This window comes from Oncorhynchus keta, chromosome 12 (genome assembly GCF_023373465.1).
Source record: "Oncorhynchus keta strain PuntledgeMale-10-30-2019 chromosome 12, Oket_V2, whole genome shotgun sequence".
Taxonomy (NCBI): Eukaryota; Metazoa; Chordata; class Actinopteri; order Salmoniformes; family Salmonidae; genus Oncorhynchus; species Oncorhynchus keta.
Genome location: NC_068432.1, coordinates 37,074,151 through 37,196,046, shown reverse-complemented (window position 1 = coordinate 37,196,046; position 121,896 = coordinate 37,074,151). Strand labels below are relative to the sequence as shown.

General features: G+C 42.6%; 2 protein-coding genes and 1 pseudogene across 2 annotated transcripts; 1 reads left to right on the top strand and 2 right to left on the bottom strand.

The window, feature by feature from the left end:
• The first annotated feature begins 5,808 nt into the window (after positions 1-5,808).
• On the top strand, positions 5,809-7,471 carry LOC118391722 (relaxin-3 receptor 1-like). Its single transcript, XM_035783223.2, has one exon. The coding sequence runs from the start codon at positions 5,875-5,877 to the stop codon at positions 7,135-7,137; it is 1,263 nt and encodes a 420-aa protein (XP_035639116.1). The 5' UTR covers positions 5,809-5,874; the 3' UTR covers positions 7,138-7,471.
• An 8,517-nt stretch (positions 7,472-15,988) lies between these two features.
• On the bottom strand, positions 15,989-81,221 carry LOC118375606 (alpha-methylacyl-CoA racemase-like; annotated as a pseudogene).
• Positions 81,222-113,713: 32,492 nt separating this feature from the next.
• LOC118375610 (probetacellulin-like) lies at positions 113,714-119,862 on the bottom strand. Its single transcript, XM_035762193.2, has 6 exons — positions 119,669-119,862; positions 118,031-118,135; positions 116,442-116,568; positions 115,700-115,846; positions 115,043-115,194; positions 113,714-114,383 (listed from the first exon to the last, which is right to left on the bottom strand). The coding sequence occupies exons 1-5, from the start codon at positions 119,706-119,708 to the stop codon at positions 115,047-115,049; spliced, it is 567 nt and encodes a 188-aa protein (XP_035618086.1). The 5' UTR covers positions 119,709-119,862; the 3' UTR covers positions 113,714-114,383; positions 115,043-115,046.
• Positions 119,863-121,896: the final 2,034 nt, after the last annotated feature.

Below are 121,896 nucleotides of genomic sequence, written 5' to 3'. Positions count from 1 at the left end.
AGGCACTGGGTGATGATGAGAGAGGTTGTATCTCTGGACATGCTGGTTGTAATGGGTGAGGTCACCCAGGGGTAACAGGGGTATGCAGAGTGGATCTAGGGGCTCCATTGTGAACTAAAACAATGATAACTAACCTGAACAACAGTATACAAGGCATATTGACATTTGGGAGAGACATACAGCGAGGCATACAGTAATCACAGGTGTTGAATTGGGAAAGCTAGCTAAAAACAGTAGGCGAGGCTAATCAGCTAGCACAACAAACAGCAGGTAAAATGGCGTTGACTAGGCAACTGGGCCGACAGATAAAACAAACAAGCAGAATGGAGTACCGTGATTAATGGACAGTCCAGCGTGCGTCAGCTATGTAGCCAAGAGATCAGTGTCCAGGGGGCAGCGGTGGATGGGCAGGGAAGCTGGGCTGGCGAGTGTTATCCAGGTTTTTAAAAAAACAAACTAACAATGACTAAATAGCTTGTAGCTAGTTAGCTGGTTAGCGTCTGGAGGTTCTTGAGTGTGTCATAAAAATAAAACAAAAATTAAAGGTGATAGCGATTCCGTATCACAGTGGGTGAGGCAGGTTTCCGGAAGGTATAAACAAAATAAAAATCAAAGAGAGATAGAAAGTAAATGGGTTCAGAGTGTTTGGGATGCGGTGAGCCAGATGGTTAGCAGGCCTGTGCTAACAAGCTAACAGTTCGTAGGCCCGGGCTAGACAAGCTAGCCGTTAGCAGGCCGAATTAGCAAGCAGGGAGATAGCGAGGGCTAGAGAGCTAACCTTTGGGGGACGTCGCGATGGGGTGAGTCTGTTTATTCCTCTTCTTGCGGTGACATCGACAGACCGGTCGTGGGCCCGGGTAATTGTAGCCCGGAACAAAACAAGAACAAAACCCTGTCCTCAAACATTTACATCAAAATGTGCAAAGTTATGGGCAAGGACACAAAACATCCACCTCAAATTAAATATTTTTGTTCATCAAATAACATTGAAACAATTACCTTTTCTGCAGTATTAATTTACCATCCTTACAAACCACGTCATGTAAATGTATATTACTGTATTGTACATTGGCTGGTCATCTAGGTTTGGAACCTGTAGACTTTCCATCACCATGAAGAAAAACATGTGCAATACAGTAATTGAGTAGGCCTACAATGAGACATCAAGTGGGTTGTGATTATGTGATGTGATGATGTGGCTCAGATGGTAGAGCATGGTGCTTGCAATGCTAAGGTTGTGGATTTAATTCCAACAGTGGGGCAGTACGAAAATATATGCATTCACTACTGTAAGTAGAGTGTTTAGTAAAAGGAACAAATAGACCATTTCATGTTTTAATAAGTTTCATTTGCATAGTATTTCAAGAAACTGGAAAACCTAGTGGGGAGAACAAGTATTTGATACACTGCCGATTTTGCAGGTTTTCCTACTTACAAAGCATGTAGAGGTCTGTAATTTTTTATCATAGGTACACTTCAACTGTAACAGACGGAATCTAAAACAAAAATCCAGAAAATCACATTGTATGATTTTTAAATAATTAATTTGCATTTTATTGCATGACATAAGTATTTGATCACCTACCAACCAGTAAGAATTCCGGATCTCACAGACCTGTTAGTTTTCTTTAAGAAGCCCTCATGTTCTCCACACCTGTTTGAACTGCACCTGTTTGAACTCGTTACCTGTATAAAAGACACCTGTCCACACACTCAATCAAACAGACTCCAACCTCTCCACAATGGCCAAGACCAGAGAGCTGTGTAAGGACATCAGGGAAGCAGCTTGGTGGAAATCAACAACTGTTGGCGCAATTATTAGAAAATGGACGTTCAAGATGACGGTCAATCACCCTCGGTCTGGGGCTCCATGCAAGATCTCACCTTGTGGGGCATCAATGATCATGAGGAAGGTGAGGGATCAGTCCAGAACTACACGGCAGTACCTGGTCAATGACCTGAAGAGAGCTGGGACCACAGTCTCAAAGAAAACCATTAGTAACACACTACGCCGTCATGGATTAAAATCCTGCAGTGCGCGTAAGGTCCCCCTGCTCAAGCCAGCGTATGTCCAGGACCGTCTGAAGTTTGCCAATGACCATCTGGATGATGCAGAGGAGGAATGGGAGAAGGTCATGTGGTCTGATGAGACAAAAATAGAGCTTTTTGGTCTAAACTCCACTCGCCGTGTTTGGAGGAAGAAGAAGGATGAGTACACCCATGAAGCATGGAGGTGGAGACATCATTCTTTGGGGATGCTTTTCTGCAAAGGGGACAGGACGACCCTGTTTGGCCCTGTCCGGGGGTGTCCTCGGATGGGGCCACAGTGTCTCCTGACCCCTCCTGTCTCAGCCTCCAGTATTTATGCTGCAGTAGTTTATGTGTCGGGGGGCTAGGGTCAGTTTGTTATATCTGGAGTACTTCTCCTGTCCTATTCGGTGTCCTGTGTGAATCTAAGTGTGCGTTCTCTAATTCTCTCCTTCTCTCTTTCTTTCTCTCTCTCGGAGGACCTGAGCCCTAGGACCATGCCCCAGGACTACCTGACATGATGACTCCTTGCTGTCCCCAGTCCACCTGGCCATGCTGCTGCTCCAGTTTCAACTGTTCTGCCTTACTATTATTCAACCATGCTGGTCATTTATGAACATTTGAACATCTTGGCCACGTTCTGTTATAATCTCCACCCGGCAAAGCCAGAAGAGGACTGGCCACCCCACATATGCTCTCTCTAATTCTCTCTTTCTTTCTCTCTCTCGGAGGACCTGAGCCCTAGGACCGTGCCCCAGGACTACCTGACATGATGGCTCATTGCTGTCCCCAGTCCACCTGACTGTGCTGCTGCTCCAGTTTCAACTGTTCTGCCTTATTATTATTCGACCATGCTGGTCATTTATGAACATTTGAACATCTTGGTCATGTTCTGTTATAATCTCTACCCGGCACAGCCAGAAGAGGACTGGCCACCCCACATAGCCCGGTTCCTCTCTAGGTTTCTTCCTAGGTTTTGGCCTTTCTAGGGAGTTTTTCCTAGCCACCGTGCTTTTACACCTGCATTGTTTGCTGTTTGGGGTTTTAGGCTGGGTTTCTGTACAGCACTTTGAGATATCAGCTGATGTACGAAGGGCTATATAAATACATTTGATTTGATTTGATTTGACCGCACCGTATTAAGGGGAGGATGGATGGGGCCATGTATCGCGAGATCTTGGCCAACAACCTCCTTCCACCAGTAAGAGCATTGAAGATGGATCGTGGCTGGGTCTTCCAGCATGACAACGACCCGAAACACACAGCCAGGGCAACTAAGGAGTGGCTCCGTAAGAAGCATCTCAAGGTCCTGGAGTGGCCTAGCCAGTCTCCATACCTGAACCCAATAGAACATCTTTGGAGGGAGCTGAAAGTCCGTATTGTCCATCGACAGACCCGAAATCTGAAAGATCTGGAGAAGGTCTGTATGGAGGAGTGGGCCAAAATCCCTGCTGCAGTGTGTGCACACCTGGTCAAGAACTATAGAGAACGTATGATCTCTGTAATTGCAAACAAAGGTTTCTGTACCAAATATTAAGTTCTGCTTGTCTGATGTATCAAATGCTTACTGTATGTCATGCAATAAAATGCAAATGAATTACTTAAAAATCATACAATGTGATTTTCTGGATTTTTGTTTTAAATTCCGTCTGTCACAGTTGAAGTGCACCTATGATAAAAAAAATACAGACCTCTACATGCTTTGTAAGTAGGAAAACCTGCAAAATCAGCAGAGTATCAAATACTTGTTCTCCCCACTGTATATCAAGCAAGTATTTTTATATTCCACAAATATTATTAGATGCACTGTTTTGCACAGATAATTATCAGACTCAAGTCACAAATGCTGGTAAACACTCAAATAGATGTCGTATTTTAAAAAATCACAAAAGTAGTGCACTGGGCCTTTACTAGTCTATATTAGTGGACCAATAGACTTCTTCAGCAGGGGCAAATATTTGTTTTCTGCATCGCAACACCCCCAACTCTAAACTACTTCCTGCTGCTATGAAACCACCAATATAAAAATACATTTTTATAAAGCGTTGAATCATTTAGCATGGAATGTCTTAAAGAAGATTAAAATGTCCTTTGATGGTATTTTATAGTTGTCAGCGTTTGATATCTTCCCTTTTCAAGGATGTATGACTGCTATCAAATTTCAAAGTCCTTTCAAAACCTTGCCATCCAGTTTTCCTAAAATCTACTGATCACTTTATCTCATTATATGCAGATGATATTTTACTCTATCTAGGCAATGCATATTAACCACTCCCAAACGCTTTGAAGAGCATAGATAAATGCAGCTTCATCTCAAGAAAAATTATAATAGGAATCTAAACAAGTCAGCCCTACTGCCTCTCGGGACTTCCTTAGATAAAACAGCCAGAAACATTAACAGAACAGTCCAATCAATTCAATCGGACCTCTGTAGATGGAATAATATAACAGTTGCTTTAACCGGCATAACATCTATTGTCAAAATGAATACGCCACGGCAAAATGTCTGTAATTCAATACATGCCATAGATAATTTAGCCTTCAGGTATCAACATATTTTAAAACAAATTATTTAATAAAATATTGAATTTCGCCTGAATAACACATTCATAAATGGCTAAAAAGACAGTCAAAAAAGATATGATAAGAATAAGGTTTTGAAGTGTCTGTCCTACATCTAGGAAATGTTTTGGTTTTCTTAGACACATTTAACCCTTTATTTTGTTGGCACAAAACTACCTGCATATTTCCATTTGTTTATATGGATTGCTTTCAGAAGGAGAGTACCATCGTGTTCGTGAGAATATCCCCTTTCCATAGTAGGTCATATTAGTTTGTAGCTCAAACGGTTCATACGCTACAGACCGAAGTTGCCATATCAGGTTTACCCACTTCAGACGAGTCCCGAGACAGTGTTGTGGATGTGGAGCAGGGCGACGTGCCTGGTAAAACTGATGAGGAGGATAAAGATAATTATTGTTTTATTATCTCACTTCATTAAATCAATCAATTACATTATATGTAGTAATCCCTTTTGCATCAACAGTTGTCAAAAGTGGTTTACAGTTGATGATTGAGATAACATTTTTATTTATAATCTAAATAAATGTATGTAATGTACTGAAAAGCCTAACTGGAGGGCATGGCTCTCTCACACAACTGCAGATCACGGGGCAGTGGAATTGAAGCCACAAACTTAAGTTTACCTCATACGTTTTTCAGGTAATATGGAGCTCTCCGGGATTAATGGCAGAGTAATACAATTATGGGTCTGATATAATGCATGAGCTCAAAAGGTTTATGACTCCCTTTTCGTTCCATTAAAGATGTACTGCAGCGGGGAGAAGAGATTTGGATAGATCCATTTGATTTGGATAGATCCATTGTCGCTCATGTTAGCAAACTCCCTAAAACCAGCACTGCTGCCAGCACCATAAATGCACATGCGTAAAAAGGCACATTGTCCAATCCCTGCAGCGATGTTTAAATAAGACACGTCCCAGGTAGATCCGTTCAAGTCATACCCCACTTAACACTCAGACGAAGGGTCCCTTAATTTATTCATGATGATATAACCGTTCACACAATATTAATGCTTTTACGCATTATGTTTTCTTGATTAAAATTTTGTTTTTGTTTTTTTAAATTCAAAACTTGATAATGGTCATCTGGGATCGTGATTCGACCATTTCAAAGCGGATTTGGCATGTAGCAGGTTGTTGTGTGTGTTTCTGCAAGACTCAACAAGAACACTACCCATAACATTGTGAGAGAGACCAAGCTGCAGCAGGTGCGTCTCGACACTTGGGATACCCATAACATCCGAGGCAACTGTCAGGACATTACATGGATTTTCTGAGCGGCAGCGGTGCTGGGCTGAGGTCGGAGATGCATGGGGAACAAAGCGAGGAAGGTTCAGGATTATATCCCGTTGCTGACTTCAACTTCTCTTTCATGCTTAACAAAACGAACCAGTCCTTTGGAGAGTACGCTCACTTGTCTGATTTGGAGAAAAGTGATTTATTCGGGGATGGATCCGCCGTCCTGAGAATAATAATCTCTGTGATTTACTCTGTGGTCTGTACCTTGGGGTTGATAGGAAACATCCTTGTATTATATCTCATGAAGTCTAAACAAGTCTGGAAGAAATCGTCCATTAACCTTTTCGTGACGAGTTTAGCGTTGACTGATTTCCAGTTTGTATTAACTCTTCCTTTTTGGGCAGTGGAGAACGCTTTGGACTTCACCTGGCTTTTTGGAAAAGCCATGTGCAAGATAGTGTCTTACGTGACAGCGATGAATATGTACGCAAGTGTGTTTTTCCTGACTGCTATGAGTGTGGCACGGTACTGGTCGGTTGCATCGGCTCTCAAGAGCAGGCGGCGCCGTCACCGCTGCTGCTCCGCGCGTCTTATGAGCATTGTCATATGGGTTGCTGCTATATCCGCAGCTTTGCCCCATGCGGTGTTCTCCACAACGGCGACTGTCTCCAACGAGGAACTGTGCCTTGTTAAATTTCCAGACACCGTTGACGCACAATTCTGGCTTGGACTTTACCATAGTCAAAAAGTACTGATCGGGTTTCTAATACCGCTGGGGATCATCTCCGTCTGCTACCTGCTGCTTTTGCGCTTCATCACATCCAGGAATGTGAACACCTCCAGCGCAAAGAGGCGCTCCAAAGTGACTAAATCTGTGACTATAGTGGTTCTGTCATTCTTCCTCTGTTGGTTGCCGAACCAGGCACTAACGGCGTGGGGAATTCTCATAAAACTCAACGTTGTGCATTTCAGTTGGGCATATTACACCACGCAGGCATATATATTCCCAGTGTCTGTCTGTTTGGCGCACTCTAACAGCTGTCTAAACCCCATATTGTATTGTCTAATGAGAAGAGAGTTCAGAAAGGCTTTGAAAAAACTTTTTTGGCAAATAACTTCTCCATCCGTGACCAACATGAGACCATTTACGGCGACGACCAAGCCAGAGCAAGACGAGCATGGACATGCGTTGGTACCGTTAAGTCCGGCAGAGCCAGCCTTGGTTTTCTATCCACCTGGTGTTGTCATTTACAATGGGAGAAACGATATGCTCCCGAACAGTACGTAGCCTGTGTTAATACATGCAGCCTACCAAGCTGTCAACGGTGCCAAGTCGATTTGCTTGGATGTATTAATGTGTTGATCGATTAATTAATTAATTAAATATATATACATGTATTTATTTATTTCTATCAACACTATTTTTGTCAATTTTACGCATCAGTGAGAACTGTCATGCCCTGGACTGATTGAAGCCCAAACTTGCCTAGACAGATTCATACATGTATTGTAGAGACCTTTTCCAATGGCACTCAATCGTGTTACAACTGAATAACGGGCATTTCCCTTTCCCTCTTCGAAATGTGTTTCATAGATGCACATCATTCATGTGTAAAACAAGTCAGTCCATTAATCTTATGTAAATTGTGGGCTTTAATGTCTATGTGTGGCACATCAAAATAAAGACCTGGATCATCTTGACATACACAGCTTGATAGATTACAACTGTGATGTGGTAAATAAGTCTTACACACGCTCCTTGGTTTTACATGACTTGCACTGCCTTTTTACAATTACTGTGATATATCTAACCGGTAGAATCTATTTAAGTTGCACAAAGACGTTATAAGTCAGTAATTGAAGTGGAAACAAACAGTGGGCTATCTTACCCTCTTCTCTCCCCCCACATTTACCTGAATGTTCTGTCCTTCATTGTCTTTCAGAGTTCAATTTAGAGGTGCAGTGTGTGAGATAGTTATTTGACATCACTTGTAATCATGACTATTATAAGAGCATACACCAGCAGTTAGTCCTTTATTCTGAGCTAATTGCTTCTAGGAAAAATTGGCATGCCAGAGGTGTGCAGTGACCTGTAAAGTTGCTTATGAAAGGTGGGGGGTTGACAGACACCTACTCACTCTGCACCAACTATAAAGAGCACTGCAAGGGGCACATCATTGACAGTACCCCTCAGGGTAGACCGCATGACATACTGCATCTCTGTGGATGCATACCACGCGATAAACTGCACAATACATGCTTCTGTGTAAATCTCTTTCAGAGGAGTTAAACTTCTTCCTTTTTATTAATTACATTTCGATTTATGTGCCTGGCAGAATTCATCTGGAGCCACTTGGTTCACGGTTTAGGCTTTAATAGATGTTGGAGAGTAGTCAGGTTGAAAGCCTTGACTAAGGGCACAACATTAGAATGCTTCATATGTTTTTATCAAGATCTTTTTGAGAACATCTACACCGGAGGGAGGTGGAATGGAAATCATTGATCTGCACACAGTTAGTTCTGCCATGCTCAGTTACATATACCGTACAGTTGAAGTCGGATGTCTACATACACTTAGGATGGCGTAAAACTAGTTTTTCAACCACTCCACAAATGTCTTGCAAGTCGGTTAGGACATCTACTTTGAGCATGACAAAAGTAATTTTTCCAACATTTGTTTACAGACAGATTATTTCACTTATAATTCACTGTATCACAATTCCAGTGGGTCAGGAGTTTACATTACACTAAGTTGACTGTGCCTTCAGACAGCTTGGAAAATTGCAGAAAATGACGTCATGGCTTTAGAAGCTGCTGATAGGCTAATTGACATAATTTGAATCAATTGGAGGTGTATCTGTGGATGTATTTCCTACCTTCAAACTCAGTGCAAGTCATTTTGCTTGACATCATGGGAAAATCAAAAGAAATTGTAAAAAAAAATATATATATGTAGACCTCCACAAGTCTGGTTCATCCTTGGGAGCAATTTCCAAACGCCTGAAGGTACCACGTTCATCTGTACAAACAATAGTACGCAAGTTTAAACACCATGGGACCATGCAGCCGCTCAGGAAGGAGACGGGTTCGGTTTCCTAGAGATAAACGTACTTTGGTGCGAAAAGTGCAAATCAGTCCCAGAACAACAGCAAAGGATCTTGTGAAGATGCTGGTGGAAACAGCTACAAAAGTATCTATATCCACAGTAAAACAGGTCCTATGTCGACATAACCTGAAAGGCCACTGAGCAAGGAAGAAGCCACAGCTCCAAAACTGCCATAAAAAAGCCAGACTACAGTTTGCAACTGCACATGGGGACAAAGATCGTACTTTTTGGAGAAATGTCCTCTGGTCTGATGAAACAAAAACAACTGTTTCGGCCATGAAGACCATCGTTATGTTTGGAGGGAAAAGGGGGAGGCTTGTAAGCCGAAGAACACCGTCCCAACCATGAAGCACGGCGGTGGCAGCATCATGTTGTTGGGGTGCTTTGCTGCAGGAGAGACTGGTGCACTTCACAAAATAGATGACATCATGAGGAAGGACAATTACGTGGATATATTGAAGCAACATCTCAAGACCTCAGTCAGGAAGTTAAAGCTTGGTTGCAAATGGGCCTTCCAAATGGACAATGACCCAAAGCATACTTCCAAAGTTGTGGCAAAATGTCTTAAGGACAACAAAGTCAAGGTATTGAAGTGGCCATCACAAAGCCCTGACCTCAATCCTATAGAAAATTTTCTGGGCAGAACTGAAAATGTGTGTGCGAGCAAGGAGGCCTACAAACCTGACTCAGTTACACCAGCTCTGTCAGGAGGAATGGGCCAAAATTCAAAATTCAAATTTTGACCCCCTGGGATTGTGATGAAAGAAATTTAAGCTGAAATAAGTCATTATGTCTACTATTATTCTGTCATTTCACATTCTTAAAATAAAGTGGTTTTAACTGACCTAAAACAGGGATTTTGTACTAGGATTAATTGTCAGGAATTGTGAAAACTGAGTTTAAATGTATTTAGCTAAGGTGTACTTAAACTTCTGAATTCAACTGTATAATGCATATTTTGAAGCCGTTTACAAAACCCTTCAAAGGATTTAAAGAATAGAGGGAGACCAGGTTAATACAGGGTCTTCGTAATATCTTTATTAAAATAGATTATTCCACGTATCTGATGTGGAGGGCGATGAACAGACAACCAAGTAAAGACATTGTTGATGTGAAGAGGACCACCACAATCACACGTCTTGCCATGTTGACCAACGACCCAGTCCCGCCCCTACGATGATCTGAGCCAGCTGCGTCATACACGTGAGCGCTGCACAATCCATGCCGGTACCTCGATCCTGTCCAGCAAGATTACCTTTCCCCAGGTTCCTCTGCACCTGGTGGGAGGATGGAAAACGTTCCATTTTTATAAGTATAATGTCACAAGAGGAAAACATTTATGTCAGAAATTCCATAAGAAACACTCTCACACTCAAGTGTGCACACCACACAAATATGCACATATGCGCACACACACACATGTGCACACATATGCACACACACACATGCACACACAACAAAATGTATTCATGACAAACGTATTCACAGTTCACACTATAAAACACGTAGTGAAAATCATGTGGTGAAACTGAAGGGAATGGGAGACATGGTGACACAATACTTGAATAAGAGTGGCTGGGGAAGAGTCTTGTGAACATGCCTTGTAAGCAGAATTAGAAGCAATGCCTCATCTCCAAATCAATAAACTAGTTAACACAAATCCCCTTCATGTCCTGCTCTATACTGTAGGTGACACGTCTGCTCCTGCTCCTCCCCTCTGGCATACGACATCGACAGAATATTAACCACCGGTCCTGGGATTCATCATTATGCACACCTGGCACTCATCATTACGTGCACCTGGGAATCATTATCATTATGATTCACACCTGGACTCTGTTACCTTCATAATTTCCTCCTCTTTATATGTCAGTCCCCATTTCATTCACCAGTTTGCATTGTTCTTGTGTATTGATGTCCTGCCTTATGTTAGTGTCGTGTTCTTGTTGTTTTATTAAAACATTTCATCTGCACCTGCTTCCGACTCACCACCCCATCATTACAATAGGGAGTAAATAAATTGACAACACAATAGATTACTCGGCAATGGAGCTCAGTTTGAAATAATTCTGTGTAATTGACTAATCTATCAGAGTGGATAGTGGAAAGCAGGCACATTACAAATGTGTGCTCTATGGTAGTGAAATTGAGGATTTTAAAAATGTGTTTATTTATTTAACTAGGCAAGTCAGTTAAGAACAAATTCTTATTTACAATGACGGCCTACCGCGGCCAAACCTGGACAATGCTGGGCCAATTGTGCCCTGCACTATGGGACTCCCAAGCACGGACGGATGTGATACAGCCTGGATTTGAACCAGGGACTGTAGTGACACCTCTTGCACTGGGCTGCAGTGCCTTCGACCGCTGACCACCTGGGAGCAAAGGGTGGGAAAACTTTTGCTTTGTCACTTATGAGCGTTTTTGGAATCATTCCATCTGTTTTATTATGCAGTATTCGTATTTCCCCAATTTATAGTGAAAGCAGTGATTTAAGGATTATCTCTACTGAAATTAATCAGCCTCGTGCATCGGCAGACTGGACTACAGTTAGTCATTTGGGACTTTATTGCGGTACATTATGTTCTCAGGTGGATAACATGGATATTATAAGATAATATGGATAAAATAGTAGACATCCAAATAATTTAGATTGATTATGCTAATTAAATCTCAAAGAAAATAGATTTTCATTGAGATATATTACCATAATCAATCTAAATGATTTAGATCAAATTCAGATTTGGATCAAAACTGTCCTCATTTTATAGATATTTTCACTAACCAGTGAAAAGTGCTGTCCAGAGATGTCCTTACTGAAGGTGACAGGAAGGGTTGAATATAAGGTAAAGTGCAGATTGGCCGAAGATAATCTCATAAATCTCTTTTTCCATCCAAAGCCAAAATTTCCCTATTTACATCCTTAAAGGTTGTGTTCACTTCTAAACCAAAACACTAATAGAAAAGCATTATGTCTTAGCGAAGCCTGTTTCACATCTGGGTAGTTCCATGTCATTTCAGCAAATCATGACACCCACCACTTCAGATTGTTCTGAAATCGTTTCTGTAGTTAGAAAGAGATAAGATGATCATTTCTGCAACGTTATCATTTTGAAATATAATATAAAATGTAATTGGCCATTTTAATAGGATTCATATAACATTCAATAAATATAGTACAATATAATATAGTTGCCATCGATAAAATGCAATTGTGTTCATTGTCCGTAGCTTATACCTGCCCATACTATAGCCCCACCACTATTGGGCACTCTGTTCAAAACTTTGACATCAGCAAACCGCTCGCCCACACGATGCCATACACGTGCTCTGCGGTTGTGAGGCCGGTTGGACTTACTACCAAATTCTCTAAAACGGCATTGGAGGTGGCATATGGTAGATAAATTAACATTAAATTATCTGGCAACAGCTCTGGTGGACATTCCTGCAGTCAGCATGCCAATTGCACACTCCCTCAAAACTTGAGACATCTGTGGAGTTGTGTTGTGTGACAAAATTGCACATTTTAGAGTAGCCTTTTACTGTCTCCCAGCACAAGGTGCAACTGTGTAATGATCATGCTGTTTAATTAGCTTTTTGATATGTCACACCTGTCAGGTGGATGGATTATCTTGGCAAATGAGAACTACTCACTAACGGGGATGTAAACAAATTTGTGCACAATATTTGAGAGAAATAAGCTTTTGTTCATATGGAACCATTCTGGAACCTTATATTTTAGCTCATGAAACATGGGACCAACACTTTACATGTTGCGTTTAGATTTTTCTTCAGTGTAGTATTAGTTTGCTATGTCTGACAAGTAGTATGGAGCTGTGGCAAATAGTATTGTTTCTTCATCCTATGTTCTCAGTGAGTTGTGGGATTTGTTTTCCTCTGTTCAGATGACTAATTTCTCTGAACCCCCCATCTAACCTGACAGAGCTTGAGAGGATTTGCAGAGACGAATGGGAGAAACTCCCCAAATATAATTTAGGTGTGCCAAGCGTGTAGCGTCATATCCAAGAAGACCCGACGCTGTAATCGCTGCCAAATGTGCTTCAACAAAGTACTGAGTAAAGGGTCTGAATACTTATGTAAATGTGATATTTCATTTTTTTTTTTTATAAATTTGCAAAAATTTCTAAAAACCTGTTTTTGCTTTGTCATTATGGGGTATTGTGTGTAGATTGATGAGGGGGGGAAGTATTGAATCCATTTTAGAGTAAGGTTGTAACGTAACAAAATGTGGAAAAAGTCAAGGGGTCTGAATACCTTCTGAATGCACTGTATGTACAGTTGACTTGTGAAACAACATTTGAAACAGTGGCCAACAAAAGTGTCAGATTTTCACCTAATAGAAGGAACACCACCATCTATTGGTCAGAACCTGGTAATATCAGAATGTGGGGTGGGACAAAAACCTAACAACTTCAATTACTATTTTCTCTGAACATCACCAAATGCACTGAAAATATGTTACATAGGGTGAAGAAACAATACTCTGAGCTGCAGCTCCATACTACTTGTCAGAGATAGAGAACTGATACTATATACTGGTTGTTATGGTAGGTTTGATGTGGGGTGTCCTTGGGTGGCTTTTCACCATTTCTTTGGATTCCTAACTCATTGTTAGAAAAATCAGATGTTAGGTACTATATTCATTAAATATTATATGAATGCTATATATTAAAATTTACATTTTGGGTGCAATCAATTAGCTTAATTTCCCAGAATAATGTTGCAGGAATGCTAATCTTTTCTATATCTACGACTTTGACGACTTCTGTAACCGTAATAGCCTTGGTTTCATGCATGTTAACATTAGAAGCCTCCTCCCTAAGTTTGTTCTATTCACTGCTTTAGCATACTCTGCCAACCCAGATGTTCTAGCTGTGTCTGAATCCAGATTTAGGAAGACCACCAAAAATTCTGAAATTTTAATTCCAAACTACAACATTTTCAGACAAGATAGAACTGCCAAAGGGGGCGGTGTTGCAATCTACTGCAAAGATAGCCTGCAGAGTTCTGTCCTACTATCCAGGTCTGTACCCAAACAATTTGAACTTATACTTTTAAAAATCCACCTCTCTAAAGACAAATCTCTCACCGTTGCCGCCTGCTATAGACCAGCCTCTGCCCCCAGCTGTGCTCTGGACACCATATGTGAACTGATTGCCCCCCATCTATCTTCAGAGCTCGTGCTGCTAGGCGACCTAAACTGGAACATGCTTACAGTTTTTTTTGATTGCTTAAGCACGATTTTCAAAACTGGGCCGGTGTTTTCAAAACACTACACACAATTAGCACAACCACACACCCAATAAGCAAAACACTACAGATCCTTTGCAAAATTAAACACTCTTGTAAAAACTATACACTTCTTTTTAAAAACCACACTTTGTTACCATATGAAACACACACGTTTCACATTACTATACTCTGTTTGCACGAGTTACACTCTGCTGTGATAAACCTAAAACACTTTTAGCACTTCTACTTCCCTATGATTAGAGTAGGCTACTATCAACAAAGTACAAATATAATGTCAATTCACCAAACACTACACAAGACCAATGTTGCAGACTGAAGAAACTAATTTATTTCTCAACACGCCCAAAATGTTGACATGGAGCTTCATAATACTGTAACCAAACGTCACTTTACGTATTGTAAGATCAAAAAAATAAAATAACAAATAACTAGACATTGTCTCTTCGCCTAGCTGGTTCTGGCCAGAGAATTTCATCAACATCGCAGGCAATGTTGTCATTAGCAAGACAACTTGGAAAGAAACGTCTTGAATGACGAATCCATCCTTGCATTGCTGCTACCTCCATCTGGTCACAGGCCTCCTCCATGGCTTGGATGAGGGGTACCTCAGCCTGGAGACAGAGATCATATACCTTCCACCGACATGCTGAGAAAAACTCTTCTATAGGGTTGAGGAATGGAGAGTATGGTGGAAGATATAGGACGGTGAAATGTGGATGTTGCTGAAACCAGATCTGAACCAGACCAGAGCGGTGGAAAGACACATTGTCCCAGACAACAATGTATTGCATATGATCGATTTGATTTGCTGCTGTTATGTTGTGCAATTGGTCCAAGAATGTAAGTATGAGTGCTGTGTTGTAAGGGCCCATATGGGCATGGCGGTGGAGGACACCATTCTGTGTAATGGCTGCACAGAGTGTTATATTACCCCCACGTTGCCCTGGGACATTGACTATAGCCCTGTGGCAAATGATGTTTCTTCCCCTCCTTCGTGTTCTCGTCAGGTTGAACCCAGCCTCATCTACGTAAATGGTCTCATGCTGGATCTCCTCTCCATCCATTCGTAAAACTCTGAAAAACAGTGTCAGGCAAAATTGTGTAGTTCAGTGTAGATCTAGTATACATATTACAGTACAGTAAAAGATTATGAGACAGTATGCAAGATCACACTGCTAAAGTGAATACATACCTCTGCATAATCATGCCGCAGTCGTTTCACCCTTTCGGAATTGCGCTCGAAAGGCACTCGATAAATTTGCTTCATTTGAATATGTGTTTTTTTTAGGATGCGTGCCAGTGTTGATGTTGAGACCTGATGGATGTCGTTGAAAATGGCGTGGTTATTGACAATGTTAGCTTGGAGCTGCTTGTGTGTTATAGCATTGTTGGCCAAAACCATGTTTACTATCTCCCTCTCTTGCTGTTCTGTGAACATAGGAGGCCTTCCCCCTTGTCGTCCCTGACCCTCAATCCTATGTAGAAAAAAAACAGTATAAAATAGTACAGTAATTTCACAGGAAAAGGTAACAGAAGTGTTGATAGTGCATCGAATACAGTACTGTAAGCAGTTACTGAAACCGTGCAGATGTTTTTGATATGATGATATTTTTACAATACCCATTTTCCAGTCTAAATGTTCTCATCACACTTGCCACTGTATATCGGCTTAGATTTGGCTGTACTCGCAGTCCAGCTTCCCTCAGCGTCAGGCCGTGGTTGACAACGTGGTCAACCAGTGTTGCGCGGATCTCATTTGTCAGATTCGGTCCTCTTTGAGCACCTTCTTGTCTTCCTCCTCCTCGTCCTCCTCGTTCTTCTCGTCCTCCTCGTTCTCCTCGTCCTCCTCCTCTTTCTCCTCCTCTTTCCATTGTGCTTGAAGGCCGATGAACTCACCTGCTGCTTTTTATAGTGCTAATACACCTGATTGGTGTGTCTACAATTAAGCAAACAAGTGTTTGCACACCTGATGACTGTGTTGAACCAATAGGTTGGATGTGGGAGACCTGGGTGTGGTAATCTGACAGTCAGTGCTTTGGTATTGCAAGGATGTGACTTCATGATACATTTTTGTGTGTAATGTATGTTAAGTGTGTTTAATGTTTTGCAAATCACTGTGTGTAGAGTTTTGCTACAAGTGTGAGGTTGACAATGTGCTTATAGTTGTGCAAATGTGGGCTGATGTTTTGCTTCTTGAGTGTAAGGTTTTGCTAATAGTGTACTATTTTTAATTTTAGTGTGTAATCAATCCAAAAAAACTGTAACACCCCAGCCATCCTACAATCTAAACTTGATGCCCTCAATCTCACACAAATTATCAATGAACCTACCAGGTACCTCCCCAAAGCCTTAAACACGGGCACCCTCATAGATATCATCCTAACCAACTTGCCCTCGAAATATACCTCTGCTGTCTTCAACCAAGATCTCAGCGATCACTGCCTCATTGCCTGCATCCGTAATGGGTCAGCGGTCAAACGACCTCCACTCATCACTGTAAAACGCATCCTGAAACACTTCAGCGAGCAGGCCTTTCTAATCGACCTGGCCGGGGTATCCTGGAAGGATATTGATCTCATCCCGTCAGTAGAGGATGCCTGGATATTTTTTTTAAATGCCTTCCTAACCATCTTAAATAAACATGCCCCATTCAAGAAATTTAGAACCAGGAACAGATAGAGCCCTTGGTTCTCCCCAAACCTGACTGCCCTTAACCAACACAAAAACATCCTATGGTGTTCTGCATTAGCATCGAACAGCCCCTGTGATATGCAGCTGTTCAGGGAAGCTAGAAACCATTATACACAGGCAGTTAGAAAAGCCCAGGCTAGCTTTTTCAAGCAGACATTTGCTTCCTGCAACACTAACTCAAAAAAGTTCTGGGACACTGTAAAGTCCATGGAGAATAAGAACACCTCCTCCCAGCTGCCCACAAGATAGGAAACACTGTCACCACTGATAAATCCACCATAATTGAGAATTTCAATAAGCATTTTTCTACGGCTGGCCATGCTTTCCACCTGGCTACTCCTACCCCGGTCAACAGCACTGCACCCCCAACAGCAACTCGCCTAAGCCTTCCCCATTTCTCATTCTCCCAAATCCGTTCAGCTGATGTTCTGAAAGAGCTGCAAAATCTGGACCCCTACAAATCAGCCGGGCTAGACAATCTGGACCCTTTCTTTCTAAAATGATCTGCCAAAATTGTTGCCACCCCTATTACTAGCCTGTTCAACCTCTCTTTCGTGTCGTCTGAGATTCCCAAAGATTGGAAAGCAGCTGCGGTCATCCCCCTCTTCAAAGGGGGGGACACTCTTGACCCAAACTGCTACAGACCTATATCTATCCTACCATGCCTTTCTAAGGTCTTGAAAGCCAAGTCAACAAACAGATTACCGACCATTTCGAATCTCACCATACCTTCTCTGCTATACAATCAGGTTTCAGAGCTGGTCATGGGTGCACCTCAGCCACGCTCAAGGTCCTAAACGATATCTTAACCGCCATCGATAAGAAACATTACTGTGCAGCCGTATTCATTGATCTGGCCAAGGCTTTCGACTCTGTCAATCACCACATCCTCATCGGCAGACTCGACAGCCTTGGTTTCTCAAATGATTGCCTCGCCTGGTTCACCAACTACTTCTCTGATAGAGTTCAGTGTGTCAAATCGGAGGGTCTGCTGTCCGGACCTCTGGCAGTCTCTATGGGAGTGCCACAGGGTTCAATTCTTGCACCGACTCTCTTCTCTGTATACATCAATGAGGTCGCTCTTGCTGCTGGTGAGTCTCTGATACATCTCTACGCAGACGACACCATTCTGTATACTTCCGGCCCTTCTTTGGACACTGTGTTAACAACCCTCCAGGCAAGCTTCAATGCCATACAACTCTCCTTCCGTGGCCTCCAATTGCTCTTAAATACAAGTAAAACTAAATGCATGCTCTTCAACCGATCACTACCTGCACCTACCCGCCTGTCCAACATCACTACTCTGGACGGCTCTGACTTAGAATACGTGGACAACTACAAATACTTAGGTGTCTGGTTAGACTGTAAACTCCCCTTCCAGACCCATATCAAACATCTCCAATCCAAAGTTAAATCTAGAATTGGCTTCCTATTTCGCAACAAAGCAACCTTCACTCATGCTGCCAAACATACCCTTGTAAAACTGACCATCCTACCAATCCTCGACTTTGGCGATGTCATTTACAAAATAGCCACCAATACCCTACTCAACAAATTGGATGCAGTCTATCACAGTGCAATCCGTTTGTCACCAAAGCCCCATATACTACCCACCATTGCGACCTGTACGCTCTCGTTGGCTGGCCCTCGCCTCATACTCGTCGCCAAACCCACTGGCTCCATGTCATCTACAAGACCCTGCTAGGTAAAGTCCCCCCTTATCTCAGCTCGCTGGTCACCACAGCATCTCCCACCTGTAGCACACGCTCCAGCAGGTATATCTCTCTAGTCACCCCCAAAACCAATTCTTTCTTTGGCCGCCTCTCCTTCCAGTTCTCTGCTGCCAATGACTGGAACGAACTACAAAAATCTCTGAAACTGGAAACACTTATCTCCCTCACTAGCTTTAAGCACCAACTGTCAGAGCAGCTCACAGATTACTGCACCTGAACATAGCCCACCTATAATTTAGCCCAAACAACTACCTCTTTCCCAACTGTATTTAATTTATTTATTTATTTTGCTCCTTTGCACCCCATTATTTTTATTTCCACTTTGCACATTCTTCCATTGCAAAACTACCATTCCAGTGTTTTACTTGCTATATTGTATTTACTTTGCCACCATGGCCTTTTTTGCCTTTACCTCCCTTCTCACCTCATTTGCTCACATTGTATATAGACTTGTTTATACTGTATTATTGACTGTATGTTTGTTTTACTCCATGTGTAACTCTGTGTTGTTGTATCTGTCGAACTGCTTTGCTTTATCTTGGCCAGGTCGCAATTGTAAATGAGAACTTGTTCTCAACTTGCCTACCTGGTGAAATAAAGGTGAAATAAAAAAATTTAAAAAATGAGCTTAGTCCATCAGAACCCCAAATAACATCTGATTTTATTTTTTTTAAATTTAACAAAGAAAATATAAACAAACACTATATAGCCTTAAAACATGGTTAAAGCAATAATTGTGATATCACGGATAGTCAGTCCTTGCATCCAAAGCTCTGTCTAGGAATTATTTATTATAATTTTAGAGTGGTTAAATTTCTCCAGCCCCATCCCTCAGCTTTTTACCGAACCAGGACCTGGGAGACGGCTTTGTTATTGTTTCTACAGCTGACTGCTGATTTAAGGAGAGGAAGAGGTTGTCCTCTATGTTTGAAGAGAGGGGAGGGTTTTTGGGACGTGTGTCTGTTGTGAATGTCACACCTGCTCTTAGCTTAGTTCACATACTGACCAACAAATTGTTGATCACCCAGCATTGACAGGCTCAGCAGGTAACGCTGAACTATGGCCAGAGTATTATAGTAATGTTAATTGGGAGATGGGGGTTGTAAGGACAGAAAGGGGACGGGCGGGGGGAAGTATACCAGAAGTGGCATTCATTGGTGTGCTTTAGGACCATGCAGATGTGACAGAGCAGTCGGATAGGCTGTTTGGCGGTTTCAGCAGGCTGGATAGATTTAGTACCAAGCAGACACCACAGAGTGTGCAGATAGGCTGCATGAAGGCAAAGATTCTGAAAGACACTCTGCAGCTGCTGTCACTGTGTGTGTTGAGCATTTTCTCTTAGTTGTAAAAACGAGCAGAGCAGAAACTGGCTACTCTTTATTTGACTGATGTAGCTGGCGAGGTAACTGCTGAACTAGTAGTGTAACTAACATGTCATTTAAGCTATGGTGATGTTTCATCCTTTCTCGATTGAAGTTCTGTCTGAAGATAATGAACTACCTAGCCAGTTAGTAGCTACCACAGCCAGTGCAGCTTGAGTTATCTGACTGGTAGCAGTATCTAACAGCTGGGGTGTGTATGCAAATGTTTTGTATCCTTTTTGTCCCGTTTCAACAGAAGGCAATTAACTTGGCTAGTTTTCGTCAGTTGATGTACCTTTAGAGCTAGCAATACGTTGGCAAGCATTAGGTAGCTTACTAACTTTAGCTATTATTTTTGCCTCAATCACACTAGACCTGAATCAAACAATGAAACCAGCAGCTAAATGATTGAAGACCGATATTCTGACTTTTTTGACAGTGCAATGTGCGTTCAGACATACATTACTGCAGTTTAAGACCATCTATAGAACATACTACAGTATCTGCCAGTGAAACTGAATATCATGCATGGGCTCTTGAGTGGCGCAGCTGTCTAAGGCACTGCATCTCAGTGCTAGAGGCGTCACTAAAGACACCCTGGTTCCAATCCAGGCTGTTTCACAACCAGCTGTGATTGGGAGTCCCATAGGGCGGAGGCCGTCATTGTAGATAAGAATTTGTTTTTAACTGACTTGCCTAGTTAAATAAAGGTTAAATAAAATAAAAAAATAAAAAATATCTCTGCTGAAGGTGTAAAACACATAATGGGACACATTTGCATGTTATGAACTTGTGAAGGCTGACTGAATTCTGACAAAGAGGTACGTCTCTCTCCAGGATGTGCTCACTACCTCCTTTTTGTGCATATTCATTGTTTCATAACTTCATTGTGTGCGTTGTTTGCTGTCTATCTGTTACTGTAATTTAATTATGCCAATGTGCTTTCATCAATTGAAAGCACTTAATCTATTTTATGAGAATTTCTAAGATTTCTTGTTTGCATAAAATAGACGCAGACCAGTCTTTCAATAATAGGTAATAGAATTTATTCTCGGAGCGCGCTCCCACTTAATCACGTGCAGCAGTTTATATACAGATCATGACGTCATTTCATTGCTTTAACAAGAATCCCCTCCTCTCGACTGGGACAAAGTAAGGTGAAAAGTTCATTCTAACTTACTAACACACTCCCAGATAACTTTTGACCCCTCAACATTATCGATCATCACTGAACTGACAGTTTTAATTAACAGAAAACCTAGGAATGCACTCACTGCCTTATCTAAAAACCCCAGAGCTAAGTTTCTGTAGGGTCAACCATAGGCTAACGACCTTATCTGTTTTCACAGTCCACAACCCAAATAGTTAATCAGATATAATAAAACAGAGTATAAGTTTACTTAGTTACAGTTCCATTTAAAATGACTTGTTCAGTCATATTAATCATAATTTCCTAACACTATCAATTCCCCATTACATTTATCACCAGTAGTAGCCTACAGTTACCGTTACTGTCCATCATTTCTAATCTGCAATGTTTGTTTGGTTATGGTCATTTCTGTTAATGCATTCAACATAGTATTATCAGGGCCAAAAATGTATTTTTTTTTTGTCCACCAGCCACTGTGTCAGGTAGATTTAAAAATCTACCAGCCACTCAGATTTTTACCAGCCAAAATATTGTTTTTCCAGCAAAAATTACACCAACAAAACAAAACAAAAACAGGTGAGCATGCTTTGTAATGTTTCTAAAACAATAAATGCATTACTAATAAGAAGTAATGTGGTATATTGTTTAACAGATGTTCACCTGTCCCTGTAAGGGTGGGAGATTACCGTGGCAATGCGACTTGAGTCATTCTCCTGTGAGAATGAGAGTCTGACTGCGTCAAAGATTTTTATAACTAAACCAAGATAGACCTCAGCCTGTCTTTTCCAATGGGAACAAGTTAATCATCGTGGGCAGAACAAGCAAGGAGGTCCTATTAGCCCATTCTAGCATACATCTGCATATTTACATTAGGGAACGCCTACTCTGTGAAGTGCACGTGTGCAATTACTAAATTCACCTTTGAACTCCTAAACAACACTTTTTTTTGACACAAAGGTTAAAGTATTTAAAACGTAGCCAACTCTATTCATAACAGATTTTAGTTTTGGGAACAGAAAACTAGGGAAGAGTGGGGAACTATCGATGAGAACATTTGCAGAATGTTGGCCAAAATCCATCTTCTCCCACTGCCAGCCACCTCTCATTACCATATTGGGTAGTGAGTGGAAATGCCAAGCAGATGCTTCACATTTACACATCCGGTGAAATATCTGTCTCAGTGTTCTATCTGTGGCTGCGTTGTCTTCTCTTCCCTAGCAGTTGAAACTCAAACATTGAAAAACAACCTAGCTTGTGAACATAACAATGTAAATAGCCAAGAAACACAAGGACAAAGTCTCATTGCAGTAGACTTTTGTTTCAAGTAAATTATACCAATTGTCATGCCTGTGGACAGAGCTTCTAAAAACAAATATTCACTCAGCTCTTCAAGTGTGGACAGCCCCTAGCCTGTCAGTGTTGCAGCTCGGGGTGGGATAGGCTGTAGGATTTTTAGTTCTTTGACTTTGCTCTGCTCTACTTTCTTGACATTGCTATCAACAAAACAAGACCTACAAGCCATAGTTTTGTTGCACCCGGACTACTGTCCGGGCATATGGTAAAGTGGGAGGGACATCGGCAAATTACAATTGGCCCTGAACAGAGCAGCACGACAGATCCTTAAATGTACACGGAGAGCTAACATTAATAATATGCATGACAATCTCTCCTGGCTCAAAGTGGATTTAGAAAAGGGTCTAAAAGGGCCATGAATGGTCACTTTCAGCATGATTTTCCCAAACATTGTTTGTGTTACAAATGTAAAAAGCAAGTTACACATTCCTCACAATGAAGTTTTTATGTGAGAACTGCCAGAACAATCTGATACCCAAAAATATTTTCGGGCCAAGCTGGCGGGTAAATTCCCTCTTCTTTGGAGGGTGATGGGTATTGATTTAGACAGTTTGGGAATAAACTCAAAAGAATTTAGGGTAAAAAGTAATTTGGCATAGATGATATTCAAGTATTCCACGGACACCAACCTACAGTGGGATTACATTTGCTATGTGAATGACAAGTGATTTATGACACTTTGGACAGAAACAAGACTATAGAGGCAATCAATAAAGATAATTGGAAAGTACCTTTACACCTCCATCAAAAGGAAAAGGGGAGTTCACCTCTCCACTGTGGTAAATGACATGGTGAGCATTCAAGTTTAAAAGGGCAGCTGTTCGCATCACTCCGTATTTGAGCTGCAGACAGGTGGTGGATGAATTTTGCAAACTCTACACATGATTAACTTTTAATGTAAGCATTTACAGCTCCAGAATGCACAATCCACTGTCAGTTCCATGATAACTATCTGGAGGTGAGAGACTAGCCTGGTCCGATATCTGTTTGTGCAGTCTTGCCAACTCCTATGGTCATTGTAGTTGGACAAACACATGGAACCAGGCTATGAGAGAGAGAGAGAGAGAGAGAGAGAGAGAGAGAGAGAGAGAGAGAGAGAGAGAGAGAGGGTACTGACCTCCTCTTGCCGATGGTACTCTGAGATGAGGTTGAAGGGGATGGTGTACAAGGTGCTGGAAATGACTCCGAAGACAGGATGAGGGTGGTGATGATGTTGGGGATTAGGCTGATCAGACTGATGCCCAGACCAAACACAAAGTATCCCACGAAGTAGAGCCCCTTCAGATCAACGAAGGGCTGCAGCAGCCTCTAGACATCTGAAGACACATCAGACGTATAAAGAGAGAAGGTATGTGGATTGGTACTGCCAACACTTTTTATTTTTATTTTTACAGTATATACTACTGTGTAAGAACACGCAACATGTCTAAGAAGACTGCAGGTATAACTAAATAGAGAAGTGATTTCTTACTCAAGGGCACAACAAAAATTATATCTGCTTGGGATTTGAATAAGCCATCCCTCCATATCTATTTTAGCAAACTGTTGCGATAGTGCTCCTTATTACTTTGCTTTCCTTGTGTCAGAAATGTGAATGTCACTGAATAAACAAACACGTCATCATTGGTAATTCAGTTACATGGGATGACGATGGCCTGCTGTTCTGCTTACTGGCATTGGATCTAATGCATGCAAATGTGTGTCACTATTCTCCATAGACAGAAGATCAATTTGGTTTGTTCTCCATGCTCTACTTTCAGTGATTGGAGTTTAACTATAAGACAAGTAAGTTTTACTTAATTAAATCAATTACCGAACACTAATGAAATTATAAGCATCTGCTATGCACTTATGCAGTGAATGATTGAATGCGTTCTGTGCTGTAACTTAGCTTAAGAGTATACGTTATTACATCAGTGTGTGTCACACAACATATACCACAGTCGCCAAGCAGGCTCAGAGCAAACTTCTGTGGAAAGTTCCCTGTGTTGGTTGGACATGAGCAGACAAGATATGAACTCATAAGCTTTAGAATGAGGAGTGAAGTAAGTCTCTTTACAACAAAACAAACATTCGCAAAGGATATTAGCTACGGCTCTATTGTGGACATTGGGGGAATACACGTATACCCTTGAGCTAAATCACATTGTGGACATTGGGGGAATACATGTATACCCTTGAGCTAAATCACATTGTGGACATTAGATGACTACAATTACATTTACGTTTTACACTTTAGTCATTTAGTAGACATTCTTATCCAGAACAACATACAGGAGCAATTAGGGTAAAGTGCCTTGCTCAAGGGCACATCTCCATGCTCACCAAGTCAGCTTAGGGATTCAAACCAGCAACCTTTCAGTTACTGGCCCAATGCTCTTAACCCTCAACCACCATACCACCACTTATTGATTATATGTCAGAGGAGTGGGTAGAGATTGGAGAGACATATTGAATCAAACACCACATTTATGTAAGTAACTAGTTCAATTCGTATTCAGCTGTGGTGGTGACTTTGTCTCCATTGTGCATGTAATTATCATAATTATGATAATCATCATACTTGGTCATAAAGTGTGTGTAATAATGGTTATTTGTGTGTGATGACAGATTGTGTATAAGGGCAACCCGTATGCGGACCATAACTCTACAGCCTATGAGCGGTATGAGAGGGGGTGGAGATTGGATGCTGGGTCTCTGTATCAACTCTGTCTCCTCTGCTCTCTATTCCTGTTGTGTCGCAGCATTCATAAGTAAGACATTATTGACAGGTAGTGGTTAACCAGAAGGGGGTTATGGTTCCCATTTGGGAACTCCCCCATGTTCAGCTGGAAGGTGGCGCATGGAACGCAAAAATATTCCTAAAAATATTTAACCTCCACACATTAACAAGTCCAATGGCTCAAATGAAAGATAGACACCTTGTTCATCTACCCAGCGAGTCAGATTTCTAAAATGTTTTACGGCGAAAACATAGCACATATTTATGTCAAACCACCACCGAAGACACAGCTAATTTGCATAGCCAAGTTGAAAAAAATATGCAATCAACAAACGCAGGATTAAAAGAAAAATAATTTCACTAACCTTTTGAAATCTTCATCAGATGACAGTAATATAACATGTTACACAGTACATTTATGTTTTTTTTCAATAATATGCTATATATATCCATAAATCTCTGTTTACAATGATGCATCATTCAAAAAATGCTACTCAAATGTTCTGAGAAATGACGATAGCTCCAGCAGATAACGTCAGCTAACGTCAGAATACACATCATAAACTTTGACTAAATATGCATGTTCTACATATATATAGGAAGATACACTTCTTCTGAATGCAATCGCTGTGTTACATTTATTTTTAACGTTACAGGTTTCGTTCACTAGGCTATACTATGAGTCGGCGCTCAAAAAGTAGCATTATGGCTCCTCTATCTTGGAGTCCACAGAAACCCAAATTTACCACATAAATATTCCCTTACCTTTGCTGTTCTTCCATCAGAAGACCTGGAAGGAATTATACTTACCAAAAACAGCATTTAGTTTTGCAGTCTGTGTCTTTCGGTTCTCAAACACGACACATTTCGGTTGAAATGCAGCCAAAAGTCAAGTGGATGCGCACCAAAACGTCGAAATTACATATTATATGTCGACTAAACTTGTCAAACTATGTTCATAATCAAGCTTTAACATGTTAGAAAGGGGTACAGCAATCGTGAGGACGAACAGAAACACACAAATTGTTTTATCGATCTTGGAAAAAAGACAGGAGCAGATTTCATTGCATATTGTGGAAGAGCACCGACATTTCTGACATTGCCCAGTTTTCATCCGGAGAGCACGGCAGATGAGAGGAACCTGTTTTTTCGCGTGACCGAAAGGCCAAAACTCTCGTGAGCTCGCGATTCTCACAATGAGAAGCCCCATTGGAAGCAGACATCGCGCTGAAGACAAAGAGACTGTTCCCAGACCTGTAAGTGCTTGGGTAGGGTGGGGGCGATGACGTCAAAGTTGGGCCAACTTTTCTGATGACAAGAGAGAGTTTGGGAGAATGACTGCCCTGAGAGTTCTGCTTTACATACAGACATAATTTAAACGGTTTTAGAAGCTTTAGAGTGTTTTCTATTCAATAATATTTTTTATTTGCATATATTAGCAACTTTTGACAAAAAAATTCTGTTTACTATGGGCACGCAATTACTCCAGAGGGGGCAGTAAACAGCCCTATCCCTAACAGGTTTTTAAGGTAAAAGCCTGTGCCTGCATGAAGTGATGGAGGACGATGATGTATTTACAGTGCCTTGCGAAAGTATTCGGCCCCCTTGAACTTTGCGACCTTTTGCCACATTTCAGGCTTCAAACATAAAGATATGAAACTGTATTTTTTTGTGAAGAATCAACAACAAGTGGGACACAATCGTGAAGTGGAACGACATTTATTGGATATTTCAAACTTTTTTAACAAATCAAAAACTGAAAAATTGAGCGTGCAAAATCATTCAGCCCTTAAAGTTAATACTTTGTAGCGCCACCTTTTGCTGCGATTACAGCTGTAAGTCGCTTGGGGTATGTCTCTATCAGTTTTTCACATCGAGAGACTGAAATTTTTTCCCATTCTTCCTTGCAAAACAGCTCGAGCTCAGTGAGGTTGGATGGAGAGCATTTGTGAACAGCAGTTTTCAGTTCTTTCCACAGATTCTCGATTGGATTCAGGTCTGGACTTTGACTTGACCATTCTAACACCTGGATATGTTTATTTTTGAACCATTCCATTGTAGATTTTGCTTTATGTTTTGGATCATTGTCTTGTTGGAAGACAAATCTCCGTCCCAGTTTCAGGTCTTTTGCAGACTCCATCAGGTTTTCTTCCAGAATGGTCCTGTATTTGGCTCCATCCATCTTCCCATCAATTTTAACCATCTTCCCTGTCCCTGCTGAAGAAAAGCAGGCCCAAACCATGATGCTGCCACCACCATGTTTGACAGTGGGGATGGTGTGTTCAGGCTGATGAGCTGTGTTGCTTTTACACCAAACATAACGTTTTGCATTGTTGCCAAAAAGTTCAATTTTGGTTTCATCTGACCAGAGCACCTTCTTCCACATGTTTGGTGTGTCTCCCGGGTGGCTTGTGGCAAACTTTAAACAACACTTTTTATGGATATCTTTAAGAAATGGCTTTCTTCTTGCCACTCTTCCATAAAGGCCAGATTTGTGCAATATATGACTGATTGTTGTCCTATGGACAGAGTCTCCCACCTCAGATATAGATCTCTGCAGTTCATCCAGAGTGATCATGGGCCTCTTGGCTGCATCTCTGATCAGTCTTTTCCTTGTATGAGCTGAAAGTTTAGAGGGACGGACAGGTATTGGTAGATTTTCAGTAGTCTGATACTCCTTCCATTTCAATATTATCGCTTGCACAGTGCTCCTTGGGATGTTTAAAGCTTGGGAAATCTTTTTGTATCCAAATCCGGCTTTAAACTTCTTCACAACAGTATCTCGGACCTGCCTGGTGTGTTCCTTGTTCTTCATGATGCTCTCTGCGCTTTTAACGTACCTCTGAGACTATCACAGTGCAGGTGCATTTATACGGAGACTTGATTACACACAGGTGGATTGTATTTATCATCATTAGTCATTTAGGTCAACATTGGATCATTCAGAGATCCTCACTGAACTTCTGGAGAGAGTTTGCTGCACTGAAAGTAAAGGGGCTGAATAATTTTGCACGCCCAATTCTTCAGTTTTTGATTTGTTAAAAAAGTTTGAAATATCCAATAAATATCGTTCCACTTCATGATTGTGACCCACTTGTTGTTGATTCTTCACAAAAAATACAGTTTTATATCTTTATGTTTGAAGCCTGAAATGTGGCAAAAGGGGGCTGAATACTTTCGCAAGGCACTGTATCTTATTAATGCATGTGCTGTACAGTAGCTTGTAACAGTTAACAAGTCCCATCCCATTTGTTATTATAGCTGCCAAAGCCTGTGTCAACAACATAAACCACATCTGCCACTGCTCTCTATTGATACAGTGAAAGCAAGGTATGTTTAGGTCTGACCTGCTGCTTAGTTTGCCTCAGTCTCAACCACTAAATCACCACCACCGTGTGACTGCAGCCTGCGTAAGAGCAGTCATCAGCATACAGATCAGATGAGACCTGACCACCATAAAGCCGGTCTGTCAATGTCTTCATTACAGAGCAATTAATAGTTGGGCACACAGAACCAAATCAGCCAAGGCTGTGACGAGAGACTACCCACCAATCAGGGCATGTTGTGATGGTGCTAAATAAATAAACAGGAAGCCTTTTCATGAACACAGTGATGAACCTCGATCGCATAATGGAGTGAAAACATTACGTTCTCTTATTACCACTGTCAAATAAGGGCAATCATTAGTAGCCTGAGTGATATGATTAGTTTGTCCTTTAATGGTCTCTCTCTCTCTCCCTCCCTCCCTCTCTCCCTGTCCCATGAAGTCTGTGAAGAAGAGCATGTTGCAGAGGAAGATGGTCCATCCCAGCAAGTGAGTGACACAGAGACAGCGGTAGTGACTGGGTATGTTAATCATAGCCAGGAGACTTCAGAGTTATCCTCTTCTTCTGCAGGCAGAAACAGGGTAGAGACAAACACATGGTAGATCATTAGATCATGAGACTTCTGCAGGCAGACACAATAGAGAGACACACACATGACAGATCATGAGATCATGAGACTTCTGCAGGCAGAAACAGGGTAGAGACACACACATGGCAGATCATTAGATCATGAGACTTCTGCAGACAGACACAATAGAGAGACACACACATGACAGATCATGAGATCATGAGACTTCAGAGGGTCTCACACGGAACAGCAGGGAGTCAGTGAATGTCAAGAACAGGAAATGTAAAAAAGAACAAGGAACAGCAGGGTTTCAGATAAGAATAAAGACGTCAGATGAAAGCTTGTAGCTAATGACAGATACACTAGCCTTATGCTGTTTAAAAATATGTTTTAACAAGTCAGGAAGAGAGGGAATTTAAAAATAAAACATTTAAAGAAATGGGTGAGAATTTTTTTTTTAAACCATGTGCTCTTTCTTTAAGTTTGTTCTGGTTGGTTTAATATACCATAGTTCTGTGTTCTGTAGGATTCAAAGTTTTTCTATTGCTTACGTGTACACAGATTGTCATGACAGCATACATTTATTCGAATCATCATCCCAAAATACATTCCTCATAAACCTTTACAGGAATGCTTCTGCAAAACTGAAAATTAATATGAGAATCTATATGGTTGCACCAAAGTACCCTGTCTGGCTACTGTGATAATGGAGAACCTTGCCTGCTATAAGAGTTTTCTTTAGCAAGGATTCATAGTAATTACTTCCTGACTCTTTTCATTGATTTTTGAATTACTTCTGCAAAGTCATCATTAATTTCCAGCTATATTTACACACTGGGCATAAATATCCATCATTATTAAATTACCATTGTTAAATGCTATGGTGCTGAATTGAATTGTTGAATGCTAGTCTGAGTTTCAATGAATCTCATTCAGAGCACTGGGTTGAATGACTGTCTGAGCCTTAGAGATCATATCATTCATTTAATTCCAGGACGTGAGCTACCTATACATGTGATACAGTATAATGGACATTTCAATTACTTTATCTGTGTGTACGAGGTGACATTATAACCTTTATTTATTTATTTTATTTCACCTTTATTTAACCAGCTAGGCCAGTTGAAAACAAGTGCTCATTTACAACTGCGAACTGACCAAGATAAAGCAAAGCAGTGCAACAAAAACAACAACACAGAGTTACACTTTTAATGACTGTCTTACACCCTGATGACTGCCTGGTCTCACCAACATCAAGGTATCCATGCATGCAATCCAGCTGCCGCCGGTAACTAAGAATAACTACATGACCCTTGTCCTCTAACAATCCTCCCATCTCGCAATGACTGGGGAGTGGTCACCAATGCCACACACCAGAGCTAATTTCAATGCTACACATGTAGGATCTTAATTTGACCTGAATTATAACAGCAAAATAATCCTGCAGCAAGAGGATTTTAACATGTAGTCCATAATGTTGTTTGATCAGTAGTTAGGCTATTAACTGGTCAAAATTAGTCTCAACCGTGTGTTAGTGCCAGTGGTGATTTTAGCATCTAAATCTTGGTGGAGTAAACTCCCCAAAATGTTTTTTGATGCATGCCAGCAAAGCCGCTACACAACACTAAACAATACATTAATTGTACTAGAACGGTGACAAACGGTGCCCACAAACTGTTAGGGACTACATAAAGCTGTCCCACAGCAGGGCTTTCATTTCAGCACCATGGAGTGAATCTTTACCATTGCTACACCTGGCTATCAGCAGAACCTTGTTTGGCAGCAAAACAGATCATTCAGCCTCATTTACCGCCTTTGTAAAAAACATAGCTGATATGGCTGACTTGCTTAAAGAAATATGGTTTCTACTGACAATTGAGATGTACAAACTATGGAATAAGAGGATGACGAGAGGATAAGAGGCAATCCGTAATTTTTACTAAGACATTAATGAGCGAGCTAGGAAGGACGTAGTCAATATAACTATTTATTCAGGACCTTTGAAATGTACAGCGACAGAATTCAGAACACGGGCCATTCTTACAGTATTCTCCCTGTACACCAAGTCAGAACTGTAGGAGAAATAAAGGGGCATATGAGCAGGCAATGAATGCTCTTAAAAGATTAAAAGATTACTTTTCTCTAACACAGGCTATAGGATGCATGTGCATCACCAAGTCAGAACAGTAGGCTAAGTGATGAGGGGGGATTATTAGGGTGAGGCACATAGGCTTCTAACACTTTACTACACAACATATACTTAGTATTACTTTCTTTGCTACAGTATACATATCTCCTTGTGGGCAAATTTTGTCATCAAACTTTGTCATCAAAGTCTGGCATTCTCTGGGTTTAGAAAAACACGGTTGAATCATGACTTCAGTGATCTTCAGGTCAGAGATTTAGAAAGAGGCCCGCGTTCCCGACTTGCAATTCTAAGTTGGATGACCATTCCAAACGTATATCCCCAGTTGGAGCTCGTTCCCAGTTGTCTTGAACTCACTGAATTCTGAGATTTCCCAGTTCTAAGTTTCCAGTAGTTTTGAATGCGGAGAAGTCATGCTGGATTGACAGCATGGCCAATGTATTCAACCTTTTCTGGCCCATGGTGTTGCATGTTTATCCTTTTAAGCCTGGGAAAGAGACCCTTAAACCCAGACTTGGACCACACACCCACTCCACTGAATAGCAGGCTAGTGATTGCTTTGCAACACTTGTAGTTAGCCACTGATTCCTTCCAAAAAAATGAATTGTTGAATTTGCGATTTCCAACTTGTTGAGTAATGTTAAATGTCCCATGGCCATAGAGCATCGATACATTTTATATAGAATTTCTGTAATTAAAAAAAAACATTTGCCAGTAGATTGTCGACGTGATTCATGACGATGACTGCTTGTATAGCTTGCTAGCTAAGATTTTGAATGTATGACGTTGACATGATCAGTCCAATTAAAGCTACAGTAGATATAACGTGATTTGACTTCATTTTATCTGTAGCCTATGACCCTGACTCTTCTTGGATGGGCACTTCTAAAGTAACTCTATGGTAGCACACAAGGGGCTTGAATTTTTGAGCTCTCCCTGTAGATTTTGTGGTGACATGGCACCCCCATGAGTGACAGAACACTGAGCCAACCAATCAGAGTGCAATTAGAGAACATTACCAACCCTTACGCTCCGTATTTTCTGCCTCACCACCACGGAAAGCACTGAGCTAGGCTAAAACACCTGCATTTTGGAGCTGCCTTACTCAAGAAAGCAAAAAAGAGACCATGTTCGAAGGCGCCTTTACTAACTCAATGATTGTTTTTTATTGTTTGCAAACTGATATGTGACACGTATTAATGCCAAAATAACATGCAAAACAGGAAAAAAATAGAGATGTATTTCTTTCAGCTAACAGGTGGGGCTCAAAACAGGTGGGGCTCTACTCTGAATGATGGGCCGTCACTTGTTAGTGCGGGTTTCCAGTGAATTTATAAATATTCCGAAGCTCATCTACAGGACAATTCTCACCACCAAATGAAGATCCTACATACAGTGGGGCAAGAAAAGTATTTAGTCAGTCACCAATTGTGCAAGTTCTCCCACTTAAAAAGATGAGAGGCCTGTAATTTTCATGATAGGTACACTTCAACTATGACAGACAAAATGAAAAAAAAAATCCAGAAAATCACATTGTAGGATTTTTTATGAATTTATTTGCAAATTATGGTGGAAAATAAGTATTTGGTCAATAACAAAAGTTTATCTCAATACTTTGTTATATACCCTTTGTTGACAATGACAGAGGTCAAACATTTTCTGTAAGTCTTCACAAGGTTTTCACACACTGTTGCTGGTATTTTGGCCCGTTCCTCCATGCAGATCTCCTCTAGAGCAGTGATGTTTTGGGGCTGTTGCTGGGCAACACGGACTTTCAACTCCCTCCAAAGATTTTCTATGGGGTTGAGATCAGGAGACTGGCTAGGCCACTCCAGGACCTTGAAATGCTTCTTACGAAGCCACTCCTTCGTTGGGCCTGGACATGTACTGGCTTAAGCAGGGGGACATGTCTGGCACTGCAGGATTTGAGTCCCTGGCGGCATAGTGTGTTACAGATGGTAGGCTTTGTTACTTTGGTCCCAGCTCTCTGCAGGTCATTCACTAGGTCCCCCCGTGTGGTTCTGGGATTTTAGCTCACCGTTCTTGTGATCATTTTGACCCCACGGGGTGAGATCTTGCGTGGAGCCCCAGATCGAGGGAGATTATCAGTGGTCTTGTATGTCTTCCATTTTCTAATAATTGCTCCCACAGTTGATTTCTTCAAACCAAGCTGCTTACCTATTGCAGATTCAGTCTTCCCAGCCTGGTGCAGGTCTACAATTTTGTTTCTGTTGTCCTTTGACAGCTCTTTGGTCTTGGCCATAGTGGAGTTTGGAGTGTGACTGTTTGAGGTTGTGGACAGGTGTCTTTTATAGTGATAACAAGTTCAAACAGGTGCCATTAATACAGGTAACGAGTGGAGGACAGAGGAGCCTCTTAAAGAAGAAGTTACAGGTCTGTGAGAGCCAGAAATCTCGCTTGTTTGTAGGTGACCAAATACTTATTTTCCACCATAATTTGCAAATAAATTCATTAAAAATCTTATAATGTGATTTTCTGGATTTTTTTTCTCATTTTGTCTGTCATCATACTTTTTTGCCCCACTGTATGTACAATTGTATGAACACAAAAGAGACATTTAAACACATACATGTATGTCTCAGACAGTGATGATACATTATTATTATGGATACAGACTATTCACAATGGTCCAAAGAGAGACACAGTGCATTCAGAAAGTATTCACACCCCTTAACTTTTCCACATTTTGTTACGTTACAGCTTAAAAAAGGGGGTTTCCTCAATCTACACACAATATCCCATAATGCCAAAGCGAAAACAGATTGAGAATATTTTGCAAATGTATTTTTTTTAAACAGACCCTTTACTCAGTACCTTTTTGAAGCACCTTGGGTAGTGATTACAGCCTTGAGTCTTCTTGGGTATGACACTACAAGCTTGGAATACCTGTATTTATGGGGTATTTAGAGTATTTATGGAGTTTCCTCTCTTCAGTTCCTCTCAAGCTCTGTCACCTTGGACGGGGAGCATCGCTGAATGGCTATTTTCAGGTCTCTCCAGAGATGTTCGATCGTGTTCAAGTCCGGGCTCTGGCTGGGCCTCTCAAGGACATTCATAGACATGTCCCGAAGCAGCTCCTGCGTTGTCTTGGCTGTGTGCTTAAGGTCATTGTCCTGTTGGAAGGTGAACCTTCATGGTCCTGAGCACTATGGAGCAGGTTTTCATCAAGGATCTCTCTGTAGTTTGCTCCGTTTATCTTTCCTTTACATTTACATTTACATTTACATTTAAGTCATTTAGCAGATGCTCTTATCCAGAGCGACTTACAAATTGGTGCATTCACCTTATGACATCCAGTAGAATAGTCACTTTACAATAGTGCATCTAAATCTTAAAGGGGGGGGGGTGAGAAGGATTACTTATCCTATCCTAGGTATTCCTTAAAGAGGTGGGGTTTCAGGTGTCTCCGGAAGGTGGTGATTGACTCCGCTGTCCTGGCGTCGTGAGGGAGTTTGTTCCACCATTGGGGGGCCAGAGCAGCGAACAGTTTAGACTGGGCTGAGCGGGAACTGTACTTCCTCAGTGGTAGGGAGGCGAGCAGGCCAGAGGTGGATGAACGCAGTGCCCTTGTTTGGGTGTAGGGCCTGATCAGAGCCTGGAGGTACTGAGGTGCCGTTCCCCTCACAGCTCCGTAGGCAAGCACCATGGTCTTGTAGCAGATGCGAGCTTCAACTGGAAGCCAGTGGAGAGAGCGGAGGAGCGGGGTGACGTGAGAGAACTTGGGAAGGTTGAACACCAGACGGGCTGCGGCGTTCTGGATGAGTTGTAGGGGTTTAATGGCACAGGCAGGGAGCCCAGCCAACAGCGAGTTGCAGTAGTCCAGACGGGAGATGACAAGTGCCTGGATTAGGACCTGCGCCGCTTCCTGTGTGAGGCAGGGTCGTACTCTGCGGATGTTGTAGAGCATGAACCTACAGGAACGGGCCACCGCCTTGATGTTAGTTGAGAACGACAGGGTGTTGTCCAGGATCACGCCAAGGTTCTTAGCGCTCTGGGAGGAGGACACAATGGAGTTGTCAACCGTGATGGCGAGATCATGGAACGGGCAGTCCTTCCCCGGGAGGAAGAGCAGCTCCGTCTTGCCGAGGTTCAGCTTGAGGTGGTGATCCATCATCCACACTGATATGTCTGCCAGACATGCAGAGATGCGATTCGCCACCTGGTCGTCAGAAGGCGGAAAGGAGAAGATTAATTGTGTGTCGTCTGCATAGCAATGATAGGAGAGACCATGTGAGGTTATGACAGAGGCAAGTGACTTGGTGTATAGCGAGAATAGGAGAGGGCCTAGAACAGAGCCCTGGGGGACACCAGTGGTGAGAGCGCGTGGTGAGGAGACAGATTCTCGCCACACCACCTGGTAGGAGCGACCTGTCAGGTAGGACGCAATCCAAGCGTGGGCCGCGCCGGAGATGCCCAACTCGGAAAGGGTGGAGAGGAGGATCTGATGGTTCACAGTATCGAAGGCAGCCGATAGGTCTAGAAGGATGAGAGCAGAGGAGAGAGAGTTAGCTTTAGCGGTGCGGAGCGCCTCCGTGATACAGAGAAGAGCAGTCTCAGTTGAATGATCCTGACTAGTCTCCCAGTCACTGACACTAAAAAAAATCCCCACACCATGACAATGTCATCACCATGATGCCACCACCCTCTTGATTCCTGCTTACAAGCAAAAACTAAAGCAGGAAGTATCAGCGACTTGCTCAATGTGGAAGTGGTGAGATGATACGGATGCTACACTACTGGAATGTTTTTCTAGCACACACTGGAATATGTTCCAGGATTCATCCAATGGCATTGAGGAGTATACCGCCTCAGTCACCGGCTTCATCAATAAGTACATTGACAACGTCATCCCCACAGTAAATGTAAGTACATATCCCAACCAGAAGCCATGGATTAAAGGCAACATCCACAGAGAGCTCAAGGCTAGAGCTATAATTTTCAAGGAGCGGGACACTAATCCAGATGCTTATAAGGAATCCTGCTATGCCCTCAGTTGAACCATCAAACAGGCAAAGCGGCAATACAAGATTAAGCTTAAGTACCCAAAGGCACCCGTAGCCCTGCAAAAGACAACATGCACAATACCGATTGGTTATCAGGTCAGGTGATGGGTGCCCAAGGCCACTAGTCATAGCCCAGGTCCTGTGTGGCTCAGTTGGTAGAGCATGGCGCATTTCCCACGGGGGACCAGTATGAAAATGTATGCACTCACTACTGTAAATTGCTCTGGATAAGAGTGTCTGCTAAATTATGTAAATGTAAGCAATCATCAGATAGTGAGTACACTATCTTCATGGAAATGTTCAACATTTTCAAAATCACCTCAGGCAAATGTTTATAAATACAGTACAATTCCTGGATTTCATATGATTATCTGCAAAAGCATTTGCCTGTAGTGGTTGTACCATGTGCTGTATTAATACCCACAGGGTCTGATTTATAAAAGAATGCTTCTTACATCTGAACATAAAGCTCATGTCACAATCCAATGTTGAGGCTGTGTTATCTCAGAGAACCTGAGAGTGAGTAATGATAAATATGTTTTGTCACGTAGTATGTGTGATCCTGCACACAGAACAAGTGGCTTGTTTTGTTAGACATATCCCAATAATCTGGACATGCGTTCCCTCAATTCTTACACCAGTACCCTACAATGAGAAACCTGTAAATCTAGCTTTCTCATAAATTGTGCAGCACTTATGAGTGTGTCAAACTAGGATTGGATGTCAAGTGTCTGCCTGCATTAAGTCTGGACACACAATATGTTCCCTAAATGTTGCATCCTACCTATAAGAAACCTGCTTGCAAATGAAATGTTCTCATAAATTACGCATTTTGTGTACCACGAATGTCACTGCACATTCGTGCATACTCCCTGACTATAATATCAAAAACCCTCTCTAGAGCCATATATAGAGAAACACATGGTAGGCTATATATGTATGTAATGTATATATAGTATCACTGGCCCCCTCTAAAGAACTACACAAACTCACACCACCCTGTGCCGGTTTCCCTGCCATCAATGAGTCCGCCTGCTCTCTCGCTAGTACACTGAAATACCTCCCCACATGCTTGTTCACTCACGCAATCACTGACTGACTGACTGAGTGAGCTCTGAGAGTCGTGTACTGTTTACTCATGACTAAAATTACTTCTAAAATGTCCAAATAATCACATTAACTCCATGATAACTTAAAGGAAAAATCATATTTTTTCATTAGTCCACTGTTAATATAGTCCCAGCAGGTTTTCAAGAAGCAAAGTGTCACTTGCCACACCATCATGATGATGATGCAAAACCCACCATCATTATGATGATGCAAAACCCACCATCATCATGATGATGCAAAACACACCATCATCATGATGATGCAAAACCCACCATCATCATGATGATGCAAAACCCACCATCATTATGATGATGCAAAACCCACCATCATCATGATGCAAAACCCACCATCATTATGATGATGCAAAACCCACCATCATCATGATGATGCAAAACCCACCATCATCATGATGATGCAAAACCCACCATCATTATGATGATGCAAAACCCACCATCATTATGATGATGCAAAACCCACCATCATCATGATGATGCAAAACCCACCATCATTATGATGATGCAAAACCCACCATCATCATGATGATGCAAAACCCACCATCATTATGATGATGCAAAACCCACCATCATTATGATGATGCAAAACCCACCATCATCATGATGATGCAAAACCCACCATCATTATGATGATGCAAAACACATCATGATGTGGTGGCAGATAGTCTTGTGGTTAGAAAGTTGGGACAGTTACTGAAAGGTTACTGGATCGTATTCCAGAGTTGACAAGGTAAAAATCTGTTATTCAGCCCCTGAACAAGGCATTTAACCCACTGTTCTCAGGGAAGGCTGTCATTGTAAATAAGAATGTGTTCTCTCTACATTGGCTTCCTGCTAGGGCTGATTTCAAGGTTTTACTGCTGATCTACAAAGCATTACATGGGCTTGCTCCTACGTATCTTTCTGATTTGGTCCTGCCGTACATACCTACACGTACGCTACGATCACAAGACGCAGGCCTCCTTACTGCCCCTAGAATTTCTAAGCAAACAGCTGGAGGCAGGGTTTCTCCAATAGAGCTCAATTTTTATGGAACGTTCTGCCTATCCATGTGAGAGACGCAGACTCGGTCTCGACCTCTAAGTCTTTATTGAAGACTTATCTCTTCATTAGGTCCTGTGATTGAGTGATAGGCCCATCGCCTGGCTATCGCCTGGTACTGTTTGGACTCTGACCTGGTTTATGAACTCTTGCCTGTCTTCGACCTGCCCTTTGCCTACCCCTTTTGGTATAATAAATATTGGAGCTCAACAATTTGCCTCCTGTGTCTGCATTTTGGTCTCGCCATGTGCCCTTATACATATCTGTATTCCCAGTCATGTGAAATGCATATTTATTTTATTTTATTTCACCTTTATTTAACCAGGTAGGCAAGTTGAGATCAAGTTCTACATATTAGGGCCTAACGAATGTATTTCAATTGACTCATTTCCTCATAGGAACTGTAACTCAGTAAAACCTTGGAAATTGTTGCATGTTTCATTTCTATTTTTGTTCAGTGTCAATAAATTTGCACAATGAGCATTTGTTATCCCTCAAATGCATCGTTACAGTTGTTGGATAGCTTGTAAATTTTAGCCATGTTAGCATTGACATGAAATCAATCAAAACACCTCAAAACAAGAAATGGTTTCAAGAACAAGATGAAACTACCTGAAACAAGTCACTTGGGATTTCCCACATGGCAGTTTCTTGTCATTGTGGTAGCTATCTGGCCATCCAGAATCACAACTCACGGACCTCTTCCCCATTTAACCGTGCACATCGTTTTCGTGACAGTGTCAGATAACCCATCTATTGGGCTTGTCACTGGTACGTCCTGTTTGAGTTTTTTTCTTGTAAGCAGGAATCAGGAGGATAGAGTTATGGTTAGATTTACCAAAGAGAGGCTGAGGGAGAGGTTTGTACGCGTTTCTGTGTGTGGTGTAAAGGTGATCTAGAGTTTTTTCGCCTCTAGTTGCACAGGTGACATGCTGGCAGAAATGCATTTAAAGGTGTTCCAAATATTTGGTATACTCAGTGTAGACAGCTAATATAAACTCAGCAAACAAAATAAACGTCCTCTCACTGTCACCTGCATTTATTTTCAGCAAACTAACGTGTAAATATTTGTATGAACATAAGATTCAACAACTGAGACATAAACTGAACAAGTTCCACAGACTGACAAAACTTGAATAATGTGTAAAAGTAACAGTCAGTATCTGATGTGGCCACCAGCTGCATTAAAACTTCTTATGGCTGCAAGGGCATTATTGAGTAGCTTAGATGAAAGGTGCCCAGACGTGCCCAGAGTAAACGGCCTGCTCCTCAGTCCCAGTTGATAATATATGCATATTATTATTAGTATTGGATAGAAAACACTCTAAAGTTTCTAAAACTGTTTGAATGGTGTCTGTGAGTATAACAGAACTCATATGGCAGGCAAAAACCTGAGAAGAAATCCAAACAGGAAGTGAGAAATCTGAGGTTGGTTGATTTTCAACCCAGGCCCTATTGAATTCACAGTGGGATATGGATGAAGTTGCACTTCCTAGGGCTTCCAGTATATGTCAACCGTCTTTAACCTCTTCAACCTATGGGGGCGCTATGTCATTATTGGATAAAAAGACGTGCCCGTTTTAAGCGCAATATTTTGTCACGAAAAGGCTCGACTATGCATGGAATTGACAGCCTTGGAAAGACAAAACTCTGACGTTTCCAAAACTGCAAATATATTATCTATGAGTGCCCCAGAACTAATGCTGCAGGCGAAACCAAGATGAAGTTTCATACAGGAAATGCCCCAGAATCTGAAGGCGCTGTGTTCCAATGTCTCCTTATATGGCTGTCAATGCGCCAGGAATGAGCCTGCCCTTTGTGTCGTTTCTCCAAGGTGTCTGCAGCATTGTGACGTGTTTGTAGGCATATCATTGGAAGATTGACCATAAGAGACTACATTTACCTGGTGTTCCGCCCGGTGTCCTGTGTCGAAATTATTGCGTAATCTGTAGGTCCATGCGCGTTCCATTTCTTCAGAAGAGAAAGTCAACTGCCACGAAGGATTTTATCGTCGATAGATATGTGAAAAACACCTTGAGGATTGATTCTAAACATCGGTTTGTCATGTTTCTGTCGATATTATGGAGTTAATTTGGAAAAAAGTTTGCGTTTTAATGACTTAATTTTCGTTTTTTTTCTTACGCAAACGTGATGAAGAATGATGAAGAAAACGGACCGATTTGTCAACACAAATAATATTTTTTGTAAAAACGGAACATTTGCTATCTAACTGAGAGTCTCCTCATTGAAAACATTTGAAGTTCTTCAAAGGTAAATGATTTTATTTGAATCCTTTTGTGTTTTTTGTGAAAATGTTGCATGCTGAAAGCCAGGCATAAATCCTATGCTAGGCTATCAATACTGTTACACAAATGCTTGTTTAGCTATGGTTCAAAAGCATATTTTGAAAATCTGAGATGACAGTGTTGTTAACAAAAGGCTAAGCTTGAGAGCAAATATATTAATTTCATTTCATTTGCGATTTTCATGAATAGTTAACGTTGTGTTATGCTAATGAGCTTGCGGATAGATTTACACAATCCTGGATACAGGTTTTTTTCGTAGCTAAACGTGACGCAGAAAACGGACCGATTTGTCAACACAAATAATATTTTTTGTAAAAACGGAACATTTGCTATCAAACTGAGAGTCTCCTAATTGAAAACATCTGAAGTTCTTCAAAGGTAAATTATTTTATTTGAATCCTTTTCTGGTTTTTGTGAAAATATTGCCTGCTGAATGCTAACGCCAAATGCTACGCTAAATGCTACGCTAGCAATCAATACTGTTACACAAATGCTTGTTTTGCAATGGTTGAGAAGCATATTTTGAAATTCTGAGATGACAGTGTTGTTAACAAAAGGCTAAGCTTGAGAGCAAATAGATTAATTTAATTTCCTTTGCGATTTTCATGAATAGTTAACGTTGCGTTATAGGGTAATGAGCTTGAGGCTGTAGTCACGATACCGGATCCGGGATGGCTCGACGCAAGAAGTTAACTTGAATGAGGCTTCTACTGTGTTGAATGAGAAGGGAATGAGTCAGGTTACTGGCAGAGAGCCATTTCCTGGTCATGTCATGCTCCTCTACACACAAAGGAATTCTCCGGTTGGAACTTTATTTAAGATTTATGGTAAAAACATCCTAAAGATTGATTCTATACTTAGTTTGGAATGTTTCTAAGACCTGTAATATCACTTTTTAAAGTTTTTGTCCGAAGTGATGCCTGACCTGCACGAGCGTTTGGATATGTGTACCTAATGCCCTAACAAAAGTAGCTACATGGACATAAATAATGGACATTATCGAACAAATCAAGCATTTATTGTGGAACTGCGATTCATGGGAGTGCATTCTGATGAAGATTATCAAAGGTAAGGGAATATTTAGAATTGAATTTCTGATTTCTGTTGACTCCAACATGGCGGAAAATTGTATTTGTTTTCTGAGTGCCGTCTCAGATTATTGCATGGTTTGATTTTTTCGTAAAGTTGTTTTGAAATCTGACACAGCAGTTGCATTAAGGAGAGGTATATCTATATTTCCATGTCTAACACTTGAATTTTCATCGACATTTATAATGAGTATTTCTGCAAAATTATGTGGCTCTCTGCAATAACACCGGATGTTTTTGGAACTAGTGAAAGTAACGTGCCAATGTAAACTCAGATATTTTTATAAAAATATGAACTTTATCAAACAAAACATACATGTATTGTGTAACATGAAGTCCTATGAGTGTCATCTGATGAAGAGCATCAAATGTTAGTGATTAATTTTATCTCTATTTGTGCTTTTTGTGACTCCTCTCTTTGGCATGAAAAATGACTGAGTTTTTCTTTGTCTTGGTGGTGACCTAACATAATCGTTTGTGGTGCTTTCGCTGTAAAGCCTATTTAAAATCTGACACTGTGGTGGGATTAACAACAAGATTACCTTTAAAACGGTATAAGATACATGTATGTTTGAGGAATTGTAATTATGAGATTTCTGTTGTTTTGAATTTGGCGCCCTGCACTTTCACTGGCTGTTGTCATATTAATCCCGTTAACGGGATTGCAGCCCTAATAAGTTTTAAGTACTGCAGTACATCTCCTCCTCATTTGCCAGTTCTTGCTGTGAGATGTTACCCCACTCTTCCACCAAGGCACCTGCAAGTTCCCGGACATTTCTGGGGGGAATGGCCCTAGCCTTCACCCTCCGATCCAACAGGTCCCAGACGTGCTCAATGGGATTGAGATCCGAGCTCTTTGCTGGCCATGGCAGAACACTGATATTCCTGTCTTGCAGGAAATCACGCACAGAACGAGCAGTATGGCTGGTGGCATTGTCATGCTGGAGGGTCATGTCAGGATGAGCCTGCAGGAAGGGTAACACATGAGGGAGGAGGATGTCTTCCCTGTAACGCACAGCGTTGAGATTGCCTGCAATGACAACAAGTTCAGTCCGATGATGCTGTGACACACCACCCCAGACCATGACGGACCCTCCACCTCCAAATCGATCCCACTTGAGAGTACAGGCCTTGGTGTAACGCTCATTCCATCGACGATAAACACAAATTTGACCAAATCAAATCAAATCAAATGTATTTATATAGCCCTTCGTACATCAGCTGATATCTCAAAGTGCTGTACAGAAACCCAGCCTAAAACCCCAAACAGCAAGCAATGCAGGTGTAGAAGCACGGTGGCTAGGAAAAACTCCCTAGAAAGGCCAAAACCTAGGAAGAAACCTAGAGAGGAACCAGGCTATGTGGGGTGGCCAGTCCTCTTCTGGCTGTGCCAGGTGGAGATTATAACAGAACATGGCCAAGATGTTAAAATGTTCATAAATTACAAGCATGGTCGAATAATAATTAGGCAGAACAATTGAAACTGGAGCAGCAGCACGGCCAGGTGGACTGGGGATAGCAAGGAGTCATCATGTCAGGTAGTTCTGGGGCATGGTCCTAGGGCTCAGGTCCTCCGAGAGAGAGAAAGAAAGAGAGAATTAGAGAGAGCATATGTGGGGTGGCCAGTCCTCTTCTGGCTGTGCCGGGTGGAGATTATAACAGAACATGGCCAAGATGTGCAAATGTTCATAAATGACCAGCATGGTCGAATAATAATAAGGCAGAACAATTGAAACTGGAGCAGCAGCACGGCCAGGTGGACTGGGGATAGCAAGGAGTCATCATGTCAGGTAGTTCTGGGGCATGGTCCTAGGGCTCAGGTCCTCCGAGAGAGAGAAAGAAAGAGAGAAGGAGTGAATTAGAGAATGCACACTTAGATTCACACAGGACACCGAATAGGACAGGAGAAGTACTCCAGATATAACAAACTGACCCGAGCCCCCCGACACATAAACTACAGCAGCATAAATACTGGAGGCTGAGACAGGAGGGGTCAAGAGACACTGTGGCCCCATCCGAGGACACCCCCGGACAGGGCCAAACAGGAAGGATATAACCCCACCCACTTTGCCAAAGCACAGCCCCCACACCACTAGAGGGATATCTTCAACCATCAACTTACCATCCTGAGACAAGGCTGAGTATAGCCCACAAAGATCTCCGCCATGACCACATCAGTGAATCGACCCACTCAGGTGACGCACCCCTTCCAGGGACGGCATGAGAGAGCCCCAGTAAGCCAGTGACTCAGCCCCTGTAATAGGGTTAGAGGCAGAGAACCCCAGTGGAAAGAGGGGAACCGGCCAGGCAGAGACAGCAAGCGCGGTTCGTTGCTCCAGAGCCTTTCCGTTCACCTTCCCACTCCTGGGCCAGACTACACTCAATCATATGACCCACTGAAGAGATGAGTCTTCAGTAAGGACTTAAATGTTGAGACCGAGTTTGAGTCTCTGACATGGGTAGGCAGACCGTTCCATAAAAATGGAGCTCTATAGGAGAAAGCCCTGCCTCCAGCTGTTTGCTTAGAAATTCTAGGGACAATTAGGAGGCCTGCGTCTTGTGACCGTAGCGTACGTGTAGGTATGTACGGCAGGACCAAATCAGAGAGATAGGTAGGAGCAAGCCCATGTAATGCTTTGTAGGTTAGCATTAAAACCTTGAAATCAGCCCTCGCTTTGACAGGAAGCCAGTGTAGAGAGGCTAGCACTGGAGTAATATGATAAAAAACATTTGGTTCTAGTCAGGATTCTAGCAGCCGTATTTAGCACCAACTGAAGTTTATTTAGTGCTTTATCCGGGTAGCCGGAAAGTAGAGCATTGCAGTAGTCTAACCTAGAAGTGACAAAAGCATGGATTAATTTTTCTGCATCATTTTTGGACAGAAAGTTTCTGATTTTTGCAATGTTACGTAGATGGAAAAAAGCTGTCCTTGAAATGGTCTTGATATGTTCTTCAAAAGAGAGATCAGGGTCCAGAGTAACGCCGAGGTCCTTCACAGTTTTATTTGAGATGACTGTACAACCATTAAGATTAATTGTCAGATTCAACAGAAGATCTCTTTGTTTCTTGGGACCTAGAACAAGCATCTCTGTTTTGTCCGAGTTTAAAAGTAGAAAGTTTGCAGCCATCCACTTCCTTATGTCTGAAACACATGCTTCTAGCAAGGGCAATTTTGGGGCTTCACCATGTTTCATTGAAATGTACAGCTGTGTGTCATCCGCATTGCAGTGAAAGTTGACATTATGTTTTCGAATAACATCCTCAAGAGGTAAAATATATAGTGAAAACAATAGTGGTCCTAAAACGGAACCTTGAGGAACACCAAAATTTACAGTTGATTTGTCAGAGGACAAACCATTCACAGAGACAAACTGATATCTTTCCGACAGATAAGATCTAAACCAGGCCAGAACTTGTCATGTAGACCAATTTGGGTTTCCAATCTCTCCGAAAGAATGTGGTGATCAATGGTATCAAAAGCAGCACGGTCTAGGAGCACGAGGACAGATGCAGAGCCTCGGTCCGATGCCATTAAAATGTCATTTACCACCTTCACAAGTGCCGTCTCATTGCTATGATGGGGTCTGAAACCGGACTGAAGCATTTCGTATACATTGTTTGTCTTCAGGAAGGCAGTAAGTTGCTGCGCAACAGCCTTTTCTAAAAATTTTGAGAGGAATGGAAGATTCGATATAGGCCGATAGTTTTTTATATTTTCTGGATCAAGGTTTGGCTTTTTCAAGAGAGGCTTTATTACTGCCACTTTTAGTGAGTTTGGTACACATCCGGTGGATAGAGAGACGTTTATTATGTTCAACATAGGAGGGCCAAGCACAGGAAGCAGCTCTTTCAGTAGTTTAGTTGGAATAGGGTCCAGTATGCAGCTTGAAGGTTTAGAGGCCATGATTATTTTCATCATTGTGTCAAGAGATATAGTACTAAAACACTTGAGCGTCTCTCTTGATCCTAGGTCCTGGGAGAGTTGTGCAGACTCAGGACAACTGAGCTTTGAAGGAATACGCAGATTTAAAGAGGAGTCCGTAATTTGCTTTCTAATAATCATAATCTTTTCCTCAAAGAAGTTCATGAATTTATCACTGCTAAAGTGAAAGTCATCCTCTCTTGGGGAATGCTGCTTTTTAGTTAGCTTTGCGACAGTATCAAAAATACATTTCGGATTGTTCTTATTTTCCTCAATTAAGTTAGAAAAATAGGATGATCGAGCAGCAGTAAGGGCTCTTCGGTACTGCACGGTACTGTCTTTCCAAGCTAGTCGGAAGACTTCCAGTTTGGTGTGGCGCCATTTCCGTTCCAATTTTCTGGAAGCTTGCTTCAGAGCTCGGGTATTTTCTGTGTACCAGGGAGCTAGTTTCTTATGAGAAATGTTTTTAGTTTTTAGGGGTGCAACTGCATCTAGGGTATTGCGCAAGGTTAAATTGAGTTCCTCAGTTAGGTGGTTAACTGATTTTTGTCCTCTGGCGTCCTTGGGTAGACAGAGGGAATCTGGAAGGACATCAAGGAATCTTTGTGTTGTCTGTGAATTTATAGCACGACTTTTGATGTTCCTTGGTTGGGGTCTGAGCAGATTATTTGTTGCAATTTCAAACGTAATAAAATAGTGGTCCGATAGTCCAGGATTATGAGGAAAAACATTAAGATCCACAACATTTATTCCATGGGACAAAACTAGGTCCAGTTTATGACTGTGACAGTGAGTGGGTTCAGAGACATGTTGGACAAAATCCACTGAGTCGATGGTGGCTCCAAAAGCCTTTTGGAGTGGGTCTGTGGACTTTTCCATGTGAATATTAAAGTCACCAAAGATTAGAATATTATCTGAGCATCCTGGCGGGCCTCTCTACTTCCGGCGCCAACAGAAATGGCTGCCTCGCTTTGCGTTCCTTGGAAACGATGCAATTTTTTGTTTTTTTTACGTGTTATTTCTTACATTAGTACCCCAGGTCATCTTAGGTTTCATTACATACAGTCGAGAAGAACTACTGAATATAAGATCAGCGTCAACTCACCATCAGTACGACCAATAATATGTTTTTCGCGACGCGGATCCTGTGTTCTGCCTTTCAAACAGGACAACGGAATGGATCCCATGCAGCGACCCAAAAAAACGACTCCGAAAAAGAGGGAAACGAGGCGGTCTTCTGTTCAGACTCCGGAGACGGGCACACCGTGCACCACTCCCTAGCATTCTTCTTGCCAATGTCCAGTCTCTTAACAACAAGGTTGATGAAATCCGAGCAAGGGTAGCATTCCAGGGGGACATCAGAGACTGTAACGTTCTTTGCTTCACGGAAACATGGCTCACTGGAGAGACGCTATCGGAGACGGTGCAGCCAGCTGGTTTCTCCACGCATCGCGCCGACAGAAACAAACATCTTTCTGGTAAGAAGACAGGCGGGGGCGTATGCTTTATGGTTAACGTGACGTGGTGTGGCCACAACAACATGCAGCATACATACTCAAGTCCTTCTGTTCAGCTGATTTAGAATTCCTCACAATCAAATGTCGACCGCATTATCTACCAAGGGAATTCTCTTCGATTATAATCACAGCCGTATATATTCCCCCCCAAGCAGACACTTCGATGGCTCTGAACGAACTTTATTTAACTCTTTGCAAACTGGAAACCATTTATCCGGAGGCTGCATTCATTGTAGCTGGGGATTTTAATAACAAGGCTAATCTGAAAACAAGACTCCCTAAATTTTATCAGCATATCGATTGCGCAACCAGGGGTGGAAAAACCTTGGATCATTGTTACTCTAACTTCCGCGACGCATATAAGGCCAAGCCCCGCCCCACTTTCGGAAAAGCTGACCACGACTCCATTTTGTTGATCCCTGCCTACAGACAGAAACTAAAACAAGAGGCTCCCACGCTGAGGTCTGTCCAACGCTGGTCCGACCAAGCTGACTCCACACTCCAAGACTGCTTCCATCACGTGGACTGGGATATGTTTCGTATTGCGTCAGATAACAATATTGACGAATACGCTGATTCGGTGTGCGAGTTCATTAGAACGTGCGTTGAAGATGTCGTTCCCATAGCAACGATTAAAACATTCCCTAACCAGAAACCGTGGATTGATGGCAGCATTTGCATGAAACTGAAAGCGCGAACCACTGCTTTTAATCAGGGCAAGGTGTCTGGTAACATGACGGAATACAAACAGTGCAGCTATTCCCTCCGCAAGGCTATCTTACAAGCTAAGCGTCAGTACAGAGACAAAGTAGAATCTAAATTCAACGGCTCAGACACAAGAGGCATGTGGCAGGGTCTACAGTCAATCACGCACTACAAGAAGAAATCCAGCCCAGTCACGGACCAGGATGTCTTGCTCCCAGGCAGACTAAATAACTTTTTTGCTCGCTTTGAGGACAATACAGTGCTACTGACACGGCCTGCAATGAAAACATGCGGTCTCTCCTTCACTGCAGCCGAGGTGAGTAAGACATTTAATCGTGTTAACCCTCGCAAGGCTGCAGGCCCAGACGGCATCCCCAGCTGCGCCCTCAGAGCATGCGCAGACCAGCTGGCCGGTGTGTTTACGGACATATTCAATCAATCCCTATACCAGTCTGCTGTTCCCACATGCTTCAAGAGGGCCACCATTGTTCCTGTTCCCAAGAAAGCTAAGGTAACTGAGCTAAACGACTACCGCCCCGTAGCACTCACATCCGTCATTATGAAGTGCTTTGAGAGACTAGTCAAGGACCATATCACCTCCACCCTACCTGACACCCTAGACCCACTCCAATTTCCTTACCGCCCAAATAGGTCCACAGACGATGCAATCTCAACCACACTGCACACTGCCCTAACCCATCTGGACAAGAGGAATACCTATGTGAGAATGCTGTTCATCGACTACAGCTCGGCATTCAACACCATAGTACCCTCCAAGTTCATCATCAAGCTCGAGACCCTGGGTCTCGACCCCGCCCTGTGCAACTGGGTACTGGACTTCCTGACGGGCCGCCCCCAGGTGGTGAGGGTAGGCAACAACATCTCCTCCCCGCTGATCATCAACACTGGGGCCCCACAAGGGTGCGTTCTGAGCCCTCTCCTGTACTCCCTGTTCACCCACGACTGCGTGGCCACGCACGCCTCCAACTCAATCATCAAGTTTGCGGACGACACAACAGTGGTAGGCTTGATTACCAACAATGACGAGACGGCCTACATGGAGGAGGTGAGGGCCCTCGGAGTGTGGTGTCAGGAAAATAACCTCACACTCAACGTCAACAAAACTAAGGAGATGATTGTGGACTTCAGGAAACAGCAGAGGGAACACCTCCCTATCCACACCGATGGAACAGTAGTGGAGAGGGTAGCAAGTTTTAAGTTCCTCGGCATACACATCACAGACAAACTGAATTGGTCCACTCACACAGACAGCATCGTGAAGAAGGCGCAGCAGCGCCTCTTCAACCTCAGGAGGCTGAAGAAATTTGGCTTGTCACCAAAAGCACTCACAAACTTCTACAGATGCACAATCGAGAGCATCCTGGCAGGCTGTATCACCGCCTGGTACGGCAACTGCTCCGCCCTCAACCGTAAGGCTCTCCAGAGGGTAGTGAGGTCTGCACAACGCATCACCGGGGGCAAACTACCTGCCCTCCAGGACACCTACACCACCCGATGTTACAGGAAGGCCATAAAGATCATCAAGGACATCAACCACCCGAGCCACTGCCTGTTCACCCCGCTATCATCCAGAAGCCGAGGTCAGTACAGGTGCATCAAAGCTGGGACCGAGAGACTGAAAAACAGCTTCTATCTCAAGGCCATCAGACTGTTAAACAGCCACCACTAACATTGAGTGGCTGCTGCCAACACACTGACACTGACACTGACTCAACTCCAGCCACTTTAATAATGGGAATTGATGGGAAATGATGTAAATATATCACTAGCCACTTTAAACAATGCTACCTTATATAATGTTACTTACCCTACATTATTCATCTCATATGTATATACTGTACTCGATACCATCTACTGTATCTTGCCTATGCTGCTCTGTACCATCACTCATTCATATATCCTTATGTACATATTCTTTATCCCCTTACAATGTGTATAAGACAGTAGTTTTGGAATTGTTAGTTAGATTACTTGTTGGTTATTATTGCATTGTCGGAACTAGAAGCACAAGCATTTCGATACACTCGCATTAACATCTGCAAACCATGTGTATGTGACAAATAAAATTTGATTTGATTTTTGACTACAAGGTCCGATAGGAATTCAGGGAACTCAGTGAGGAAAGCTGTATATGGCCTGTAAACAGTAGCTATAAAAAGTGATTGAGTAGGCTGCATAGATTTCATGACTAGAAGCTCAAAAGACGAAAACGTCATTTTTTTTTGTAAATTGAAATTTGCTATCGTAAATGTTAGCAACACCTCCGCCTTTGCGGGATGCACGGGGGATATGGTCACTAGTGTAGCCAGGAGGTGAGGCCTCATTTAACACAGTAAATTCATCAGGCTTAAGCCATGTTTCAGTCAGGCCAATCACATCAAGATTTACCCTGTGCTCTGACCTCTTTCTCCCCTCTCTCTCCAGATGAAATCTCGCGTCTTGTGACGGCCGGCCGCCCAACAACCTGCCCGCTTGACCCTATCCCCTCCCCTCTTCTCCAGACCATTTCCGGAGACCTTCTCCCTTACCTCACCTCGCTCATCAACTCATCCCTGACCGCTGGCTACGTCCCTTCCGTCCTCAAGAGAGCGAGAGTTGCACCCCTTCTGAAAAAACCTACACTCAATCCCTCCGATGTCAACAACTACAGACCAGTATCCCTTCTTTCTTTTCTCTCCAAAACTCTTGAACGTGCCGTCCTTGGCCAGCTCTCCCGCTATCTCTCTCTGAATGACCTTCTTGATCCAAATCAGTCAGGTTTCAAGACTAGTCATTCAACTGAGACTGCTCTTCTCTGTATCACGGAGGCGCTCCGCACCGCTAAAGCTAACTCTCTCTCCTCTGCTCTCATCCTTCTAGACCTATCGGCTGCCTTCGATACTGTGAACCATCAGATCCTCCTCTCCACCCTCTCCGAGTTGGGCATCTCCGGCGCGGCCCACGCTTGATTGCGTCCTACCTGACAGGTCGCTCCTACCAGGTGGCGTGGCGAGAATCTGTCTCCTCACCACGCGCTCTCACCACTGGTGTCCCCCAGGGCTCTGTTCTAGGCCCTCTCCTATTCTCGCTATACACCAAGTCACTTGGCTCTGTCATAACCTCACATGGTCTCTCCTATCATTGCTATGCAGACGACACACAATTAATCTTCTCCTTTCCCCCTTCTGATGACCAGGTGGCGAATCGCATCTCTGCATGTCTGGCAGACATATCAGTGTGGATGACGGATCACCACCTCAAGCTGAACCTCGGCAAGACGGAGCTGCTCTTCCTCCCGGGAAGGACTGCCCGTTCCATGATCTCGCCATCACGGTTGACAACTCCATTGTGTCCTCCTCCCAGAGCGCTAAGAACCTTGGCGTGATCCTGTACAACACCCTGTCGTTCTCAACTAACATCAAGGCGGTGGCCCGTTCCTGTAGGTTCATGCTCTACAACATCCGCAGAGTACGACCCTGCCTCACACAGGAAGCGGCGCAGGTCCTAATCCAGGCACTTGTCATCTCCCGTCTGGACTACTGCAACTCGCTGTTGGCTGGGCTCCCTGCCTGTGCCATTAAACCCCTACAACTCATCCAGAACGCCGCAGCCCGTCTGGTGTTCAACCTTCCCAAGTTCTCTCACGTCACCCCGCTCCTCCGCTCTCTCCACTGGCTTCCAGTTGAAGCTCGCATCCGCTACAAGACCATGGTGCTTGCCTACGGAGCTGTGAGGGGAACGGCACCTCAGTACCTCCAGGCTCTGATCAGGCCCTACACCCAAACAAGGGCACTGCGTTCATCCACCTCTGGCCTGCTCGCCTCCCTACCACTGAGGAAGTACAGTTCCCGCTCAGCCCAGTCAAAACTGTTCGCTGCTCTGGCCCCCAATGGTGGAACAAACTCCCTCACAACGCCAGGACAGCGGAGTCAATCACCACCTTCCGGAGACACCTGAAACCCCACCTCTTCAAGGAATACCTAGGATAGGATAAGTAATCCTTCTCACCCCCCTTTAAGATTTAGATGCACTATTGTAAAGTGACTATTCTACTGGATGTCATAAGGTGAATGCACCAATTTGTAAGTCGCTCTGGATAAGAGCGTCTGCTAAATGACTTAAATGTAAATGTAAATGTAGTTCATTGACTATAATTGCCTTTGAAGTAAGGGATCTAACATTAAGTAGCCCTATTTTGAGATGTGAGGTATCATGATCTCTTTCAATAATGACAGGAATGGAGGTGGTCTTTGTCCTAGTGAGATTGCTAAGGCGAACACCGCCATGTTTAGTTTTGCCCAACCTTGGTCGAGGCACAGACACGGTCTCAATGGTGATAGCTGAGCTGACTACACTGACTGTGCTAGTGGCAGACTCCACTATGCTGGCAGGCTGGCTAACAGCCTGCTGCCTGGCCTGCACCCTATTTCATTGTGGAGCTAGAGGAGTTAGAGCCCTGTCTATGTTGGTAGATAAGATGAGAGCACCCCTCCAGCTAGGATGGAGTCCGTCACTCCTCAGCAGGTCAGGCTTGGTCCTGTTTGTGGGTGAGTCCCAGAAAGAAGGCCAATTATCTACAAATTCTATCTTTTGGGAGGGGCAGAAAACAGTTTTCAACCAGCGATTGAGTTGTGAGACTCTGCTGTAGAGCTCATCACTCCCCCTAACTGGGAGGGAGCCAGAGACAATTACTCGATGCCGACACATCTTTCTAGCTGATTTACACGCAGAAGCTATGTTGCGATTGGTGATCTCTGACTGTTTCATCCTAACATTGTTGGTGCCGACGTGGATAACAATATCTCTATACTCTCTACACTCGCCAGTTTTAGCTTTAGCCAGCACCATCGTCAGATTAGCCTTAACGTCGGTAGCCCTGCCCCCTGGTAAACAGTGTATGATCGCTGGATGATTCGTTTTAAGTCTAATACTGCGGGTAATGGAGTCGCCAATGACTAGAGTTTTCAATTTGTCAGAGCTAATGGTGGGAAGCTTCGGCGTCTCAGACCCCGTAACGAGAGGAGTAGAGACCAGAGAAGACTCGGCCTCTGACTCCGACTCGCTGCTTAATGGGGAAAACCGGTTGAAAGTTTCTGTCGGCTGAATGAGCGACACCGGTTGAGCGTTCCTACAGCATTTCCTTCCAGAAACCGTGAGAAAGTTGTCCGGCTGCGGGGACTGTGCCAGGGGATTTATACTACTATCTGTACTTACTGGTGGCACAGACGCTGTTTCATCCTTTCCTACACTGAAATTACCCTTGCCTAACGATTGCGTCTGAAGCTGGGCTTGTAGCACAGCTATCGGCGAGGGCAGGCAGAGGGCAGGCAGAGGCAGGCAGAGGGGCAGGTTTTGGGTCAAGAGCCAGACCCGGTCCCCCGGTGCAAACACCAGGGCCTCACTGTGGTGACGGTCAGCACTTGCCTTCTGCCTACATTAACAAGTCCAATACAGCAAATGAAAGATGAACATCTTGTTAATCTACCCATCGTGTCCGATTTTTAAATGTTTTAAAGTGAAAACACAACATATATTTATGTTAGATCACCACCAAATCCCAAAAAACATGCAGCCATTTTTCCCAGCCAAAGATACAAAAGCAGAATTAGAGATAAAATTCATCACTAACCTTTGATAATCTTCATCAGATGACACTCATATGACATCATGGTACACAATACATTTATGTTTTGTTCGATAATATGCATATTTATATCCACAAATCTCTGTTTACATTGACGCCATGTTCAGAAATGCCTCCAAAATATCCGGAGTAATTACAGAAAGCTACATCAGATAACAGAAATACTCATCATAAACTTTGATGAAAGATACATGTTTTACATATAATTAAAGATACACTGGTTCTTAATGCAACCGCTGTCAGGTTTTTAAAAAACATTCCGAAAAAAGCTTACCAGGCAATAATCTAAAATGGCGCTAAAACGTAACAATATTTTCCCGCCATGTTGGAGTCAACAGAAAAATGAAATTACATCATAAATATTCCCTTACCTTTGATGACCTTTCATCAGAATGCAGTGCAAGGAGTCCTAGTTCCACAATAAATCGTTGTTTTGTTCCATAATGTCCATTAGTAGTGTCCAATTAGCTGTTTTTGCTTGCACAGTTAGTTCACATGTCCAAAAGCTGGCGCTGGTCCAGGCAAACTCAGATGAAAACTTCAAAAAGTTATATTCCAGGTCGAATAAACTGGTCAAACTAAGTAGAGAATCAATCTTCATGATGTTATTTTCATATATATCCAATAACGTTCCAACCGGAGCATTAATTTTTGTCTACAGAGTCATGGAACGCAGGTGATATCAACAGTAATGTGCGCGACCAGGAACTGCCATTCTGACAGACCCCTGACTCATTCCCCTCCCATCCGGTCATACATCACACTAGAGGCTTCATTCCACATTCTACTGACTGTTGACATCTAGTGGAAGGCGTAGGAAGTGCGAACATATCCATATCTTGTTTGGATGTGAATAGGCGATGACTTGAAATTCGACCAGACCCAGAATTTCCACTTCCTGTTTGGAAATTTGCCTGCCCTATGAATTATGTTATAACAGTTTTAGAAACTTCAGAGTGTTTTCTATCCAATAGTAAAAATATTATGCATATATTAGCATCTAGGGCAGAGTAGGCTGCAGTTCACTATGGGCACGCAATTCATCCAAAGTGAAAATGCTGCCCCCTATCCCTAACAGGTTTTAAACACAGACTGCCTGAGCAAGATTCGGTGCCGACCCTGGCTAGGGGCCACTGAGAGATTTGGGAAAGGACAGGGAGTGCTTCTCACGGTCCCTAAACTTTGTCGGCTGGGTACTGATGCAGTATGTGCGTAGAATACCTAATGTTCGTGTGTATGTATGTGCGTATGATATCTGCTGTTTGTGTGGAAGTATGTGCACCGCTATAAAATGGATGTCTTTGTATTGTGGACTTCAGAAACATTTGACGATTGTAGACTGGGCCTCCGTCTGTTACAAATCCTGGTTTGCAGAGTAGTTTAATTTAATTGGTTTATGAACATCGAGAACATAATTCTCATAACACCTAGTTAAATGAAGGTTAAATAAAAATAAAACATAAAAATCAACTGAGTCCACTCACTCGCTCGCTAGTACACTCAAATACCTCCTCACATGCTTGTTCACTGACTGACTGACTGTGCGAGCTCTGAGTGTTGTCTGCGTGTTACTAAATAGGCGCTTCAAACCTTAGAGCACATTGAAAGGTCTTTACATCACATTGAATGTGCACTCAGTGCTGAATGGGTACGTGATACAAAACACCCCATCGTGATGATGCAAAACACCCCATCATGATGATGCAAAACACCCCATCTGTTAGGTGGAGCGACACAGGGGAACCCAAGAGCAGACTCGGATGAGAAAACAGGGATGAATGAACCAAGGTATGTATTGTAACACAGGGAGATATGGAGTGCAGATCCGGGGAAGCTCGGATGAGTGGTAGGAAACTAGGTGTGGAGGCTGAGGTTGGAGTGAGCTGGGTTGGAACAGGGTAAACAGGTCCAGAGAGGAATCCAATGGAGTGGTGGTGTGGTGAATCCAGAACAGGGTAGCAGGGTGGTGAGATGTGGAACAGGAGACAGGAGCCAGAGTGGCAAAACTGCAGTGAGAGGATAAACAGCGTTGGGTAGGGAAACAGACACAGCAGGGTAACAGGATCTTGAATAATCATAACTAGCTAGAATCATAAACTGACTTAGCAGAGATTACAATCTGGCAGAGTGGAAGTGGCAGGACTGAGCATTTGTAGAGGTCTTGATTATGGAACGGGATGCAGCTGGTGAGGATCAGCTCTGGCTCCAGCACAGCTGTCTCCAACCACACAATCACAAACATACAGAAAGGGACGGGGAGAGAGAGAGTGTGTACTGGAGGAGTGGCTGCAGGTCAAGGAGACACCAGATGTCCACTAGGGGCTGTGGCAGGAGCAGATGTGACACCATCATGATGATGCAAAACTATGGAACGCCGTTTGGGTCTTTGCAGGTCAAAAAAGATACACGTGAAATGAAGGGCGCGTCAAATAAATAAGCTTTAATTTGACTCGTCAAATAGCACAGTTCTATTATAGAAAGTTGTGTGTTCTGAATTTGCACGTTCAAACCTAGCGCCACCACAACTATCAGTAGCACTGTCAAAGCTGTACAAAAAAGTCTGCAAACAAGCAAACACCAGCCACAAGCAATGTGTTTTCAATACCACATTGGTAATAAAGCATTATTTGTTCGACCACAACTTCTGGGGTAGCTAGCTAGCTGTAGCTTGGTTCCTAGGTAGAACCAATACAACCCGTCTGAAAACAATGACCAGTGGAAACTGCAGTCATTTTCATTATTCTTAGCAATGATTTAGGAATCCTTGTGAGTAAGTATTAGCTAGGTAGCCACTTAATGTTCGCCTATTGAAATTGAACTTCAGTTCATGAAAATAAATATCTATCCAGCTACTTAACCCTGTTGCCCAAAGCTAATGTTATAAGCAGCCAGCTGGCTTCATCTGGCTAGTGAGGCTCGACCGAACTGAGGTATGTGGTGAGAGCTAGCCACAATAAGGGTTATGGACAATAGTGGAATTTGCAGTTTGCCTTCAAAATAAAAGTACCTCTTTAAAAGTGATGCAGAAGGTTACAATTGGTGGAATCAAGCCATATATAGACTAGATAATGTTAAACAAGATTGGAATGTGAAGCAATGAAATGGGGCATCAGTCTACTCAGTGACACCCACAGAACACAACTGTGACGAATTTTAAATATTAGCATTGTAGCTCTTATTGCGGGACTGTGACTGTGTGAAATCACCTCCCCAGTCAGTCCATTGTGTGTGTTGACATTCATATTTCACTGTACAGCTTTACCTAAGGATTGGGGATCAATGAAATGGGGTATCAGTCTATTCAATACCCAATATATTTTTCCCAACGTCCTCCTCAGAGTTCAGACTCCAAAACATCCACGCAGTATTGTTTTTCCTCTGGAATAGTGTACAATACACTTGACAATAAATGGGGCTCAATTCACAGTTGTTTCAGAGTCCCGCAATAAGAGCTACGGGTGTCACTGAGTAGACTGATACCCCATGTAACTGGTACACAATCCATAGGTAAGGCTGTACAGTGAAATAAGTATTCCCCCAATGCAATTCTGAAGTATAATACATCCAGTGTGATTTCAACAGATTGTCAAATTAACATATTGTCTTTTGTTGATTTTATTTAAACAACATTCCAACCTCGTTTAGCATTATCTATTCAACTATGCCATAATTCTAATATTTGTATTCATTTGCATCACTGTCAATAACATACTTTTGAAGACAAACCGCAAAGTCACTATTGTGGCTAATCCTTATTGTGGCTAGCTTCACATAGATGGGTCCGACCACCATTAATCAAATAAGAACGGTTTGTAAATTAGGAATATTTTAGATGATGACACCAAGCTATATAGTTACTGAAACAGATGGTCGTTTTGCTATGTTTTTGAGGAAGAACATTGTCTAGCATTTTATGACCAGCACTGTAGGTGCGCGAGACAATTTTACCAGCGTCATAGCATACGTATCGATGAATCGTTGTGACATATGAAATGCGAGTGATTGTGTAATCAATGTGTAATAACTACATAAAACATGTATGAACAAATTAAATTATTATAAGATGTGGAGTCATATTCAGGTCCTGATTGGTCAACAAGCTTATTTGACACGTCAAATAGTGTTATTTGACATGTATCTTTTTTGACACGCAAAGACCCAAACGGCATTCCATACATCACACACCATCAAGAAACGTCCCCTTTTCAGGACCCTGTCTTTCAAAGATATTTGGATTTTTATTAATTAACTTCACAGATCTTCATTGTAAAGGGCGTAGACTCTGTTTCCCATGCTTGTTCAATGACCCATAAATCATTAATGAACATGCACCTGTGGAACAGTCGATAAGGCACTAACAGCTTACAGAAGGTAGGCAACTAAGGTCACAGTTATGAAAACTTAGGAAACTAAAGAGGCCTTTCTACTGACTCTGAAAAACACCAAAAGAAAGATGACCAGTGTCCCTGCTCATCTCTGTGAACGTGCCTTGGGCATGCTGCAATGAGGCATGAGGACTACAGATGTGGCCAGGGCAATAAATTGCAATATCTGTACTGTGTGATGCCTAAGACAGCGCTACAGGGTGACAGGACGGACAGCCGATCATCCTCGCAGTGGCAGACCACATGTAACAACACCTGCACAGGATCGGTATATCCTAACATCACACCCACGGGACAGGTACAGGATGGCTGAGAGAGGCTGGACTGAGGCAGGAAATCCCAATACTGTGCCTTACAGGGAAGACATCCTCTTCCCTCATGTGGTACCCTTACTGCAGGCTCATCCTGACATGACCCTCCAGCATGACAATGCCACAAGCCATACTGCTCGTTCTGTGCGTGATTTCCTGCAAGACAGGAATGTCAGTGTTCTGCCAAGGGCAGCAAAGAGCCCGGGTCTCAATCCCATTGAGAACGTCTGGGAACTGTTGGATCGGAGGGTGAGGGCTTGGGCCATTCCACCCAGAAATGTCCTGGGACTTGCAGGTGCCTTGGTGGAAGAGTGGGGTAACATCTCACAGCAAGAACTGGCAAATCTGGTGCAGTCCATGAGGAGGAGATGCACTGCAGTACTTAATGCAGCTGGTGGCCACACCAGATACTGACTGTTACTTTTGATTTTGAACCCCCCACCCATTTGTCCAGGGACACATTATTCAATTTCTGTTAGTCACATGTCCTTTTAACTTGTACAGTTTATCTGTCTCAGTTGTTGAATCTTGTTATGTTCATACAAATATATACATGTTACGTTTGATGAAAATAAACGTAGTTGACAGTACTTTTTTTGCTGAGTTTGATGCAAAACACACCGTCATAATGATGCAAAACACACCATCATGGTGATGCAAAACACACCATCATGATGATGCAAAACACACCATCATATGATACAAAACACACCATCATGATACTGAAGTGACACTTTGCATCTTGAAAAGTTAACTGCTGACAGGCAAAACATTGTGAGTGTACTAAAGAAATAAAACACCAAAAGATTTGAGTGGTACTTTTCTTTAACAATAAATAATCAAACTACACTGAACAAAAAAACACAACATGCAACAATTTCAAAGATCTTACTGAGTTACAGTTCATATAAGGAAATCAGTCAATTTAAATAAATTCATTAGAGCCCAATCTATAGTTTTCACATGACTGGGCAGGGGCACAGCCATTGGTGGGCTTGGGAGGGCATAGGCCCACCCACTTGGGAGCCAGACCCACCCACTGCTGAGCCAGGCCCAGACAATCAGAAGAGTTTTTCCCCACAAAAAGGGCTTCATTACAGACAGAAATACTCCTCAGTTTCATCAGCTGCCCCGCGTGGCTGGTCTCAGATGATCCCGCAGGTGAACAAGCCAGATGTGGAGGTCCTGGGCTGGCGTTGTTACACGTGCTCTGCGGTTGTGGGCCGGGTGGACGTACTGCCAAATTCTAAAAAATGACGTTGGAGGCCGTTTATGGTAGACACATTAAAATTTAATTATTTGACAACAGCTGTGGTGGACATTCCTGCAGTCAGCATGCTAATTGCATGCTCCCTCAAAACTTGAGACATCTGTGGCATTGAGTTATGTGACAAAACTACACATTTTCCATGGCCTTTTATTGCCCCCAGCACAAGGTGCACATGTGTAATGATCATGCTTTTTAAATCAGCTTCTTGATATGCCACACCTGTTAGGTGGATTGATTATCTTGGCAAAGGAGAAATGCTCACTAACAGGGATGTGAACAAATTTGTGCGAAAAAGCTGAGATAAATAAGCTTTTTGTGCATATAAAACATGGTGCCAACACTTTACATGTTGTGTTTGTATTTTTGTTCAGTATAAATACATATCAAAGTAAACATATATCAATCCAGACAGCATATATGTCAGCCAATCAACCCAACACCAGGTTCTGACAAAGTGGGAGGGAGGCTACTGCATGTCATCAGCCATTGCTTACTAGTGAGAAGGGTGTAGTAGTGCAGTCCTCTTTGTTTATGTACGAGCAGACATCGAAGGCGTAAGCCTTGACTGGCCCATCGATGAAGTTTGTTGCAAAGTCAAATAGCACCACTCCAAACATGACTATGGTGATGGCCCATACCTTCAATGACCTATCCTGTACTAACGCTGCAAAAGAGGAGAAAGACAGGAGAATACCTCTTCATCTCAAGTTATGTGACAGATTACTCAATATCACTTTCAATAACTGAAATACTTCTGAATGCTCTGTGTTAGTTTTTGGTGGAGTATTGCAGCTGAAAATGTTCAATTTGTCTTAGGAGGTACATCTTTCCCTCAGCAAGTAGTTTGAAGACACAGAACAATCTCAATTCGTAGAGGCATGGACTGTCGAAAGCGTTCCACAGGGATGCTGGCCTATGTTGACTCCAATGCTTCCAACAGTTGTGCCAAGTTGGCTGGATGTCCATTGGGTGGTGGACCATTCTTGATACACACAGGTAACTGTTGTGCGTGAAAAACCCAGCAGGGTTGCAGTTCTTGACACACTCAAACAGGTGCGCTTAGCACCTACTACCATACCCCATTCAAAGGCATTTTGTCTTGCCATGTCCATGTCTCAATTGTCTCAAGGCTTAAAAATCCTTCTTTAACCCGTCTCCTCCCCTTCATCTACACTGGTTGAAGTGGATTTAACAAGTGACATCAATAGGGGATCGTAGTTTTCACCTGGATTCACTGGGTCAGTCTACAGTATGTCATGGAAAGAGCAGGTGTTCCTAATGTTTTGTACCCTCAGTGTATATTACAGGGATTCTGAGGTAAACAGTGTGCTAGATTTGTTAACACCTTGATATCACGTAAATACATTTGATCATCTTTATATACTTACTGTTTTATCAAGAGAATGATTGGGGCTAATACAACCATTAATTCACCACATAGGAGGGAAGAGTTTGTTTTGAAACCACATGCATTATGTTGGAACAAAATGTAAAGGCCATTTTAAAATCCAAACTCCATTAGAAATAGTTTTCAATTTGCATTTCAAAAAAATCAACTCAATCTGAAAAACAACACATTGCCAGCATGACTGTCTGGCTAGAAAAACAACTCCTAATCAATTTTATGCTAATACCCCCCCATCTAAAACTGCATAAATATTAGTATTAGTCATCACAAGAGTTATTTAGTGTTCATGCTCATCAAAAAATAAATACTGTAGCGAATCAGATTGTCATATTCATGTTGTGCACAGTAGAGCACAAATAAACGGAATAATATCCTTTATCTTGGGAGAGAAACAAGTGCCTGACAGATTACAATGGCAATAAAACCGACACAGCGGTATTCAAGTTTTGGTGATTACAAATCACAGTTGGGTGTTGTGTTGAAGTCTTATTCGGAATGTCAGATGCTTTGTGGCTTAGGTTAGATCTCAAAGAAATACAAGAACTGTCATCAAAACTTAGTTTCATCCACTGTAGGAAAGTCACAATATATTGTACTGTAGCTAACACATAATGGCCCAGTGACATGATCATATCCCAGATCCCAATTTACTATATCACAGATCCCATTTTACAACAGTGTTGAAGAATGATCCTTGCTATCTGGGATCATTGGTACATCTCTACCCAATTTAAGTTGACATTTTAATTGGTTATGGTAAGTGTTAAGGTTAGAGTAAGGGTATGGACATCCCAAGGGTTAGGGTAAGGAAATCCCAAGGATCCAGAATAGCACTAACTGTTGAAGAATGGAGATAATCATCTTAACAAAAGTACTGGAAATGGTCACACTTTTTATTGTAGTATTATTACAGAGAAGGTGAAATCCGGCATAACTGAAAACTATTTTGAGGATATCAACCAACAAAGTAGGCATGCACTGAAAACAAAAAGGTGTAATGTGTTACTACTGGTTTTCTTTGAGACTGTGGTCCCAGCTCTCTTCAGGTCATTGACCAGGTCCTGCCGTGTAGTTCTGGGCTGATCCCTCACCTTTCTCATGATCATTGATGCCCCACGAGGTGAGATCTTGCATGGAGCACCAGACCGAGGGTGATTGACCGTCATCTTGAACTTCTTCCATTTTCGAATAATTGCGCCAACAGTTGTTGCCTTCTCACCAAGCTGCTTGCCTTTTGTCCTGTAGCCCATCCCAGCCTTGTGCAGGTCTACAATTTTATCCCTGATGTCCTTACACAGCTGTCTGGTCTTGGCCATTGTGGAGAGGTTGGAGTCTGTTTTATTGAGTGTGTGGACAGGTGTCTTTTATAGCGGTAACGAGTTCAAACAGGTGCAGTTAATAGAGGTAATGAGTGGAGAACAGGAGGGCTTCTTAAAGAAAAACTAACAGGTCTGTGAGAGCCGGAATTCTTACTGGTTGGTAGGTGATCAAATACTTATTGCATGCAATAAAATGCAAAAAAATCATACAATGTGATCTTCTGGATTTTTGTTTTAGATTCCGTCTCTCACAGTTGAAGTGTACCTATGATAAAAAGTACAGACCTCTACATGCTTAGTAAGTAGGAAAACCTGCAAAATCAGCAGTGTATCAAATACTTGTTCTCCCCACTGTAAATGGACGTGAAAATTAACAACGATATACAGTTACTGAAAAGAGGTATGGGCCAAACATGTACGTCTCAGTATTTGCAGGTGTAAGGATATGCCATCTTTTGCATTACTATTCTTTGCAGGTATTGAGAGACTCCAGTTCCTCTCAGGATTTTGTCCACATCTCAGTGAGGTGGTTTCTATAATTGTTATTGTTCAAGGTCACTATTGAGCTTTCTGGAATAATTGCTGAACATCTTGTGCAATCAACTTGGTGGAGGGAAATGGCCCAGTGGAAATAATAGGAACATTTAACCTTCTGTCGAGACACACTGAGGAAACCCTCTCATTACGGGTTATGAAACACATTAAACTGCCAGACAAACAGCACAGGCAAACTCCCAGAAGAAAACCTGGTTCAATCTGCTTTCCAACAAAATGCATTATACGGGTTGATTTCTGTATTTTTTAAGTTACATACTGTATCGTGAATATGTTGGGACTTTGTCAACAATGAACTAGTGAAACAAATACCTAAAGATTGTTTTTGGGTGGAATTTTCCATTAAAATAATTTTCTCTGAGAAAATGTATTAGTATTAAAAAAATCGAAATGTTTTTAGCATACAAAATAGCTCAGTATTTGTATTACTTATTTTATACAGTATTTTTGGCTCAATAATTTCAGAGGTGATTTACATTTTCTATAAAACAGCCCATTAGGCGAAAGACATGGGAATATGAGCCCTGAAAGTATTTTGGTTTCTCATACCCAAGCTGCCCGACTCCATAACCACTATTAACAAAACAAAGACTAGTTCTAGAACAGTATGTCTGATAGCCATGGGCTCTCACCTGATACGACTGCATCTCCATTAAGAAAAAAAGTTATTCAGTTTATAATAAATCATAATACTGTATTTCTCCTGACACTAACTAGCTCGTCCTGCCACAGTCATGTGAGATGTTGAGGCAATTCACAGAGTTTCTCATGAGAGCCCTGCCCTCCACCCCTCTCCTGTCCTCCTGCCGCCCCCATCAGAGGAAGCTGAGGAGGCGTCAGAGGGGCTCAACCCTGGGAGGCAGTCAGATGCTTAGAGTCAGACAGATTAAAAGGCCACATTCTCACCAGACCTAGAGTCCTTTGGACACTAACATAGTCACATTGCGTTCCAGAGTTAAGCATACCAATGAGTGAGGCCTACATACTGTTAGCAGTTGATGTTACTCTTCAATAACACAGACCCCAAAGCAAATCAGGGGGAGGAAAATAGGTTTACTCAAAGAGTACAAATCATGCGGTAGGTAGATGTTCATTCTCCCCTGTCCTCAGTGATTCTCTTCAGAGTGATTCTCTTCAGAGTGATTCTCTCCACAGAATAAAGCGACAGGATGTACTTTATAATCCAGCCCTAGCCTGTGGTTGACCAATTAGAAATCCTTGCAATAAAACTGGGCCAATGGCCAAATAACAAGTATCCTTTTTCAGGTTCAGTGTATAAACAATTTGGACCAATGAGAACTTGCCATGTATCTATGAGTCCCGGACTGAAATCCTCCCATGTCTCTGACCCATTGATATTACATAAAAAACATTTCCATTGATCGTTAGTACTCTATTGACCTCTCGTCCTCTGAGTTGTGTATTTATCTTCTAAATATTGTTACAATACAGTCACTTGTTTGAGGGGACAATAGATAGACTACTTTTGGGGGAGGAAGTGAACATTCTTAACTAACCATTGATGAGTTATGCTAGAGGCATTTGAAAACAGTATAATTGAACTGTACTTCAAACTCACAAACTCTACGGTCTTTGACTTACCTTTATGGATGAAGCGAACATTCTTATCAAGGTGGTTCATCAGGTCATTGTCTTGTGTCAGATACAGTAAGAGACCAGCAATGCGTAGGAGTGACACCACCCGTCGGAAGGCAATTCCATCAGGCTACAGTAGATAAATGATGCTAGTTGCACTTGAAACAGTGAGATTGTGTACAAACACACCGTATCTATGGTAATTTAGTTTCCTTGATGACCTGTTTGGCATGTCAAAACTGATAATGTTCAGAAAAAAATGTATTCAAGGTCAGTATTTACTCTGCAATTATATTAAATGTCATGGTTTATAATGTCACCATAGCAGCACCCACCTGTAGCACGCGTTCCAGCAGGTATATCTATCTGGTCACCCCCAAAACCAATTCTTCCTTTGGCCGCCGATCCTTCCAGTTAGTTCTCTGCTGCCAATGACTGGAACAAACTACAATTGTACTTTGGCTGCGTTATACTCAATAATTCCAGCTAAGAGCAACTCTTTTACCTCTGCTAGTTTGAATCCAGACTCCTCTAGAACGGGACGTGTGTGTTCCCCTATGAAGGTGTCCCGGGCCAGGCAGGGGTCAGCAGGGGTGCGGGACAGGACAGGTGCGGGGCTTGGGGTCACCTCTCGCTGGGCGTCCCTGTGGAAGGATGCCCTCTCCTGGTTGTGGGGTGGGAGATCACCTCGTCAACAGAGAGAATGGGAGTCACACAGGCATCTGTCCCATCGAACACGCAACCACACTCCTACCTGAGTCTTAGTGGCAGACTGCTAAGTGAAGATCTGCCTCAGCTCTGGCCAATCACAGATGCTCATCTGGGGAGGAAGATTGATAGCATCCAATCCCAGGCCCATAAAAAGTGATATGCAACTGATAAGATATGAGGAACACAAATATATGTATGCAGTAGAGCTGGGGTGTCAAACTGGCAACTCTAATGAACTAGAGTATCCTTTGCAGCGAAGGTAACTCTGGGTCTTCCTTTCCTGTGGCGGTCTTCATAAGAGCCAGTTTCATCATAGCACTTGATGATTTTTGCACTTGAAGAAACATTCAAAGTTCTTGACATTTTCCAGATTAACTGACCTTCATGTCTTACAGTGGTGATGGTCTGTCATTTCTCTTTGCTTATTTGAGCTGTTATTACCATAATATGGACTTGGTCTTTTACCAAATAGGGCTATCTTCGGTATACCACCCCTACCTTGTCACAACACAAAAGATCGGTACAAACGCATTAAGAAGGAAAGGAATTCCACAAAGTAAATGTTAACAAGGCACACGTTTCTCCTTGCTTATTTGAGCTGTTCTTGCCATAATATGTACTTGGTCTTTTACCAAATAGGGCTATCTTCTGTATACCAACCCTACCTTGTCACAACACAACTGATTGGTTCAAACGCATTAAGGATAGAAATTCCGCAAATTAACTTTTAACAAGGCACACCTGTTAAATTGAACTGCATTCCAGGTGACTACTTCTTGAAGCTGGTTGAGAGAATGCCAAGAGTGTGCAAAGCTGTCATCAAGGCCAAGGGTGGCTACTTTGAAGAATCTCAAATATATTTGATTTGTTTAGCATGGTTACTACATGATTCCATGTGTGTTATTTCATAGTTTTGATGTTTTCACTATTATTCTACAATGCATAAAATAGCAAAAATGAAGAAAACCCCTGGACTGAGTAGTTGTGTCCAAACCTTTGACTGGTACTGTATGTCCCATGTCTGAGCCATTGAATTGCGACTCCACTTTGTCTCTGTACTGAAGGTTTGCCTGTTTATTACATTACGGAGGGCATAACTGCACTGTTTGTATTTGACCATATTTCCAGTCACTTGTGGTTAATTGTGGTAGTTCGCGCCTTCAGTTTTGCGCAAATGCTGCCATCTATCCACGTTTTTGGTTTGGGTAGGTTTTAATAGTCCCAGTGGGAACAACATTCCCTATACACTTCCTGAGGAACTCAGTCACCGTATCAGTGCATACGTCAATGTTATTCTCAGAGGCAACCCAGAACATATCCCAGTCCACGTGATCAGAACAATCTTGAAGGGTGGATTCCAAATTGGTCAGACCAGCATTGAATAGACCTTAGCACGGGTACTTCCTGTTTGAAAAAAATAAGTGAGTTTCTGTACGTTATCACAATCTCACCATGAGTAGTTAATCATGAAACATACTCCACCGCCTTTCTTCTTCCCGGAGAGTTCTTTATTCCTGTCTGCACGATATACTGAGAACCCAGTTGGCTGTATGGACGGGGATAGTATATCCGGAGGGAGCCATGATTTTAGCAGCTGAGGAGAGAGAGGAAGGACAGCTGTGAAAACAACAGCTGGAAAATGAGTCCAGTAGCATTTGGATGTATTTTAATAATGTAGACAATGTTAGGGCACAGTGTAGAATTTTCCAAAATAAAATCTCATATGGCACAAACTACACCGGCATATGCGAACTGTGCACCCAACTATGAAGCTAGCTGTAGCTGAGCTTCGAGAAACGAGCAGGCTTGCTAGTGATAGTGGTGGAGCCAGCACCTCCACACGTGGAGATGTATCCACTCAGTCAAGTAAGTAGGCCTACTCCACGACCCACAGCAACACAGTCTTCTATGGACCAGTTTATGCCAATGTCTGCAGAAAAACAAGCCCAAATTGATATTGCATTGGCTAAAATGATTGCCACCAATTTCCAGTCATTTCCGATCGTGGAGGACAGAGGTTTTAGAACTTATAGAAATAGTCTAAATCCAAGCAGGAAAACCCTTTCAAAATCACTTATTCCACAACTGTACGAGAGCACACAGACTTCAGTGTGGGAAAGAGTCCAAAAAGCTACTGCAGTTTGCCTTACCACTGACTGCTGGACATCAAGGGTAACCACTTGATGTGGTTATATGTCACTTCATTGAAGACTTTTTGATGTCTAGCTGTCTTCTGGACTGCTTTGAGTTCAGTGACAAAACACACCTCAGAGAACTTGGCAGAGAAACTGTTGAGAGTGGCCAGAAAATGGCAAGTAGAAGGAAAAGTGGTCAGTTGTGTTAGCGACAATGCAGCTAACATATCTAAAGCCATGGACATTTTTAAATGGACCCATCATCCATGTCTTGCCCACACAATCAACATGATAGTAAGAGATGCTCTGGAGGTGATGAAGCCCACTGTGGACAAAGTGAAAGCAGCTGTGGAATACTTCCACAGGAGCACAGGAGGTGCTGAAAACAAAACGCCAGAGCTGAGGTCTAAACAAGACATGGTGGAATTCAAAATTGTATATGTTGAAGCAGTTTCTTGAGTCAAAGGATGCCATCATCTCTACCTTGGCCATTGTCAATGCACCTGTTGATGCTCTGACACAAGAGGAATGGGAGGTGGAGGAGGTGTGCAGAGTCCTGGAACCCTTTGAGCAGGTCACTGTGGAGATCAATGGACAGAGGTACAGTAAGCAGTTATTACTACATCGCATTTAATCCAGTATTTTATATGTATATGAGCAGTAGATGAGAATGTAGTATCAGTAGACAAAACATGAACCTGAACAAATAAGTTACTGTTCTCTCTTTTCAGCTATGTGACAGCCTAAAAAATTATACTCCTGTGTAAGGGTCTGCAGCGAATCACAGCCAGCCGCCAGAGAGAAGCAAATGTAACCACAGAACATGTGACAGAGTTTGACACCCTATGTTCATCAATGGACAGAAAGTTCCACAGAATGGAATATAATCATGTGCTATCAGAAACCGCTGCACTTGACCCCAGATTCAAGATGTTAGCCTTCAGTGACGCCAGGGTGATTGATGAGGCTCTTCAAAGAATAATCTCAGCAGCAGGGAGGGACAGCCCCAGCAGTCAGCTGGCTCAGGCACCAGGGCAACAGGAAGAAGAGGGATCAGATGGAGCAGAAGCACCAGTAGTAGTGCCACAAACATCTGCTGTTTGGATGCTGTTTGACGAGAGAGCAACTGGGGATGCAGCACGAAGGAATCCCTCAGCAGATGCCATAATGGAGGTCCGATACTATTTGGAAGAACAAGGCCTCTGTCTACCCACGGCTTACTAAAGTCATGACAGAGAGACTCTGCATAGTGGCCACATCCGTTCCTTCTGAGAGGGTCTTCTCGAAAACGGGACAAATAATTACTGAGAGAAGAAACCGCATCAGCCCCTCGAAAGTGAAGCAGCTTGCATTTCTGAATGCAAATCTCTCATGAAAGCAAAATATGGTCAGCATTGCTGTGTGCTGCTGGTTATAACATGGCAATAAAGAAGAGAGAGAAAAGAGGGGCCGTTTAATGTTTTAAGTGGGATGCTGCAGTTGTGCACATTGTTATATATTTTTCTTTGATATGGTGCTATATTCTATTATTATGTTGTTCGGACTGCATTCCGTTTGTTTATCAACATTAAAAAAGTTATACTTTAAATGCACATGTGTAATAGCATCCTTTTTTACATGTTTTTATATTTGTGGGTTGCTGCATTTTCTCTTTTTTTTCTTTTTTTTTCTTTGTTGTGGTGCAATATTCAATTATGCTGTTCAGATTGTATTTGTTTTGAATGGTTAAATGTATATGCATTTTGTTTATATACATTAAAAAGTTACACTTTAAATTCAAATGTTTAATAGCATTCTTTTCCATAACAAACCAATTCATTTTTAAATACATTGTGGTTAAGGTAGAGTGTGATTTTATTTAATTATTTAATTAGAATTGTTTTAACACTAATCATAGTCAAACTATTGCAAACTGTTTGACTTGAATAAATACAAAACATATTTTTTTTAAAGAGCCGTTTGGGAGCCAAAAGAGCCGCCTCTTTTTGGTGAGCTGGGCCAAACGAGCCGGGTCACTGAAAAGAGCCGGAATGCCCATCACTGGGGCTAATTACCTTGCCAACCAACAATGTGACTGTCTTGGCCCCTCACTGAGGCATTTATCAGCAGATGAAGTGTACTTGTTACTGACAAAAGAGCAGTCATCTACATCACAGGCATGAATAGGAAGTAGCCGACTGCATACCTAAGGCTTGCATAACTACATATGTAGTTTACATAAATTATATTCTCAGTGAGATTGGAATGGTAAAACATGTGGTTATTAAATCCTTGAATATGGGAGCTACAATATTATGATTCTTCCCGTAACTAAAACCGTGATTTTTTTTGCATTTGCAGATCTCTTCACAGCATGGTATTAACCTTAAAAGTGTGATCTCTATCTTTGGAAAAGTGCCCACAATCCCTGGAGGAAAACGAAAGTACAAGCCTTAAGCAAAACGTAATGTTGTTTACAGCGATCACGGAGGGGAGGTTAATATATTAATTGAAAAATAAAAACGTGGCTTCAGGCGGCATAGCGTCTATGGCTCTAATAACATATAAAATATGACAGTGAGCTGCGGCAAAAGTCAATAAAACCAAACCTTGAGCACATCCTACATCCCACCTAATCTACGTACTAGATTTGACTGGCATTTGAAGACGTGCTCCGGTTCTTTGGCAACTAATAAATGATTTTTAAACATATCGCTTTGGGCTGGATTTATTTATATTTATTTTTTATTTCACCTTTATTTAACCAGGTAGGCTAGTTGAGAACAAGTTCTCATTCGCAACTACGACCTGGCCAAGATAAAGCATAGCAGTGTGAACAGACAACACAGAGTTACACATGGAGTAAACAATTAACAAGTCAATAACACAGTAGAAAAAAAAGAGAGCATATATACATTGTGTGCAAAAGGCATGAGGAGGTAGGCGAATAATTACAATTTTGCAGATTAACACTGGAGTGATAAATGATCAGATGGTCATGTACAGGTAGAGATATTGGTGTGCAAAAGAGCAGAAAAGTAAATAAATATAAACAGTATGGGGATGAGGTAGGTAAAATTGGGTGGGCTATTTACCGATAGACTATGTACAGCTGCAGCGATCGGTTAGCTGCTCAGATAGCAGATGTTTGAAGTTGGTGAGGGAGATAAAAGTCTCCAACTTCAGCGACGAATATGTAGCGAGGGCCAGCCGACTAGAGCATACAGGTCGCAGTGGTGGGTGGTATAAGGTGCTTTAGTAACAAAACGGATGGCACTGTGATCCAGTTTGCTGAGTAGAGTATTGGAAGCTATTTTGTAGATGACATCGCCGAAGTCGAGGATCGGTAGGATAGTCAGTTTTACTAGGAAAGTTTGGCAGCGTGAGTGAAGGAGACTTTGTTTTGCGGAATAGAAAGCCGATTCTAGATTTGATTTTAGATTGGAGATGTTTGATAAGAGTCTGGAAGGAGAGTTTACAGTCTAGCCAGACACCTAGGTACTTATAGATGTCCACATATTCTAGGTCGGAACCATCCAGGGTGGTGATTTTTAGCCAATGTGTAGTTCATACATGCATAATTTATGAGCAGAATGAATGACATACCTCAATTAGCCATGAAATCCCTAGTTTAAAAGCGGCTGTTTTCTTGAAGCTGTGCCACACTATTTTTTCTATATTTCTCCCCACGTGGGCCAGCACCATAGCAATTGAAGTTCAGGTTTCAGGAGCAGAGAACAAAGTTTGGAAGTTTCAAATCAAATCAAATAAAATGTTATTTGTCACATACACATGGTTAGCAGATGTTAATGTGAGTGTAGCGAAATGCTTGTGCTTCTAGTTCCGACAATGCAGTAATAACCAACGAGTAATCTAGCTAACAATTCCAAAACTACTACCTTATACACACAAGTGTAAAGGGATAAAGAATATGTACATAAAGATATATGAATGAGTGATGGTACAGAGCGGCATAGGCAAGATGCAGTAGATGGTATCGAGTACATTATATTCATATGAGATGAGTATGTAAACAAAGTGGCATAGTTCAAAGTGGCTAGTGATACATGTATTACATAAAGATGCAGTAGATAATATAGAGTACAGTTTATACGTATACATATGAGATAAATAATGTAGGGTATGTAAACATTATATTAAGTAGCATTGTTTAAAGTGGCTAGTGATATATTTTACATCAATTACCAACAATTCCCATTATTAAAGTGGCTGGAGTTGAGTCAGTGTGTTGGCAGCAGCCACTCAATGTTAGTGGTGGCTGATTAACAGTCTGATGGCCTTGAGATAGAAGCTGTTTTTCAGTCTCTCGTTCCCAGCTTTGATGCACCTGTACTGACCTCGCCTTCTGGATGATAGCGGGGTGAACAGGCAGTGGCTCGGGTGGTTGTTGTCCTTGATGATCTTTATGGCCTTCCTGTGACATCGGGTGCTGTAGGTGTCCTGGAGGGCAGGTAGTTTGCTGTGTGATGCGTTGTGCAGACCTCACTACCCTCTGGAGAGCCTTACGGTTGTGGGCGGAGCAGTTGCCGTACCAGGCGTTGATACAGCCCAACAGGATGCTCTCGATTGTGCATCTGTAGAAGTTTGTGAGTGCTTTTGGTGACAAGCTGAATTTCTTCAGCCTCCTGAGGTTGAAGAGGCGCTGCTGCGCCTTCTTCACGATGCTGTCTGTGTGGGTGGACCATTTCAGTTTGTCTGTGATGTGTATGCCGAGGAACTTAAAACTTGCTACCCTCTCCACTACTGTTCCATCGATGTGGATAGGGGGGTGTTCCCTCTGCTGTTTCCTGAAGTCCACAACCATCTCCTTAGTTTTGTTGACGTTGAGTGTGAGGTTATTTTCCTGACACCACACTCCGAGGGCCCTCACTTCCTCCCTGTAGGCCGTCTCGTCGTTGTTGGTAATCAAGCCTACCACTGTTGTGTTGTCCGCAAACTTGATTATTGAGTTGGAGGCGTGCGTGGCCACGCAGTCGTGGGTGAACAGGGAGTACAGGAGAGGGCTCAGAACGCACCCTTGTGGGGCCCCAGTGTTGAGGATCAGCGGGGTGGAGATGTTGTTACCTACCCTCACCACCTGGGGGCGGCCCGTCAGGAAGTCCAGTACCCAGTTGCACAGGGCGGGGTCGAGACCCAGGGTCTCGAGCTTGATGACGAGTTTGGAGGGTACTATGGTGTTAAATGCTGAGCTGTAGTCGATGAACAGCATTCTCACATAGGTATTCCTCTTGTCCAGATGGGTTAGGGCAGTGTGCAGTGTGGTTGAGATTGCATCGTCTGTGGACCTATTTGGGCGGTAAGCAAATTGGAGTGGGTCTAGGGTGTCAGGTAGGGTGGAGGTGATATGGTCCTTGACTAGTCTCTCAAAGCACTTCATGATGACGGAAGTGAGTGCTAAGGGGCGGTAGTCGTTTAGGTCAGCTACCTTAGCTTATTTGGGAACAGGAACAATGGTGGCCCTCTTGAAGCATGTGGGAACAGCAGACTGGAATAGGGATCGATTGAATATGTCTGTAAACACACCAGCCAGCTGGTCTGCGCATGCTCTGAGGGCGCGGCTGGGGATGCCGTCTGGGCCTGCAGCCTTGCGAGGGTTAACACGTTTAAATGTTTACTCACCTCGGCTGCAGTGAAGGAGAGTCCACATGTTTTGGTTGCGGGCTGTGTCAGTGGCACTGTATTGTCCTCAAAGCGGGCAAAAAAGTTATTTAGTCTGCCTGGGAGCAAGGCATCCTGGTCCGTGACTGGGCTGGTTTTCTTTTTGTAATCCGTGACTGTAGACCCTGCCACATACCTCTTGTGTCTGAGCCGTTGAATTGCGATTCTACTTTTTCTCTATACTGACGCTTAGGTTGTTTGATTGCCTTGCAGAGGGAATAGCTACACTGTTTGTATTCGGTCATGTTTCCGGTCACCTTGCCCTGATTAAAAGCAGTGGTTTGCGCTTTCAGTTTCACGAGAATGCTGCCATCAATCCACGGTTTCTGGTTTGGGAATGTTTTAATCGTTGCTATGGGAACGACATCTTCAATGCATGTTCTAATGAACTCGCTCACCGAATCAGCGTATTCGTCAATGTTGTTGTCTGACGCAATACGAAACATATCCCAGTCCACATGATGGAAGCAGTCTTGGAGCATGGAATCAGAAGTTTCTGTTGTTGTTGAGGGCCCTGGTTCAGAGTTTTCTTCTATTAAATAAACATTATATCCTACGTCATTCTTTAGGCAAAAAAACAATATGCTGCAACGTACAAACCAGTATGTCTATCATCTTGTGATATGCATTGTACAGATGTACCTGGAGCTACAGAGCATTATTTCACTATTGGTCTTTAGAAAGCATTTACTGTAGGTGTACTGAGAACAGCACCGTGGGTGTAGAAGTGGACTGAGGGTAGTGATCTGCTCAGACCTCAACTGGGCTGATCTCATTCTCACCATGCTGGCATCAATGACCTGCCCTCTGCCCAACCTGGTCCTCTCCAGCAGGACCAGGACCACTGCGAAGGCACACGTCAGACCCTCACCCGCAAAGTCTGCCACCAGGTTCAGAGGAGCGTAGGGCTTCTCATGGCTCCGGCCCAACATGAAGAACAAGCCTGACACAGGAGGAGGGGAATACATGTAGTAAGCCAGGCAGAATTGGAGGGAGATTCCTTTATGTCTGTATGGACAATGGTACAGCTCATAGAAAGGATGCTGTAAATTATCTAAAATAAACATCTATTCTAATGGAAAGTCATTAGCTACATAATAAACCATAGTCATTGAATTTATGGCCTTCAATTATATACCAGATGATAATTGAAATATGATACATTATTAATAACAATAGGTTTGAATTAGCTTGAGTTCAAAAGATGGCCACCAATAAGTGCCTTTTGGGCAATGTAAATGACCCCCCCCTCCCCCAAAAAACGTTATTTCACTAAATGTTTACATTCTGTCATAAAGAGCACATTAAGACGCATATAAACATGGCTATAGTAAGTGGCAATTAAAGTAACAGGGTGGACGTTTTCATCTTAAATCCACCATAACTCCCATTGTGACAGGGGGAATGGAGGGGCAATTGAATGCAAGCTTCCCCAAAAAATGTATTCTTAAAACATTTCTAGCCTATCTATCTATAGTTAACAGGGTTGATGTGTTATGCTCAACCTGCTCTGTTTTTCACCACAAAACAAAAACATGTCATTGTTTCTTTTGCACATATAACGTCACCATTTTAAAACCAGAGTTCAGTTCACTTAACAGGGTAGACCTTAAGATAAGGGGAAATGTAAATTAATCACTAATCACGTAAAATAAATTATAGTCTTCAGAAATGACTTTGTCAAAGCAACAAAGTAACCAGGGCTTTACAACAATGGTGAAATTACATTTTTTGGGATAAGTGGGCTAAAAATCAGATTAATTGAATTTTCCCTGTGTTCCATATTAACGGGCACTTCATTACCCTTCATGACTTATTACAGCTTGAATTCTCTAAATTTCTCTCACCCATCTTTTCACAATACCCAATACTGACAAAGTGAAAACATGTTTTTAGAAATGTTTGATATACAGAAATATATCTATTCACCACCTTGAGTAAATACTTTGTAGAAGCACCTTTGGCAGAAATTACAGCTGTGAGTTTTTATGGGCAAGTCTAATAGTTTCCACACCTAGATTGTGCAACATTTGTCCATTATTATTTTTTCTCCAAACTATGTCAAATTGGTTGTTGATCATTGATAAACAACCATTTTCAGGTCTTGCCATAGATTTTCAAGTAGATTTAAGACAAAACTCTAACTAGGCCACTCAGGAACATTCACTGTCTTCTTGGTAAGCAACTCCAGTGTAGATTTGGTCTCATGTTTTAGGTTAGTGTCCTGCTGAAAGGTGAATTCCTCTCCCAGTGTCTGGTGGAAAGCAGGCAAACAGGTTTTCCTCTGTGATTTTGCTAGTGCTTATCTCCATTCAGGTTTTTTTTAATCGTGAAACACTCCCCAGTCCTTAACAATTACAAGCATATGCATAACATGATGCAGCCACCACTATGCTTGAAAATATGTAGAGTGGTACTCAGTTGTAAATACACGTTGGGTCCTTGAAAAGTGCTATATAAGTTCCATGTATTATTATTCAGTAATGTGTTGCATTAGATTTGTCCCAAACATAACACTTTGTATTTAGGACCAAAAGTGAATTGCTTTGCCACACTTTTTTGCAGTATTACTTTAGTGGCTTTAGTGCAGGATGAATGTTTTGGAATATTTTTTTATTCTGTACAGGCTTCCTTCTTTTCCCTCCGTCCTTTAGGTTTGTATTGTGGAGTAACTATACAGTTGTTGATCCATCCTCCTATCACGGCCATTAAACTCTGTAACTGTTTTAAAGTCACCATTGGCCTCATCGTGAAATCCCTGAGCCATTTCCTTCCTCTCTGGCAACTGAGTTAGGAAGGATGCCTGTATCTTTGTCGTGAGTGTGTGTATTGATACACCATCCCAATAATTAATAACTTCACCCTGCTCAAATGAGTATTCAATGCCTGCTTCATTTTTACCCATCTACCAATAGATGCGCTTCTTTGCGAGGCATTGGGAAACTTATTTGCTCTTTGTGGTTGAATCTGTGTTTGAAACTCGCTGCTCGACTGAGGTACCTTACATATGTACGTGTGGAGTACAGCGATGATGTAGTCATTCAAAAATCATGTTAAACACTATTATTGCACACAGAGTGAGTCCATGCAACATATTGTGACACATTTTTACTCCTGAACGTACAGTGCATTCAGAAAGTATTCCGACCCCTTCCAATTTTACACATTTTGTTACATTACAGCCTTATTCTAAAATTGAGTAACTAAACACATTTTCCTCATCAATCTACATACAAGGCCGCAGAATGGCGAAGTGAAAACAAGTTTTTCGAAATTTTAGCATAAAGTATTCAGCCCTTTGCTATGAGACTCAAAATAGAGCTCAGGCGCATCATGTTTCCATTGATCATCCTTGAGCTGTTTCTACCACTTGATTGGAGTCCACCTGTGGTAAATCCAGTTGATTGGACATGATTTGGAAATGCACACACCTGTATATATAAAAGGTCCCACAGATCACAGTGTATATCAGAGCAAAAACCAAGCCATGAGGTCAAAGGAATTATCCTTAGAGCGCCGAGACAGGATTGTGTCGAGGGGAAGGATACCACAACATTTCTGCAGGTGCCCAATAACACAGTGGCCTCCATCATTCTTATATGGAAAATGTTTTGAACCACCAAGACTCTTCCTAGAGCTGAGGAATCAGGGGACAAGGGGTTGAATACTTATTGACTGAAGACATTAACTTTCATTTTTAATTAATTAGTAAATATATATATATATATGTTTTAAAGCAATTTAATCCATTTTAAATTCAGACTGTAACGACAAAATGTGGAAAAAGTAATGGGGGTGTGAATACTTTCTGAAGGTACTGTAACAGGCTTTTAAAATTCAATATTGGTACACAAGTTCTACTGAAAATATCAAAGGGACGCAAAAAGGTACTCTATTCGTGGAACGACCCAGATGGTTGCTGTCGAGACTATTCAATTATTATAGAGCTATCAATCGTAAGTAATATGCCATTGAATGGTCTGTTTTTCCTATATTTGATTTTCAACTGAAGCCACATCTTATGTCACTGATGGAAAGTCAAGAGAAATAATACACATTTTATTCCAGTGAAGTTGTTTCTACTTGACATGACGAGGTAGTTGATGTCATGGCCAGCAGGCTTGAGTAGATCAGACGAGGGTTCTCCTTCAGTAGCTCCTCTGGACCCATTAAATTTGTATTTTATTTTACCTTTATTTTACTAGGCAAGTCAGTTAAGAGCAAATTCTTATTTTATTTTCAATGACAGCCTAAGAACAGTGGGTTAACTGCCTGTTCAGGGGCAGAACAACAGAATGTATCTTGTCAGCTCTGGGATTCGAACTTGCAACCTTTCAGTTACTAGTCCAACAGCTCTAACCACTAGGCTACCCTGCCGCCCCATGCCCAGCTTCTCCATAACTCCTACACAGAAACACAGTTAATGGAGAGGTACAGACTTTAGATACATTCAAAAAAGGAATACAAGTACTGAGAAGCAACATGAAAGTGTACCATTAGTCAGGTTTGACCTATTCAGAACCAAACACTCACACCACATGCCCAGAAATAGAAGACAACGCATCACTAAGTAATGTAGTCATGTAGATGAGGTTGGGCCAGGGACACTGTCTATTTCTATAGACCCTGCACTCATAACCATCAAATAGACAGACCACTGCAAACCCTGGGGAAAATGCCCTTTCAATACAGCCACCAGCTAACTGGGAAAGTAACTACAGCTAACCAAGCAGTCTCCATATAAACCCTTTCTCAGACTCAAAACAACCAAGATGCAGAAAGCTTAGCCTTTTTTATGCCATAGGAGGAGAGGCACAGTGGTAGACCAGAAGAGTGCAATTGATTTCACTCTGGGTTTAATTGCAGGGTTTGGTAATGGCCACTTTGACACAAATGATAGGGGAACTATATTCGTTATTGGACAAATATGATTCAGAAAAAATGCAAAGGCTTTCTACACAAAAATAAAGAGCTAAGTTTGCTCACTTGATTAGCAGGGAGGACTCTAATTCCAAGGTCAAAAAAAGTAGATGGACGGTCACGTGATATTACATCCCTTGAATCAGGAGTGAGTATTCAATCTATTGCTCTTCCTGTTTAGACTCTTTAGTACCCATCACTCTGGCTGACTGTCCATCATGCCCTGTGTCTACAGCGTTAGTGGATTCCGGTGCTGCCGGTAACTTTATGGATTAGACCCTTGTCTCTGCTCTCAATATTGCTACCTACCCGCTCTTCTCTCCTTTTCAGGTTCAAGGTCTCGACTGTCGGCCTCTAGGATCCGGAACCATCACAATTATCACCCGACCACTCACCCTCACCGTGGAGCCCAATCACCAGGAAATCATCCCCTTCATCACCAGCGCACCAGTTCACAAGATCATCCACAGCCTACCTTGACTTACATTTACATTACATTTAAGTCATTTAGCAGACGCTCTTATCCAGAGCGACTTACAAATTGGTGCATTCACCTTATGACATCCAGTGGAACAGCCACTTTACAATAGTGCATCTAAATCTTTTAGGGGGGGGGGGGTGAGAAGGATTACTTATCCTATCCTAGGTATTCCTTAAAGAGGTGGGGTTTCAGGTGTCTCCGGAAGGTGGTGATTGACTCCGCTATCCTGGCGTCGTGCGGGAGTTTGTTCCACCATTGGGGGGCCAGAGCAGCGAACAGTTTTGACTGGGCTGAGCGGGAACTGTACTTCCTCAGTGGTAGGGAGGCGAGCAGGCCAGAGGTGGATGAACGCAGTGCCCTTGTTTGGGTGTAGGGCCTGATCAGAGCCTGGAGGTACTGAGGTGCCGTTCCCCTCACAGCTCCGTAGGCAAGCACCATGGTCTTGTAGCGGATGCGAGCTTCAACTGGAAGCCAGTGGAGAGAGCGGAGGAGCGGGGTGACGTGAGAGAACTTGGGAAGGTTGAACACCAGACGGGCTGCGGCGTTCTGGATGAGTTGTAGGGGTTTAATGGCACAGGCAGGGAGCCCAGCCAACAGCGAGTTGCAGTAATCCAGACGGGAGATGACAAGTGCCTGGATTAGGACCTGCGCCGCTTCCTGTGTGAGGCAGGGTCGTACTCTGCGGATGTTGTAGAGCATGAACCTACAGGAACGGGCCACCGCCTTGATGTTAGTTGAGAACGACAGGGTGTTGTCCAGGATCACGCCAAGGTTCTTAGCGCTCTGGGAGGAGGACACATTGGAGTTGTCAACCGTGATGGCGAGATCATGGAACGGGCAGTCCTTCCCGGGAGGAAGAGCAGCTCCGTCTTGCCGAGGTTCAGCTTGAGGTGGTGATCCGTCATCCACACTGATATGTCTGCCAGACATGCAGAGATGCGATTCGCCACCTGGTCATCAGAAGGGGGAAAGGAGAAGATTAATTGTGTGTCGTCTGCATAGCAATGATAGGAGAGTGACCATGTGAGGTTATGACAGAGCCAAGTGACTTGGTGTATAGCGAGAATAGGAGAGGGCCTAGAACAGAGCCCTGGGGGACACCAGTGGTGAGAGCGCGTGGTGAGGAGACAGATTCTCGCCACGCCACCTGGTAGGAGCGACCTGTCAGGTAGGATGCAATCCAAGCGTGGGCCGCGCCGGAGATGCCCAACTCGGAGAGGGTGGAGAGGAGGATCTGATGGTTCACAGTATCGAAGGCAGCCGATAGGTCTAGAAGGATGAGAGCAGAGGAGAGAGAGTTAGCTTTAGCAGTGCGGAGCGCCTCTGTGATACAGAGAAGAGCAGTCTCAGTTGAATGACTAGTCTTGAAACCTGACTGATTTGGATCAAGAAGGTCATTCTGAGAGAGATAGCGGGAGAGCTGGCCAAGGACGGCACGTTCAAGAGTTTTGGAGAGAAAAGAAAGAAGGGATACTGGTCTGTAGTTGTTGACATCGGAGGGATCGAGTGTAGGTTTTTTCAGAAGGGGTGCAACTCTCGCTCTCTTGAAGACGGAAGGGACGTAGCCAGCGGTCAGGGATGAGTTGATGAGCGAGGTGAGGTAAGGGAGAAGGTCTCCGGAAATGGTCTGGAGAAGAGGGGAGGGGATAGGGTCAAGCGGGCAGGTTGATGGGCGGCCGGCCGTCACAAGACGCGAGATTTCATCTGGAGAGAGAGGGGAGAAAGAGGTCAGAGCACAGGGTAGGGCAGTGTGAGCAGAACCAGCGGTGTCGCTTGACTTAGCAAACGAGGATCGGATGTCGTCGACCTTCTTTCCAAAATGGTTGACGAAGTCATCTGCAGAGAGGGAGGAGGGGGGGGGAGGATTCAGGAGGGAGGAGAAGGTGGCAAAGAGCTTCCTAGGGTTAGAGGCAGATGCTTGGAATTTAGAGTGGTAGAAAGTGGCTTTAGCAGCAGAGACAGAGGAGGAAAATGTAGAGAGGAGGGAGTGAAAGGATGCCAGGTCCGCAGGGAGGCGAGTTTTCCTCCATTTCCGCTCGGCTGCCCGGAGCCCTGTTCTGTGAGCTCGCAATGAGTCGTCGAGCCACGGAGCGGGAGGGGAGGACCGAGCCGGCCTGGAGGATAGGGGACATAGAGAGTCAAAGGATGCAGAAAGGGAGGAGAGGAGGGTTGAGGAGGCAGAATCAGGAGATAGGTTGGAGAAGGTTTGAGCAGAGGGAAGAGATGATAGGATGGAAGAGGAGAGAGTAGCGGGGGAGAGAGAGCGAAGGTTGGGACGGCGCGATACCATCCGAGTAGGGGCAGTGTGGGAAGTGTTGGATGAGAGCGAGAGGGAAAAGGATACAAGGTAGTGGTCGCATCATAACCCTATTCACCCTACCCCATCTCATGGTCGAAGAATGAGAATCAACAACTGGTCACCTGAATGCCCAGAAGACCTGCTTTCCTGTCCCCTGTGGTTCCACGTCGGTTGAGAGTCCTGTGGTTGCCCTCCAGCCCAACATCATGGAGGAATATCAGGATCTAAGGGAGGTATTCTCCAAGACCCGCGCTACCGGTTTCCCTCCTCATCACCCCTGGGACTGTGCCATTGATCTGTTTTCCGGTGCTACACCTCTGCACAAACGCATCTACCCTCCACCCAGGCCATGGAGGGCTACATTCAACATTCAATAGGCGCTCCAACATGGTTTCATCCGTGGTCTCAATGACATCACCAAGAAGTATCGGTACCCTCTCCCGCTGGTGCCGTTAGCCATCGAGCAGCTCCACAGGGCCCGGTTCTTCAACAAACTGTAGGCACGCCGCAGGTCCAATCTCATTCGCATCCGGGAGGGGGATGAGTGGAAGACGGCGTTCAGTACGATGTCTGGTCACTACAAGTACTTGGTTATGCCCTTTGGCTTAGCCAATGCTCTGTCAGTGTTCCAGGCATTCGTCAACGAGGTGTTCAGGGACATGCTAGGACATCAGGTGATTGTGTAATTCAATGACATCCTGATCTTCTCGACCAACCTGGAGGATCACATCACTCACGTTCGAGCAGTCCTGGAATGCCTATTGGCTAACCACCTGTTCGTCAAGGTGGAGAAGTGCCAATTCCAGAGGGCTGTCTCCTTCTTGGGCTACCAAATCAGCCTGCAGGGAGTGAGGATGGAGGACAAGAAGGTAGATGCGGCAAAGTCATGGCCAGTCCCAACCACCATCAAGGGGTTACGCCCCTCTCACTTCCCTCCTCAATGGTGGGCCTCGTAGGTCAGTTTGGTCTCATCAGCCGACGAGGCCTTTCGTCTAAAGGGGCGTTTCACCTACCCAGATCCCACACTACCTTTTGTGGTTGACGCAGATGCATCGGAGGTGGGTGTGGGGCCAATTTTGTCACAAAGACAGGGGAACCGACAAAAATTGTATCATTGTGCTTTCTTCTCCAAGAAACTGCCCCCCGCAGAGAGGGATTTACGACATCTGGAGCTCTTGGTGGTGAAATTGGCATTAGAGGAGTGGAGAACCATTCGTCATCCTCACCGACCATCGGTTGACCCCCTTCCAGTGTGTGTTGGGTTTCTAGTCGGCCCTGGCCCCGTGGACCCTGGGCCAGACCACGGCTCCTGTGGTAGATGAGTGGTTCCGGCTTGCGGAGGAGGTGTGGAACAATGCGCACATGAGACTCCAGCGCGCCATCCATCATCAGAAGAAGCAGGCAGACCGTCACCACAGAGAGACCCCTGTGTTCCATCCTGGGGATCGCATCTAGCTCTCAACCAGGAACCTCCCACTCCACCATGTCCCTGGTTTGTGGGGCTGTTCAAGGTTCTCCGGAGGGTCAATGAGGTGACATACAAGTTACAATTACCCAGACACTACCATATCACACCCTCTTTTCATATCTCCCTGTCCCCTAGCTGATGCTGTCCCCCACGACACACCTCCACCCCCCCTGGACATCGTGGGGAGCCCAGCGTATGCTGTCAGATCCCTGAATCCCAGTATCAGGTGGACTGGGAGGGGTATGGAGCGGTGTTGGGATCCGGTGGAGGACATTCTGGACCCCAACATCATCCATGATTTCCACCTTCGCCGTCCCGAATGACCCACTCTTCGTCCTCGGGGTTGTCCCCCTGGTCGGCGTCGTCCTGCGGCTGGAGTTGCACGTCAGATGGGAGGTACTGTCACATCTGGTCCTGCTTCTCCCCTCTGGTGTACGGCGTTGCCAGAGTACTAACCACCGGTCCTGGGATTCATCATTACGCACACTGGCACTCATCATTAAGCACATGACCTGGACTCCATTACCTTCATAATTTCCTCCCCTTTATATGTCACTCTCCCAGGTTCACTCACCAGTTGGTATTGTTCTTGATTTCCTGGTTTTGTTGTTTTATTAAAACGTTTCACCTGATTTCGACTCACTGCTCCATCATTATAATAAACAGCGCAGGGGGCTAGAATTTGATTAGCTGTTCAGCATTCTTAATGTATGGCTTGGGGTGTTGAAGCTGTTAAGGAGCCTATTGACCTAGACTTGGCACTCCAGTACCGCTTGCTGTGCGGTAGAAGAGAGAACAGTCTATGACTAGGGTGGCTGGAGTCTTTGACCCTTTTTAGGGCCTTCCTCTGACACCGCCTGGTATAGAGGTGCTGGATGGCGGGAAGCTTGGCTCCAGTGATGTACTGGGCCATACTCACTACCCTCTGTAGCGCTTTGCAGTCGGATGCAGAGCATTTGCCATACCAGGCGGTGATGAAATCAGTCACGATGCTCTCGATGGTGCAGCTGTATAACTTTTTGAGGATCTGAGGACCAAATCTTTTCAGTCTCCTGGGGGGGAATAGGCATTATCGTGCCCTCTTCACGACCGTCTTGGTGTGTTTGGATCATGGTAGTTTGTTGGTGATGTGGACGCAAAGGAACTTGAAGCTCTCGACCTGCTTCACTACAGCCCCGTCAATGAGAATGAGGTCATGCTCGGCATTCCTTTTCCTGTAGTCCATGATCATCTCTACACATTACTGGGAATACAGATATGTATCTGTTAGTTACACGTGCCTTAAAAATAAGTAGGCACGTGGATCAGAGAACCAGTCTGTATCTGGTAGCCAGCATTTGCCTCATGCAATGCAACACAACTCCTCCACATAGTTCACAGTTGATCAGGCTGTTGATTGTGGCCTGTGGAATGTTGTCCCACTCCTCTTCAATGGCTGTCCGAAGTTGTTGATATTGGCAGGAACTGGAACTCGCTGTCGTACACGTCGATCCAGGGTGTACCAAACATGCTTAATGGGTGAAATGTTTGAGTATGCGGAACCATGGAAAAACTGGGACATTTTCAGCTTCCAGGAATTGTGTTCAGATCCTTGCAACATGGGGTCATGCATTATCATGCTGAAACATGAGGTGATGGTGGTGGATGAATGGCATATCAATGGGCCTCAGGATCTAGTCACGGTATCTCTTTGCATTCAATTGCCATCAATAAAATGCAATTGTGTTCATTGTCCGTAGCTTATGCTTGCCCATATCATAACCCAACCACCACCGTGGGGCACAAACTGCTCACCCACACTACGACATACACGTCGTGGTCTGTGGTTGTGAGGCCGGTTGGACATACTGCCAAATTCTCTAAAACGACATATGGCAGAGAAATGAACATAACATTTTCTGGCAACAGCTCTGATGGACATTCCTGCAGTCAGGAACTGAGACATCATACTGTTTAATCAGCGTATTGCTATGCCACACCTGTCAGGTGGATGGATTGACTTGGCGAAGAGAAATGCTCACTAACAGGGATGTAAAGCATTTTTGCACAAAATGAGAGAAATAAGCTTGGAAAATATCTCAGATGTTATATTTTAGCCATGAAACATGGGATCAACACTTTACATGTTGCATTTATATTTTTGTTCAGTGTATAAATGCCTCATGAGCTTAGTTCAAATGTCATACCAATCAGAACCCAAAAGATAAGCTTGTTGTACTCCAATGTTTGTAAACAAAGTAAATGTAAACATGGTTAAAACTATAATTTTGGTATCATGGATGGTCAGTCCTTCCATCCGGTGGCTCTGTCTATGAATTTGAGACAGGTAACATTTCTCCAGCCCTATCCCTTAGCTTTTTACTGAAACAAGGAGGGCGACACTTACTGCTGATTGCCGCTTTAAAGCAAATTTCCTGCAATTCTACACATTTTGCCATGGCTTATGTTATGTTCTTACGCTATGTTCTTATGCTATCTGAGTGACTCAAACATAACAAAATAAAGGGTGGCCCATGCCACCATTTTTACTGCAACCACCAACCGTAGGGAGATTCAGGAGCCGGCTCTCAATGAGTGTAGACAGCCTGCCGCTGCCTGCTGATGCTCTGCTAATCATCAAATGGGGTGGGAAGGAGAGGAGGTAGGAGCACACATGGGTAACTGGGGGGCCTGCATTTATTGAATAAATGTGACTGGTCAATTGTGTGAGTCGGTGGCGCAAAGGGAGCCCTTTGAGGCAAAAAATAAAAATATACAACCACAGGAACCCACTTTCAATGTTCAAAATATACCAGAGAGCATAATTTAGCCATAGAGGATCAATAGTTAAAACATTTAAAAGGAACTGTGGATTAAATATTATCTCAAGCACATATAAAGGAAAAACTTGAGTAAATGATGGATACAAATGATGTTGAGGGGTGTATTTTCCTGGCATTGTTTAGGTCCACGTGTAGAATCTATGTCGAGGAGCATTGAAGCTGTTCTGACAGCTTGTGGTGGCCAAACACCCTTATAAGTCACTATGTTGGTGTTTAATTTATTAAATATTATCTCAAGCACAATGAAACACCAACATAGTGACTGATAAGGGGTACAACCTGAAAGATTTCCTGGTGTTCAATAATCATTTCAATTGCACATTATAGGCTACATGTTAATTCTTGAAGAATATCTGATAAATGTTAAGTAAAAATGCCTTACCCTATCCCAAACTAGACTGCATTTCCCCAGATCCATCAATCAAGTTACCAAACAAAGTGGTAGTGTAAGGCTGTTGAAATTACACATAGTGCCTTTGAGAATTTAGCCATATACAAATTGCCACCCATTTTAAAACAGTGAGTCACCATAAACAATGCTTCCCAGTAGATAGCGACAATGTTTCAGTCAACCACTTATGGCTTGGATCCTATTTATGATGTCAAAGATGACAATCTAAATCATTTAACATCTCAAGCTTGACATTTCTTTGGCATTGTATTGATGTATACATTATGCCATCATAATGTGTGAACGCAACATTTTCTGTCATCAATAAATCGTCACCAAAACAGGCTACAGCATTTGTATCACACGCTCATTAAATCAATCCCATTGGGCATACGACGTGATTTAGATGTCTTTTACGGATCGAAATCTGGTCGGGACATCATATAACCAGATTAAGACGTCTTCTTTTTGAATAATGAAAAATACTTCTTATGTTGGTTGATAGCTGTTTTTTGGAGTAGTAACAATAGATGGAAATAGTGTTTTTTCTGTAATAGGGGATTAATGATCAATGGGTCAGAGATGTGGGAGCAATTTCAGTCCGGGACTCATAGCTACATGGCAAGTTCTCTTTGGTCCAAATGGTTTATACATTGACCCTGAAATATTCTACTTGGTATTTGGCCATTGACCCAGTTTTATTGCAAGGAATTCTAATTGGTCAACCACAGGCTAGGGCTGGGTTATAAAGTACACCCTGTCCATTTGTTCTGTGGAGAGAATGACTGATGACAATGACTGAAGACAGGGGAGAATGAACATCTACCACTGTGCATAACATATTTGAAAAAATATATTTTCCTCCCCCTGATTTGCTTTGGGGTCTGTGTCATTGAAGAGTAACGTCAACTGCAAACACGTCAGTGACTTGATGCATGGCATCTACAGCAGTGCTTGGCCACCCACTCAGTTACCAGTGGGCTTTCCAGAGCCTAAAAGGTTTCTTCTATTGGACAGCCGAAGAACACTTTTGGAACCATTTGTACGAAGAGTAGGTCAGCCGCAAGCGTATTAGTGAGGTTGGGAACTGATGTTGGGCGATTTGGCCTGGCTTGCAGTCGGTGTTACAATTTATCCCAGAGGTGTTCGATGGGGTTTAGGTCAGGGCTCTGTACAGGCCAGCGATTTCTGTATTGACCTCGCTTTGTCCACGAGGCCATTGTTATGCAGAAACAGGAAAGGGCCTTCCCCAAACTGTTGCCCCAAAGTTGGAGGCACAGAATGGTCTAAAATGTCATTTGTATGCTGTAGTGTTCAAATCTCTTCACTGGAACTAAGGGGCCTAGCCTGAACTATGAAAAACAGCCCCAGACCATTCAAATCAAATCAAATGTATTTATAAAGCCCTTCTTACATCAGCTGATATCTCAAAGTGTTATACAGAAACCCATCCTGAAACCGCAAACAGCAAGCAATACAGGTGTAGAAGCACGGTGGCTAGGAAAAACTCCCTAGGAAGGCCAGAACCTAGGAAGAAACCTAGAGAGGAACCAAGCTATGAGGGATGGCCTGTCCTCTTCTGGCTGTGCCGGGTAGACCCTTATTCCTCCTTGACAAAAATGTACAGTTGACACTATGCAGTTGGATAGGTAACATTCTCCTGGAATCTGCCAAACCCAGATTCTTCTGCCGGACTGCCAGATGGGGAAGCGTGATTCATCACTCCAGAGAATACATTTCCACTGCTTCAGAGTCTAATGGCGGCGAGCTTTACATCACTCCAGCTCGTGATTGGCATTGCACAAGGTGATCTTAGGTTTGTGAATTGTGAAGAGGCTACTCCGGGATGCTGGCCTTCTAGACAGAGCTGCAAACAGAAAGCCATTTCTCAGACTGGCCAATAACAAGAAAAGATTAAGATGGGCAAAAAAACACAGACAGTGGACAGAGGAACTCTGCCTAGAAGGCCAGCATCCCGGAGTCGCCTCTTCACTGTTGACGTTGAGCTTCGTGTTTGCGGGTACTATTTAATGAAGCTGCCGGTTGAGGTCTTGGGAGACGTCGGTTTCTCAAACTAGACACTAATGTACTTGTCCTCTTGTTCAGTTGTGCACCGAGGCCTCCCACTCCTCTTTCTATTAGGGTTAGAGCCAATTTGAGCTATGAAGGGTGTTACGGATACAGTTATCCTGTGTGTGTGTGTATCCTGTGTGTGTGTTTCTTTTCTCTCCTTCTCCCCTCACAGTTGAAAATCATCACTCCCCAATCAGTCAACAATCAATCATCAATCAGAAGACACACCTCCTCCTATTTCCTAACCTATAACAGTTCCTTCCCCATGGTTTAAAAACCCCATCATTTGTTTGTTCTGGAGCTCAATCTCTCTGTAAATGCCATGTTTGTAGGTCTCTGTGTTTCACTCTCGCTTTGTGTCTTAACCTCTCTTTTGTTTAAGCACTTCATAGCACTTTGTCATCACCTGTGAGTATTGTTTTTGGTTATGGTGTTTGTTTGTTGCTGGTGGGAAAAGGGGGAAACCAAGACAAATCGCCCATGGGCATACACTACCCGTAGGTGAACTTTGTTAAATACACTAGTTAGAACTGGGCGGACCACCCACTGTATTTTTGGTTAGTTAGTTAGCTGTTGTTAAAGTAGGCTAGTCTAGCTTAGGGGTGTGTTTTTGAATACTTATTGTTTCTTTCCTTGGGTCCAGCTCAGCCCCTTTTCCTGCTCCCCCCATTACCGTGTGTTTATAAATAAACCTGGAGTTTGACGGTAGATTTCTGTTGTCGTGGTTATTTCGTTCACACTTTTACTTTGTCACAATTTGCATGAGTTATGTTACGGGTCTCATTACCATCCCCCCTAGACTGTCGGGCCAAAAGGGATTCGTAACAAAGGGAGTACACAGCGTTGTACAAGATCTTCAGTTTCTTGGCTATTTCTTGCATGGAATAGCCTTCATTTCTCAGAATAGACTGACGAGTTTCAGAAGAAAGGTCTTGGTTTCTGGCCATTTGAGCCTGTAATCGAATCCACAAATGCTGATGCTCCAGATTCTCAAATAGTCTAAAGAAGGCCAGCATTTTTGCTTCTTTAATCAGAACAACCATTTTCAGCTGTGCTAAAGTAATTGCAAAAGGGTTTTCTAATGATCAATTAGCCTCTCACTAACCTCTTGAAAATCGTCATCAGATGACAGTCATATGACATGTTACACAGTACATTTATGTTTTGTTCGATAATATGCATTTTATATCCATAAATCTCAGTTTACATTGACGCCATGTTCAGAAAATTCTCAAATATCCGGAGGAATTATATGATTACAGATAACAGAAATACTCATCATAAACTTTGACAAAAGATGCATGTTCTACATAATTAAAAAGAGACACTGGTTCTTAAAGCAACCGCTGTCACATTTTTTTTAAACGTTACGGAAAAAGCCTAACATTGCAATAATCTGAGACGGCGCTCAGACGTAACAATATTTCTCCGCCATGTTGGAGTCAACAGAAATACAAAATTACAAATATTCCCTTACCTTTGACGATCTTCCATCAGAATGTAGTGCAAGGAGTCCTAGTTCAACAATAAATTGTTTTGTTTCATAATGTTCAATTCTAGTGTCCAAGTAGCAGCATTTGCTACCACTTTCAGCTCAAATTCCCAAAAAATGACTTCTGGTCCAGGATAACTTTGCATCAACTTCCATTACATATTACAGTTCGACGAAACTAGTCAAACTAAGTGCAGAATCAATCTTCAGGATGTTATAATCATATAGATCCAATAGCATTCCAACCGGATCATTTTTTTCATCTGGGGCTGATTGGAAAGGCCGAAGCACGCAAACGCGCCTCAACAAAATGGAAATCGTTTGCGACACCTACTTTCCTTCCCATTAGGTCAAAGTTCACAGCAAATGCTCCATTACACTTTCTACTGAATGAGGACATCTAGTGGAAGACATAGGAAGTGTTTCCAGATCCATAACTTGTTGAGAAGGGAGGGGGCGATGACGTCAAAGTTGCCCCAACTTTCAGGATTTCAAAACTTGTTTGGAAGATTGCCTGCCCTGTGAGTTGTGTTATACTCACAGACATAATTCAAACGGTTTTAGAAACTTCAGTTTTCTATCCAATATTAATAATAATATGCATATATTAGCATTTTAGGACAGATTTTGATGCAGTTTACTATGGGCATGCAATTCATCCAAAGGGGAAATACTGCCCCCTATCTCTAACAGGTTTTAATTAACTTTGCTTTCGAAGACCTTAGAAAGGCAGGGTAGGATAAATATAGGTCTGTAGCAGTTTGGATCTAGAGTGTCACCCCCTTTGAAGAGGGGGATGACCGCGGCAGCTTTCCAATCTTTCGGAATCTGATGATATGATAGAGAGGTTGAACAGGCTAGTAATAGGGGTTGCAACAATTTCGGCAGATCATTTTAGAGAGGGTCCAGATTGTCTAGCCCAGCTGATTTATAGGGGTCCAGATTTTGCAGCTCTTTCAGAACATCAGCTATTTGGATTTGGGTGAAGGAGAAATGGTGGGGGCTTGGGCGGGTTGCTGTGGAGGGTGCCGGGCAGTTGACCGGGGTAGGGGTAGCCAGGTGGAAAGCATGGCCAGCGGTAGAAAAATGCTTATTGAAATTCTCAATTGTAGTGGATTTATCGGTGGTAAGTGTTTCCTAGCCTCAGAGCAGTGGACAGCTGAGAGGAGGTGCTCTTATTCTCCATGGACTTTACAGTGTCCCAGAACTTTGAGTTTGTACTACAGGATACAAATTTGTTTGAAAAAGTTAGCCTTAGCTTTCCTAACTGCCCGTGTATATTGGTTCCTTACTTCCCTGAAAAGTTGTATATCACAGGGTTTATTTGATGCTAATGCAGAACACCACAGGATGTTTTTGTGCTGGTCAAGGGCAGACGGGTCTGGAGTGAACCAAGGACTATATCTATTCCTGGTTCTACATTTTTTGAACGGAGCATGCTTGTTTAAGATGGTGAGTAAGGCACTTTTAAAGAATAACCAGGCATCCTCTACTGACGGGATGAGGTCAATGTCATTCCAGGATACCCGGCCAGGTCGATTAGAAAGGCCTGTTCGCTGAAGCGTTTTAGGGAGCGTTTGACAGTGATGAGGGGTGGTCGTTTGATCGCAGACCCATTACGGATACAGGCAATGGGGCAGTGATCGCTGAGATCTTGATTGAAAACAGCAGAGGTTTATTTGGAGGGCGAGTTAGTTAGGATGATAACTATGAGGTTACCTGGTTATTCTATATAGCAGACATTGAATATATCCCTTTGAGCAGGATTAAGTTATTAATTTCACTTTGGATGGTGTATCAATACACCCAGTCACTACAAAGATACAGGCATCATTCCTAACTCAGTTGCCAGAAAGGAAGGAAACCACTCAGGGATTTCACTATGAGGCCAATATAACTTTAAAGCAGTTACAGAGTTTAATGGCTGAGAAAACTGAGAATGGAGCAACAATATTGTAGTTAATACTTAAGTCAATTAGATATTTCTCATTTTAAATAAATTTACAAAAATGTAAAAAAACATGTTTTCACTTTGTCATTATGAGGTACAGTATTGTGTGCAAATGAGAAAAAACATATTGAATACATTTTTAATGAAGCTGTAACACAATAAAATAAAATAATAAAATGTGCAATAAGTAAAGGAGTATGAATGCTTTCTGAAGGCACTGTATATTAAATGAAGTGCCCTTTAATATAGAACACAGGGAAAATTCAATAAATCAGATTTTAGCCCACTTAGTCCAAAAATGTAATTTCACCATCATTGTAAAGACCTAGTTACTTTGTTGCTTTCAGTCATTTCTGAAAATTGTTATACATTTCACAATGGTTGAATAAAGTGGTATGATTACTTTCTGAAGGCATTGTCAACAAACCGTTATTTATATAATAAACTGCTTTTGTGCATGTGCCCTATAGTTTAGATACTCTGTAATTGTGAAGTTAAGCAGCATCAAACCTTCATATTATGTTACATGTCAAGTGATTTGATGTTTTCCTCTGTGCTCTCACAGCAACAATGGGAAATCCAGTCAATCATTTAAAATAGTGTTCACCTCTGATCTCACTGTGCTTTACTGCCTGGATGAGATAAAATGCAATGAATAAACATGATGATTGATGTCATTTTGGTACCATTAGTGGTAATGAAGGGCTTTTAAAGCCTCGCAGAGCCCTGGGTGAAAGTAGATTTAATTTCATCATTTTTTATACTACAAAATAAAAACAATGTTGCCTGATCCATATAGTCGGCCTACGAAAAGGGGCAACATAAATACAATAGGACGTCAGTGGCGAATTCAGAATGTAAATCTTGGTGGGGCAAAAACAAAACAAGTGGGATGGATGCCAACTAAGCCACCACACAACACTAAACAATATGTTAATTGCACTATAGCGGTGACAAACGATGCCCACCAACTGTTAGGGCCTACATAAAGCTGTCCCAAAATCTTAACAATCTTACCTGGCTATCAGCTGAGCCTGGTCTGGCAGCGAAACAGTTCATTCAGCCTCATTTACTGCATTTAAAAAAAACATAGCTGATATGGCTGACTTGCTTAAACGAATGTGGTTTCTAATGACAATTGAGGTGTACAAACTATGGCATAATGTAACGTGTACATTGGGACCCAAGTACAGGGAGCGAATAATTGAATTAATAAATTAACATAGACCAAAACAAGAAAAGCATACAGACAAACACAAACAAGGTCAATAACACCTGGGAAAGAACCTAAGGGAGTGACAGATATAGAGAAGGTAATCAGGAAGGTGATGGAGTCCAGGTGAGTCTGATGAGGCGCTGGTGCGCGTAACGATGGTGACAGGTGTGCGTAGTAATCAGCAGACTGGCGACTTTGAGCGCTGGAGAGGGAGTATACGTGACACATAAGGTGACGACAAGCGGATTAGAGTCAAACCATAATTTCGATTAAGACATTAATAAGTGAGCTAGGACGGACATAGTTAATATAACTATTTGATTAGCACTTTTGAAATGTACAGTGACAGAATTCAGAACATGGGCCGTTCTTACAGTGTTCTCCCTGTACACATTGTTAGAACCGTAGGATAAATAAAGGGGGCATATAAGCAGACAATGAAAGCTCTAACAGTATTCAATGATTACAATTCTCTAAAACAGGTTATAGGCTACATGTGCACCACCAAGTCAGAACAGTAGGCGAAATAAAGAGGGGTAAATAGACCCAATTATTAGGGTGAGGCACATGGGCTACTAACATCTTACACTTAGTATTACTTTCTTAGCTACAGTATATATATCTCCCTGGCATATTATATAATTTGTGCAGCAGCATAGAATACCTTTTTGGACTCACCTTGTTGTGCTGTGCTCACTTGAACAGGAAGATGGCGTCGGTCCTTCATGGGAAAATTTTGTCAAAACAACTGAGAACTCAGAAAAAAACATGGTCGAATCATGATGACGTCATTGATCTTGAGGTCATAGCTCTAGAAAGAGGCCAGATTTACAATTCCGAGTTGGATGACCATTCAAAACATATTTTCCCATTTATTCTCGTCTTCCCAGGTGTTTTGAACTTACTGAAGGCAAGTTTTTCACAGTTCCCATTTAACAGTTGTTTTGAGCCTGGCACAAATCATGCTTCATTGACAGCATGGTCAATGTTGAATGTTTATAATTTTGGTTTCTGACGGTTTGACCACGGGCAGGGGTTTCCAGTACCTGGTTGACTGGGAGGGTTATGGCCCAGAGGAGAGGTGCTGGGTCCCCGTTAGAGACATCCACCATTGGCACCCCGGTCAACCAGGTATACGCCCAGGTAGGACGCCAGGTGGCGTGGGCAGGGGGCAGGGGGTACAGGGGAGGCAGGGGGTACTATCACACCCTGATCTGTTTCACCTCTTTGTGACCCCCCTCCAAGTGTCACCCATCAACCCCATTATGCCCTGTGTATTTATACCTGTGTTCTACGTTTGTCTGTTGCCAGTTCATCTTGTTTGTTAAGCTAACCAGCATTTTTTGTGTCAGCTCCTGCTTTTCCCCAGTCTGTTTTTTCTTGTCCTCCTGGTTTTGACCCTTGCCTGTCCTGACCTTGTACCCACCCACCTGACCACTGTCTGCTCCTGACCCTAAGCCTGCCTGCCATCCTGTACCTTTGCTCCACCTCTGGATACCCAACCTCTGCCAGACCTGACCCTGAGCCTGCCTGCCATACTGTTCCTATGCCCCTGTTTCTGTAATAAACATTGTTACTTCGACGCGGTCTGCATCTGGGTTTTACCTTGATTCCTGATAGGATCCGCGCAGTAGGGAGTGAAACGGAACCTCAAGGTTTCTAAAGACATGCACTACTGCAGGGATGTAACTTAATTCAAAGACCAACCCAGTGTCATAACTTGAGAGTGAAATGTATACATGCTGTGGATACACGTGACAGCTTCCCAATTTGTTTCCATTTGCTATATATATTATGTGCTTGTGTACATCAGTCATTTGTAACCCGTTTTCATCAAGAATCTCTCTGTACTTTGCTCCGTTCATCTTTCCCTCAATCCTGACTAGTCCTCCAGTCCCTGCCGTTGAAAAACATCCCCACAGCATGATGCTGCCACCACCATGCTTCACCGTAGGAATGGTGCCAGGTTTCCTCCAGACGTGATGCTTGGCATTGAAGCCAAAGAGTAAAATCTTGGCTTCATCAGACCAGAGCATGGAGATTTTGGCAAACTCTAAGCAGGCTGTCATGTGCCTTTTACTGAGGACTGGCTTCCGTCTGGCCACTACCATAAAGGCCTGCTTGGTGGAGGGCTGCAGAGATGGTTGTCCTTCTGGAAAGAATTCTGGAACTCTGTTAGCGTGACCATCGGGTTCTTAGTCACCTCCCTGACCAAGGCCCTTCTCCCCGATTGCACAGTTTAGCTGGGTGGTAAGCTCAAGGAAAAGTCTTGGGGGTTCAAAACTTCAGCCATTTAAGATTGATGGAGGACACTGTGTTCTTGGGAACCTTCAATGCTGCAGAAATTTGTTGGTGTCCCTCCCCAGATCTGTGCCTCGACACAATCCTGTCTCGGAGCTCTATGTATAATTCATTCGACCTCCTGGCTTGGTTTTTGCTCTGACATGCACTGTCAACAGTGGGACCTTTATATAGACTGGTATGTTCCTTTTCAAATCATGTCCAATCAATTGAATTTACCACAGGTGGACTCCAATCACGTTGTAGAAACATCTCAAGGATGATCAAAGGATATAGAATACACCTTAGCTCAATTTTGAGTCTCATAGCAAAGGGTCTGAATACTTATGTTAATATGATATTTCTGTTTTATGTTCATGCATTTGCAAACATTTTTAAAAACCTTTTTGTTGTTTTGTCATGATGGGGTATTGTGTGTGATGATGAGGATTTTTATTTATTTAATCCATTTAAGAATAAGGCTGTAACACAACAAAATGTGGAAAAAGTCAAGGGGTCTGAATGCGTTCGGAAAGTATTCAGATCCCTTGAATTGTCTATATAAGGTCCCACAGTTGACAATGTATGTCAGAGCAAAAACCCATCCATGAGGTTGATTGAGGGAATAGTCTGTAGATCATTATGGGGTATTATGTGTAGATTGATGAGGGGAAAAAATATTTAATACATTTTTGAAAAAGGCTTTTTGGTAACAAAACATGGAAAGAGTCAAGAGGTCTGAATACTTTCCGAATGCACGGTACAATATACTGTATATACACATGTCAAATATATTTGCCCACTACATACACACCTAGTTATATCTTTATAATAGTGTTTATTTGAAGCACTGGGAATCGTTACATTATTTTTTTTAAATTCCTGAAAGGACAGCTGATATTCTGTTCCACAATTTGAGTTGTCATTTCCCAAATAATCCATCTAAATCTTTCATAAAACCCCCTCTCTATCTATCACTGGTTTAAAAAATCGGACAATAAGTCCAGGTTGTAGCCATAAGCATATAGCAGCTGTCAAATGCTTTCATTGAGTCCTCAGGTCCCCTAACCATTACCCAAAGCAACAAAATAGAGTGGTTTAAAACAACAGGTGAATAAATCTGACTTGTTGTTGATACTAGACCATAATATAAAATAATATAACTTGAATTCAATCAAAATCAAGGTATTGGATTCAATCAAATGTGTGGAGCATGAAAAATCCTGAATTGTTGGATTGACAAAGGCAAACCTTTCACTTGCATTTATAGAATCATACAGTGACAGTCTTTGCAGAGACAGACCTGCTGTTGTTCAATAAAACGTACACTGAGTATACAAAACATTATGAACACCTGCTCTTTCCATGACATTGACTGACCAGGTGAATCCAGGTGAAAAGTTCAACATGGGACAGCATCCCTGTGGAAGACCTTTGAAACTAGAGTCCATGCCCAGACGAATTGAGGCTGTTCTGAGGGCAAAAGGGGGTGTAACTGAATACTAGGTACGTGTTCTTAATATTTTGTACACTCAATGTATATACAGTGCCTTGCAAAACTATTCACCCCCTTGGCGTTTTTCCTATTTTATTTGGACTTCGTGTAATAGACATACACTAAACAGTCCAAATTGGTGAAGTGAAATGAAAAAAATTACTTGTTTAATTTAAAAAATAATAATAATAACAGAAAAGTGGTGCGTGCATATGTATTCACCCCATTTGCTATGAAGCCCCTAAAATATATCTGGTGCAACCAATTACCTTTGGTGTCACATGATCTGTCACATGATCTCAGTAGATATAAATATCCCTGTTCTGAAAGGCCCCAGAGTCTGCAACACCACTAAGCAAGGGGCACCACCAAGCATGCGGCACAATGAAAACCAAGGAGCTCTCCAAACAGTTCAGGGACAAAGTTGTGGAGAAGTACCAATCAGGGATGGGTTATAAAAAAATATCAGAAACTTTGAACATCCCACGGAGCACCATTAAATCCATTATTAAAAAACGAAAAGAATATGGCACCACAACAAACCTGCCAAGAGAGGGCTCCAACCAAAACTCATGGAGAGCAAAGAGAGCATTAAATATGGATTATGAGCATTTTCGCAGCTTTTTGTTAAAAATTGCGTAACATTTCAAAGTCCTGCTACTCATGCCAGGAATATAGTATATGCAACTGATAAGTATGTGTGTATAGAAAACACTCTGAAGTCTCTAAAACTGGTTAAATCGTGTCTGTGGCTATAACACAACGTGTTTAGGAGTAAATATTCCTCGAAAAACTGTTCTCCAAAAACACAAAAAATATATTAATCCGCCAGTCAATGTATTGTTTAAGGCGACTGCAAATACATGAAGCTGTTATATAAACGCCTACAGCTTCCACACGATGTCGCCAGTGCTGGCATTTCAAGCAGACTTAATCCTTGGTTGTATGACGTTTTACCCTTTCCTGTTTCAGTCTCTCAACAGGATGTTATTAAAATGGAAAAGATGGCCGCTGATTTCTAGACTAGCTGCTATCGAATACAGATCGCCCCGTGATGAATTGTATAGATTATTAACGTTTATTAATACCTAAAGTTGGTTTAGAAAAGTAGTTTGAAGTGTTTTGTAAAAGTATATAGGCACCTTTTGTCATTTTAAAAAGTGACGTTGCGTCTTGTAAAAGGGAATATTCCTGGATCAGACCGGTCTTCAGAAAATGACATTTTGGCTATACAATGACGGATTTAATCGGGAAAAAGACCCAATTGTGACGTTTATGGGATATATAGGAGTGCCAAGAAAGAAGCTCATCAAAGGTAATGAATGTTTTATATTTTATTTCTGCGTTTTGGGTAGCGCCGGCGGGGGTGCATGCTATCAGATAATAGCTTCTCATGCTTTCGTCGAAAAGCATTTTACAAATCTGACTCGGTGGCTAGATTCACAACGAGTGTAGCTTTAATTCAGTACCTTGTATGTGTGTTTTAATGAAAGTTTGATTTTTATCAAAAATGGCGCTCTTGAAATTTCCGCTGATTTGATCCCTGCAGCGGGAGCTAGTCCCTAACAAGAGGCAACAAAGAGACCAAAGATAACCCTGAAGGAGCTGCAAAGTTCCACAGCAGAGATTGAAGTATCTGTCCATAGGACCACTTTAAGCCGTACACTCCACAGAGCTGGGCTCGGAAGAGTGGCCCGAAAAAAGCCATTGCTTAACTTCATTGGGATTAGGCGGCAGCATTGGGAAGTTTGGATGAAAAGCGTGTCCAGAGTATACTGCCTGTTTCTCAGGCCCAGAAGCTAGAATATGCATATAATTGGTCGATTTGGATAGAAAACACTCTAAAGTTTCCAAAACTGTTAAAATAATGTCTGTGAGTATAACAGAACTCATATGGCAGGCAAGAACCTGAGAAAAATCCAACCAGGAAGTGGGAAATCTGAGGTATGTCATTTTTATAAGTGATTGCCTATCCAATATCCTGTGTTTATGGGGTCAGATTGCACTTCCTGAGGCTTCCACTCGACGTCAACAGTATTTATAAAGTTGTTTCAGGCTTCTATTGTGAAAGGGGGGAGAGAATTAGACCACTCTAAGCAGGTGGCTCAGCTGAAAGCCTTTAGTTGTTTATCGTGTGAGCGTGAGCTACGTTCCCTTTCCTTTCTAATGACAAGTTGTCCGGCTGGAATATTATTGAAGATTTATGATAAAACATCCTAATGTTTGATTATATACATCGTTTGACATGTTGCTACTAACTGTAAAGGAACTTTTAAAAATGTTTCATCTGCTCGCGCTTTGTGTATTTGGATTACTGGACTAAACGCGCAAACAAAAAGGAGGTATTTGGACATAAAGATTAACTTTATCGAACAAAACAAACATTTATTGTCTAACATGGAGACCTGGGAGTGCCATCAGATGAAGATCATCAAAGGTAAGTGATTCATTATAACGATATTTCTGACTTATGTGACACCTCTCCTTTTTTGGAAAATGTCTGTATGGTTTTCTGTGGCTATGCGCTGACCTAACATAATCACATGGTATGCTTTCGCTGTAAAGCCTTTTTGATATCGAACACTGTGACTTGATTAACAAGAAGTTTATCTTTAAAATGGTGTATGATACTTGTATGTTTGAGGAATTTTAATGACATTTCTGTTGTTTGAATTTGGTGCCCTGCAATTTCACTGGCTGTTGGCCAGGTAGGGTGCTAGCGTCCCACTGTTCCCAGAGAAGTTAAAGAAGAAAATATGCAAACACGTTTGGTGTTCGCCAAAAGGCATGTGGGAGACTCCCCAAACGTATGGAAGAGCGTACTCTGGAAGGTTGAGACTAAAATTGAGCTTTTTGGCCATCAAGGAAAACGCTATGTCTGTCACAAACCCAACACCTCTCATCACCCTGAGAAAATCATCCCCACAGTGAAGCATGGTGGTGGCAGCATCATGTTGTGGGGAGGTTTTTCATCTGCAGGGACTGGGAAACTGGTCAGAATTGAAAGAATGATGGATGGCGCTAAATACAGGGAATTCTTAGGGGAAACCTGTTTCAGTCTTCCAGAGATTTGAGACTGGGACGGAGGTTCACCTTCCAGTAGGACAATAACCCTAAGCATGCTGCTAAAGCAACACTCGGGTGGTTTAAGGGGGAGCATTTAAATGTCTTGGAAGCCCAGACCTCAATCCAATTGAGAATCTGTGGTATGACTTAAAGATTGCTGTACATCAGCAGGAACCCATTCAACTTGAAGGAGCTCGAGCAGTTTTGCCTTGAAGAATGGGTAAAAATCCCAGTGGCTCGATGTGCCAAGCTTATGGAAACATATCCCAAGAGACTTGCAGCTGTAATTGCTGCAAGAGGTGCCTCTACAAAGTATTGACTTTGGGGAGGTGAATAGTTATGCACGCTCAAGTTTTCCGTTTTTTCTCTTATTTCTTGTTTGTTACACAATAAAAAAATATTTTGCATCTTCAAAGTGGTAGGCATGTTGTGTAAATCAAATGATTCAAACTGTCACGACTTCTACCGAAGGTGGCTCCTCTCCCTGTTCGGGCGGCACTCGGCGGTCGGCGTCGCCGGTCTACCAGCCATCACCGATCTCTTTTTCCTTTTCTGTTTGTTTTGTCTTTGGTTCTTTTTCACACCTGGTTTCATTTGCGTCAATTTCTGTGTCTAGAATTGTAACCTGTTGCCTGCCTAAGTTTGTGCGGGATAAGTTTTTTTATTGCTATGTGCTCGGTTGGATTTACCATTATTTGTTTTCACGGTTACGTAAAGTGTATGAGTGTCGGAACTTTGTTTGTTCCTCTGGGTTCTCTGTTAACGAGGGCGTTGTCCTTTTCGATTGTGCCATTCCTGTGTTGGTGGACTGTCTTATTAAAATACGCTTCTCAGACATCCCTGCTCTCCTTCACCTGACTCATACACCTCCCACCTAGACTCACCTTATCACACAAACCCCCCAATAAATGTTCTTAATTCCAGGTTGTAAGGCAACAAAATAGGAAAAATGCCAAGAGGGGTGAATACTTTCGCAAGCCACTGTATGTATTTGTTAGGGGTTCACGTTACCATTTAAATAGTTGGTCCAGTCAAAACAATGATTTTCATCATATCAGATAAAATTAGTTTCACCATGTCAAAAATGAAGTACAAACCGTTTTCCATATTTTTGTAACTAAAGGGCTCTCTCCAGTCCCCATTCACAATATCACAATATTTAAGTTGACAGTTTCCAGCCCAGAAGAGGATTCTTTACCCTGAAGTTCAAGGTTGTGTGTGGTGCTGCAGCTGGCTTATTTTTGCTGTAGAGTTCTGAGATAATGCTAAACGACCACAAGGAGAGCGCAGGACTTTGAAGAAATCACATGCTACTGTATATCAGAAGGGTTTTTAGCACCCTCAACAACTCATTTCCCACAAAGAATTGGGCCTGAAATAGTGTGCAGTGATGCATTCTGATTATGGTAAGCTTTTCAGAGATTGCCATGGGCTGTCGAAAACGAGTGCTGATTTTGATTAATTTATGTGGAAATCTGAGACATACGGATACATAAACAGCATCCATAATTTGATTTAGTTTTTTAGATGTACAGTGTAAACAAACTCCTCCAAAAAGCACTCAGCCCCATAGTGCAGGTTCTTCAATGTATGGAAAGGGGCATTACATGTGGGTGACATGAACAAAGAAAACCAACTATTTCTAAGCCATGGTCTGACGTACCTTTCTGTATTTTTGTATAATGGAGGTTGTTGACATTTTTAAGATTTAATTTTGGTTAAAGGTGTTTGGATCCACTTGATGTTAATCCACAATACCAGGTCCTCTCCTTTCTACACACACTTATCTTCCGATAAGCACGCAGGGCATTTTTATTGTTCAGTCAAATAAACCTGCAGAGGATTTGTATTAGAGCGGACTCCAGAGATTGCTTTCTTGTATCTTTGCAGACCAGCGATTTATCAGTGAGAGTGGATATTTCCCCCCCCAGAAGTATGAAGATTGAATTGATAGCAGCACATTTACATACCAACAGTGCATAGGAATACAGCATTACTAGATCTTTCTAACAAACTAACATGCATGGTACACAACATGTAGTATTGTTTACAGTATGTATGGCTATTCATCATGTCCAAACTATGAACAAAACGATGTTCTAGCAGATACTACAGTCATCAATCATCATCACGGCATCAATGACCTTTTCCTATCATATCTGCTCCCGAATAATCAGAAAGGGCTTAAAGGACGATCCCATTTTCTTGTTAGAAGCTTATGAAAACAAACAAACTTGGCAGAGGATCCAGGCACCAACCTAGGAGTGTAATCTACTGTGTGCTTCGAATACAGTACCTGACAAAACATGAAGGTTTCTCTATGCACCGTTCCACTTCTCAAACCCATGAATTACAGTAATTTGTTCAAAGCTTACAATGCATATAGCAGAAAAGACAGGTCATAGAAACAAAGAAACAAAGAAAGTTAGCAGACAAGTGGTACATTGGGGACATCGAGGCGACGCAGACAGTCCTGTACGTGACGGTTCAATAACACTGAGAACTGTGCCCACTGCAGGGATGTGTTCCTATCAATTAATTGAGGATCACTACTACTGTTCATTGTCCAGAACACTGCCCTACAAAAGCAAAATGAAGTAACTACATTTTGTTTTACAGCAAAATATGAAGTATTTTCCGATATTCCATGATATATCCTGTTTATTCTTGTGTCAGGAAACTAAATATCACATTAATCAGATAAAATACACTATATATACAAAAGTAAGGGAACACCCCTTCAAATTAGTGGGTTTCAGCTATTATTTTTTTTATATTCATTTTTTTGAATTTTACACCTTTTTCCCCCCAATTTCATGGTATCCAATTGTTAGTAGCTACTATCTTGTCTCATCGCTACAACTCCAGGACCAACTCCTACACAACCCAACCAAGCCACACTGCTTCTTAACACAGCGCACATCTAACCTGGAAGCCAGCCGCACCAATGTGTCAGAGAAACACCGTGCACCTGGCAAACTTGGTTAGCGCACATTGTGCCCGGCCTGCCACAGGAGTCACTGGTGCTCGATGAGACAAGGATATCCCTACCGGCCAAAGCCTCCCTAACCCGGACGACGCTAGGCCAATTGTGAGTCGCCCCACAGACCTCCCGGTCACGGCAGAGCCTGGGCATGAACCCAGAGTCTCTGGTGGCAAAGCTGGCACTGCAGTACAGCACCCTTGACCACTGCGCCACCTGAAACTGGGTTTGACAATTTCAAACACACATGTTGCTGACAGGTGTATTAAAATTGAGCACACATACATGAAATCCCCATACACAATCATTGGCAGTAGAATGGCCTTACTGAAGACCTCAGTGACTTTCAACGTGGCACCGTCATAGGATTCCACCTTTCCAACAAATTATTTTGTACAATTTCTCTGCCCTGCTAGAGCTGCCCCGGTCAACCGTAAGTGCTGAAGTGGAAACTTCTAGGAGCAACAACCGCTCAGCCGTGAAGAGGTAGGCCACACAAGCTCACAAAATGGGACAGCTGAGTGCTGAAGCGTGTGGCACATAAAAATCTTCTGTCCTCAGTTGCAACACTCACTACCGAGTTCCAAACTGCTTCTGGAAGCTACGTCAGCACAATAACTGTTCGTGGGGAGCTTCATGAAATGGGTTTTCACGGCTGGAGTGGTGTAAAGTTTGCCTCGATTGGACTCTGGAGCAGTGGAAACGCGTTCTCTGGAGTGATGAATCACACTTTACCATCTGGCAGTCCGAAGGAAGAATCTGGGTTTGGCGGATGCCAGGAGAACGCTACCTGCCCCAAGGCATAGTGCCAACTGTAAAGTTTGGTGGAGGAGGAATATTGGTCTTGGGCTTTTTATCATGGTTCGAGCTAGGCCTCTTAGTTCCAGTGAAGGGAAATCTTAATGCATAGCATACAATTACATTTTAGACGACTCTGTGCTTCCCACTTCGTGGCAACAGTTTGGGAAAGGCCCTTTCCTGTTTCAGGATGACAATGCCCCTATGCACAAAGTGAGGTCAATAGAGATCAAGATCGGTGTGGAAGGACTGGCCTGTACAGAGCCCTGACCTCAACCCAATCGAACACCTCTGGGATAAATTGGAACGCCGACTGCAAGCCAGGCCTAATCACCCAACATCAGTGCTCAACCTCACTAATGCTCTTGTGGCTGAATGGAAGAAAGTCCCTGTAGCAATGTTCCAACATCTAGTGGAAAGCCTTCCCATAAGAATGGAGGCTGTTATAGCATCAAAGGGGGGACCAAAATACTTTGCAGCTCTAGGTAGAAAAGTTGACACACAGGTTTACATGGAATCACATTCACCTCATGAAAGCCTGTTACATCATAGAGCTTGATGGTTTTTGTGCTGCTCAAAGTTCTTGTAATGTTCCGCATTGGATGACCTTCATGTCTTAAAGTAATGATATACTTTAATTTCTCCTTGCTTATTTGAGCTGTTCTTGCCATAATATGTACTTGGTCTTTTACCAAATAGGGCTATCTTCTGTATACCACCCCTATCTTGTCACAACACAACCGGTTGGCTCAAATGCATTAAGAAGGAATGAAATTCCACAAATTCACTTTGAACAAGGCATACCTGTTAATTGAAATGCATTCCACCTCATGAAGCTGGTTGAGAGAATGCCAAGAGTGTGCAAAGCTGTCATCAAGACAAAGGGTGGCTACTTTGAAGAATCTCAAACCTAAAATATATTTTAATTTAGATTTGTTTAACACTTTTTTGGTTACTACTTGATTCCATATGTGTTATTTCATAGTTTTGATGTCTTCACTATTATTCTGCAATGTAGAAAATAGTAAAAATAAAGACAAAACCTTGAATGAGTAGGTGTCAACTTATGACTGGTACTGTATATAAATAAGGTATTTCAGATTTTTTTTAAATATATCGGCAACATTTTGTAAAATCTTGTTTTCACTTTGTTATTATGGGTTGTTGTGTGTATATTGATGAGGAAAAACATGATTTAATCCAGTCTAGAATAAGGCTGTAACGTAACAAAATGTGAAAAAGTCAAGGGGTCTGTGATGGATGGTGTTCTTCGGCTTGCAAGCCTACCCCTTTTTCCTCCAAACATAACGATGGTCATTATGGCCAAACAGTTCTATTTTTGTTTCATCAGACCAGAGGACATTTCTCCAAAAGGTACGATCTTTGTCTCCATGTGCAGTTGCAACCCGTTTTTTTTATGGTGGTTTTGGAGCAGTGTCTTCTTCCTTGCTTAGTGGCTTGTCAGGTTATATCGATATAGGACCCGTTTTACTGTGGATACAGATACTTTTGTACCTGTTTCCTCTAGCATCTTCACAAGTTCTTTTGCTGTTGTTCTGGGATTGATTTGCACTTTTCGCACCAAAGTACGTTCATCTCTAGGAGAACGCATCTCCTTCCAGAGCGGTATGACGGCTGTGTGGTCCCATGGTGTTTATACTTGCGTACTATTGTTTGTACAGATGAAAGAGGTACCTTCAGGCATTTGATTTTCCCATGATGTCAAGCAGAGGTACTGAGTTCGAAGGTAGGCTTTGAAATAAATCCAAAGGTACACCTCCAATTGACTCAAATGATGTCAATTAGCCTATCTGAAGCTTCTAAAGCCACATTTCCAAGCTGTTTAGTTAAAGGCACAGTCAACTTAGTGTATGTAAACTGGAATTGTGATACAGTGACTTATAAGTGAAATAATTTGTCTGTTAACAATTGTTGTAAAAATTACTTGTGTCATGCACAAAGTAGATGTCCTCACCGACTTGTCAAAACTATAGTTTGTAAGCAAGAAATTTGTGGAGTGGTTGAAAAACGAGTTTTAATGACTCCAACCTAAGTGTATGTAAACTTCTGACTTCAACTGTAGCTTTGTAAATGTTACAAAGTGAATATTGATGGGGTAACAAAGATGGTATCTTATTGTATATATGTAACCAAAAAAACAGAGACTGGGAAAAATTGGAGCTAGGAGAAACGCTGGTTGACTTGGCAAAACAAGACGAACTGGCACAGAGAAACAGAGAACACAGGGATAAATGCAACGGGTACTATTGGAGAAAAGAATACTTTAGACCACTTAAGGCTTTTACATTTAATCAAATCAAATCCAATTTTATTGGTCACATACATGTGCTTCTAGCTCTGACAGTGCAGTAATATCTAACAAAATACACAACATATACCCAATACACACAAATCTAGGTTGGAATGAATTAAGACTATACACATATGGATGAGTGATGTCAGAGCAGAACGGACTAAGATACAGTAGAATAGTATAGAATACACTATATACATATGAGATGAGTAATGCAAGATAAGTAAACATTATTAAGTGAATAAGATACTGTAAAATAGTATAGAAAACAGTAAATCCATATGAGATGAGTAATGCCAGATTTGTAAACATTATTAAAGTGGCAGTGTTCCATTCCTTAAAATGGCCAGAGATTTCTAGTCTATGCCTATAGGCAGCAGACTCTGTGCTAGTGATGGCTGTTAAATAGTCTGATAGCCTTGAGATAGACGCTGTTTTTCAGTCCCTCGGTTCCAGCTTTGATGCACCTGTACTGACCTCACCTTCTGGATGATAGTGGGTGGAACAGGCAGTGGCTCTGGTGGTTGATGTCCTTGATGATCTTTTTGGCCTTCCTGTGACATCGGGTGCTGTAGGTGTCCTGGGGGGCGGATAGTTTGCCCATGGTAATGCGTTGGGCAGACCGCACCACCCTCTGGAGAGCCTTGCAGTTGCGGACGGTGCAGTTGCCGTACCAGGCAGTGACAGGATGCTTTCAATTGTGCATTTGTAAAAGTTTGAGGATTTTAGGTGACAAGCCAAATTTCTTTCACCTTCTGAGGTTGAAGAGGCTCTGTTCTTCACCACACTGTCTGTGTGGATGGTCCATTTCAGTTTGTCAATGATGTGTATGCCAAGGAACTTATAGCTTTCCACCTTCTCCACTGCGGTCCCATCGATGTGGATAGGGGGGTGCACCCTCTGCTGTTTCCTGAAGTCCACGAGCATCTCCTTTGTTTTGTTGACATTAAGTGAGAGGTTGTTTTTCAGGCACCACACTCCGAGAGCACTCCCCTCCTCCCTGTTGGCTGTCTCGTCATCGTTGGCAATCAAGCCTACTACTGTTGTTCCTTATGTAGTCCATGATTGTCAGTAGTCCCTGCCACATACGTCTCGTGTCTGAGCCGTTGAATTGCGACTCCACTTAATCTCTTTACTGACGTTTGGCTTGTTTGATTGCCTTGCGGAGTGACTAACTACACTGTTTATATTCTGCCATATTCCCAGTCACCTTGTCATGGTTAAATGCTGTGGTTCGCACTTTCAGTTTTGTGCAAAACCATCTATCCACAGTTTCTGGTTAGGGTAGGTATTAACCTGTTGGGACAAGCATTTATTTATACCCTCAAGCTCATTACCATAACGCAACGTTAACTATTCATGAAAATCGCAAATGAAATTAAATAAATATATTTGCTCTCAAGCTTAGCCTTTTGTTAACAACACTGTCATCTCAGATTTTCAAAATATGCTTTTGAACCATAGCTAAACAAGCATTTGTGTAAGAGTATTGATAGCCAAGCATAGCATTAAGCCTAGCATTCAGCATGCAACATTTTCACAAAAACAAGAAAAGCATTCAAATAAAATCATTTACCTTTGAAAACATCTGAAGTTCTTCAATGAGGAGACTCTCAGTTAGATAGCAAATGTTCAGTTTTTCCAAAAATATTATTTGTGTAGGACAAATCACTCCGTTTTGGTCATCACGTTTGGGTAAGAAAACCCCCGAAAATTAAGTCATTACAACGCAAACTTTTTTCCAAATTAACTCCATAATATCGACAGAAACATGGCAAACGTTGTTTAGAATCAATCCTCAAGGTGTTTTTCACATATCTATCGATGATAAATCATTCGTGGCAGTTTGGTTTCTCCTCTGAAGAAAATGGAACGCGCATGGACCTGGAAATTACGCAATAATTTCGACGGAGGACACCGGGCGGACACCTGGTAAATGCAGTCTCTTATGGTCAATCTTCCAGTGATATGCCTACAAATACGTCACAATGCTGCAGACACCTTGGGGAAACGACAGAAAGTGCAGGCTCATTCCTGGCGCATTCACAGCCATATAAAGAGACATTGGAACACAGGGCATTCAAAATCTGGACCATTTCCTGTATGAAATGTCATCTTGGTTTCGCCTGTAGCATTAGTTCTGGGGCACTCACAGATCATATCTTTGCAATTTTGGAAACGTCAGAGTTTTTTTCATTCCAAAGCTGTCAATTACATGCATAGTCGAGCATCTTTTCGTGACAAAATATTGCGCTTAAAACGGGAACGTTTTTTATCCAAAAATTAAAAGAGCGCCCCCTATCTCGAAGAAGTTAATAGTCACAGTGGGTACTGCATCTCCTATACACTTCCTTATAAACTCAGTCACCGTATCCGTGTATGCGTCTAGATTATTTTTGCAAGCTACCCGGAACATATCCCAGTCCACGTGATCAAAACAATCCTGATGCGTGGATTCCGATTGGTCAGTTCAAAGTTTAATAGTTCTTAGCACGGGTACTTCCTGTTTGTGTTTCTGCCTATAGGAAGGTAGGAGCAAGATGGAGCCGTTGTCAGATTTGCTGAGAGGATGGGGGAGGGCCTTGTTAGCATTCCGAAAGTTTGAATAGCAATGGTTGAGAGTCTTAGCAGCGCGAGTAGTACAGTCGATATGTTGATAATACTTCGGCAGCCTAGTCCTCAAATTTGCTTAGTTAAAATCCCCAGCTACAATCAATGCAGCTTCAGGATATGTGGTTTCCAGTTTGCATCCAGTGAAGTTCTTTCAGGGCCGTCGTGGTATTGGCTTGAGGGGGGGATGTAAACAGCCGTGGCAATGACAGAGGATAATTCTCTTGGAAGATAATATGGTCGGCATTTGATCGTGAGGTGTTCTAGGTCGGGTGAACAAAAGAATTGAGTTCTTGTGTGTTCCTAAAATTACACCATGAGTTGTTAATCATGAAACACACCCTCCGCCATTTTGCTTCACGTAGAGATATTTATTCCTGTCTGTGCGATGTACTGAGAATCCTGCTGGCTTCACCAACACCGACAGATTATCCCGAGAGAGCCATGTTTCCGTGAAACAAAGTATGTTGCAGGCCCCGATGTTTCGCTGGAAAGAAATCCTTGCCCTAAGGTTATCAACTACGTTATCCAAACACTGAACATTAGCGAGTAATATACTCGGAAGCGGTAGATGGTGTGCGCGCCTCCTAAGTCGAACCAACAGGTCACCTCGAGTGCCTCTCCTCCGCAGACGATGTTTTGGGTCAGCCTCTGGAATAAGTTGCTCTGGGGAGAGTGAACAAAGGATTTGCTCCAGGGAAGTCACATTCCTGGTCGTAATGTTGGTAGTTCTGGTGAGTTACTGCCGCTCTAATATCCAATAGTTCTTCCCGGCTGCATGTAATGAAACAAAACATTTCCTGAGAAAATTATGTAAAAAATAGTACATAAAAAAACGAAATACTGCAGAGTTTCCTAAGAGCTAGTCACGATGCAGAATGCAGATGGCACCAAGATGTAAATCCCCACTCTATTTGAAGTCCATAGGTTAGAGAAGGACGTTTTGAACAATATAACTTCTAAAGTCTGCTCCACACACGTTCACACTCACACAAGGCCAGCATCCCAGAGTCGCCTCTTCACTGTTGACTTTGAGACTGGTGTTTTGCGGGTACAATTTAATGAAGCTGCCAGGTGAGGACTTGTGAGGCATCTGTTTCTCAAACTAGACACTCTGATGTACTTGTCCTCTTGCTCAGTTGTACACCGGGGCCTCCCACTCCTCTTTCTCTTCTGGTTAGAGCCCGTTTGCTCTGTTCTGTGAGGGGAGTAGTACACAGCGTTGTACGAGATCTTCAGTTTCTTGGCAATTTCTCGCATGGAATAGCCTTCATTTCGCAGAACAAGAATAGACTGAGTTTCAGAAGAAATGTCTTTGTTTCTGGCCATTTTGAGCCTGTAATCAAACCAAAATATGCTGATGCTCCAGATACTCAACTAGTCTAAAGAAAGCCAGTTTTATTGCTTCTTTAATCAGAACAACCGTTTTCAGCTGTGCTAACGTAATTGCAAAAGGGTTTTCTAATGATCAATTAGCCTTTTAAAATGATAAACTTGGATTAGCTAACACAACATGCCATTACAACATTAACAATGTCTAAAATGTATTTCTGATCAATTTGATGTTATTTTAATTGACTTTTTTTTCTTATTTTCTTTCAAAAACAAGGACATTTCAAAGTGACCCCAAACTTTTGAACAGTAGTGTAGGTAGGGGTAAAGTGAGTATACATGGTTAATAAACAGCGAGTAGCAGCAGAGTTTTAAAAAAAGGGGGGGGTCAGTGCATTTGATTAGCTGTTCAGCAGTTTTATGGCTCGGGGGTAGAAGCTGTTAAGAAGCCTTTTGGACCTAGACTTGGTGCTCCGGAACCGCTTGCCACAGTCTTTGACTTGGGTGACTGGAGTCTGACAATTTTTTTGGCCTTCCTCTGATGCCGCCTGGTATACAGCAGTGGTGTGAAGTACTTAAGTAAAATTACTTTAAAGTACTACTTAAGTAGTTTTGGGGGGTTTACTTTACTTTAATATTTATATTTTTTAACATCTTTTACTTTTACTTCACTACATTACAAAGAAAATATTGTACCTTTTACATTTTCCCTGACACTGAAAAGTACTTGGAATGGTTAGCAGCACAAGAAAATGGTCCAATTCACACACTTATCAACAGAATATGGTTTGTCATCCCTACTGCCTCTGATCTGGCGGACTCATTAAACACACATGCTTTGTTTGTAAATTATGTCTAAATGTTGGAGTTTGCCGTGGCTATCAGTAAACTTTTTTAAAAAACAAGAAAATGGTGCCATCTGGTTTGCTTAATAAGGAATTTGAAATTATTTATACTTTTGCTTTTGATACTTAAGTACATTTTAACGATTTACATTTACTTTTGATACTAAAGTATATTTAAAACCAAATACTTTTAGAATTTTACTCAAGTAGTATTTTACTGGGTGTCTTTCACTTTTACTTGAGTCACTTTAATAGAAAATATCTTTACTTTCGCTCCAGTATGATAATTGGGTACTTTTTCCACCGCTGGTTGTGATGCACAAAAGACGCTTCTGAATGTGGTAGCAAGGTGGCCTGGCGGAAAGCACGACTTGTTCATTCTGCAGAACAGAAATGTTGTCCTGTAAGCCTCCAGGCGGGAGCTGTTGAGGATGAATGACTTATTGGTGAGTGTTGCTTACTCATTTTAAGTATATTTGCCATTGCTAAAGGACAGATTGAAATTGACTGAGTGGTTCAAAATAGGGGAGGGTGGTGAAACTTTTTTTAAATTTACTTTGGGGAGGGTTGTGTGGATTTTGGGGGGGCACAGGGGATGGTAGTGCATTTTCTCCCTTGTTTGCATTTGTTCTTCTGCTTGTATTTTCACTATAAACAATGGCTTACTTATGATCTTGATCAAGGCACAAGGGGAGACCCAGATGCAGACACATGAGGCAGATGGTTGGAGTCTTACTGTCACGACTTCCACCGAATTTGGTCCCTCTCCTTGTTCGGGCTGCGTTCGGCGGTCGAAGTTGCCGACCTTCTAGCCATCGCTGATCCTCTTTTCATTTTCCTTTTGGCTTTGTCTTGTCTTGTATCACACCTGGTTTCAATCGCATTCATTACATGTTGTGTCTTTAACCCTCTGTTCCCCCCCCCATTGTCCTTAGCAGTGATTGTTTTGTTTGTAAGCATTGTGCAAGATATGTTCTGGTGTGCGACGGGTTTTGTATCCACTTGTTTTATTTTGTATATTTTGGTTGTCAGAGTTTTTGAGCACTTATTAAACTGCTCCGTTTATACCAAGTTCGATCTCCTGCGCCTGAGTTCACACACCCTTACAGAATCACCGACCCAACAATGGAGTCAGCAGGAGCAGGTAATAGGGGTGGAGGAGCGCGTCCGGGAGCATGCAGCAATGCTTCACCATCTTGGCACCACCATGGACCACGTTGTCCGGACAATTGACCACTGGGAGAGACAGGGAGTTCTTCCAGCTCAAAAAAGCCCCTGCTGTTTTCCAGAACCTAGTCAATGATGTGCTGAGGGATGTGATGGGACACTTCATTTTTGTCTATTTAGATGACATCCTGATTTTTTTCCCAAGGACTCTTGAAAAGTCTTACCAGCAACATGTCTCACCAGCAACATGTTCTTCAACGGCTGTTGGAGAATAAGGTTTTTGTTAAAGCTGAAAAATGTGAGTTCCATGCTGCCTCAATGTCTTTCCTGGGTTATAGTATTTCACAGGGACAGTTACGTATGGTCCCCGCCAAGGTCATGACAGTCAGTGGCCTGAAGCAACTATAACATTTCCTGGGGCTTGCACATTTTTACAGGAGTTTCATCTGCAACTACAGCCATCTGACTGCACCTCTCACCACCACCTCCACTCTGTTCCACTGGATTCCTAAGCCAGAGGCAGCATTCCTGGAACTCAAGCGTCGCTTCACCTCCGCTCCAGTCCTTACTCAGCCCGACCCAGGACTCCAGTTCATCGTGGAGGTGGACACCTCTGACACCGGGGTAGATGCTGTTCTGTCTCAACGTTTTCCCCATTTGATCAGAAGGTCCACCCGTGTGCATTCTTTTCCCGTCAGCTCTCACTTGCAGAGGAATTTTGACATCGGAAACCGGGAACTCCTGGCAGTTAAGCTGGATCTTGAGGAATGGCGTCACTGGCTGGAGGGCTTTGTCCCCCCTTCATCGTGTGGACTGATCATAAAAACCTGTCCTACATCCAGATCGCCAATCTTCTGAACTCCCGGCAAGCCAGGTGGACCTTGTTCTTTGGTAGATTCAAGTTCACACTCCCTTATCGCTCCACTAAACCAACTTCCGGGCTGCTGCTCCCTATTCACATATCCAGTTGCCCCTGGTCACACATAGCTCTGGACTTCGTCACTGGCCTTCCCCTATCTCACGGTAACGCAGTCATCCTCACAGTTATTGACAGGTTTTCCAAAGTGGCTCACTTCATTCCCCTCTCCAAGCTCCCATCCTCCAGGGAGACTGCAGACCTGCTAGGATCCCATGTGTTTCATCTGCATGGCATTCCCACTGACATCGTTTCCGACAGGGGGCCCCAGTTTACCTCCCAGGTATGGGGATCCTTCTGTTCAGCTCTTGGTATCAATGTCAGTCTTCAGGATATAACCAGACTAATGGCCAGACTGAACGGGCCAACCAAGAGATGGAGACTTCCCTACGCTGTGTAACTTATGTTAACCCTTCCTCTCGGAGTGCTCAGCTACCTTGGGTTGAATATGCCCACAAAATCCTCACCCTCAGGTATGTCACCTTTCAAGGTTGCTCTGGGTTACCAACACCTCTGGGCTTCCGTTCCCCGCCCAAGAGGTTGAGGTTGCGCCGTTGTCTTCGTACCTGGAGTAAGGCTCAGGCTGCCCTTCTTCGTGCCTCCAACAGGACCCAGTCCCAAGCCAACCGTCGCCGGGTCTCAGCCCAAGTCTACACCCCAGGTCAAAAGGTATGGCTCTCATCAAAGGACCTGCCATTGAAGGTGGCATCGAATAAACTTTCCCCCTGATTCATTGGTCCCCTTGAAATTGACCCTGTCATTAACCCCTCTGCTGTGCACTTTAAACTCCCTGCCTCTCTCAGGATCCATCCTACCTTCCATGTATCCCTGATTAAACCTGTCTGTTCCGGGCCCCTGTCTCCTCCTGCAGAAGCTCCTCCACCCCCTTGGCTGGCAGTACCTAGTGGACTCTACTGGGAAGGGGGTGTACTGTTACATCTGCTCCTGCCTCGCCCTCTACTGCTCATCCTGTTTCTCCTTGACCTGCCGCCACTTCCCCAGTGCTCTCTCCCTTTCCCTCTCTCTCGCTCTTTCTGTGGTTGTGTGGGCAGAGACAGGTGTGCTGGAGTCAGAGCAGATCCCCACCAGCTGCAACCTGTTCCATAATCAAGACCTCTACAAATATTCAGTCCTGCCACTTCCACACTGCCAGATCGTAATCTCTGCTCAGTCAGTCTACCTTTCTAACTGTTTGTTACTATCTAGATCCTGTTGTGCTTGTTTTCCTTGCCTAACAAAGTTTTCCTCTCCGCTACAGTTCTGCCCACTCTGACTCTGGTCCCTGTCTCCAATCCCACGTCCCCTCATCCTGCTACTCTGCCCTGGATTCCCCACTCTACTGATCCCTTTGATTCCCCTCCGGACCGGCTTACCCTGTCCCAACCCCTCTCGCTCCAGCCTCAGCCTCCGCACCTGCTTTCCTGCAACCCGCCAGAGCTTCCCCTGGCCTGCACTCCATCTTCCCCCTGTTTCAATAAATACATTGGGTTCTTCATCCCAGTCTCCTCTTCTGAGTCTGCTCTTGGGTTTCCCTGTTCCACTCCGCGTAACAGCCACAACTTTGGTTGTACTCAATCTCTGAAACTAGCACCACTAATTCAGTCTTGGAAAAAAAAATATTTTGGGGTTGCACTGTTGTACATCATTACTGCATTGTATATTGCCCACAGGTTTTAAAGAGCTGATTTTGACCATATATGGTTAATTAGGGGTGTTTCGAAATGCAAATAGCCAAGGTTATGCACAAACACTGAGGATTAGAACAATTGGTATTTATCAATGGTTAACTCCTACCGGTGTGCGTATGACGCTGGTAGGATTGTTTGATAAATCACACCTTTTCAAGTGTACGAACAGTATGTTATATCATTTACCAGTATTAGACCTAGTATAATCTGTCCCACATAGCGGCCTACATGGCATGAGTCCTCATTATGACACGTATCACATCCAGGAGTAAACATACCTAGATTTTTAGCTTGAATACATGTTAATCATTTAATCCATGCCCAAATAAGAGTAGGTTACATTACACGACAGTTCATAAAAAGGCCTACTCCTTCAGAGCCCAGAGTCCATCAAAATATCCTCTAAATTATGGTTTTACTTGAACTTATTGTGATTTGATGACCTTGTATATTTTGCTTACACAAATGAGTCTGAGAAAAACCATCACATTATCACATTTTCCAAATGCACAGAGTTGTTGCTGTTCTATTGATCCATCTACATGGTGACCATAAAGGTTGTATGAGTTCCAAAGGAGCTGGTCCAGTCTTTCTTGTGTTCTCCTACATTTCTGCACAGAACAGTCCATACTGTCGACTGTGGTTGGCAGTGAGAAGCAGCTGAAGAGTATACATCCACAGTGCTGTTAGAGCACTCTCTCTCTCTCTTCCCAACAGGCACTTACAACCAAGGCCCTCATCCCGTCCGGCAGGAGAATAGCATTTATAGTCCCCGTCGCTGGAAGATAGAAGCAACGGCTGTTACTGTACAAATGAAATTTGTTTTTTAACACACAATTACAGAGCAGCTTTTGTATAGCCACCAAATAAGCAGTGAAAGGGAGATAGCCCATGTTTAAAATGATCGCACATCCCCGGTCATATCCAGCCTCTGAACACTACCTTAACAGTGCCACATCCATCATATTGCCTTGTCTTTTTAGGTCTGTCTGTTTTCGTGATCCCCTTTTTTAGAGAGAGCCAGGCAGGCACATTGAGGGACCTGCTGCACCTCTGCTTTGATCTGACGGTTACAGTCAAATTCAGACCGTAAGACACCATGCAACCAGCCTGGCCAACACAGAAAATGGGCTATGTAGGCTGTCTGATATATATCAATGTGTTCAAAGATTGGCTTAGGCAGTGCCAAGCACTAGGTTTTACTCCCATTCAGGGCCTCTCTTCATATGTGCTGAATTATAATGGGATGCTTGGCTTGATCCAACTGGGGAATATCACCTTCCAACAGCAACAAAAGAGGACTAGTCTGTTTTTCCATCGTATTTTACAATACCACTGTAGTTAAAACAGGCAGAGATGCTGTGTGTATTGACACAATGGCAAAGGTCATAAGTCAGAAAATGTTCAAATACCTCTGTACATACATATAGTACATACCTAGTCATACTGCATTGGTGTCTGAGGTTTCTACTGAATCTGATGAAGCTACATGCATTCCATTTGTGTTCATCATAATCATATTGAGCTTCTCTGTTCCATTCCTCGTCTCCTCTTTCCTTCTCTTCTTCCGTCTGCAAAGTTTATGTCGACTGAGACAGAAAAATAACATTAAAGTAGATTTGTGATTTTAAAATGCATCGTTTGATATTTATTCTATCATGTGAGTATGGTATCGGTGTTGAATCTCACTTGAGTTATTCACCAATACATTCTCCCAGTATCACAGAGGTTAAGCATCTGATGTATTTTTGAGCACAGAAGAATCTTTTGTTAAACTGACGCTTAAGCACTCTTGTCTCACTTTTGGGTAAAAATGAGAAGGAAGAGCAGGGCAGATACAGTACATAAAACCCAATGAAAACCAAAGATAACGTGGCCACAAGCGTTACATTATTTATTTTCCATTCACGGGACACACAGATTCCTTACATCCCATCCCAGGGTTAGTATGACAGGCTGTGAGGTGATGAGTCTGTATGTCCAACTCTCACAAACACACAAACACAAAAATATTCAAACACACACACACATGGAAGGTTACAACATAAAGTAAATCTGGCTGTTTGATGCTTTAAGAATGTGTATTTTACTCACTGTGCACAGATGCAGATGAATGTGATGAGCAGTATGAGGAAGACCAATACTGCTATCACACAGGCTACGATGATCTGCCTCTTGTCACCTAGACGCGAGGCCAGATCAACATACTCACACCTGGACCCAATGTACCCTCTCTCACATCTAAAACAGAGCAAATATACCATACACCAACTGTGATAAAAATATGCACAACAAGTTTGTTTATTGGTTCTATCTATCTCTTGTTGCCAAAAGAAAAACAAAGAAGTAACTTGAAGTACATGGGCTATGAGTTAACAAGCAGATGCTGAGCTATCAGATCTGCTATTCTAGCTGTTCCAAAACTAGCTGTCCCAAATGAGCTTGTCTTGCTGATTGTGATTCTATGATGCTTGTGAGGCTTGATGAAATGCAGTAAGACCATGTTAAACCAATCATTTATTTTCCTTGTTGTTTTGATTTAAGTATAACCCGGGGGTCACAGTGAACAAGGTTAGTACAATCATTAGGAGCAACAAGTGATTTGTCTTACAAAGTGTTTTAAAAGTGTTTTACTTCTATTAGGAACTTGAACTTCATACTTAATAATGATGTGTAATAATTCTGCTACAATTATCAAAATAGACACAAAGATGTTTTTTAATAAAGTTTGATTGTTGTATGTAGCATGTCCTTGGCTTGAGACCTTCTGCCATGGATATATACAGATAAAGTATTGGGGCCCACAGTAAAGATTGGGTCGGGTGAGATGATTTACCTGCATGAAGGAGTATTCTGTTCCTTTACAAAGCGACACGACCCATGGATGCAGTATTGCCTTAACTCCTTTGGACATTTGGTGAAATGGCCGCTCTTTTTGGCTTGAGTTGCAGTTTCTATTGAGTCTATGGAGATTGCAAATAGAAACATATGGGGGAAAGGGGGATTATAGAATAACTATTTTGCCATATAATATCCTTCTGTTAAGAAGATTGCATTGCAAAGGTGATGTAGAGTAAGATATGAGTTTGAAGTGAGAATCTCCGGTTTTCCCTTAGTAATCCGACTCAGGGTGGCCAGTATCACCTGTCATATAAATAAGCTCCTGGCAATATGATCTGAGGAAGGACTAGGAACTGAACTGTCACCACGAGGACAGGACTGGTGTGGGATAATAATGTGTCAATTATATGTAATGAAATGCTGTCAAAGTAAAAGAAAAGTGAGTAAAAAACAACCTTCTCAGCCAAATTTGGTTGTTGTCAAACATAATTGATTTGGCCACTGTTAGTAAAGAAGGGATACCTAGAGTTGTATTACATGCTCCTCTTTTCCCATCCAGTGAGTCATGGCGAACTTGGGCCCGTAAAATAATAATGAGGCTTCGTTCCCATCACAGAGAGGGAGAAAGCCCCAATTGTAGTGTGAAACATTAGAGCATGCCTTTAAAATTAAAATGACCCATATTGAATAGTAGCCAAACTGGTTACAAACTAGCAACAGGTGTAAATTGATCGAGGTATTTAGTTAAGTAGCTGTATGTGCAGCCAGTGATCCCACTATACTTCACCGGGATAAGTGAGCAGCTGGGAAATGCTGCTGCTGTTTGATCAACAGAACATAAGAGGTATATGGCAGAGGGAACCAGGAACTACTTCACCGTAATAAAATGCACATCACTGTATCACTCTTCTTCTCCATGTGAGTAAATACAATAGTATGATCAGTAGTTGATTAGCCCTTTTAGGTGTGAGGGTTGTCACCAAACAGCAACTGACAACTCCTGAACAGTGGAGGCCCCAACTAAGGTGGCGTCAACTGACACATGATGTCAGCCTGAGGTCCATAAAAGGCACGTCTAAATTGCATCAGAGGAACCTAACCCAGGGCACATAACAAGCTGGTGGTACACTTCACAATAACACTCACAGGGGAGGTAATGACTGCATGGTCACTGGTGGCAAGAAGGCTTTAATGTGCACTATGGTCTCTTTTGGGGCTGGTAGGTGACACCACATCCTGTTACTTCAGGGGCAGGTGGAGATTGAGAAGCATTTGAAATTCCAACTGTTTGAATGAATGACTGTGAATGACGTACTCCAGACGCATGGCCTTCAATTTAACAAAAGAGCACGAAATCATATAAGAATAGTACAAAAATGTTTTTGAAGGACTTTTTTACAAACGTCACAAACACATTACTTTTCTAATCCAACAGGTTTCTTCTAAACCTGGCTAATTCTAAAGTCAAAATGACTCAAACATGTTAACACATGCATGTCAGATGATTAAAAAAAACTTAAAACAAACTTTTATGACATGATTATCCCTCCATAAGTTTATGTTTCTCTGGGGAAAACAATCTACCTTTGAAGTTGTTTGTGTTGCCTTGGTGATGGAGGGACACAGTGTTGTTCACCAGCTGCTCAGTTGTATTCCATTCAGCCAGAGAGTATTTACACAGGGCCAAAACTATGACCAGAAAACAAACAGAGTTGGTCACACAATGCACAAACATCAAGTCAAATCCTTACAATTCCACCAACATTGGTTTTAGAATCTGAAAGGAAAAGCACAGAGCAGTGCAATAGATTATGGAGCTTAATGTGATTGACGATTTGACAGTAATACCTCCTAGCTCAGGCTTTGGGTGTCTGGGATTTGGAACACCATGATAACCTTTCTATAGATAGTCTTTTCATTCAATCCAACAACACTGTCAGTTTTTCATAATATTCAAAACAACACCCAGCCATGATACAAATGTGGTGAATGGGATAAGTGATCTATAAAAACAACAGATGTGGTTATTAATAGTATATTATATTGGTTTGGGTGATCTTGGCATGTGCTTGGGGAACTCTATTTGTAAATAGAGAGAGGGTTATGGGGTGGTGGATCATTTGCTGATCATCTAACACACCAGCATGCTAATTGTTGCTGTCAATCACAGTATAGGCAGGTACATAGGAGTATTAAGTTAACAGTACACTACACTCCAGTATCTAAAGTCAGTGTTGCAGCCTCGTTTAAAGCACAGATAGATTAATCAAAGTAGCTAGACAGGGGAAATAATTTCAATATTGGGCAGTCCTGTAAGGTTCTGCTTTTCTTTTCTTTGTAAAGCTTGTGATCTTTCTCTTTCTGTTCTGGAACGTAGCCCTGTCTTTCATTTTTGTTCATTGATTTCACCTGTGTTCATTTCTCACCTGGTCTCATCAGCTCCCTATTTAGTTCAGTTCTTTCTGTTTGTATGATTGTGAGGTATTGTTTGCTTTTTGACTGCCTACCTTTCTTTGACCATTGCTTGCCTGTAACCGCACACTCTGCGCGTGAATCTACACCTTTTTTCCCTGAGTATTCATTACAAGTCCATTCATTTTTGTTGGCATATCTTTTTTTAATAAAAACCATACAACTTTCTACTTCACTGAGTTGCACAAATAAATATCATAGAAATGGTTTGTATTGTCTCTTCTGGTGAAAAGAGGCCAACAGAGACCTGAGCCATATACCCAATTGCAATGGAACTGTAAGAACACACAGGCCTCCTATCCAATTTTAACATTACAGTAGGCCTATAATACGTACATAATATTTTAAATAAAGGAAAACTAGTAAAGTTAAGAAAGAACATGTTAATAATACCTGAAATATATTAATATAAAATTAAATACAATGTTATTTGTTAATCAAACAGTACTAATTCAGTTAATAACCAATCTATAGGCAATTCTATTTAGATACAGTGAGTAAATCAGCGTTTCCCTTGGTTCCCGGGACCCCAAGGGGTGCACGTTTTAGTTCTTTGCCTGAGCACGACACAGCTGATTCAAATAATCAACTATCATCAAGCTTTGATTATTTGAATCAGCTGTGTAGTACTAGGGCAAATACCAAAACGTGCACCCATTGGGGTCCCCGGGACCAAGTTTGGGAAATGCTGGAGTAAATAAAGTGAGGCTGAAGAGTTGTTCAACTTAATCATAGAACGGTGTCTCTTACCTGTTACCATTCCTACATACAGACTGTATGCCTTTGCCATGTCCGTGGGCAAGTTATGTACTTTTCCAGGTGGATAAATATAGTTTTAAAAGCAGATTGAGTTCATTTTATCCAATCCTCTAAAAAGTTCACCAAAGTATCTTCTTAGTAGGACACTCTGCGTCCCAACTAATGCAGTCCAGCAAAATCGCGCACTGGTGAACTACAGTAGGCTAGGCAGTCTAGAGGTTTGAATGGGTGAAATGGAATCTGAACCCATTGCTGCCACACCCATCTATGTATGTGTGAGTGCACTTGACCATTGCAGTTTATTATGGCATGCAGCTTAAACTGGAAAATGGCTACTAGGCTATTTAATGTGTAATCCATAGCCTAATGCAAGAAGTTCTTAATATTATTCTAACATATGACAAAAGATTAATCTCCTTCAGAACATCATTTGAACATCATTCACACTGTTACAGAGTTGGCCTGTAAACAAAAATGTAAACAATTAAATAATATTTCAAGGATCATCCCATGATATTTGCATATACAAATATAGCAAATATGGATTTCACTAAAATATACATAGTTTTACCTGCATCAGCACAATTTAGTGACCTCTACACTGAACTGTTGGTAAACGGCAGATGGTGCAGGCTAATGAGACCATGGGCCAGTCTAGAGCTGTGACCAGAGAGTTGGTTTGTGTTCATTGGCAAGCATGCCTCACTATTCCCTAGGAGGAAGAGGTGATGTGAGTCTGGCCCAGTCTACCTGTGTGCTCTTTCATTTCTCACCTTCAGACTACTCTCTATTGAGGCCTACTCAGTGCACAATGAGCCCTCTGCTAAAATGTGAACTCAAGTATAAGTAGTCTATGGACATCAATGCTGCAAGGCCAGGCAATAAGTAGTGGAAATTGGAAACCATATGCAGGGGTAGAGTCATCCTTCGAAGGTACAATTCCAGGTGGTTCCTTGATATATGTAACCCTGCCAATATGTCTGTAAACATGTGCAGACCAGCTGGCTGAAGTGTTTACGAACAGATTCAATCTCTCCATATATCCCCAGTCTGTTGTCCCCACTTGCTTCAAGATATACACAATTGTTTCTCTACCCAGGAAAGCGAAGGTAACTGAAGTAAATGACTTATGCTCTCAAAGCACTGCATCATGAAGTGCTTTGAGAGGCTAGTTAAGGACCATATCACCTCCACCTTACCTGACACCCAAGAGATCCACGGACGCAATAGACATTGCACTGCCCTATCCCACCTGGACAAGAGAAATACCTATGTAAAAATGCTGTTCATCCACTACAACTCATCCTTCATCACTATAGTGTCCTCCAAGCTCATCACTAAGCTCAGGGCCCTGGGTCTGAACCCCGCCCTATGCAACTGTGTCCAGGACATCCTGTCAGGCCGACCCCAAGTTGTGAAGGTAGGCAACAACACCTCCACCACACTGATCCTCATCACGGGGGCATGCTCAGCCCCTCCTGTACTCTCTGATATGATTGCTTGGCCATGCACCTTTTATTTGTTTTTGTTTTTATTGTGAAGGCGCCGGAGGGGAAGGCTGCCATCTTATCGGCTCTTAACCAACCAGGATATTTATTTATTTTTTGCTTTGTTCGTAACTTGTTTTGTACATAATGTGGCTGCTACAGTCTCTTATGACCGAAAAGAGCTTCTGGACATCAGAACTGCGATTGCTCACCTCAAACTGGATGAAGAGTTCTTCTTCAATGAGTCGGATGGGAGGGATATAATACAGACACCCGACCAGACCCAGATCCCCGTTAACGACGACATTAAAAACATACAGCTGGCAGGTTATACACTCTATCGGCAGGACAGAACAGCAGCCTTTTTATTGCAATAATTATTAAATATTAAATAAAAAGAATTGTTTAAAGAAATGACCAAATCTCTCTCAGTACTGAATTTCCACGACAACATACCACCACAGACTGATGCTGGCGTTTAAAAAAAACGCAATCAATGAGCTGCATACCGCCATAAGCAAACAGGAAATTGCTCATCCAGAGGCGGCGCTCCTAGGGGACTTTAATGCAGGGAAACTTAAATCAGTTTTACTTCATTTCTATCAGCATGTCAAATATGCAACCAGAGGGACAAAAATTCTAGACCACCTGTACTCCACACACAGAGACACGTACAAAGCTCTCCCTCAGTCCCCATTTGACAAATCTGACCATAATTATATCCTCCTGATT

Excerpts from the sequence above, each read along its gene's own strand:
- LOC118391722 (XM_035783223.2), top strand. The coding sequence starts at position 5,875 with ATGGATTTTCTGAGCGGCAGCGGTGCTGGGCTGAGGTCGGAGATGCAT.
- LOC118375610 (XM_035762193.2), bottom strand. The coding sequence starts at position 119,708 with ATGGCAAAGGCATACAGTCTGTATGTAGGAATGGTAACAG. Across the intron at positions 116,569-118,030 it reads CAACACAAACAACTTCAAAG|ACTCAATAGAAACTGCAACT; the intron begins GTAGATTGTTTT and ends CAATCTCCATAG. Across the intron at positions 115,195-115,699 it reads TTCATCTGCATCTGTGCACA|TCGACATAAACTTTGCAGAC; the intron begins GTGAGTAAAATA and ends TTTCTGTCTCAG.